Below are 144,179 nucleotides of genomic sequence, written 5' to 3'. Positions count from 1 at the left end.
GTCCTGACCTGAATCCTATTGAGATGTTGTGGAATGACCTTAAAAAGGCGGTTCATGCTAGAAAACCCTCAAATAAAGCTGAATTACAACAATTCTGCAAAAATGAGTGGGCCAAAATTCCTCCAGAGTGCTGTAAAAGACTCGTTGCAAGTTATCGCAAATGCTTTATTGCAGTTATTTCTGCTAAGGTTCAGGGGGCAATTTCTTTTTCACACAGGGCCATGTAGGTTTTGAGGTTTTTTTCTCACTAAATAATAAAAAACATCATTTAAAACTGCATTTTGTGTTCAATTATGTTATCTTTGACCAATAGTTAACGGTTTTTGATGAGCAGAAACATTTAAGTGTGACAAACATGCAAAAGAATAAGAAATCAGGAAGGGGGCAAATAGTTTTTCACACCACTGTACCTACCTTTAGTGTTCAGTGATCCCACCTCATCACTGCATATACCTAGCTTTTGTGTTGAGTAAACCCACCTCACTGCATATACCTACCTTTTGTGTTGAGTGAACCCACCTCATGCATATAACTACCTTTTGTGTTGAGTGAACCCACCTCATCACTGCATATACCTACCTTTAGTGTTCAGTGAACCCACCTCATCACTGCATACACCTATCTTTTGTGTTGAGTGAACCCACCTCACTGCATATACCTACCTTTAGTGTTGAGTGAACCCACCTCATCACTGCATATACCTAGCTTTTATGTTGGGTGAACCCACCTCACTGCATATATCTACCTTTTGTGTTGAATGAACCCACCTCACTGCATATACCTACCTTTTGTGTTGAGTGAACCCACCTCATCACTGTATATACCTACCTTTGGTGTTGAGTGAACCCATTTCTCTCAGCAAATACCTACCTTTTGTGTTGAGTGAACCCACCTCACTGCATATACCTACCTTTTGTGTTGAGTGAACCCACCTCATCACTGCATATACCTACCTGTTGTGTTCAGTTAACCCGCCTCACCACTGCATATACCTACCTTTTGTGTTGAGTGAACCCACCTCACTGCATATACCTATCTTTTGTGTTGAGTGAACCCACCTCACTGCATATACCTATCTTTTGTGTTGAGTGAACCCACATCATCACTGCATATACCTACCTTTTGTGTTGAGTGAACCCACCTCACTGCATATACCTACCTTTTGTGTTGAGTGAACCCACATCATCACTGCATATGCCTACCTTTTGTGAACCCACCTCATCACTGCATATACCTACATTTAGTGTTCAGTGAACCCACCTCATCACTGCATATACCTAGCTTTTGTGTTGAGTGAACCCACCTCACTGTATATACCTAGCTTTTGTGTTGAGTGAACCCACCTCACTGCATATACCTAGCTTTTGTGTTGAGTGAACCCACCTCACTGCATATACCTACCTTTTGTGTTCAGTGAACCCACCTCACTGCATATACCTACCTTTTGTGTTGAGTGAACCCACCTCACTGCTTATACCTACCTTTTGTGTTGAGTGAACCCACCTCACTGCATATACCTACCTTTTGTGTTGAGTGAACCCACCTCATCACTGCATATACCTAACTTTCGTGTTGAGTGAACCCACCTCATTGCATATACCTACCTTTTGAGTTGAGTGAACCCACCTCATCACTGCATATACCTACCTGTTGTGTTCAGTGCACCCACCTGCCTACTTGAGTACACGCAATGTGATAAACCACTCCGTGCATACCTGTGAACTGCACCTGTGTGACTGCACATTGCATTAGTCAAGTCAGTGCATACCTTTCACTTCATCCCCCCGATATGGACAAAACAGAAAAAACAGGTAGAGGCAGACCCAGAGGAAGGCCACCCGGCATCGGCAGGTCTGTGCGAGGTCGTGTTGATGTGATTTCGTGCTGCCCTGGCCCAAAGTACAGTGCTGAGAAGAAGGCACGTGCCATCAACTCCCAAGATGGCAGGACATGGTTGACTATTTAACACAGAACATTTCCCGCATCATTTCCCGCAGCCACGAGCACTACTACAAGCACCACATCCACTGCATTTGACACTTCGCAGGAGTTATTTGGTGGTGAAATCACTGATTCACAGCCACTACTGCAACAACAAGATGAAGGCGCTAAGCAAGTTACACCACCTCATATGTGTGAGTTTGGCGACACTATGGACGTAACGTGTGAGGAGGAGGATGATGAAATACCTGCTGTTGGTGCAGTTTTGGAGGTGTCTAAGGCAAGCAAAGCTGGGCAGGATGATTATGATGATTATGATGATATGGATCCCACATGGGTTCCTAAGAGACAAGATGACCAAGGGGACAGTTCAGAGGGAGGGTCAGAGAGGAGTAGGAGGAGATGAGTTGCTGAAAGAAGCAGGGGGAGCTCGTCGTCAGAAACAGCTGGTGGCAGTGTCCGGTGCCATGTATCGCCACCTATGGACAACCAGCCAACATGCCCTTCAACGTCAGCTGCTGTGGCCACCATAGTGCCATCACCCCAGGGGGGCTCAGCGGTTTGGACATTTTTTAGTGTGTCTGCCTCAGATCGGAGCAAAGCCATCTGTTCTCTCTGCCTCCAAAAAAACGTGGAAAGGCCAACACTCACGTAGGGACAAGTGCCTTACGAAGGCACCTGGAGAAAAGGCACAAACTGCAATGGGAAGAGCACCAGAGGAAAAGCAGCACGCAAAAGAAAAGTCACCCTCCTTCTCCTCTTCCTCCTTTAGGTGCAACTTTCCACTCCGCCTCTGACCTTGAGTGGTTCCTGCTCCTCTGCCCACAGCAGCCAGGTGTCCGTGAAGGAAATCTTTGAGCAGAAGAAGCCAATTTCTGCCAGTCACCCCCTTGCCCGGCGTTTGACAGCTGGCGTGGCGGAACTGTTAGCTTGCCAGCTGTTACCATACAAGCTGGTGGACTCTGAGGCCTTCCGTAAATTTGTGGCCATTGGGACACCGCAGTGGAAGATGCCAGGCCATAATTATTTCTCTAAAAAGGCAATACCCAAACTGCACTGTGAAGTGGAGAGGCAAGTGGTGTCATCCCTGGCACACAGCGTTGAGATACTGTGAGGAAACCTGCATTCCCTCAAAGTCCTTCAAGGTCTATCCGAACAATAAACCCTGGTTCTCCAACAAGCTACGGAAGCTGCGGAAACAAAAAGAGGCTGCACATAAGTCCGGCTCCATAGGGGACTTCAGGATAGCAAGGAACTCACTCAACAAAGAACTGAGAGTGGCAAAAAGGGTATATGCAGATAAGATGAGGAAAAACCTAAGCTCAAATGATCCACGGGCTGTTTGGAAGGGGCTCAAGGAGGCCACAAACTACAAGCCTCCCCCTCACCATGCAACACCAAGCACTGAGCTAGTTGAGGAACTGAGCAGCTTCTATTGCAGGTTTGAGGACCCGACAGACCGTCAGAGATACCGCCCCGCTGCCCTCTTTCCAAGCCCGAGCCCTCCCTCCCCAGTAGTGAAAGAGGTGGAGGTTCTGCGTCACCTGTCCACACTGAATGCTAGGAAAGCTTCGGGACCTGATGGGGTATCCCCAGCCTGCCTGCAAACCTGCTCACGGCAGCTGGCCCCCATCCTCACTTCCATATACTCCAAGTCCCTGAGGGATGGCAAGGTACCTACGTGCTTTAAAAAGTCCACCATTATCCCTGTCCCAAAAAAACAAGGAGTCTCGGACCTTAACAATTTTAGACCTGTGGCCCTCACTTCTGTTGTGATGAAAACCTTTGAGAAAGTGATCTTATCCCTCCTTAAGAACTCCACACTGCACTGTCTGGATCCGTTCCAATTTGCTTACAGAACTAATAGGTCCACTGACGATGCTATTAATATATGCCTGGAGTACATCACCGGCCACCTGGACAGCCCGGACTCATATGCCAGAATGCTCCTCCTGGACTTTAGTTCGGCTTTTAACACCATCTGCCCTCGTATACTGCATGACAACCTAGAGGAACTCGGTGTTCACCCCTCCCTCCGCTGCTGGATCACGGACTTCCTTACGGACAGGTCTCAAGTAGTTAAGCTGGGCGACATCTTGTCCAGACCAAGGATTACCAACACGGGAGCCCCTCAGGGATGTGTCCTGTCACCTTTCCTGTTCTCGCTCTACACCAACAACTGTACCTCTAAGGACAACTCTGTCAAGGTCATCAAATTTGCTGACGATACCACCATTGTTGGCCTCATAAGAAAGGGTAACGAGCAGGCCTACCGAGACGAGGTGGAGAGAATCTGCCACTGGTGCAGAGAAAACAAGCTAGTGCTCAATACCACCAAGACTGTGGAGATGGTCATTGACTTCAGAAGGCAGAGTACGACCCCGCACCCAATTCTCATTGATGGTGCTGAAGTTGAAGTCGTTTCCAGTGTCCGACTCCTGGGCACAACCATATCTGATGACCTGAGCTGGAAGATGAACACCATCACAACCCAAAAGAAGGCCCAGCAGAGACTCTTCTTCCTGCGCCAACTAAAGAAGTTTGGTATGGCCCAGGAACTCCTTAAATCCTTCTACTCCGCCACCATAGAGTCTGTCCTCTGCACCTCGATACTTGTATGGTACCCTGGCGCCACCGCCAGCGACAGATACAAAATTCAGAGGGTCATCAGATCAGCGGAGAAAATAATTGGGAAACCCCTCCCCCCCCCTGGAGCTCATCCACAACTCTAGGTTGTGCTCTAGAGCAGCAAAGATGTCCAATGACCCATCACACCCAGGTCATCGCTTCTTCCAACGGCTCCCATCGGGTCGGAGGCTCCGGGCCCTCCCCACCAAAACATCAAGGCACAGAGACACTTTTTTCCCCACAGCGGTGAAACTCTTGAACTCCCTATAAATCCCATGGTGCTCCCCTCACGCTTGCATTTAGCCATGGCACGAGAGGGTTATTTATTGTGCTGGTGATTTTTTTTCTCAGCACGTGTTTTTGCTTCTTGCTGTGATACTGCCTCACGGCTCCTTGCATTGTATATTTCTGCTGTAACTTAATGTTTGTACACTGTTTGTGTTGTTATGTTTATGTCTCTGCTGTAACTTTGCCCTGTGATGCTAAAACCAATTCCGGGCATGACCCAGTCATGCTTGGCGAAATAAACGATTCTGATTCTGATTCTGAAACGATTCTGATTTTGATTCTGACCACGGATGCCTGGTCTCCCAAGCACGGTCAGGGCCTCTACATTACTTACACAGCCCATTGGGTCAACCTGGTGACCGATGGCAAGCAGGTATTACGTGGCTGTGCAGCAGACCAACTTGTGACACCTCCACGGCTTGCAGGCATGCCTCCTGCCACCTCCTCTCCGCCTGCTACATCCTCTTCGCTGTCGTCATCCTCCTCCTCCTTGGCTGGTGCCGCGATCTCCTCTCCAGCTACACAGCCCCATCTCCCCAGGGCCTATGCTGCATGCCAGGTATGACAGTGTCACGCCATCTTAGACTGTCTTGCCTCAAAGCGGAGAGCCACACTAGAGCAGCTCTCCTGGCTGCTCTTAACAAACAGGTGGATCAGTGGCTGACCCCGCACCAGCTGGAGATCGGCAACATGGTGTGTGACAACGGCAGCAATCTCCTTTCCGCTTTGAATTTGGGAAAGCTGACACATGTACCCTGCATGGCACATGTGCTGAATCTAGTCATTCAAAGATTTGTGTCAAAGTACCCAGGCTTAGAGGATGTCCTGAAGCAGGCCAGGAAGTTGTGTGGGCATTTCAGGCGGTCTTACACGGCCATGGCACGCTTTGCGGACATTCAGTGGAGATACAACTTGCCGGTGAGAAGCTTGATATGTGATAGCCCGACTTGCTGGAATTCGACCCTGCTCATGTTCTCTCGCCTGCTAGAACAAGAGAAAGCCGTCACCCAGTACCTCTACAATTTCAGTAGAAGGACACAATCTTGGGAGATGGGGATGTTGTGGCCAAACAACTGGACACTGATGCGAAATGCATGCAGGCTCATGCGGCCGTTTGAGGAGGTGACCAACCTGGTGAGTCGCAGTGAAGGCACCATCAGCGATTTGATCTCCTACGCTTACTTCCTGGAGCGTGCCATGCGTAGAGTGGTGGATCAAGCTGTGGAGGAGTGTGAAGAGGAACAGTAATGGCAGGAACAGTTGTGGGAGCAATTTACATCAGAACCAGATGTTTCCTCAACACCTGCGGCAGCACATGGGGGGAGGAGGACGAAGAGTCGTGTGGGGAAGAGGAGTCAGACTAAGATGATGAGGAATGTGTTTCTGTGGAGGAGGAGGAGAAGGCAGCCACAGAAGAACAACCGCAGCAGGGGGCTTGTGCTGCTCAACATCCCCTTGGTATTGTTCGTGGCTGGGGGGAGGAGGAGGAGGACTTACCTGACGTCACTGAGGAAAAGCAAGTAGAGATGGAGAGTACGTCTGGATCCAACTTTGTGCAGAAGGCGTCTTTTATGCTGTCCAGCCTGTTGAGGGGCCCCCATATAAAAAAAAAAACTCAAGGGGAATGAGCTGTACTGGGTGGCCACGCTACTAGACCCTTGGTATAGGCACAAAGTGGCGGACATGTTACCAAGTCACCTGAAGGCAGAAAGGATGCAGCACATGCAGAACAAGCTGGCAAGTATGCTTTACAATGTGTATAAGGGTGATGTCACAGCACAACGCCATAAAGGTGCCACTGCCAGTAATCCTTCTCCCATGTCCACGCAGGCAAGGACAGGACGCTCCAGCAATCTCATGGTGATGTCGGACATGCGGACATTCTTTAGTCCAACGCCTCGCCTTAGCGCTTCTGGATCCACCCTCCACCAACGCCTGGACCGGCAGGTAGCCGACTACATGGCCTTAAGTGTGGATGTAGACACTGTGAGCAGCAATGAACCCTTGGACTACTGGGTGTGCAGGCTTGACCTGTGGCCAGAGCTGTCCCAATTTGCCATCCAACTTCTGTCTTGCCCTGCCTCAAGCGTCCTGTCAGAAAGGACCTTCAGCGCAGCTGGAGGCATTGTCACTGAGAAGAGAAGTCGCCTAAGTCACACAAGTGTTCAGTACTGTAATGATCTGCTCTGCTGTCTGCACAGGCAGACAGCTTTTTGACCATTTTGTAGGTCTGAGTGTTGCAGGTCTCTGGAAAGGAGACCTGTCTTCACTCTGCAACTTGCTGAGCTGCTGTTCTGGTGAGGAATTTGCATCCACTTGTCATGCAAATTGCTTAGCTGCTTCCTCTGATGGCTTCCAGTATAAAAACCATTTCTTCCCAGAATTCCTTGCTGGTCATGATGGTTTGTTCCTGCTAACTTACCTGGAGTCTCAGCCTTTGCTAATTGTTTGCTAAGATTATCTTACAGTAATTCCTCGGGAGTGCACTAAGCATTCCTTCTAGCGTAGTCAGGTTGTATTATCTGTTTTGCCTTGTACTGTCTATCTGTTGCGATTGTCTTGTCGCCAGCGGCGGTCGACAGGAAATCGTTCTGTCTGTTTGGATCGCATTCGCGCTAGCGGTAGTGGCGGTGGTTCCTTCTGTATTCTGCCTTAGGGGTGCAAGCCAGAGTAGAGGTTGCTACTGGTAGCCCCATCTGTCTGTCTGTTTGGATCGCATTCGCCCTAGCGGTAGTGGCGGTGGTTCCTTCTGTATTCTGCCTTAGGGGTGCAAGCCAGAGCAGCGGTTGCTACTGGTGGCCCCATCTGTCTGTCTGTCTGGATCGCATCCACCCTAGCGGTAGTGGCGGTGGTTCCTTCTGTACTCAGTCTGGGAGTGTAGGCCAGAGCTGCGGTTGCTGCTGGTTGCTCCTTCTGTCTGTCTTGTCTGGAACGAACGCTTGGTGTAGGCTCGGTGAGGTAACCGTTTAGCAAGCGCTCGCGTTCTCTATTTGTTTTTGTGTTACATTGGTTAGTTAGGGTTGGCGTGCTTTGTCTCTGTTGCGCTTTTCGTGCGGAGACCGCACCATTAGCGTGCTTTTTCGCTGTTGCACTTTTCGCGCGGCGACCGCGCTTAGCGAGTGCGTTTGTTATTTTCCTTGGCGTTCTGATCATTGTTATTTGCTGTGCCTTTCTTGATACACTTGTGCTCTGTCTTTATTCGGTCTGGTGTCACTGTTGGCAATCGCCACTCTCGCGATTGCGTTCCCACTTGATTTCTGTTGTTGTGTGTTCACCGTCGCTGGGGGGTGACTAGATTGGTGGACACACATACATTCTGTCGCTGTGCTCACTCTCTCTCTCTGAGGGCTATCTTGCCCTGCATTGTTGCTATTCGTACAATTCCCAGCTGGCATCTGTGGCAGTGCAGAGGGGTTGTTCCTCTGCACTCCACAGCTCCATCTGCCGGTGGGACTTTCTCTCTACAGGTGCATTGCACCCAAGCTGGGTTCTGTCGTTTTATACGCTTGTGGAGGACTTCTGCAGTGTCAGTGCACATCTTGTGCGCTGACCACGGAGATAATTCCACGATCGTTACAAGTACCTCACCTTTATCAAAATGAATGAGGCATGGATCCCGGAGGGCTGCTGCCTGCCCGAAGACTAAATCAGTCCCCACACACAGCATCTCTGCCTGCAGGCCACTTGCCTTCTCCGCCACCACCAACAGGGTCCAGGACTCCAGGCGGATTCCTGAATTTTTAAGGCCACTGCTAGCAGCGGCCGCTATACTAATTTTTCAGGTGCGTGTATATGCCTGCCTAATTTTTCTGGCTGCAGTGAAGCTGCAACAACAAAACAAAAGGCATGTACATGTGTCAATTCACCTTCATGATCGTTACCTTGCCGCGGTGAAGGGGCTTGCGTATCACAATGAAGCAATGACCGCCGGCTATATGAGTGTCTTGGGGGAGGGGGGGGGACGGAACACCAAAGATAATAAGGTCGTTGCTTCATTGTGGACAGACCAATTTTGATCAGCTGGACAGTCACTGTTGTTCTATCATTGAGCTACCGCAGCCCGGCGACCATATGGGCTTGAATACCGCCACAGCCTGCACTCTGGCCATGGAGTGCACCAGTCCAGCACGGCTTTCACTATGCAAACAGCTGTTTGCGGTGCGTTACACAGTGAGTTTGGTGTGTCAATGTGAAGCAGAACTCTAATTACACTCCCTAATTGATGTATACACATGCAAGATGTTTGAAAGCACTTTAGTCCTGCAATTTAGCATTCAATGTGATTTCTGCCCTTAAAACGCTGCTTTGCGTCAAATCCAGATTTTTCCCCGGGACTTTTGGCGTCTATCCCACTCCGCCATGCCCCCTCCAGGTGTTAGACCCCTTGAAACATCTTTTCCATCACTTTTCTGGCCAGCATAAATGTTTGTAGTTTTCAAAGTTCTCATCCCCATTGAAGTCGTTCACGGAAGTTCGCGCGAACCAAACCTTTTGCGGAAGTTCGCGAACTCCGTTCGCGCACCTAAAATTGGAGGTTCGGGCCATCTCTAATAGTGCTATGTGTTTTATTTATACAGAGTATAGACACAGCATGTGTAAGATATGACCTCATATTGTGATTGTGAAACTTTGAAACCAAAATGTCAACCATTTTTTCCCCCTTCAAACTCGGCTCCCTTCCGGGTTATAACCTGATACGTTTTAAGAAATGCTTTAACTCAAGCTCCTCATGTCAGGTTCAGTTTGCATCACAGTTTTATAGTTTTTTTTATTATACATCCTCATTGTAAGGAAGGAAAATACACAAAGAGAAAGGCAGGAAATTATATACATTATATCTTACCATTTAACATTATCCAAACAGTGCTGCATATATTAACCCATATCCACTTAAGATATTATCTTCTCCCTTTCACCTCCCAGTTTTCATACTACCTTACAAACACACCATACATAATTCTACCCTCCTCCTAGTTAGCCATGACTTTTTGTGCAATGTTATTGACTGACTTGGAGCACGGGCTGTCATGTGAACTTCCAGATTGCAGAAGTTGCAGTATAATCAAGGGTACTCAGTAGAAACTGGGTACTGTGACTTACCGTATGTGGTTGGAGTATTATTATTTAGCATTTCGATAGTGCTGACATCTTCCACAGCGCTATTCAGAGTATATTGTCTTGTCACTTAACTGTCCCTCAGAGGGCTCACAATCTAATCCCTACCATAGTCATATGTCTATGTTTGTATAGTGTAGTGTATATATTGTAGTCTAGGGCCAATTTGAGGGCAGTGCCAATTAACTTATCTGCATGTTTTTGCGATGTGGGAGGAAACTAGTGTGCCCGGAGAAAACCCACACAGACACAGAGAGAACATACAAACGCGCAAATGCACCCAGCACATGAAAATGTGCACTAAGGTGTGATGTAGAGTACCTCTTTAGGCTTCCAGCCTCAGTTAAAAAACAAAAATAAAAGAAAATATTCTGCATGTTCAAGCCATTCACACACTATAGGAAATGGTGTAGGGTTTATTCTCCCCAAGAGAAAGCCATAAACCCTAAAAAATTGATCCACTTTACATTTCTGGTTCCTACTTTAAAAGGGGAATAATGGCTAAGCCAAAACAGCACCCTGTCATAAAACTAAATGACAGAGACATTCGACAGGCCAGTCCTCTAGAAGCCAGTGACCCTTAATTAATGAATATCATTGATATATAATTCCACATGATGCCATAATTCGATGGATATCCCGGAACCGCTGGGGCCCAGTCATTCACAATTCACAGTTTGTAATGCGACAAATGCTGAACACCTTCTGAGATGTCAATTGATCAAATCGCTTGAGATATAAATGCCCTATATTCCGTATAAAGGGAAACCAAAAAGAACAATATCCTCTGAGGTGTGCCACAACACCCACATAGACTTTATACCAGTACAAGAATATGTATATCAAACATATTGAAGAAACTTGAAGAATTTATATGCAAAAATACAAAAAAGTCTTTATTGAAGACAACACTTGTGCAAAAATGTTCATAAAAGGTATCATTCAGGAAACATTTTCCATAGCAAAGAATGGTGAACATACAGCAGTGATTAACACCAAGATTAGTGCAGTTGTAAATATTGAGGTGACAATGTTGACTTGTTTTGGCATAGACCCTTCATCAGGCCTCCCCATATAAAGACAAATCTGTATAGTTTACACTTGTTCTTAAAAGACATCTGGACAAAATGAAGCCAGGTATAACCACTCATCCAATTTTCAAACACAGGAACCGCACAAGGCAGGAGCTGGAGGAGAATGGCCTTGAGGTTAATCAATCACGACTGTATGTTCGCCATCCTTTGCTATGGAAAATGTTTGAACATTTTTGCACAAGTGTTGTCTTCAATAAAGACTTTTTGTATTTTTGCATATAAATACTTCAAGTTTCTTGAATATTTTTGATATACATACAAGGAGGCTGATAAAACAATTATGTTTGATATCTATGGGTTCAGCGCATGAGGACTGAGTGGAAAATGCCCCCCCCCCCCGAGAGGACCGTGTGAATCAGATTCCAAGAAACCCAGGGCAGGGCACCTATCCAACAACCATGCTGTATCCTCTGTAGATTTAGTAGTTGGAGCGTCATCAAACCAGCTCTTGAGATGCCATCTGCTGGTTATTCAACCTAATATTAGCCACTGGATATTGGTATGTCATCTTTACCCACACTATGAATTTCTCCCCCAATTGAAATCTTTCCAGGCATTTAAATAGAAAAGGCCCACTCCTGCGTTATCTGCCAAGCCAACTGAGAAATAACCTGTACCCGTTTGAGATTGATGGACGTAGAGCATCCTGGCATGAACCCTGTCTGATCCTCATCTAAGATAAACGTTATTGCTTGTTTAAGTCTATTCGCCCATAACTTTGTTAACAGCTTATAGCCAGTGTTCAATAATGAGATTGGCCTGTAAGGGCTTGTTCACACTATGAGCGTTTGTGTATTTTTATAAGCGCTGGCGATTTTAGAAATCACCCTAAAAGCACTTGTGTAATGATTCCCTATGAGAGGTTCCCTTGCGATCCGCTTTCAAAAACGCTGCCTGTACCATTTTTTGAGTGCTTTGGCTCAATGGGAGGTATAGGGAAATTGCAAAGCGCTTAAAAAAACGCTTTGTATAGCGATTTCCCGAGCGGTTCTATGAATAAATACATTGGGCTTGATTCACAAAAGGGTGCTAACATAGTTAGCATGCCTAAAAGCTTTGGACGTGCTAACTAGGGTGCTAAGTAGTTTTAAACACTTAGCACACTAGTTAGCACGTCTAAAGCGTAGTTAGCACGTGCAAACTACTTAGCACCGTAGTTAGCACTTGCAAAATTAGCACCCTAGTTAGCACATGCAAACTTAGCACTGTAGTTAGCACATGCAAACTGCTTAACACTGTAGATAGCACATGCAAACTACTACTTAGCATCGTGCTAACTAGGGTACTAAGCTTGCATGTGCTAATTACGGTGCTAAGTAGTTTGTACATGCTAACTAGGGTGCTAAGTAGTTTGCATGTGCTAACTACGGTGCTAAGTAGTTTGCATGAGCTAACTACGGTGCTAAGTAGTTTGCATGTGCTAACTAGGGTGCTAAGTAGTTTGCATGTGCTAACTAGGGTGCTAAGTAGTTTGCATGTGCTATTTACGGTGCTAAGTAGTTTGCATGTGCTAACTAGGGTGCTAAGTAGTTTGCATGTGCTAACTAGGGTGCTAAGTAGTTTGAATGTGCTAACTACAGTGCTAAGTAGTTTGAACTAGGGTGCTAAGTACTTTGCATGTGCTAACTACGGTGCTAAGTAGTTTGCATGTGCTAATTAGGGTGCTAAGTAGTTTGCATGTGCTAACTACGGTGCAAAGTAGTTTGCATGTGCTAACTAGGGTGCTAAGTAGTTTGCATGTGCTAACTACGGTGCAAAGTAGTTTGCATGTGCTAACTACGGTGCTAAGTAGTTTGCATGTGCTAACTACGGTGCTAAGTAGTTTGCATGTGCTAACTAGGGTGCTAAGTAGTTTGAATGTGCTAACTACAGTGCTAAGTGGTTTGCACGTGCTAACTAGGGTGCTAAGTAGTTTGCATGTGCTAACTACGGTGCTAAGTAGTTTGCATGTGCTAACTACGGTGCTAAGTAGTTTGCATGTGCTAACTAGGGTGCTAAGTAGTTTGCATGTGCTAACTACGGTGCTAAGTAGTTTGCATGTGCTATTTACGGTGCTAAGTAGTTTGCATGTGCTAACTAGGGTGCTAAGTAGTTTGCATGTGCTAACTAGGGTGCTAAGTAGTTTGAATGTGCTAACTACAGTGCTAAGTAGTTTGCACGTGCTAACTAGGGTGCTAAGTACTTTGCATGTGCTAACTACGGTGCTAAGTAGTTTGCATGTGCTAACTAGGGTGCTAAGTAGTTTGCATGTGCTAACTACGGTGCTAAGTAGTTTGCATGTGCTAACTAGGGTGCTAAGTAGTTTGCATGTGCTAACTACGGTGCAAAGTAGTTTGCATGTGCTAACTACGGTGCTTAGTAGTTTGCATGTGCTAACTAGGGTGCTAAGTAGTTTGCATGTGCTAACTACGGTGCTTAGTAGTTTGCATGTGCTAACTAGGGTGCTAAGTAGTTTGCATGTGCTAACTAGGGTGCTAATTAGTTTGCATGTGCTAACTAGATTACTAAGTAGTTTGAATGTGCTAACTACAGTGCTAAGTAGTTTGCACGTGCTAACTAGGGTGCTAATTAGTTTGCATGTGCTAACTAGATTACTAAGTAGTTTGCATGTGCTAATTACGGTGCTAAGTAGTTTGCATGTGCTAACTAGGGTGCTAAGTAGTTTGAATGTGCTAACTACAGTGCTAAGTGGTTTGCACGTGCTAACTAGGGTGCTAAGTAGTTTGCATGTGCTAACTACGGTGCTAAGTAGTTTGCATGTGCTAACTACGGTGCTAAGTAGTTTGCATGTGCTAACTAGGGTGCTAAGTAGTTTGCATGTGCTAACTACAGTGCTAAGTAGTTTGCATGTGCTATTTACGGTGCTAAGTAGTTTGCATGTGCTAACTAGGGTGCTAAGTAGTTTGCATGTGCTAACTAGGGTGCTAAGTAGTTTGAATGTGCTAACTACAGTGCTAAGTAGTTTGCACGTGCTAACTAGGGTGCTAAGTACTTTGCATGTGCTAACTACGGTGCTAAGTAGTTTGCATGTGCTAACTAGGGTGCTAAGTAGTTTGCATGTGCTAACTACGGTGCTAAGTAGTTTGCATGTGCTAACTAGGGTGCTAAGTAGTTTGCATGTGCTAACTACGGTGCAAAGTAGTTTGCATGTGCTAACTACGGTGCTTAGTAGTTTGCATGTGCTAACTAGGGTGCTAAGTAGTTTGCATGTGCTAACTACGGTGCTTAGTAGTTTGCATGTGCTAACTAGGGTGCTAAGTAGTTTGCATGTGCTAACTAGGGTGCTAAGTAGTTTGCATGTGCTAACTAGATTACTAAGTAGTTTGAATGTGCTAACTACAGTGCTAAGTAGTTTGCACGTGCTAACTAGGGTGCTAATTAGTTTGCATGTGCTAACTAGATTACTAAGTAGTTTGCATGTGCTAATTACGGTGCTAAGTAGTTTGCACGTGCTAACTAGGGTGCTAAGTAGTTTGCATGTGCTAACTAGGGTGCTAAGTAGTTTGCATGTGCTAACTACGGTGCTAAGTAGTTTGCATGTGCTAACTAGGGTGCTAAGTAGTTTGCATGTGCTAACTAGGGTGCTAAGTAGTTTGCATGTGCTAACTACGGTGCAAAGTAGTTTGCATGTGCTAACTACGGTGCTTAGTAGTTTGCATGTGCTAACTAGGGTGCTAAGTAGTTTGCATGTGCTAACTACGGTGCTTAGTAGTTTGCATGTGCTAACTAGGGTGCTAAGTAGTTTGCATGTGCTAACTAGGGTGCTAAGTAGTTTGAATGTGCTAACTACAGTGCTAAGTAGTTTGCACGTGCTAACTAGGGTGCTAAGTAGTTTGCATGTGCTAACTAGGGTGCTAAGTAGTTTGCATGTGCTAACTACGGTGCTAAGTAGTTTGCATGTGCTAACTACGGTGCTAAGTAGTTTGCATGTGCTAACTAGGGTGCTAAGTTTGCATGTGCTAATTACGGTGCTAAGTAGTTTGCACGTGCTAACTAGGGTGCTAAGTAGTTTGCATGTGCTAACTACGGTGCTAAGTAGTTTGCATGTGCTAACTACGGTGCTAAGTAGTTTGCATGTGCTAACTACGGTACTACCACTATGGGGTATAGAGGGGATGGTTGGGATCTCAGGCCTGCAGAAGATGCTTCTGTTTTCCAAAGCTTAAGAGTAAATGGAATGGTAGGGAGTATGGACTTGTTAATCAATTTAGGGGAATCTGTAGTCCATATAAAAGAAGCTAGTGACAAAGGGGAGACCTCTGTAGCTTCAATTATGGCTCATTTGGAAAAGACCCTCAAATCTGACCATTCTGTCAGTTGTCGCAGTTGTTCTGCCTGATAATAAAGTTTTAGATAGGGTAGGCCCAGCCCCCCTTGCTCTCTCGAGGAGAGTAAGACAGATTTTGTGACTCTGGGACATTTATGATTCCATACAAATCTTAAGAAGGCAGATTGTAGTCTGGACAACTGAGCCGAAGGGACTTGGGCCGGGAAGGTTTCAAATAAGTACAAGATACGTGGCAAAATATTCATCTTTAAAGAGTATATTCTTCCAATCCATTATATTTTATAGGCTGTCCATTTGTGCAGGTCTTGGAGTATTTTTTGAATAAGGGACGGGAAATTATGTTTATATATGGATGCATATGAGGTGGTTAGATTACTCCCTAAGTATTTTAAAGTTTCGGTCCTCTAGTTATATGGATAATGGGATTTTAGGGAGATGAGCCTGCCTGGGGGGGGTTTCTGATTGGAAGGGCTTCAGTTTTGTCTTTATTTATTTTGAACCCAGAGATTGTTTCGTATTTAGCAATGGTAGAGTGAAGGGCTGGGAGGTAGGTAAGGGGGCTGGAGAGAGATGGTAGGATATCATCCGCAAAGGGAGATATTTTGTATTCATGACTGCCTTGTTTTATACCCAGAATGTCTTTATTTTGTCTGATTGCACTGGCTAGGGGTTCTATGCTGATGGCAAAGAGTAGGGGAGACAAGAGGCAGCCCTGTCTTGTGCCGTTTTTGATGGGGAAAGGGCGTGAGGGGGCGAAGGGAAGTTTAACCGTAGAAGTAGGAGAATATAGGAATTTGAGTAGAGTGACAAATGGACCGGAGAAACCTTGATGTTCAAGCACTCTAAAGAGAAAAGGCCAGGAAAGCCGGTCAAAGGCCTTCTCTGCATCTAGACTTGGAAGCAGAGAAGGCTTGCCATCTCTATTCATAATCGAAATGAGGTCTATCGCTTTCCTGGTGTTATCTCCAGCCTGGCGCCCAAGGATAAATCCAACTTGGTCATTGTAGATTAAAGAAGTAAGGATAGGGTTGAGACGATTAGCAAGGGTTTTAGGTATTATTTTTAAGTCAGAATTTAAGAGGGAGATTGGCCTGTAACTTTGGGGTAATTGGGGGTCTTTGCCCTCTTTAGGGATCACCGTGAGAAGGGAGGCTAAGATAGTGGGAGGAGGGATAGTGCCTTGCATTTTCTTTGAAGCTAGAGAAGCTAGATGTGGAAGTAGGGTGTTTTGAAATTTTTTGTAGTAAGAGTAGGGTAGTCCATCGGGCCTGGGTGATTTAGAAGAGGGGAGAGATTTAATAACTTCTGCAAGCTCTGAGGTGGTGATAGGAGAGTTGAGTATTGCCCGTTGAGTCTCTGAGAGTCTGGGAAGGTTTAAGGGTGTAAGAGTCTACTTTAGATGAGTAAGTTGGATCAATATTATGGTCAGGTAAGTTGTATAGTTGCTCATAGTAGCTTGTAAATATTTGAGCAATCTTATGGGGGTCATAATGTGTGTGTCCTTCAGGATCTTTCATTGGTTGTTGAGAATCTTTTGGATTTAACTTGCGTGCTGAAATAGTGTGGGGCTTATTCCTTCTTTCATAAAAAAGTTGTTTGGTGGTGGCCATACATGGTACAATTTTTCATACAATCTTACCATTTCTATGTAGTATAGGGGTAAATTAAGTGAATATACTGAAAAGATAATTTAGGCAGTTCCTATATATTACATAGAAATGGTAAGATTGTATGAAATTTTTTTACCATGTATGGCCACCATAAGGCTTTTTTCAACTTGGATGGATTGTAGAGCGCGTATATTTTGTTTAAAGTGAACCAGAGACGAAGCACCCTCATGTATTCTATCATATATATCAGTGGAAACATTAGAGAAAACACCTACCCTGCTGTCTGTTTCATTTTTAACTGTCCGGCTTGCTTCTAATCAGCCCTGATAAAATCCCCAACTGAGCATTCAGTCTGGCTTTGCTATAATGACTCAGCTATAATGATTCCTGAGCAGAGCCACAAGAGGGCAGGCTTGGGCTTGAAAAGACACCAGAGAACACAGACTGAGCTATAAAAATTCCTGAGCAAAGCCAGACTGAATGCTCAGTCGGGGATTTTATCATGGCTGATAAGAAGCAAGCTGAACAGTTAAACATTAAACAGAGAGCACGGTAGGTGTATTCTCTAATGCTGGGTTTACACCATACAGTTTTCTGTTATGCTGGGAATTCACGGTACGTTTGTACCGCTGCATCGAGCCATTAGATGGCTTGATTGATAAATTCCGACATGTCCGATCACCCGCCGGATCGATTCGGCGCTTGATACCGCAGGCAAAACAATGAAAAAAGATAAGGAAAATGAGCAGGAGATGAGAGAAGCGCCCGCGGGGACGAAGTTCTCAAGTTCAGAAATGAAAGTTTTATCTTGGGGTAGGGTCTCATTAATCCTCCAGTGGAGGGGTTTGTGTGAGTTATAGAGCCAGTCTATACAATACATCAGAGTTCACCAGGAATCATGATCAAATCTTTTGAAAAATCTCAGCAGAGATACCAACACAATATAAAAAAAGCAAGTTGAACCAAGTATGAGAAATTAGAGCAACTTAAAGACAACACTTATACTCTGTATGAATATGAGCCAGACTAATGGGTAAATGCTATGTATTATGATCATATGGGTAGTCTGTTCGACTAGGTCTAGGTAAAGGAAACCCAGGTTAATCAACTGGGTAAAGCTTCCATTTCTTCTGACCTCTGTGGGTAGGTAAGGCTTCTCATCAGGACTGTGGACCATTCTGAGATATGGCGCAGTTTCCTTGGTGGCGAGGAGGTGCTAGGAGATTGAAGGTGTGTAGTGGAAGGTGGTGGGGGCATCTTAAGGCCCATCTGCCGGAGAAACATAGGCGCATTATAAATATCTGAGACAGTGAGAGTCATTCCGTTTATGTTCACTATGAGATGGAAGGGGAATCCCCATTTGTAGGGTACATGGGAATCTCTGAGTAGCTGGGTGATAGGTTTAAAGGCCCTTCTCTTGGCTAGGGTTATCAGGGAAAGGTGGTTATAGACATGGAGTTCGTCCCCTTTAAAGGTAACCGAGGGGGTCTTTCTGAGAGCTTGCAGAACGGCCTCTTTTGCTTCATAATAATAGAGCCTAGTAAAGAATGGGGCCGGGAACTGTAGTGCAGCGGAGTGTGCAGGGCCCCCACATGATAGGGTAGCTTTACTGGTGGGAAAGGGTTAAGTGTTGGGTGGGGAGGAGCATGGGTTCCCGGGCTTTGGAGCTGTCTAGGGGGGGTGGAGGAAGTTAATAAAAGAAAGGGGCGGAGTCTAGCCCTCTCAGCGTGCGTAGGAGAGAAGCTGAGAGAAGCGGTGTGCTGTCTGCTGTCTGCCCGCTGCCTACCTCGCTGTTTCCCTGCCAAGATGGAAGGATTGGAGGACTTGCTGGCTCGAGTCAGGGAGGAGGCGACGACCAGGGGTCCGACCTGGGTCCAGGTACAGCTGGCAGCCATGGTCCCCAGCACATCCAGTCAGCCTGCGGGGGCGAAGAGGAAGTCCAGGCCGCCCGAGCAGCTTAGCCCAGACCCCCACGCCAGACAGAGACGCAACGGGAGCCCCCACGGGGACCCTCCAGCCCCCCCCCCCGCTAAGCGGGCATCCGCATCAGCTAGCGGGGCAGCTGGGAGGAATCCACATGCAGGGCGGGGCTCTTCTGGCGGTGCGACATCCGCAACCGAGGCCTCCGCACCGCCGGCGACATCTTCCGGATCCAACACGGCCCTTTGTACCCGCTCTGCTCAGCGGGCCAAGCAGGCCCAGCGCACGAACACTGCCACGACGAGCGCCGCCTCTGCCCAGGACACGGCGGCGGCCCAGGCTCCACGCAAGGGGGGCAAGAGCTCCTCCAAGCACAAGAAGAAGGGGGGGTCGGCCGGGCCCTCCAGAAAACAGAGCCAAAGGGGAGCTTCCGGGAACACCAGCAGATCTGGGCAGCAAGAGGACACCCGCAGCACCGCACACCCCATCCCCAGCCTGGAACCGGGATCGGCATCAGAGGTTGAATCGCTGGCCGGGGAGGAGATACCAGAGGCGGCCGGATCAGGAGTGACGGCTGTACAGGACGCCGGTCCGGCGCAGCCAGGTGAGGCCAATCCCCTTATCACAATTGCCAATTGGTTGTTGGGGGCGGTTGGGGGGTTACAGGGTGCAGGGGGAGGTGGGCATTTGGGAGCCTTGCCACAGGCAGGGCCCCCGCGTCAGGCACATTTAGCGGTAGAACCAGGCTTTGAGGGAACCAGGGGGGACTCTGCACCTAGCGTATCTTCCCCTCCAGCTGGGGTATGGTCCCCACTTCCTCAGTCGGCTCCACAGGTCGTTGCGACCCTCAGCCCCCCTGCCCTCACGATTGCAACTCCAGGTCTTGCGCTGGCGTCCCCTCCACCTGGGCAGCAATACGCTGGGGTAGTTAACACACTGGGGGGGTGCCCCCAGGACAGGACGGATTGCAGGTTCCAGCGGTTATGCCTGTGGGTGGGTCAGCTGTATCGGGGGACACCGGGATGGTGCGTTTGGCGGATGCTGCGCACGCTGAGATGTATGTGTGCTTTATTGGGCGGCTAGGGTCGCATTTAAAACAGGAGGTGAAAGATCGCATATGGAGGGGTGAGTATGTGGAGATTTTCTCACTCCTGCCGCTAGAAAAGTTTAACTTAGACAAGGGGAAGCCAGACGAGAAAAAGAGGGAGGAGGAACGGCGCTATCGCTTGATACCGCGCACTTTCCAAAATTGGTTCCAGGCGTTCTCAATTTTGGCAAGTGTCATCGGGGAGAGACAGCCGGAACATTGATCGGCATTGTTCGGGTATATGGATTCGATCGGTGAGGCACAGCGGTCGTACGGCGGCAATGCATGGTTGCGGTACGACGAGCTCTTCCGGCAAAGTAAGGCAGTTAGACCCGCAGTGCGTTGGGATCACCAGGACATTCACTCATGGATGCGCCTGATGATCCCGACAAGGGGACCACAGTCCTTTCTCGGTCAGGCCGGAGGCGCAACAACAGCCGGACAGCGGACCGAGAAAGGAAAAGGTGTCTGTTGGCAGTTCAACGAAGGATCCTGCCGTTTTGGACACTCGTGCCGATTCAAGCATGAGTGTTCCGGCTGCGGGGGGGTCACATGCTGCGACAAGATGCTTTAAAAAGAAGGGAAAGTCCTCCGACTTTACTTCAAAGAGGGACGACGCCAGTGAAGCTGCGCGAGATGGAGCCGTTCCTAAATAGATATCCGAGGTCAGAGGTGGCAGAATTTTTGCGTAAGGGTTTTAGTGTTGGTTTTGTTATTCCGAGTTGTTGTCAGTCGCCAGCCTGCGGGCCAGTTAGGAACTTAAAATCTGCTAACGAGCTCCCAGAGGTAGTTACCTGCAAGATAGAAAAGGAGGTAGCGGCGGGCCGCCTTGCGGGCCCTTTCTCTAATTGTCCTTTGGAGAATTTGGTAGTATCCCCATTGGGGGTGGTACCAAAGAAGGAGCCAGGGGCCTTTCGGATGATACACCACTTGTCATTCCCGCGGGGTTTTTCGGTGAATGATGGGATCTCGGACGCAGAGGTGTCCGTGGTATACACATCGTTCGACGTGGCCCTGGGATGGGTTAGACGCTTGGGTAGTGGTTCCTTGTTAGCCAAAACAGACATTGAAGCAGCTTTTAGATTGCTACCTGTCCACCCGGAAAGTTTCCGCTTGCTCGGTTGTGTCTGGAAGGGTGAGTATTTTGTGGACAAATGCCTTCCCATGGGTTGCTCCATCTCATGCGCGTACTTCGAGAAATTTGCTGGTTTCCTGGAGTGGGTGGTGAGAGACATGTCAGACGTACAGTCGATCATCCACTACCTTGATGACTTCCTCTTTATGGGACCGGCGGGTTCCCCTGACTGCGCGTATGCGCTGGCCACTATGCGACACGCATGCGGACGATTCGGGATCCCTCCCGCGGAAGACAAAACGGAGGGCCCGACGACATCCCTGAAATTCTTGGGTATCACCATTGACACCTTAAGGATGGAATGTCGTTTGCCACAAGACAAGGTGACTGATTTGAAGGACACGATTGCGGCGGGGATTCTGGCCAAGAAACTCACATTGAGAGAAGTGCAATCCTTGTTAGGAAAATTGAATTTCGCCTGCAGAATTATGCCCATGGGGCGGATATTCTGCAGGCGCCTGTCCTTGGCAACAGCAGGAAAAACCGCGCCGCACCATCGCATTCGGCTGAATGCGGAGTTGCGAGCAGACCTGCGTGTGTGGTCTGTTTTTCTGAGCGACTTCAACGGGAGATCTCTTTGGCTGCAGGAGGTGGTGAGCAACTTCGATTTGGAACTCTTCACTGACGCTTCTGGAGCACACGGTTTCGGTGCATTCCTGGCGGGTAAGTGGTGCGCTGCCCATTGGGATGAATCGTGGGTGGAGGCGGGGTTTACATCGAATCTGGTCCTGCTAGAATTGTTCCCTATTGTGGTAGCGGTGCGTTTGTGGGGTCGTCAGCTGTCCAACAGGCGCATCAGGATTAACTGCGATAATATGGGAGTAGTGGAAGCGATTAATCACTTCTCTGCGTCGTCGTCCCTGTTATATGTTTGATGCGGCAGTTGGTGCTGGAGTGCTTGCGTTTGAACATATATGTTTTTGCTGTGCACATTCCTGGGGTTGAAAATGTCATCGCTGACGCGTTGTCTCGATTCCAGTGGGACAGGTTCCGGGCGGCGGCCCCAATGGCGGAGGAGCATGGGGTGCCCTGTCCAGTGTCGATGTGGGGAGTTCCATTCGGGCGGTCTCCCAGTTGATCAGCAGATCCCTATCGGAATCATCATGGGCGGCGTACACGGCTGTATGGAACACGTGGGACGCCTTGATGACCCAGGTGGGAGGCTGTCATTCTGATGATGACAGGCTTTGTTTACTATTGTATTTTGTGGGAAACAGTTTCTCGGAAGGGGTGTCAGTGTCGGCCATGAATAAAAAGGTTGCAGCGCTGGCTTTCTGGTTTAAGTTACGAGGGTTTCAGGATGTAACAAAAGATTTCAGGGTCAGGCAGGCATTGAAGGGTTACAGAGCAGGTTGGGTGCAACGAGATTCCAGGCGTCCGGTAACATTTGAACTGTTGAGTAAACTGGTGGGGGCCCTCAGCGACCTCTGCGCATCTGAATACGAGGCTAGTTTATTTAAGACTGCATTTACCTTGTCCTTTTTTGGAGCATTCAGAGTAGGCGAGCTGGTTAGCCCAAATAAGCACAGAGTGGGAGGCATCCTGGCCCCGGACGTCGCGTTACAGGAGGATTCGGTTAGCATATTGCTTAGGCGTTAGAAAACGGACCAGGCAAGCAAGGGACGTTCGGTCTCCCTGTTCCGCATAGGTGGCCCTCTCTGCCCGCGTGCTGCGGTTGAGTCGTTCAGGGCAATTAGACCCCCAGGAGCTATAGCCTTCTTAGCGCATGCGAATGGTATCCCTCTGACCAGATTTCAATTCACTGCCATATTCCGCAAGTGTTTGGCGTTTATCGGTTTTCCCCCGGCCGAGTTTGCCTCCCACTCTTTTAGAATCGGGGCGGCTACTGAAGCATCGCGATGGGGGTTGAGTGAAGAGGTGATTAAGAAAATTGGGAGATGGGAGTCTGTCAGGTTCAGGTCCTATGTTCGCCCACATTTAGTTTAGGCTAGGGCCGGGTTATTGTGGATTAGCATTCTGTAGTTTGTTTTGTTCATTTCAGATGCACAGATCCTGGTCTGGATACTTGGACATTCTTATGTTGCATGGGGAGCCAAACGGGCCGACATGAGACCGGAAGGTCGGCAGCTTGGCTTTCCGCGGACCAGGTTTGTATCAGGTGGCTAGGTTTCCCGGGGATGATCTGGTCAAGGGTCCTACCCGAGTTACACAGGTTTGCTAGGCTCGACAGAGCCCCTGATATATTGGTCCTGCACGTGGGGGGCAATGATCTGGCTTCCAGATCTACCAGGGCCATTTGTAAAGATATTAAATTCGACTTTCTAAGGATTAGGTCGTTTTTTCCCAGCACGATCGTAGTATGGTCGGACGTGGTGGCTCGCACCACGTGGAGATTGGCCCGGTCGGTTCAAAAAATCAACAAGGCCAGGGTAAAGCTCAACAAGGAGGTGTCCAAGTACGTGATTAGGAATGGGGGCCTGGCCGTCAGACATAGGGAATTAGAGGAAGACATTCACTTATTTTTGAGGAGGGACGGAGTGCACTTAAATGCAATTGGGACGGATCTTTGGGCCCTAGGAATTGAAGAAGGGATCCAGAGAGCCTTGAGGTTGGGGGCCTCGCAGGCATAAGGAGTCATGCCAGCTTGTGGTGGAGGGGTAGGGGGCTCCGGAGGTGGGATCTATTTGTCGGGGGATTTGCCGCAGGGCAAATTCCGGAGGGTTACGGATCGTCGGTGATTACCAACCAGGTGGGCATGCAGCTGTCCCCGAACCGGTGAACGCGGTGGGGGCCGGTCACAAGGCTGCATGCCAGGTTCAAGCTTTTGTTTTTAGAGGTACCTCCGGACCCCTTACCTCAGCTCTCTTGGAAATGTTATTTTAAGATGTTTTCTATGTTCTTGTTTACTTTGGTGGTGTTAAATAAATGGGCTGCTTTGGCCTAAATTTATCCAAATGCCGAGGTAGTCCATGTGTTTTTTGTAGTGTTAAGAGGGTCAGGGTGGGGGGTAATTGGGGGTTCAAGGTTTTAAGGGCATAAGCTATACCTCTATCATGATGTTTTTGGGTCTCTGTGCAGATGGGGGGCGATCGCCTAGAGATCTGTGGGCTCTATCGAGCCGCCATAGCTCGTCAGGTATGTCTGGAGACACCGATTTAAAGAATTCGGTAAGGTGTGAACAATCTGATCAGGTTTTATAGACATAGAGACCACTTTGATTCTGAGGTTCTGATGCCGCTCCCTGTTCTCAGAGTCCTCCTGAGCTGTACGAAATGATTTAAGATCAGAGAGCATGATCTGGTGCTCGTCCTCAAGGTCTGCTTGCTTCTGAGCTAGTATGTCCATTTTCCCCTCCAAAGCATTAGTGCGATCTCCCAATCCTGCTATGTCAGCTTTTTTTTTTTTTTTTTTTTAAATTCTTTTTATTGAAATTTTCAAGATAAAACAAAAGTTAACAAACTTTACAAAAACAGCCCTGACCTCCAGCACACACAGGTGAGGAGACAGGGTAAATCCACAAGAAAGAATGTACAGTAATTCCATTTGTCACATATTTACATAAAGAACATCATTAGGGAGCAAAAAAATCTGGTGACCGATTCTTTATGTACATTGTGGGTTTGACAGGAGGCGGAGACATAACCCTTTTTACATAAGAGGCTCATGGCAGGAGTAAGGTATTATATCCTAACACAGCGATTAAATTCTGTATCTATTAGCAGACTAAAAAATAAGAACTATCACAGAAATGGAAGAGAAGGTATTCATGTATAATTATGCAGTGTCTCTGTTAGAGGTCCAGAGCCCCCACACCTTTATAAACTTAGATGGGCAACCCCTTGCTATATAGGCGGCCTTGTATAGATGAAGGGAATTATTGACCAGTTGTTTCCAATAGTGGCAGGATGGAGGGGCCGGTTGCTTCCATTTCAGGACAATTGCTTTCCTATAATAAAATAGCAGTAGGCCAATCAGATGTCTCTGAGGTCTAGAGGTGGCAAGAATTTGCACATTACCTAACAAACAGGTCATGGGTTCGGGTGTAATATGAGTCTTTGTGATGGAGCTTACAAAATCACATACTTCCCTCCAAGTATCGGCAATCGGGGGACAATCCCAGAATACGTGAGAAAAATCAGCTCCATCAAGACCGCAGCGCCAGCATGAGCTGGAGCCCTCCCTGTTAAACTTGCTTAATTTATATGGGGTCAGATAAGCCTGATGGATGATTTTAAATTGAATTAATTTGTCTCTGGTTGATATCAAATACTCAAAAGGCTTTATTAACGTATCTTCCCAATCCTCATCGTCTAACGTGGGTATCATTGTGAGCCAGGGTTGCTTATAAACTGTAACGTGAGGTTCAGTAATTAAAATTATGCTTTGGTAGATTGTTGAGAGAGCTTTTGTGAGATTCTCATTTATAATTATATCTTCTATAGCAGAGGAAAGAAGCCTGACTGGCTCTCGCCCAAACTGTGCTGCGAATGCGTGTCTCAGCTGCAAATACCTAAAAAAGTAGTTGTTTGGGAGTGAGAAAGTAGCTTTAAGAGTGTCAAAGTCCATTAACTCACTATTTAGGACAATATGTTCTAGACAAGTTATCCCTTTCCTAATCCATAAAACTGGGTCAGGGATCTTGAAAAAATGTGGTAAAGTGGGATTGTTCCAGAGTGGAACCCTTGGAGAGAAGGGATTACTAGATGGGAAAAACCAAGATTGGACAATACTCCAAGCCCTTAACACTACTTTCATGTTGATGGTTAAAGGGTACGGTGCCCGCGTTCCTCTATACAGTATCTGAGCAAGTGCCTCATAAGAGCCCAGGAGGGCTGCATCTAAAACTATTGAAGCATTTGTCTTATCTTGCACAAGCCACCAATGGGCTGTAACCAGCTGGCTAGCCATAAAATATTTATAGAGGTCCGGGAATGCCAGGCCCCCCTCCGTCCATGGCCTCTGGAGTTTTTTAAGACTAAGTTTCGGAGTTTTATTGTACCAGATGAAGCTAGACAGAAGTGAGTTGAGCTGTTTAAAAAAGCTTTTATGTAGCCAGATTGGACAGTTTCTGAGTAAATATAGATATTTAGGGAGAAGCTTCATCTTAATAAGGTTAATTCTCCCAATCAAAGAGAGAGGGAGAGCCTGCCACCCCAGGAGCCGCTTTTTGGTGTATTGTATTAGTGGTAGTATGTTGTCAGAGAAGTAATCTGCAGAGTTATTTGAGATAATTATTCCTAAATATTTGGTTCTGGATACAACTTCTAGTTGGGTTTGTACTGATAGAGTATGGTTTAAAGGAAGTATCTTGGACTTTCCCCAGTTTACATTTAAACCAGTATAGGATGAAAACAGTTTAAATAGCTCTAAGACTCCTTTGAGGGAATCCACGGGGTCCTCTAAATATAGTACCATGTCATCAGCATATAGGGACACCCTCTCATCCAGCCCCCCCACCCGAAAACCACAGATCCCAGGATGCTGACGAACAGCAGCAGCAATAGGTTCCATGGCCAACGCAAAGAGGGCCGGAGAGAGGAGGCATCCCTGTCTAGTGCCCCGTTTCAGCTGAATGTCCTGCGACAGGTCTGAGCCAATCTTGATATTAGTGCACGGGTGCTTGTATATGGTTTTGAGCCAGGATACCAGGCGGGGGCCAAACCCGAATTTAGAGAGAACGGCCCACAGGTACTCCCACTCCACTGAATCAAAGGCCCTTTGTATGTCTAAGAACGCTAAAGCACGGGGGGAAGAAATCTTTTCTGAGGCCTGGATGTGGGTATATATGCGCCTCAGATTGATGTCAGTAGTCTTATGGGGCATAAACCCCGTCTGGTCTGGGTCAACTATGTCTGCTATGTATTTGTTGATATGGGTAGTTAGTATTTTAGTTAAGATCTTTAAGTCATTGTTAAGAAGCGAAATAGGTCTATATGAGCTACAGTCCAGAGGATCTTTGTCCTGCTTGAGAATTAGGATAACATGAGCCTGTGAGAAAGTATTAGGCAATTCTCCAGTGCTCAGACAGTTGTTATAAGTTGTTTTTAAGTGGGGAGCAAGGATGCGCATAAATCTTTTATAGAACTCAATAGGAATTCCATCTGGACCAGGTGTTTTTCGAGGGGGGAAAGACAGGATTGAGTCTAGGATTTCCTCCTCAGAAATCTCTGCATCCAGAGCAGTGGAAATTTCCTCTTCCAGCATTGGCAAATGTATATTTGCCAGCAACGTATATAAATCAGTTGAGGAGCCCGTGAACTGAGAGGCATATAATCCCTCATAGTAGTGTTGGAATCTATGGAGGATATCTTTAGGAGACGAGAGCACGTCATTCGACTCTGCCCTTATCTCAGGGATGTTAGAGTGTTCTAGGGGGTCTCTTGCAATATTAGCTAGAAGCTTGCCATTTTTATCACCTTTCTCGAAGGTGGCCTGTTGCCACTCAACAAGTGATGTTCTAGTGAGGTCCGTCATGTGTATATTAAGGGCACGTTTACTATGCATCATATCTGCATACGTGAGATCTGAGGGGGCATCAGCAAAGGTTTGTGTGGCATTTTCTTCGTTACCAATCAATAAATTTAAAGTATTGCTAAACTCCTTCCTGCAGGCGCTAATCTGGTTTATGTACTCCCCCCTGATTGTTGCCTTAAAGGCATCCCATACAGTCTGAGTGGAGGCCGTGTCAGTATTTATGTCCCAGTATTGGTTGATAGCGGTTGTGATTTTCCCTGCGATAGTATCATCAGTGATCCATTTCGGGTTTAGCCTCCATAGTGTTCTATTGTTAGGAGCGGGGAACTTGCACGTTATCTCTAAGGGAGCATGATCCGAAAGGCCGCTAGGGAGGTATGTAGCTGCAGACACAGAAGCCAGTAATTCATTGTTACCAAAGGCTAGATCAATGCGTGAGGCAGATTTGTGTGTAGCAGAGAAATAAGAAAATGCAGTTTTTTGGGAGTTCTTCCACCTCCATATCTCTGTTAGAGATAGGGAATCTGCCCAGTTAGTTAAGTCAGTGTTGGCAGTGCGTGCCTTATTGGTAGAGTCAAGTTGTGAAGTAATGATGTCATTGAAGTCACCTATAATGAGAAGCTTAGCAGGTAGGTATTTCTGGAGTCTGAGAGTGATTTCCTCCAATAGTGATTTTTGTAGAGGGGGAGGCGCATATATACCCACTATGCAGTAGATGGTGCCGCAAATAGCTAGGTGCAATATAATATATCTGCCATCTGTATCAGGGAACGCTGCAAGAAATTTATAAGTAAGAGATTTGTTGAGGAGGATTGTAACCCCTCTGGCAAAAGTAGAATAGGTGGAGTGGAAGGCCCTATGCACCCATGGTTTAGCAAGGGATTTGGCTAGAGTTCCATCCATATGCGTTTCCTGGATTATCAGTATGTGGGGCTTATTTTTGGAAAGGTACTGAAACATTAAAGACCTCTTGAAAGGCGATCTTAAGCCTCTAATGTTCCAAGATAATATTTTTAAGGGGGTCTCCATCTTTGAATGAAATTTTCAATTTTAATACTGACTCCTGCCTTGGTAAGACATAGCTGTGACATATAAGATTGATATGGTACAAATTCAACATTCAGCATACTTGTGGAAAAAAAACAAAAACCCTGCTGTGGTATTGAACTGGAACTACAACCGTAACCACAGCTTATTCCCGAAACCCACAAAACCAGTGTTCTGGATCAAATTCGGGGACCCAGAATAAAAATTGTAGGAGGATATCCTACGTGGGGGGTGGCAGTGGAGCAGGTAAGATGAGTCCGCTGCCTAGCAACACCTAAAATTAGGAGGACTATCACTTAAGTCACAATAATTGGCATGAGGAGAACTAACACAACAGGGGGAGGCAGGGCAAAGAGGATTAATCGCAGTACATATAGACATATATTGAGCAATGCTAGGCTATACAGTGGGATTCTGATCATTGAGCAGGGCTTTACATATTGCCCCCTAGAGGATCAAACAGCACATGTGGGGGAAGGGTATGGGAGAAAGAGGACCTCCTCCTTAATGAAAAATAAGCTAGAATTGTACATGCACCATTAGAGAGCGCAACAGAATCACATATCTAGTCGTACTGTTCCAAGGATTTGTCCCCCCTCCCCCCAATAGGGCCCCTCCTGGACTGGAAAACACCAGGGCGCTAAGAGTAGCAGTTAGGAACATTTCTGGGAGTGCCAAAATTATAAAAACCATCTTGGTCTCAAAATAATTAAACTCACGGAGTCGAGAAAGAAAGAAAAAATAATTTAAAAATCTAAGCATTTCAATATGAAATATATAGGGAAAGCAGCTGTAGATCTTCTGCAAAGTATGATGGGCACAGGAGGACTGTGTAAACCTAGTCAAAGGTCACAGGCCGTGAACTGAAATAATGCTGTGAGATGTTATGGGGGCGGTAAATTGAATGTATACCAAGGTGGGGATGGTTGTCATGAAACCAAAAATCCCCCGTGTAGAAATAACATACTGTATTATTATGTACAGCCCGTGGATCTGCTGGGAGAGAGGTGCTGATTATTAGCCAACACTGCCCTCCTGTGGCAAAGATAAGCAATAGCACCTTATCCACCAGTGAAGTGCCGCTGGTACTGTGCTGATCTCACCCATATTTGTTATACCAGATATGGACCGGGGCATCCACTCTCCTCCGTATTGGCAGGTTAACAATATGTTGTAGTGATATACAACGTGAGCTGTTTGTGGAAGAGCAAAAACTCCTATCTCATATATAAGAAACAATTCACTTCCCAGCATGTTCCCACCCTGGCCCCTTCAAATCCCTATGTAGCCTCGGCATTTTATTCCCTTTATGCCCCGTGCAGGTTCCCCATGCCTCATTGACATGTTTCATAACCTCAACACAGTGAAACCGTCACATAACATTAACTTTATACCCCAAAAACCAATTTGCCTGTTAGCAGAGATCACCCCTTACAAAGGTATCATGTGCATTAAGTATATATATTCTTGACCTCAATCTTTAAAATACAACATTGCACATACAGGGAGAATATGAGAATACTGCCCTGCTATTAGTAAGTATACAAAATGACCTCTAAAACCAACGAAATAGAAAGTTATAGCCAGTAAATTAACTAGTTGATGGACTCTCATCTTCAGTCTTCGGCATTCTAATCAGCAAGGAACATAACAAGCACAACACAGTGAGTTATATGTCCAAAAGTGGAACATGTTAGATCATCTCAGATTATAACCCATAAATTAATAGGGTGGTTGTTCCTTTGCACCCTTAAGGTTTGCACTTCAGTTAGTTAGTTAGTCTCTTGTCCAGGACAAAGGCATTTTGTAGGAGACACAAGCACAGTTCCTACGTAGGAGAGCCGTTAGGGCTGTTGGCTGTTTATCACATAAAGCATATAGAAGTCTTACTTTCCCGGGCATAGAGAGTGCAAGAAGAAGGGCGGGGTAAACTTTAAAAAGAGCGCCTTCAGAGCTGTCTATAGGAGCAGCCTCCATGTTTTAATCTGAAGTTACTTCAAAAAAGGGAAACAGTTCAACTAAGTAAAAAAATAGATATAAAGTACCCCAAAACTATCCCAAACTCAGAATACAGCCGTGCCCCTTACTAACCTAGTTATGAGAGATCCATACCTTCTAGAGTTTTAGAGTGTCAGCGTTCAAATAAACTGCACATGTAGGGTGATATATCCAGGCAAAGGAAGCGTGGGTAGTAGAATTACTTAGCAGGGAGGGCTTCTATCCACTTCAAAGCCTCAGCAGGAGTTTCAAAAAAGAGAGTTTTATCCCCATCCTGCACCCGGAGCTTGGCTGGGAACAGCATAGCATATGTTAACTGCCTTTCACGTAGTTTGGTCTTTACCTGCTGGAAAGATTGCCGTTGGCGCTGTGTTTCTAGTGTGTAATCAGGGAAAATCATCAGCTTGTTGTTCTGGAAGAGCAGTTCTCCAGCTTCTCGAGCAGCAGATAAAATCGCATCTCTGTCTTTGAAGTTAAGCAGTTTAAAGATTACTGGCCTCGGAAGCACTCCAGGGGGATTCTTCTTAATTGTCATGCGGTGGGCTCTCTCAATTACAAAAAAGGAAGAGAAGGTAGAATCCGGCAGAAGTTGCTTTAGAAGATTCTCAAGGAAAGAGACCATGTCATTACCTTCAGCTTTCTCAGGTATGCCGAGTATTCTCAAATTATTTCTTCTGTTTCTATTTTCGGCATCAACAGCCCTATTTTCAAGCTGAGAAAGACGCTGCTGCATGGCAGGGATGGCAATGCGGTGGGTCTGGACAGTGTCTTCTAGGTCAGAGGTGCGCTGTTCTAATTCCTTGGTTCTATCCCTCATTTTACTCATGTCACTTCTGAGTAGACCCAGGTTCACCTCCATGTTATCAATCTTTTGGGTGAGAGTCGACTGACACATCTTTATGGCATCTAGCAGCTCGGCAGAGTTAGGCATCTGGGGATCTTCAGCCACATGTTCAGCCAGATTGTCTCCGTCCTTGTTTTGCTTGCCTTGCGTAGCTGGTCGATGCTGGGCTGGGGTATTTGGGATTTCTTCAGAAGCTTCATTAATCTCCCCTTTATCCTTGTTTTTGGAGCTTTTCGGAGGCATGTCTGTGTAGGGGTGATATCTCCTGGGAGATCTTGGAGGTCTGGCAGGCCCACCGGCAAAAACCCAATCCTGTGAGGTGGATGCTCGGGCAGATTCTTCTTCCCTCTCCCACTCAGGCGGCGGGTCACTCCAGGAATCCAGCGTGGGTCAGTAGATTAAGGGGTGAGAGACAGTATATTTGGCAGTTTCAACTGTGCTGAAAATGTTAAAGAATATCAGCTAAGGTGCAGCCAGGCAGCAGAGCTCTGAAAAGAACGTCCTGCTACAGTGCCATCTTGGCCACGCCCCTATGTCAGCTTTAAGATCGTGCAGCGCTGAGAGCATAAGTTGCTGTAGGTAGTCATGCATAGAGCGGTAGTGTCTCTCTAGAGCTGTCTCAAGAAGTGAGGTTGTGATCGGTGTAGCGTCTGCTGTGATACTGGCCTGTGTCGTAGGAGGAGGATCAGCCTGGCTTGGAGCGAGCCAGCGGGGCGGACGAAACGATCCATCGTACCGCTCTGTGCTGAGGTTTTGGTGGAAGCTTTAGAGGGCATCTGCTGCGGGGAATGTTCAGAAGACGATCCCGGTAGGATCCACCTGTCCAGAGCAGGGACAAGGTCCTCCAGCACCCAAGGCTGAGACACCAAAGTGCGCCCCTCCATCCCTGCCGCCCCAGCCATCACACACTGATTGCTATTAGACTAAGAAGCGCCACAGGGCCCACAACCTCCCCAACACCTTAATATCTAGTTATCTGTCTTGCAGTCACTGACATGTATCCCCTTTTCTTATTTCTTTCTGCTTCAAACACAATTAGGAATGACAGCTGAATGAATTGTGCGCCCCCTCCCACACTGCGCCCTGAGGCTGGAGCCTCTCCAGCCTATGCCTCGGCCCGGCCCTGCACCTGTCCAATGCTGTGTAGAAGCGTAAGGCGGCTCAGCTTAGGGAAGTGCGGGCGAGAGCTCCTGTCTCAAGCGGCCATCTTGGTTGCGCCGCGCATGCGCCCTCTCAATAACCAGGCTGTTTTACTTGCTTTATTGTGCTGCCTGAAAGAATTAATTTCTAGGCATGGAAGTGACCGCTTCTGTCTTGTCGGTAGCTTGTCAGTAATATAGTAAACATCACTGATAAGCAAATTACAGTCATAAAAATTTTCCTGGTAGAATACAACTTCTGAGAGCAGGGGAGAGATAGAAAAAGGCCAATAGTTCATGTATTATAATTTAGGGACACTTAATAGGCTGTCACTGAGCAAAGACAACAAAACCTTAAATCTACTGTGTAAATGTTTAAATATAAAAAAAAACAATGGTATATATAAAAAAATCATTTTTAGGAGTAAGAGAATAATCTTTAGTTCTGCCATCTGTGTGGAATGTTTCTTACCGGGAAGTCTTTGCACAGAGGGAGATGTTGCTTGCTTGGCAGTTGGAAAAAGCTGTTATTTCCCACAATGCAATGAGGTTCACAGACAGCAAACTGTTAGGACCATGGTCATGACATCACACTGTGGGAGGGGTTTCACCACAATATCAGCCATACAGATCCCTCTGATGATCTATTATGCCGGGCATACACGGCTCGTTTGTGCGCTGGAATCGAGCCGCTGGCTCGATCCCGCCGCGTCCCCGCGGGCGCCCGGATCGATTCCCGATCATCCCCGCGAGCACTTCCTTATCTGCGCTTCGTTTTCTTCCATTGTCCGCCCGCGGGGATCGAACGCAGTATCGATCCGGCGCAGTGATCGGACACGTCGGATATTATCAATCGAGCCATAATCAGCTCAATTGATAATAAAAAACGAGCCGTGTATGCCCAGCTTTAGACAGGTTAAACTCTTTAAATTCACACAGGCTGCATTTCTCAATGTTTTCCTTCTGTCCTGTGCTAGAGTTCAGGTCCAATTCAGCCCTCGGGGATTTTTCACCTTATGCATCAGAGCAATTTTCACCTCCCATTAATTCGCTAATAACTTTATCACTACTTATCACAATTTATTGATCTATATCTTGTTTTTTCCGCCACTAATTAGGCTTTCTTTGGGTGGTACATTTTGCTAAGAATTATTTCTTTATAAATGCAATTTAACAGGAATATTAAGAAAAAAATGGGAAAAAAAACATTATTTCTCAGTTTTTGGCCATTATAGCTTTAAAATAATACATGCTACCATAATTAAAACCTATGTATTTTATTTGCCCATTTGTCCCGGTTATTACACTATTTAAATTTTGTCCCTATCACAATGTATGGCGCCAATATTTTATTTGGAAATAAAGGTGCATTTTTTCAGTTTTGCGTCCATCACTATTTACAAGCTTTTAATTTAAAAAATGTTTGTAGTATACCCCTTTCACATGCATATTTAAAAAGTTCAGACCCTTAGGTAACCTTTTATGTTTTCTTTTTTTTTTAATTGTAATTTTTTTTTCCATTCAAAATTTTATTTGGGTAATTTTTTGGGTGTTATAATGTGTGTAAATTGGCTTGCCAAATGTATGTAGATGTAGTTTTACTATTTGGCCACAAGATGGCCACCTTAAGTTTTTTTTTTTTTACCTTGTGCTTCTTGCTTCCCGGAAGCACAAGGAGGACGGGGAAACTTTTTTTGTGTCACTCACCTCGGGCAGTGATCAGAGGACGGGGGCTGTTGACTAACATTGGGGAGGTCTCTCTTTATTCGATTTGACGTATATGCCTCCCTGCTTGCCACTCCCCTCGGGGAGTGATCGGGGAGGGGGGCTGTTGACTAACCTTGGGGGGGCCTCAGCTTAAGCTTGCCCTTGGGCCTCAGGGCCCTTAAACTGGCCCTGTGGGAGAGGTTTCACCACAATATCAGCCACCCAGACCCCCCTGATGATCTATTCAAGAAAAGGTAGATATTTCCTGTGGGAAAGGGGGCATCAGCTACTGATTGGGATGAAGTTCAACCCTTGGTTAAAGTTCCTCTTTAAAGAAAACCTGAACTCAAAACTTCTTCTGCTCTTAAAGATACACAACGGCATGATAATCTTTAAGGAAAAACATTTCTTTATAAACGCAAGAAGTTTTAAATCTGGATGATACCATTTATTGGCTTAGGGATAAATAAAAAGTAAGCTTTCGGCTAATAATAAGTCTTCCTCTGACTTGGTTCCTGACAAAATGTGAAAAGCACAGCTTATATACAGTATATATATATATATATATATATATATATATATATATATATATATATACAGTATATATATATATATATATATATAGAGAGAGAGAGAGAGAGAGAGAGAGAGAGAGAGAGAGAGAGTGAGAGAGAGAGAGGCATACAGAGGAGGAACATTCTTTAGCAAACATAAATAAATGTAATTAGATGCAGGGGCGTAGCTAGAAATGACTGGGCCCCAAAGACCTTTGACCTCCCACCCAAACATTTTGTGGGGAAATCTGATTTCCCCACAAAATGCAACCAGATTGTCAGCAGATTTCCCTACAATATGCAACCAGATTGTCGGCAGATTTCCCTACAATATGCAACCAGATTGTTGGCAGATTTCCCAACAAAATGCAACCAGATTGTCGGCAGATTTCCACAAAATATGCAACCAGATTGTCGGCAGATTTCCACACAATATGCAACCAGATTGTCAGGAGATTTCCCCACGAAATGCAACCAGATTTTTGGCAGATTTCCCCACAAAATGCAACCAGATTGTCGGCAGATTTCCCTACAATATGCAACCAGATTGTCTGAAGATTTCCCAACAAAATGCAACCAGATTGTCGGCAGATTTCCACACAATATGCAACCAGATTGTCGGCAGATTTCCACACAATATGCAACCAGATTGTCGGCAGATTTCCCCACAATATGCAACCAGATTGTCGGCAGATTTCCCCACAAAATGCAACCAGATTGTTGGCAGATTTCCCTTCAATATGCAACCAGATTGGCGGCAGATTTCCCCACAAAATGCAACCAGATTGTTGGCAGATTTCCCCACAAATTGCAATCAGATTGTTGCCAAATTTCCCCACAAAATGCAATCAGATTGTCACCAAATTTCCCCACAAAATGCAGTATATGTAGTTAGGTCTATAGTGGGCTAACATTAATTACCTGGAGGGAGGGTGGTTGGGCAGGCTGGCACACTATTTGCGGTGCAGGCACTGCACTGGGTAGGCAGTTAGGTAGCTGGGTGGGAGGGTAGGCAAATAGGTAGCCGGGTGGGAAGTTAGGTAGAAGGGTGCGCAGTTAGGTAGCCAGGTGGGAAGTTAGGTAGCCGGGTGGCAGGGTGGGCAGTTAGGTAGCCGGGTGGGCAGTTAGGTAGCTGGGTGGCAGGGTAGGCAGATAGGTAGCTGTGTGGGCAGTTAGGTAGCTGGGCGGCAGGGTAGGCAGATAGGTAGCAGGGTAGGCAGATAGGTAGCTGGGTGGAAGGGTAGGCAGTTAGGTAGCTGGGTGGGCAGTTAGGTAGCCGGGCGGGCAGTTAGGTAGCTGGGTGGCAAGGTAGGCAGATAGGTAGCCAGGTGGGCAGCTAGGTAGCTGGGTGGACAGTTAGGTAGCCGGGTGGGAAGTTAGGTAGAAGGGTGCGCAGTTAGGTAGCCGGGTGGGAAGTTAGGTAGCCGGGTGGCAGGGTGGGCAGTTAGGTAGCCGGGTGGGCAGTTAGGTAGCTGAGTGGCAGGGTAGGCAGATAGGTAGCTGGGTGGCAGGGTAGGCAGATAGGTAGCAGGGTAGGCAGATAGGTAGCTGGGTGGCAGGGTAGGCAGTTAGGTAGCTGGGTGGGCAGTTAGGTAGCCGGGCGGGCAGTTAGGTAGCTGGGTGGCAAGGTAGGCAGATCGGTAGCCAGGTGGGCATCTAGGTAGCTGGGTGGGCAGTTAGGTAGCCGGGTGGGAGGGTGGGCAGTTAGGTAGCCTCAGTTAGGTGGCAGGGTGGGCAGTTAGGTAGCTGGGTGGGAGGGTGGGCAGTTAGGTAGCCTCAGTTAGGTGGCAGGGTGGGCAGTTAGGTAGCCGGGTGGGAGGGGAGGTAGCTGAGTAGTTATTGGGGTAGGGGCCTGACCCTTATCCACCCTGCCTCACCTGGGGTCCCTCCTCCTTCCATCAGCGGCGAGAGATGGCCCCACGGCAGCCCTACGTCACAGGGGGCCCGCAGCTACCTGTCCTGAGAGGACTTTTTTTTTTTGTTTATTTTTATTTTTGCCCGCCGGCCGCCCCCCCCCCCCCCCGAACCTCGGCGCCCCCCCCCCCTGCCTCACCTTGGGTCCCCCCTCAGCTGCGAGAGAGCGGCATATACAGGAAGCTCTGGCGGGGTAATCACCCGCTAGAGGTTCAGCTGCCTCCGGGCTACGGTGTCCCCACTGTATTGCTGCTTGCAATAGAAGTGGTGCGAGCAGCAATACAGTGGGGACACCGTAGCCCGGAGGCAGCTGAACCTCTAGTGGCTGCTTACCCTGCCGGAGCTTCCTGTATATGCCGCTCTCTCGACGCTGAGGGGGGACGCGCCGCCGAGGTGAGGGTGAGGGAGGGGGACCCGGCCGGCGAAAATAAAAAAAAAAAAAAAAAAAAAAGACCTCTCAGGACAGGTAGCTGCGGGCCCCCTGTGACGTAGGGCTGCCGTGGGGCCCCATAGCAACGCTATGGCAGCTATCCCCATTGCTACGCCACTGATTAGATGCCTTAATTGTCACTTCAGGAGGCTTTCACAGGCCTCCTGGCTAAATAGATAAGATCAACAGTTTCCCTAAGCATAATATGAAGCAGACTCTGGTAATGGGGACATGGTAAATTCCGAGTTCAAAATGACTGAGCTGACTACATGCACCATTAGTTTTAAGCTAAAGAGAATTGTGGCATTTAAAACCATCATCCCAGCACATGAAAAAAAATAAAATGAATAGTGACAGTAAATACCATCTTACCAGCATAGGAAACAAAAAATGAAAAAAAAAAAAAGAATGGTGGCATTTAAAACCCATCATACCAGCACAAGAAGTTAGCTTCCTTGTTTAAACCTTCTTCTACAGTTTTTAACTAATGTATACCTTTTGTTTTTGTGTTAAGCTGGCCATACACTAGGCCGATTCCTGCCGATCGACAGCAGATTCGATCACTGGGATCGAATCTGCTGTCACATCGTTCACGCTACATGCTAAATTTCGATCTATTTCGTCCCGAAATAGATCGATCCCGTCGATCGCTCCGTGCGGGAAATTACCGTCGATCGCCTGCGGGTAGGGAGCGCGTCACTAGCGGTGTTCGAGTGCCCGACGACCGACGCAATAGAGCAGCGATACATTACCTGCTCCGCCGGCGTGACTACCCCCGCTCACCGCTGCTCCGTCTTCGCTCTGGTCTGGTCTCCGGGTCCGGCATGCTTCACTTCTTCCTGCCCGGCAGGAAGTTTAAACAGTAGAGGGCGCTCTACTGTTTAAACTTCCTGCCGGGCAGGAAGAAGTGAAGCATGCCGGACCCGGAGACCAGACCAGAGCGGAGACGGAGCAGCGGTGACCGGTGGTAGTCGCGCCGGCCGGAGCAGGTAATGTATGCGGGGGAGGGGAGCGGTGGCAGCAGCCCCACCACCACAGATTTAGAATGGTTTCAGGCTGAAATCGGTTCACAATCTGTTTGCAGTAAAGGTAGCCATACGATCCCTTTCTGATCAGATTCGATCAAAAAGGGATCTATCTGTTGGTCGAATCTGATGGCAAATCGACCAGTGTATGGCTACCTTTAGTCTGTCTTTATCCGATTTGAAGCCACCCATTAATACAGTGATAAGAAAATGGCTTAAACTGTGTCCACGTAAACAAAAGTGTGTGGGTAATGGGAGATCAGTTTATTTTGTATTATCTTTTTTTCTGCTGTTTATAGTGAATAGTGAATATATAAGCTGTGTTTTTTACATTTTGTCTGTATATGCAGGAACCAAGTCCGATGAAGGCTTATTTTTAGCCGAAAGCGTACTTTTTATTTATCTCTAAATTAGCCAATAAATGGTATCACCCTGATTCAAAACTTCTCGCTTTTACTCATGACTAACACGATTCAACACTCTACTGCTTCTACAGCTAATACAAATCCTGCAATAAATCTTGATTGTGTTTGAGCTTTGACTGCACCCAGCTTGGATGTAAAATGCAAGCCATGTGTACACGGAAAGGACTAGGCTTTCTCAATCGGTCAGTGTGGTTGTTAGGCAACAAACAACTAGTGACCATCGTGACACAGGGACCCACAGCCTCAAAACTTCTTCTGCTCTAAAAGATATAAAACAACATGATAATCTTTAAAGAAAAAAATGTCTTTGTTACAGTTGATAAAAGCAAGAAGTTTTGAATCAGGATGATTAATTTTGTTGGCTAACTTAGAGATAAATAAACAGTAAGCTTTCGGCTTTGGACACACCTTCTCATTCAAAGATTTTTCTTTATTTTCATGACTATGAACATTGTAGATTCACACTGAAGGCATCCAAACTATGAATTAACACATAGGGAAGTATAGAACATAACCAAAAGAATGTGAAGCCACTGAAAATATGTCATTTTCTAGGTTCTTCTAAGTAGCCACCTTTTGCTTTGATTACTGTTTTGCACACTCTTGGCATTCTCTTGATGAGCTTCAAGAGGTAGTCACCTGAAATGGTTTTCACTTCACAGGTGTGCCCTGTCAGGTTTAATAAGTGGGATTTCTTGCCTTATAAATGGGGTTGGGACCATCAGTTGCATTGTGGAGAAGTCAGGCGGATACACAGCTGATAGTCCTCCTACTGAATAGACTGTTAGAATTTGTATTATGGCAAGAAAAAGGCAGCTAAGTAAAGAAAAATGAGTGGCCATCATTACTTTAAGAGATGAAGGTCAGTCAGTCTGAAATATTGGGAAAACTTTGAAAGTGTCCCCTAGTGCAGTCTCAAAAACCATCAAACGCTACAAAGAAACTGGCTCACATGAGGACCGCCCCAGGTAAGGAAGCCCAAGAGTCACCTCTGCTTCGGAGGATAAGTTAATCTGAGTCACCAGCCTCAGAAATCTCAGGTTAACAGCAGCTCAGATTAGAGACCAGGTCAATGCTACACAGAGTTCTAGCCACAGACACATCTCTAGAACAACTGTTAAGAGGAGACTGTGTGAATCAGGCCTTCATGGTAGAATATCTGCTAGGAACCACTGCTAAGGACAGGCAACAAGCAGAAGAGACTTGTTTGGGCTAAAGAACACAAGGAATGGACATTAGACCAGTGGAAATCTGTGCTTTGGTCTGATGAGTCCAAATTTGAGATTTTTGGTTCCAACCACCGTGTCTTTGTGCAACGCAGAAAAGGTGAACGGATGGTCTCTATTTGCCTTGTTCCCACCGTGAAGCATGGAGGAGGAGGTGTGATGATGTAGGGTGCTTTGCTGGTGACACTGTTGGGGATTTATTCAAAATTGAAGGTATACTGAACCAGCACGGCTACCACAGCATCTTGCCAGCGGCATGCTATTCCATCCGGCTTGCGTTTAGTTGGACCAGCATTTATTTTTTTCAACAGGACAATGACCCCAAACACACCTCCAGGCTGTGTAAGGGCTATTTGACCAGGAAGGAGAGTGATGGGGTGCTGCGTCAGATGACCTGGCCTCCACAGTCACCAGACCTGAACCCAATCGAGATGGTTTGGGGTGAGCTGGACCGCAGAGTGAAGGCAAAATGGCCAACAAGTGCTAAGCATCTCTGGGAACTCTTTCAAGACTGTTGGAAGACCATTTCAGGTGACTACCTCTTGAAGCTCATCAAGAGAATGCCAAGAGTGTGCAAAGCAGTAATCAAAGCAAAAGGTGGCTACTTTGAAGAACCTAGAATATGACATATTTTCAGTTGTTTCACACTTTTTGGTTATGTACTATACTTCCACATGTGTTAATTCATAGTTTGGATGCCTTAAGTGTGAATCTACAATGTTCACAGTCAGGAAAATAAAGATAACTCTTTGAATGAGAAAGTGTGTCCAAACTTTTGGTCTGTACTGTATTTACTGACAAAATGTAAAAAACACAGCTTATATATACTGACATACAGAGGAGAAACATTCTTTAGCACAGTGTTCCCCAACCCTGTCCTCAAGGCCCACCAACAGTGCATGTTTTGTGGAAATCCACAGAGGTAGTTAACCTCTTTAGCGGTATGGACGAGCTCAGCTCGTCCATTACCGCCAGAGGGCGCCGCTCAGGCCCTGGTGGGCTGATTTTCATAATTTGTTTTTTAATACACGCAGCTAGCACTTTGCTAGCTGCGTGCCTACCTTGATCGCCGCCGCGCCACTACCCACCCCGTTAGAGGGGCCCCCCCTCCAGACCCCGTGCGCAGCCTGGCCAATCAGTGCCAGGCAGCGCTGAGGGGTGCATCGGGACTCCCGATTACATCACGACGTCGATGATGTCATCACGATCGTCACCATGGCGATGGGGGAAGCCCTAAAGGAAATCCCGTTCAGAACGGGATTTCCTTATGGGAAGACGGTGCGGTGGCGATCAGAGGGGCTGGGCGGATGCCGCAGGGAGGGGGGGATCATGTAGCTAGCGCTAGGCTATCTACATGATAGAAAATTTTTTTAAAAAATAGTGCTGCGCATCCACCCTGGCGCATTTAATAGAATGCCAGGGTGGTTAATCAGCATTGCTGAGACACTAATTACCTCACCTGTGCATCTTTGTGGTTTCCTGCAATATATATACTGTTGGTGGGCCTTGAGGACAGGGTTGGGGAACTCTGCGTAGAAAAACATAAATAAATGTAATTAGATGCCTTAGCTGTCACTTCAGGAGGCTTTCCCAGGAATCCTGGCTAAATTGATAAGATCAACAGTATCTCAAAACATAACATAAAACTCTGGTGATGGGGAGACATCGTAAATCCCAAGTTCAAACGTGACTGGGCTGACTACATGCACCATTAGTTCTAAGCTAAAGTGAATGTGGCATTTAAATCCATCTTCCCAACGCATGAAATAAAATAAAATGAATTGTGACAGTAAATACCATCTTACCAGCATATGAAACAAAAAATTAAAAGATAGAAAAAATAAAAAGAATGGTGGCATTTAAAACCCATTGTACCAGCTCAAGAAGTTAGATTCTTTGTTTAAACCTTCTTCTACAGTTTTGAACCAATGTATACATTTTGTTTCTTGGTGTTAGTCTCTCTTTATCCAATTTGAAGCCACCCATTACTTAATACAGTGACAAGAAAATTACTTAAACTGTGTCCACGTAAACTAATGGGAGATAAGTTTATTTTGTATTCTTTTTTTTCTGCTGTTGATAGTGAACCACTATGTCAGTATATATAAGCTATGTTTTTTATGTTTATGTTACTTTTTAATTATCTTTAGGTTAGTCAATAAATGGTATCATCCTGATTCAAAACTTCTTGCTTTTTCTCTTGGCTTAATACTCTACTGCTTCTACAGCTAACACAAATCCTGCAATAAATCTACCTTGTGGCTGAGATTTGACTGCACCCAGCTTGGATGTAAAATGCAAGTCATGTGTACACGGAAAAGGCTAGGCTTTCTCAACCGGTCAGTGTGGTTGTGTTAGGCAACAAACAACAAGGGGCCATTGTGACACTGGGACCCACAGTGTATAAATTGTTCCTAATTACTGCAGTCAGAAAACAGATATCAGCTCAAGCAAGTGGTAATGGTAAAATGTAGGAATGGGGAACCGGTATGCTAACTTATAGCTACACATCTAGCAAACATAAAAAGACCTCAATCATTTTAGCTGGACGGTTATACTGTATGTGTCTAAATCTGGCTCTGAATCTGACTCTTGAAATCCCCTGCACAGCAGCTCTCACACTAGGAGAAGGAGGTGCAATCCATTGCTTCCTTTCTGGCATGGTGAAATGTCTTACATGGATGAGAGAGCAGATTGATTAATCAGCTCTGTTACTATGCATCTCCCCACTTACAGTATTCAAGGGCCCATTCAGGGCCGGTGTTGCCCTTAAAACAAATGGGGCATTTGCCCCTGGGCCCCTCAAGTATATAGGGGCCCCCAAGTGTCTACCCCCATTTAAAAATGTAATTTGTGGTGCTGTGGTCCACTGGGTACTGTGGCTTGTAGTGGCACGGAGGCATATACTTTACCTGATTCCACGCAAACCATGGTTTCCTCGCCTTCCTCCTTTCTTCCTGGTGGTGAAATGTAGACATTGAGAGTGGCCGCAGCGGCACTCTACACATCATACCAGGCATTTGGTGTCATGCCAGTATGGCCATGCCTGCGAGGAGGAAAGAGGCACTCTGCTGTTGCCGTGGTGTGTAAGCCTTACTACCAGGAAGAAGGTAGCAAGACGGAAAGCAAGGCGGAGGAAACCATGGCAACTGGGCCGGCATGGAATCAGGTAAAGTATACAGTATGCCTCCCTTATTGTCACTCACCTCGGGCAGTGATCGGAGGATGGGGGCTGTTGACTAACATTGGGGAGGTCTCTCTTTATCTGATTTGAAGCCACCCACTTGAGGACCGCGGTGTTAAACCCCCCTAAAGACCAGGCCATTTTTGTTAATTGGGCCACTGCAGCTTTAAGGCCAAGTTGCAGGGCCGCACAACACAGCACACAAGTGATTCCTCCACCCCCCCTTTTCTCCCCACCAACAGAACTTCTTGATCCCCCCACAGTGTTTATTTTTTTATACAAATATGTATTCTATTTATTTTTAAATACATTTCTTTATTTCTTTATTTATTTTTCACTAAACCCTCCCTCCCTCCCCCCGCTAGCCAATCACTGTGATCAGCTGTCATAGGCTTCAGCCTATGACTACAGATCACTGCCAACCACAGAGTGGTCCTGGGGCTGCCGCCGCGTTCGCGCCAATGGGCGTGGAGCGGTCAGCAACAGGTTGAACTGTGTCCATGTAAACTAAAGTGTGTGGGTAATGGGAGATCAGTTTATTTTGTATTATCCTATTTTTCTGCTGTTGATAGTGAACCACTATGTCAGTATATATAAGCTGTGTTTTTTACATTTTGTCAGTATATGCAGGAACCAAGTCCGATGAAAGCTTATTTTTAGCCGAAAGCGTACTTTTTATTTATCTTGAAGTTAGTCAATAAATGGTATCACCCCAATTCAAAACTTCTTGCTTTTACTCTTGGCTTACATGGTACAATACTTTACTGCTTTTACCGCTAATACAAATCCTGCAATTAATCTTCATTGTGGCTGAGCTTTGACTGCACCCAGCTTGGATGTAAAATGCAAGTCATGTGTACACGGAAAGGGCTAGGCTTTCTCAATCGGTCAGTGTGGTTGTTAGGCAATAAACAACTAGTGACCATTGTGACACTGGGACCCACAACGTATAGATCGTTCCTAATCACTGCAGCCAGAAAACAGATATCTCAGGTAAGTGAAAAAATGCAGGAATGGGGAAATATTATGCTAACTTTAAGGAGTCATTAATCAATTTCCCCTACACCCTGACCTACTTACCTTGGGCTTCCTCTAGGCACTTGCAGCTAAAATGTCCCACACCAGCCCGGGTCCCCGCACAGTGTCTTGCCAGGCTACTGTGCAGTACAGTCCAGACAAAGTGGACTTGATTGACAGCGGCGCTCGTGCAGGCACAGTAGAGGATGGCCTCGAGGTCGGTCTCTGCACCAGCGGGGATCCAGGTCGGCGGCTGAGCACAGAGCTGAGGCGTGGGACATGTCAGCTGCAAAGGGCTGTAGGAAGCCCCAGGTAAGTGGATCAGGGGGTAGGGGAAATTGATTGATGACTCCTTTAAAGCTAAACATCTAGCAAACATAAAAAGACCCCAATCATTTTAGCTGGACGGTTATACCATAAGGCCCGGTTCACACTTGCGGTGGCCCTCCGGAATCGCCGTGCCGGAGCCGCACCGCTTGCAGAACGGACGGAACGGACGCACGGCATAGCAATGAAAGCCTATGCGTCCGTTCACATGCGTCCGTTCTGCCGAACCGGAGCCGGGCCGGATCCGGACTCCGGCCTCCGTTCCAACATGCGCTATTTTTCATCCGGCTCCTCCGGCAGCCGTATCCGGGGCGGAGCCGGACTGCACCATCCGGCCAATACAAACCAATGGGAACCGGAGAGCGCACAACACACAGGCTGAGAAATCCGGATGTTCTACCCCACTTCCTATGGGGATTGTTGCGACGATATTGGATGGGGACACATGGGCAAGCATTTTGGAGTGGAGCAGCACAGCTGGATCCGGATCCGGAGATGTTGGCAGCATGTCGCAGGTGGAGGTGAGTGCTAAACAGCAGAGGGCCTGATTCCACAGGTCCCCCTTCTGCTGACCTCCCAGACCCCCAACTTTTTTTTTGTTTTTAACGTTTTTTTGCCAAACGGATCCGGATCGCATCCTGATGGACACCTGATGCAACCTGACCGGATCCGGATCGGATCCGGATCAGAACCGTACGGTTCCGATCCGGATCCGGTCCGGATCCGGTCAGGTCATCCGGTCCGTTTGGCAAACAACCGCAAGTGTGAACCGGGCCTAAGTGTTTTCATCTAAATCTGACTCTTTAAATCCCCTCCACTGAAGCTTTCACACTGGGAGGAGGAGGCGCTATCCATTTCTTCAAGTCTACCGGGTAGGAGGCACCCAAAAAAACACAATAAAAAGCCACAGGATTTATATTATTGTCCACGTCACGGACAGACTAGTTGACAGACAGACAGACAAATAACAGTTATATTGCACTTTTCTCCTGGTGGAGCCCAAGAGCTGCAGCAACTAGGACACGATCTATAGGCAGTAGCAGTGTTAGGGGATCTTGCCCAAGGTCTCCTCACTGACTAGGCTCTGGCTTACTGAACAGGAGTAGCTGAGATTTGAACCCTGGTCTCCTGTGTCAGAGGCAGTGCCCTTAACTAGAACACTATCCAGAAGACAACATAACCTTATCTTTCTATAAAATAGGAAGATTAAGAAGATCCAAGCTTCCAGAAGTAGAATTCGAGCAAGGGTGTATAAAAAAAATGTGATGTGCCTGATCAGTGGGTTCAGCGAGACGAGAGTCTAATGACCTATAAGGGGAGGCTGAGTTGGATACAATACATAGCATCTAAGGCCCGCTTTGGTGTAAAATTGTACATGCTATGTGAGTCATCAACCGGTTACTGTAACGATTGGTGTCAGCACACAGAGAGAATCTGATTATTGATGATCTGCAGAATCATCAATAATACAGATGTATACTTGATTATGGATGATCTGCAGAATCACCAATAATCCAAGTATGACTAACCTCTAGACATCTGATAGTGTAAGTGTTTGGGTGTAACTGTAGGCTATCTCCCGTGAGGCGGGAGACACAGGCAGCTCGGCCAGGAACCACCTGAGGAGCAGGTGGCCCTCGGCTGTGCAGGAATTATCCTCTTGAGAGAGGGAATAGAGAGAACCTGGCAACCAGTGATACTAGGTAATCAGATATAGACTGTACTGCAGCCAGGGGGCTCCAGAGGCCACTGGCTGCTAGCAGGCTGGACTCTCTGAGGAGCAGGAGTCCTAACAGCTAACTGACACTTGGTGGAATAGTGTCACAGCTAGTACAGCTAGACTGAACACTCAAGGGATGAGTGACAGCCTGGAAGGTCGGGCAGGCCAGATCGGCAACACATGAGCAGATAAGGTACAGAGACAGAAGGCTGATTCGGTAACCGGTACAGGCAGGGTTTGGCAACAGGTAGACAGATATGCAGAGGTACCGAATCAGTAAGCAAGAGGGAGGTCAACAGAGCAAATAGTCATAACAGATATAGGCCTCAATTCACTAAGATCATGCTGGAGATAATAAGGCAAGAGAAAACTTACCTCCACACAGTGAGAGTGTTATCTTATCTCTTCATTCCTTACGTTACCTCCTCTGTAGTTAATTTACCTCCTCTGTAGTTATTTTCACACGCAGTTAATTAACAGCCTGTCTTTAACTCTGGAGTTATTTTAAGGATTGGAGAGTTAACTTAAAGACAGAAGAGTTAACTTTAGGTTTGCCTGAGGTAAAATGTTTCCTGAATACTACATGCCTTATCACCATGGTAACAACTCTAGAAATGTTATTAAAGACAGGAGATAAGCTTAGTGAATTGAGGTCATTGAACAGAGTCCTAGGCTGAGGTGTGAGGTCCTTGGTCTCGACATCCAGGAACTAGTCTAGAGTATAACACAGCAATGACACAGTATTCCTAAGCTTGGGTGTGAGGTCCTTGGTCACAACACCCCGGAAATGGTCTAAAGTATAACACAGCAATGACACAATAATCCTAAACTTGGGTGTGAGGTTCTTGGTCACAACACCCTGCAACTGGTCTAAAGTATAACACAGCAATGACACAGTAATCCTAAGCTTGGGTGTGAGGTCCTTGGTCACAACACCCTGGAACTGGTCTAAAGTATAACACAGCAATGACACAGTAATCCTAAGCTTGGGTGTGAGGTCCTTGGTCACAACACCCCGGAACTGGTCTAAAGTATAACACAAGCGTAATCTGGCTAAGTGTGAATTCCCAAGTCCTCCTGGTTCTAACACACTGTGGGATCTGACTGGTCTGAGTGCTCACACGTAAGTATTCGCAACAGCAGACAACCTGAGACTGACTAGCAAGATCTATATACTGTATAGTGCAGCGCTCCTCAGCGCCGCCCAGTGCCACTCAGTTAATCACCACTGCGCTGGGTTCAGCTGATCGTCCTGATCAGCTGATCCCTCTCCTACTGGCATAAAGGTCCTGCCTCCCAGCGTGCGCACGCGTAGCTCTCCATCTGTGTGCACTAGAAGGCTCAGACAAACCAGACGCATGAAGCTGTGCGGAAACCGCCGGTCTGAACGCGGAGAAAGCTGCCCCGCCCCGGCATCTCCGCAATCCATTACAGTTACATCTGGAATACAATACTGTATACCAGCAAAGGCACAAAGTTCAACCCCAGGTTCAGCAACTACGGAGTGGCGACATGCTCTGTACTCTCTCTGGTTGAGCCTTTACTATACAAAGGCTATTGTGTGACCACCAATAATTTTTACGGTTCCCTTGAACGTTTTGAGTTTCTCATAAAAAATAAGACTGATGCCTATGGCATGGTCTGGCCTAACAGGCGGAAAATACCATCAACATTTGCCAAACAGAAGCTTAAAACTGGGGACATTGTTGCTTATCAAAAGGGGAAAATGCTCGATCTCCGCTTGAATGCCAAAAAAAGATGTCTGTTTCCTCAGCACAGTCTATGACACCTCAACTGTCTCCGCCAGAACAAGAGGAGTTAAAGAGATTCAAAAGCCTCAGGTCGTGGTGGACTACAACAGCACGATGGGTGGTGTGGACAGAGCCAACAAGGCGTGACTTTTTAACCCACAATACAGAAACAAAAAAAAAGAAAGTACTACAAGAAAATCTTTTGCCATCCCCTGGAGCAAAGCCTGTGGAATGCCAACATCCTTTACAAGCAGTGCAGTGACCGGCCAGTAACACATGCAGACTCTGGAAGATGTGTCTGTGCATCAGTCTGAAATAGCAGTCCTCAGCACTTGTCACAGTTGTGCGCCGTGCCTCCTACATTGTAAACCCTGAGCACCTCACTAGCCATCACTTCATGGAATATTTTCCACCCACTCCAAAAAAAATGCACCAACCAGGACATGTGTTGTATGCTGCTCAAAGACTGATGAGAGATGGAAAAAAGTCAGAAAGGAATAACGATTCTACTGCCCCGATTGCAATATTGCCCTCTGTGCCATTCCGTTTTAAAATATACCATAAGCAGGAGGTGTATTAGGTATATATGTACATACTGTATAATAATCTGTTGCCTTATTTGTACAGTTGCAGTTTATTGATCAATTTAATTATTTCAACAATATTGTGTTCAAGTGTTTTATTTATGTGACGGTTCCGAGACCACAGAGCCCAGAGACACAGTGCATAGTGGCAGATTAACAAAAAAAAAACCCGACCAGCGGGGCATTTATTGGGCACACAGTTAACACAAAAAGTTCACAATATTACGATATAATCCACAAGGGAGTGTCGCAGATTCCCACCATCAAGGAGTCCAAATTCCCAGCTTCACAGGCAAAACAACACAAGTTCCAAAGTCCCAGTAGCTCCACAAATAGCAGAAATCCAAGAGATGCAGTTCCCACCAGTCACCACATCCAATATCCATTGGACAAGTCCACAACACCAGCTGAACAAGGAATACCACAGTCCTCCGAGTTACAGCAAGTCTTCTCTGGTTTCTGGCTGCATGGAAGATCTCCTGGCTCACCACAGATCCCTGAGCTGCTCTGCTTTCCACAGACACAATCCAACTTCATTCCATGAGGTACAAGCATGATACCAGCTCTCCTCTGCAGTGCTTAGCTGTCTGCCTCCTGCTGAGAGCAAGGCACTGAGCAGCCTGGATAGTGAATAGCTTTATGCTGATAAGGTGTATCTCTGATGTCTCCAAAGCTTGGGGGGAAGGCGAGCTTTCTATGGGACATCAAATACAGTACTGTGCATTATGCTGGGGATACACAGTACGACCTGGCGGCTCGATTAGCCGCCGGATCGACTCCCGCTGCGTCCCCACTTGTCCCCGCCGCTGTCCGAATTGATTCCCGCTTATCCCCGCGGGCTTTTCCTTATCTTCAGCTCGACTCCCCGCTATTGTCTGCCTGCGGGGATCGAGCGGATCATCGGACCTGTCGGAAATTATCAATCGAGCCATCAGCGGCTCGATTGATAAGGGGGAAAACGTACCTCTAGCCCCAGCATTAGAGTCTGCAGTCCTAATCCAATCACCCATTGTCACAATTTATATGCAGGATGTCATTGAAACCATCCAGTATGTATGAACTATTTATCGATCTTAATGCCTTCAATAGAAAACTTTTGCTTAAAAGGTACTTTACAATAAAGAAACTACAGGGACATACAACAACAAAACAAACATCACTAGAAAATTAGAAAATGGAGATGTCTTTCCAATCATCCTTAACTCTGAAACCAATGATAACATTGTCACCATTAAGAGGGAAGATATAGAACTTGAAAGATACATCCACACCAACCTAAAGAGTAAATCAAACCTCTATCCTACAACCGACAGAGGACCATATATGGAGAGTTTCTACAACCAGGTTTTGGAGGACTTCCAGCAGTGGCTGGATGGTTTGATGGTTAAGGGCTCTGCCTCTGACATAGGAGACCAGGGTTCAAATCTCGGCTCTGCCTGTTCAGTAAGCCAGCACCAATTCAGTAGGAGACCTTAGCCAAGTCTCCCTAACGCTGCTACTGCCTATAGAGCGCGTCCTAGTGGCTGCAGCTCTGGCGCTTTGAGTCCGCCAGGAAAAAAGCTCGATATAAATGTTATTTGTCTTGTCTTCAAAAAGATCAAAACCAAGAGAGGTAAACGAAATCTAGCCAGAGCAGAAGAAAGCCTTCAAAGAGTTAGAATCAAACAAGCAATTAATTATTAAAGCAGCAGATAACGGGCGAGGTATAATATTGATGAATAAAGTGGACTATACCAATGAAGCATTTAGAATTCTCAAACACGAAAACTACTATCAAGAACTCCCTCAAGATCTGACTAAAGAATTTGCTGAAATATTGAAGACATTAGTAATGGAGGCATTAGATGAAGGCATAATCAACAAAACAGAAAAATATTATATAATTACACCCAACCATAGCCCACTTTTATCCCCTGCTGAAAATACATAAATCACTCTCCAACCCTCCAAGACGGGAATTAACTCTGTCATCTCATTTTTCACAATTAGTGGACTTACATCTGCAGCCATACGTCCAAAAACAACCCTCATACCTCATAGACTCTACTCATCTATTACTAGAACTTAGCAATATCCAATGGAAAAAAAAATTATAAATGGGTCGCTCTGGAAGTCGTCTCACTGTACTCTAATATACATCACTTATAGGATTGAGAATGGCATGGCACTATCTTAAAGGACAACAAGATGACAATTAACCAGAAATGATTTCTGATACATGCAATTTCTTTTATACTTAACCATAACTACTTCAACTTTATAGGTACTATGTTCTTCCAGACAAGGGGCACAGTGATGGGGCGAGTTTTGCCCCAAGTTATGCAAATCTGACCATGGGCATACAGGAGGTGTGTCTTCTGGGATCAAACAATCCATTCAATCTCAACATCCTCTTTTATAAGAGATACATTAAAGATCTTATTTATTTAATGTATTTATTTTATTTATAAAGCGCCAACATATTACGCAGCGCTGGACATTGGTTAAGGTTACAGACAATATTTAGGGGTGATATACAGCAATAAGACAATATAGGAATACATGCAAACCAGATCACGCAGCACAGTATGAGTACAAGGTAATGCTTAGTAGGGCTGATCGGAACAGCTAAATTCCGATTTCGTCGAAATTTCGTGTACCGCATGCGAAAACCGAGTTTCGTGTTCCGAATTTTCGTGTTCCGAGTGCATTTCTATTGAATTAAATAGTGTTAACTTCTGCGGTTAATTGTGAAGCCCCCGTACATGCTATCATCACCAAATTTGGCATGTATATTAAGCAGATGAGTAGGAACATGGTAAAAAAAAAATTTGTGAAAAGAGCTTATAGTTTTTGAGCAAATCGATTTCAAAGTTTCATAAGAAAAATGTTTTTTAAACTGTGTAAAATGACACTGCTGCAGAGCAGGTTACTGCATTCCGAGTTCTGTATACATATTGTATACATTTCATGAAAACAGACAGCGTGGGGTCCCCCCTCCCAAGCCTCCTTAACCCCTTGTCCCCCATGCAGGCTGGGATAGCCAGAATGCGGAGTCCTGGCCACGTGGGGCTTCGCACCCTGAGCTATACCAGCCCGCATGGTCCATGCTATGGGGGGGCTCTGGAGGAGAGGGGCGGCCAACCTCCCCCTCTCTCCCAGAGCCCTTGTCCAATCCATGGACAAGGGGCTCTTCCCCACCTCCGGTGCCCCAGGAGGAGGTGGGGGCCGCCGACGTCCTGGGGGGTTCATGGTGCCATCCGGGGTTCCCCTTTAACAAGCGGACCCCGGAAGCCGCCCCCTCCCCAGGAGAAATGAGAATAGGGGTACACGGTACCCCTTACCCATTTCAGCAGAGTTAAAAAAAGAAATAAAAACACGACAACGAAAAAAGTCCTTTATTGTTCTAAATTAACCAGGGATACTTACCTTGGGATAATCTCACGCCAGTAACCTCAGGAGTGGTCCCACGCCAGTATCCTCTTAGGACATCTCACCACCCTCCCACACTGACAAACTCCCACCACTGAATGGTCACAGTCAGCCTCTGCATCTGTATAGCAGAGGCTGAGAACACGAAAAATTTGCCTTTAAAACAAGAAATTTCGGCAAACAGTGATGCAATCAAAATGGCCACTGGGAAATCCCCGATCGCTGGAGGCCACACTAGAGTGACGAGACCAGTGATTTTTCACATAGATGGTGCGTCCAGGTGACCAGAGCAGGAGGTGCCCTAATCCCCTGGACCCACCCATTCATGTGAAATAACGCGTATTCTGACACTCTGAGGTGGCCTCCGGGGAACGGGGATTCCCCAGCAGCCATTTTGTTTATGACACTGTTTGCCGAAAATTCTTGTTTTAGCAAACAATTTTCGTGTTTTTAGCTTATGCAATACAGATTGCAGAGGCTGTCTACAGCCATTCATCCCCAGGAGTTCTGCAGGATCGGCAGGTGCGCGGGACCTCCTAAGAGGATAGAGGGGGGCACAGCTCAGGAAGGTGGGAAAGTGGGCACAGAGCGGCGGGGAGGGGGGGAAGCCTCCCCTCCCTCACCTAGGGCCCCCCCTTGCGCACTCCCCCCCCACCTCCAGAATTCCAGCCAGCCAGCGGAACGGCTTACCGAGAGCGATAGCTCTGTGTGCCGCTGGTCTGGTATTCTGCACTGACACTGTCCAATCACGCTCTCGCAGTACTTCCTGTGAGAGCGTAATTGGACAATGCAATGCAGGAGACCAGACCAGCAGCGGCACACAGAGCTCTTCTCTCGGTAAGTGATTCCCGCTCGCTGCCAAGTTTCCAAGTTTAGTTAGGCAGGTATATAGGTGTCCCCAGTATAGATATACCCAGGTCTATAGGTGTCCCCAGTTTAGGTAGGCAGGTCACCAGTTAGTGGGGGCCCCCATGCTGGAAGGGGGGGCAGTGGGCACAGAGTGGTGGGGAGGAGTGGAAGCCTTCCCCCCTCCCTCACCTAGGGTCAACCTTCCGTGCTCCCCTTCCAGCATGGGGGCCCCCACTAACTGGTGACCTGCCTACCTAAACTGGGGACACCTATAGACCTGGGTATATCTATACTGGGGACACCTATATACCTGCCTAACTAAACTTGGAAACTTGGCAGCGAGCGGGAATCACTTACCGAGAGAAGAGCTCTGTGTGCCGCTGCTGGTCTGGTCTCCTGCATTGCATTGTCCAATTACGCTCTCACAGGAAGTACTGCGAGAGCGTGATTGGACAGTGTCAGTGCAGAATACCAGACCAGCGGCACACAGAGCTATCGCTCTCGGTAAGCCGTTCCGCTGGCTGGCTGAAATTCTGGAGGTGGGGGGGGGGGGAGTGCGCAAGGGGAGGGGGCCCTAGGTGAGGGAGGGGAGGCTTCCCCCCCCTCCCCGCCGCTCTGTGCCCACTTTCCCACCTTCCTGCGCTGTGCCCCCCTCTATTCTCTTAGGAGGTCCCGCGCACCTGCCGATCCTGCAGAACTCCTGGGGATGAATGGCTGTAGACAGCCTCTGCAATCTGTATTGCATAAGCTAGAAACACGAAAATTGTTTGCTAAAACAAGAATTTTCGGCAAACAGTGTCATAAACAAAATAAAACACTGTGGGAGGCGCCCTTACGTTTCAGAATATATAGCACAACATTAAAAAATATCTCAAAGGTAAGCGTGATACGTCTTACCTGGTACGAAGACTCAAACACATAAGGTAGTAGAATTCGAGTTTATTTATAGCACTAGGGACAACGCGTTTCGCGACCACAAGTCGCTTCTTCAGGTCAAGTAACGTGCTTAGGAAAAACAAGAACAGGATGGCACTCAGACTAAAACATCTAGCTTCATATAGATTAAAAAAACAGTGTAATAACATAAAAATACTATATTCCTAACCTATTCCACTATTTGGGGCATATGCGCCCATTATGCAAGTATGAAAATATATATCCAATTCCGGCGAATAAATTCAAAATAAAATGTTTTTTTAATCTATATGAAGCTAGATGTTTTAGTCTGAGTGCCATCCTGTTCTTGTTTTTCCTAAGCACGTTACTTGACCTGAAGAAGCGACTTGTGGTCGCGAAACGCGTTGTCCCTAGTGCTATAAATAAACTCGAATTCTACTACCTTATGTGTTTGAGTCTTCGTACCAGGTAAGACGTATCACGCTTACCTTTGAGATATTTTTTAATGTTGTGCTATATATTCTGAAACGTAAGGGCGCCTCCCACAGTGTTTTATACTAAATAATACCTCACAACGTGGGGTCATATCATTATAGCCTTATTGTGATATTTTTTTACTCCGGGAACGGCGACCGACAAGGCCGAGTGGAGACGGTACTTCTCCACATGCTCTGATGGTGGTTGCCGTAAAAGCAACCCAGAATTGTGAGTATATTTTTACTACAATAGACCAACTTACGCAACGATAATACTCGATATCGGGCTCCCGGTGTCCTTGTGCTTCTTTGTTTCTACTAGTTCTATCATAAACAAAATGGCTGCTGGGGAATCCCCGTTCCCCGGAGGCCACCTCAGAGTGTCAGAATACACGTTATTTCACATGAATGGGTGGGTCCAGGGGATTAGGACACCTCCTGCTCTGGTCACCTGGACCCACCATCTATGTGAAAAATCACTGGTTTCGCCACTCTAGTGTGGCCTCCAGCGGTCGGGGATTTCCCAGTGGCCATTTTGATTGCATCACTGTTTGCCGAAATTTCTTGTTTTAAAGGCAAAATTTTTGTATTCTCAGCCTCTGCTATACAGATACAGAGGCTGACTGTGACCATTCAGTGGTGGGAGTTCGTCAGTGTGGGAGGGTGGTGAGATGTCCTAAGAGGATACTGGCGTGGGACCACTCCTGAGGTTACTGGCGTGAGATTATCCCAAGGTAAGTATCCCTGGTTAATTTAGAACAATAAAGGACTTTTTTTGTTGTCGTGTTTTTATTTCTTTTTTTAACTCTGCTGAAATGGGTAAGGGGTACCATGTACCCCTATACTCATTTCTCCTGGGGAGGGGGCGGCTTCCGGGGTCCGCTTGTTAAAGGGCAACCCCGGATGGCACCATGAACCCCCCAGGACGTCGGCGGCCCCCACCTCCTCCTGGGGCACCGGAGGTGGGGAAGAGCCCCTTGTCCATGGATTGGACAAGGGCTCTGGGGGAGAGGGGGAGGTTGGCCGCCCCTCTCCTCCAGAGCCCCCCCATACCATGGACCATGCGGGCTGGTATAGCTCAGGGTGCGAAGCCCCACGTGGCCGGGGCTCCGCATTCTGGCTATCCCAGCCTGCATGGGGGACAAGGGGTTAAGGAGGCTTGGGAGGGGGGACCCCACGCTGTCTGTTTTGATGAAATGTATACAATATGTATACAGAACTCGGAATGCAGTAACCTGTTCTGCAGCAGTGTCATTTTACATAGTTTAAAAAACATTTTTCCTATGAAACTTTAAAATCGTTTATTTCAAAAACTATAAGCTCTTTTCACAAATTTTTTTTTTACCATGTTCCTACTCATCTGCTTAATATACATGCTAAATTTGGTGATGATAGCAAGTAAGGGGGCTTCACAATTCACCACGGAATTTAGCATAATTGACTTCAATGTAAACACGAATTCGGTACTCGGAATTGCAGAATTTTCGAGTTTCGAGTGCTTACTCGGAACTGCCAAATTCCGATGGCAAACTCGAAATTCGGAATCCGAGAGCTCAGCCCTAATGCTTAGCAACCCTAATTGGTGGAGGTAGGGAGTTCTATAGTGTTGGTGCAGTTCTTGAGAAGTCCTTGAGACGTGCATGGGACTGGGGGATGCGGAGGGAGGTCAGGAAAAGTTCATTGGAGGATCGGAGTGAGCGGCTAGGTGTGTACTCTGAGTAAGATTGGAAATGTAGGTTGGGCAGGTTTTGTGGACAGATTTATAGACCAGACACAGTATCTTGAATCTGATTCTGGACTGGATAGGAAGCCAGTGGAGGGATTCACAGAGGGGAGCCACTGTGGTGGAGCGATGGGAGGAGTGGATAATTCTGGCTGCCACATTCATGACGGACTGCAGCTGGGCAATTCGGGTGACGGGTCATAGGGTGACCAGACAGAGGGGCATTGCAGTAGTAAAGGCAGGAAATTATGAGGGCATGGATGAGGACTTTGGTGGTGACAGAGGACAGGAAAGAGCAGATCTTGTAGATGTTGCGGAGATGGAAGTTGCAGGACTTTGTGAGGTTTTGCATGTGAGGGGTGAAGGAGAGTGTGGAGTCCAGGGTGACACCCAGACAGCGGGCTTGAGAAGTAGGGTGAATGGTAGTGTGGTTAATAGTGACATGTACATCTGGGACAGTCAGGGATGGCCAGAGTGGGAAGATCATAAATTCCATTTTGTCCAGTTTTAGTTTCAGGTACCTAGTGGACATCCAATAGGAGATGGCTGATAGGCAGGAGGGGACCTTGTCCCTGGTAGTGGTGAATAGGTCAGGGGTATGGAGGTAGATCTGGGTGTCATCTGCATACAGATGATAGTTAAACCCATGGAGGAGATAACCTTGCCAATGAAGGATGTGTATAGGGAGAACAGTAGGGTGCCAAGAATCGAGCCTTGGAGACTCTAACCGAGAGGTGGTTGGGGGTGGATGAGGTCTCATTTAAAGAGGCCATGAAAGAGCAGTTGGAGGGGTAGGATGAGAGGCAGGCCAGGGCCAGGTCATGAATGCCCATGGACTGGAGGGACTGGAGGAGTAGGGGATGGTCCACTCATTTGAGACAGTGAGGTGGCATCCATAGATAAATTCTTAAAATCTCCTGGGGAATCTCCTTTACACAGAACTACAGTGAACAACAAATCGAATACATAAACCTAGTTTTATATCAAGAAAGTCCCAACATAACATCAAGAAACCACTTAAAGATGTAGATCCTAACTCATACAAAGACTACAAAACAGGTCATTTTAAACAGTTGAAAAACAAGAAAATTGCACAGATCTACAAACCTTTGATACACAGGCAAAAGTACATGCAAAGAAATTTAAGGAAAAACATTTTCCCAAACAACTCATCAAAGAATTGTTTCTATACCAGACCAGCACTGCAACCATAAATCCTTTATGTATAGATTGTAGCCACCACCAAGGACACCCTAAGAGGTCCACACTCACCAGCTGCGATGGGCCATTAGTCACAGTGGCCTTAATCCGCTTTTGGGGTACTTATCAGGCTCCCCATACCCTGTGGCTGACACCACTCTCAGATCTCTCCTTATCACCTTCTTGGGTCATATATGCACCTCAACATAAACGAAATCTATCATTGCGCAGATATCATGTAAAATCAGACGGTTTATTAAAAGGTTCCACTCACATATTACAAGCAGATGGTAAGCCTGTGGAGTATAGGAACGGGCTCCACCCCGTGTGGCCTCCCGGGCTGACCGCCGTTATGCTGTTATTCCAGGGTTTCCCTCGCTCCACCACGCCATGACGTCCCACTGCTTCTGCTCCTCTCAGTTCCGCATGTGGCTCCTCCCTATCGATTTCGTCATACAATGACTCATTCAGGGGATGGAGTCACATTGCGGAAATCCTGCTTGTATAGGCGGTTGGCCCTGCCTCCCTCCACGACGTCATTACGCATCTGGGCACGCTAGGCCGCCGCGTCTGGGTTACCAGACACCGCCCTTGTAATCCCCAGTGCGCATCCTCATTGCACCTCTACTTGCGTGCCATACGTATCTCTATCCGCGACGTCGCGTGTACATCCCACATGCGCAGTACCACTATGCCAACTAGTACGTAACGGATCCCAGGAAGCCGCCGGTCATCTTGAAATCCAAAACTTTATTAAAAACAAACATTCACATTCTAAAAAGTCTTTTACCTAAGACTACCCACATTTAAAATAAAATAATACAAACTCTTCTCAATGTGTACACTCTGCTTTATTTGCTAACTTATTTGCTTATTTGCAGTGACCCCTGTGTCCTCCTCTGCAGGAGAACAGTACAGGGAGTCCCGACATTGCAGCGGGTTAGAAGCTCGTTTTGGCAGGTGTTTACAAGTCAGAAACTCTCTTCATTTGGACTATAAGATGCAGTGACTTTTTTTTCACCAATTTTGGGGGAGAAAAGTGAGTCTTGTAGTCCAAAAAATACAGTAATCTAAATAATTTTGATAGTACTTTTTCACCTACTTTTTGTACTTTTTCCATTGCAAAGTGCTGAAAAGTTATTTTAAATTGAAGATGAAAAACTATCTTCTGAGAGAAAATGAAGGAGAAAAAGTAAATTGCATATGGCCCAGGATGTTAATTCGCAGAGAAGAATGCAAGTGATAACAACTGTAAAATGTGTGAGGAATTCAGCCATGGGTCCCTCTGGAGGAGTTTTTGATTGATTGGTGTTTATTAGAGTATCATGTAATTAAGCTTAGTGTTGATCCAGTACTATTCTTGTCCTTTTCCTTCTTCTCTAAGCAGGTAGTTATTTCTGTAGTTCTAGCTTTCCTTCAGGCTTCTTTGATGAGTTTATCCAAAAAATCAAACAGCGCTCAGATGCTTAATTATACCTAACCAATATGATCTAGTATATATTATCTACAATCAATATGATTTACCAACTTTGACACATTTATGTTCCTTATACAATAAACATACATCAATCTTGTCTCAAGTCCTTGTTTATGTTTAGTCAGATCCGTGGTACATTTGAACTGGCAGGACCCCAGGGATTTTGTACAATAGTTAGTTCTGTTATACTGTTTAATACTACCTGTGATTATCTGTGTTTGACCTATTGCCTGTTTATCTTGCTCTGTCTGTCCTGCCTTGTGGATTGCGCCATCTCCGGCATAGGAGTGGCGAATCCTCTAGTCCTGCTCTTGTGAGGTACACCATCGCTGCGGTCGTGATTGGCTGCCTCATTCCAGTCTGTCTTGTATCTGTCTGAATGTTTGCTAACGCAAGAGCAGCGCAACATCGCACTGCGCTGCCATTGCGTCTTATCAGAAGCCCAGAGCTGCAGTTGCTCTGGGCAGCCTGTGTAGCCTCTTCCATTATCCAGCTCTTAGCCTTGTTGTGCTGGGTGGTCAGACAGTATGCCCCCCCAGCATTACATTCTCATCCCTTGGCAAATATCAAAAGACCTGAAATTTCCGAAACCACTCAGAAATGACTGAGTAATAGTCAGAAGCAGAACAAATGCTCAACTTTGGTCCATAGAGTTGTATAAGTTCAAGATGGCCCAGCGAGCCCAGTAACTGTTCAGTGGCATATCATGGTGAATATTTAAAGGGTTACATGAACTCCAGAATTTGGAAGTCAGTGAGTGTATGCAGAATATAAGACTTCCACTTGTTGAATAATCTTTTGACACCTGTGTCTTGATGTGTCATGGCTTTCAATTTGTCCAAGTGCATGAGGTATCTCAGTTCATCAAATACATCATGAAGAGATGGGGTGGTGGGATATATATCCATTGGTTAAAGATGGATTTTTTTCTGGCTAGGAGTATCAGGTGGGCTTATGTGATCCTGATCAGAAGCACTCCCGTGTCCTGCTTTCAATGAGGTGGGTGAAAGGAAAATAAAGAGCATCGGCTTAAGCATAAAAGTTATCCTGCATAAGGACGTAAGAAAAGCATTAGACCCCCAAAACCACTGAATATTATTACAATCCCAAACATAATGCCACAGCGTAGCATTCTCCAGATGACACTTGAGGCATTTGTTAACATAGCCCAGAGGAGGCGGTTTATACTTAAAGGCATACTTACTTACTTACTTGATAAAGGAGTTTGAGGTGCGATTCTCTCCAATTTTCCCCAATCACTACTGTACGTACCATATTATTACCAGCTATGATACCTTCCTCCACGTCAGGGACCTAAATGTATCTTTGCCTGCTCCTAAAATTATAAATGGACTGAGACTGCGGCTACAAAGCCCCCAATGCATTTTGGATGTCAGACAATGATGATTTGCTTGATCCTGACTTCATAAAGCTACCAAAAGGTGTAGGCCATGCTATACTGTCCAATCTGCCAAGGGTTTTATTGACAAACGATTTAACCTGAGCTAACATCAAGGAGTGTGACCTAGGCACTGAATACATAGCTCATACTTCATTAGGAAAGCCAATGGTGCTCACTTAATGAGAAAAGATTGCCCAATTTTGTTGTGCCCAACCAGGGGTGTAGCAATAGGGGGTGCAGAGGTAGCCACCGCATCGGGGCCCTTGGGCCAGAGGGGCCCCGTAGGGCCCTCATTCAACTACAGTATTAGCTCTCTATTGGTCCTCTGCTGGTAATAATCACTTCTACAGATAGTTTGAATAGTAGTGATCACTAACAAACTATTCCCCATCCCTTTCTTGCATCTCTGACACTGTAGTTGTCTTCCTTGGCAGGTTTTAGTGCGCCGTATCAATTGTTATGTAGAGAGTGCTTGGGGGCCCCATTGAAAAACTTGCATCGGGGCCCACAGCTCCTTAGCTACGCTACTGTGCCCGACTCCTCCCACTTATAATATGCTTCATGTATCATTCCTGGCTGAAAATTGGGGTTACCTGACAAGGCATATACGTTGAGATTTGCTAAGGCAGGTTGAATAGCTTCCGGACCTCTTTCTAGGTCACTATAGTGTCACGAATCAGGATACTGTGCTTAAGCCTAAGGGGGAGTTTTGCCCATGGGGCATGCAAAATCCCAGACAAAGTCCAGGGTTCTGCTATAGTGGATTCTATAGCCAGGTTTGAAAAATGTGCTGTATCTAAGACCCAGTCCCTAAGACAGAGGCAAGATTATATCTTCTTATATTAGGGAAAACGAGACCACCAAGATCCTTGGGGGGAAGCTGCAGTCTATCCAGCTTGATTCTCAGTTTACCATTTCTCGATACAAACTTAAAAAAAGGCTCTGTTCAGATTAAATACATCAGCATGCTTGATTAAAAGTGTTAGCGCCTACATAGGATAGAGCACAGGGGCAAACCCAGGATTTTAAATAATTCCTTTTTCTGTACAGTGCTTTTCTCCTGTCGGACTCAAAGTGCTTGCGGGGAAGTTACTAGTTTGCACTCAGTAGCAGTGTTAGGGAGTCTTGCCCAAAGAACTCCTTACTGAATAGGTGTTGGCTTACTGAACAGGCAGAGCTGAGATTTGAACCCAGCTCTCCTACGTCAGAGGCAGAGCCCTTAACCATTACACCTTCCAGCCACTACTGACTTTAAGGGGGGGATTCCTGAAAGGTCTCCTTGAACCACGCACAATACAGTACAATAATTTGGTTGGACATCATGCTGGGTACTAGGATGTCCACTCTGCTACCAATCGACAACGGGATCGATCAGGAGCAGTTTGGATACAGATAATAATGAGGACAGCCGACATTGCTAATGAAGGGGAAAGTGAAGCATTCAAACAGCAGGGCACAGGGCTGTGCTCATACCTGGCTCTGTGCTCTGTTAAAGGGAACCTAAACTGAGAAGGATATGGATTTTTCCTTTTAAAATAACACCAGTTACCCGACTCTCCTGCTGATCTTGTGTCTCCAATACTTTTTGCCACAGCCCCCGAACAGGCATGCAGATCAGGTGCTCTGACTGAAGTCAGGCTGGATTAGCTGCATGCTTGTTTCAGGTGTGTGATTCAGCCACTACTGCAGCCAAAGAGATCAGCAGGACTGTCAGGCAACTGGTATTGTTTAACAGGAAACATCCATATCCCTCTCAGTTAAGGTTCCCTTTAAGTGCCCCAGAGCTGCTCCATGCTCTGTACATCGAAAAACAACTGTAGTGGGGAAAGAAAGGGGGCGGTGCTGTGAGCTGCAGGATACCTGCAGATATTCTGGTGTCTCAACTTGTGCCTGTCCCCAGACACTGCACCGAGCCTGGTCTGAGGGGGGATTCTGGGTAGCTGTTATCCCCCCCCCTGCGTTTGCCTAAGGAGCAACTGGCCAAAGCTGACTTTATTTACTAACGTTGCCCTCCCCACTAGCCCCAAAGGGATATTTTTCCAGTCCTCCAATTGTTTGATAACAGGTTTGATCAATACCCCACTGTTCAAGTCATAGAGAGATGAAGGGCTCCTGCTCACTCATAAACCTAGATAAGTTATCTCACCTCTAGCTATTTGAACCCCAAAGGAGGATGTGTCACCCAGACTGACCTCCTTAGAAAGAAAGAGCAGCTCACTTTTGTTTTCATTGATTTTGAAGCCCGATTCCCAGCCCACATCCCTGATCAGTTAAAGGACCTCTGCAACCTGTTCTCCCGGGTTATCTAAAAATAGCAAGATATCATCAGCAAAGATGGCCTGGGAAATTAGCTAATCTATAGGGATCCCTTTAACTTTTTTACACAGTAAAATAGCCAGAGGTTCGAGAGCTAGGTGCCCAGAGGTCCCCTATGGAGTCGGTAGGGTGCTGAGAGGAAACCTGGAGTATATACCAGAGCAGTAGGCTCAGCATACATTATTTGTTATCAGAGTAATGATATCACCCTGGAATACCATTTTACTAATGACCTTTTCCAACCAAGTCAATGTACGGCATCAAATGCCTTTTCGGCATCTAAACATAATATGGCACTATTCTTATAGGTTTGTCATTATTTTAAAGGAACACTATTGCAAAAAAGTGTAACATTTAATAAGGAGCCATAAATTACTTTTCTCCTGTATTGATATCACTTACAGTAGGTAGTAGACGTCTGACGGAACCAACAGATTTTGGACCAGATCATCTCCTCATGGGGGATTCTCAGCATAGCCTTTATTATTTATGAAGACACTTCCTGAAAAGGATTTATACAGATTTGTTACCCAGCCTCCCTGCTTGCTGCACACTATTCTGACAGTTGGACTAAGCAACTGCCGTTCCCGAAGTGCTTTTGAAAATAAGGAAAACCTTGAGAAACCCCCCATAAGGAGATGAGCTGTTCCAAAACCTGTCGGTAATGTCATATTTCTAATACCTACTATAAGTCGCAGCAACATACTGTATGAGAAAAGTAATTTATAGCACATTTTACTTGGGGAGAAATGGACTTCTTATTTGTATATTTTTACATGTACATTAAATTTTAAGATTTTCGCGATCGTAGTTCTTTAAGGAGCGAAACCTTAACTTTAGAAATCACTCCTAATTGGGAATCCACAGCTAAAAAAAAAAGTCAGATACTCACCTAAGGAGAGGGAAGGAGAGGGTCTTAATGAGCCTTCGCTCTCCTCTCCCGGTGCTGCGCTGGCTCCCCCGTTCAAATCCCACGCCGCAGGGACTTTGGAAGTCTTCGGGAGCCGAGTACTTCCGAAGACAGGCGGCTCCATACTGCGCACGAGCGAGTGCATCATAGAGGGCGCTCGCCTGTGCGCAGTGTAGAGCGGCCCGTCTTTGGGAGCACTCGGGCTCCCGAAGCATTTCCGAAGCCTCCCTTTGGCGAGGAAACAGCGGTATTTGACTGAAATGGTCGAATACCGCTACGGGGAGCCAGCACAACAGCGGGGAACGGGAGAGGAGAGGGAATGCTCTGTGGGATCCAATCGCAATCTAATGTGTGTCTGCCCGCCTCTGGGATAAAAAGTGATATATATCGGGGAGTCCCGTTAGGCCTAGAGGTCCATCATTCCTCCTTGTAGATCCAATATGTGTACATGCTTCCCAATAGGACTCGACCCTTTATAGATGCTTGGCAATCTGTTTATTGCATTTAAAAAGCAGTAATACAAGAGCACAGCAACAGCATGACGTTTCGGGCAAAGGCCCTTTATCAAATGCTGAAGTTCACATCTTTCCTTCATACATATATAACAACATGGTAACACACCCCTCACCTGGGGGGCGGGCACAATCCTTAAAGTTACAGACCCTTACATAGGGGAAAGAGCAGAGATACCGGTCAAAGGTAGCATCTGAGACTATAATCTTCATTTAATCCTCCAGGGGATTGTGTACCCAGCATGTCCATCCAGCAGGCCTCACGCCGCAGAAGGGTATTCCTCTGATCCCTTCCTTCCTGAAACTGCACCACCTCCAGCACCTGCCATCTCATCTGTGTCACTCTGTGCCTGAACTCAATGTAGTGGCGTGCCAGTGGGGATTCCCTTTTAATTTGTGTGTCGTCTTTCTTCTCTTTTATTGGGTTTTGTATAGTACTCTTATGCTCATTGAGCCTTGTTCTTATATCACGCGTGGTCTGGCCAACATAGGCCAGGCCACAGGGACATTTGATGAGATAAATAACCCCCTTAGTCTCACATGTGGCAAAATGTTTAAGGGGAATCGAGACCCCTGAGCTGGGATGGCGCACCTCTGGGCCCTTAATGATATTATTACAGTGTTGGCACTTGAGACACGGAAATGTCCCAATTTTCCCAGGCCCCAAGAACCTTTGTATTTTACCCCTCGTGCGGCCAACATCTGCCCGCACTAGGTGGTCCATCAACGACTTACCCCGTCTGTAAACAAACCGCGGCGGAGTCCTGCATACATGGACAAGCTGGGGATCACTCTCCACAATAGGCCAAAATTTAAGCACCATGTCTTGAAGTATCCTGGATTCACTGCAATAAGTTGTAATAAAATTGACATCATTAGATTCAACATTAATATCAGTCTTATATTTCCTCAATGTCTTCCTATCAATATCCAACACCTCTGCTGTGATCTCCTCACATCTCTTAAGACTATAGCCTCTAGCAACAAAGTCTTGAGTGAGGAGCCGTGCCTGTTCCAAGTATAATTCATTTGTGGATGTGATCCTCCTTGCTCTAATAAATTGGCTCTTAGGCAAACCTTGAATAAGAGGGCGTGGGTGGCAGCTATCGGCCGATAAATAGGAGTTCTTATCAGTCTCCTTTCTATATAAGTTTGTTACTATCTCCTCCTCCTTTCGCATAATTTCAACATCTAAGAAATGTAGCCTATGGGCATCATAGTCCATTTTGAATTTAAGTGTCGAATGCTTCTGATTAAGATCAGAAAAGAACTGGCATAGCTCCTCCTCACTCCCACTCCAACAGTAAAATAAATCGTCAATGAATCTGCAGTAACCCCGGATGTGCCCGGGGGCCCCCGGACCCAAAAACTGAATATTCTCAAAGTCAGACATGACAATATTTGCCACTGAAGGGGCATACGGTGCCCCCATGGGCACACCCTGGGTCTGCAGATAGTGTAGATCTCCAAATCTGAAATATGAGTGAGTGAGGCAAAACTCTAATATTGACATGACAAAAACAAGGGCCTCATTTCCCACTCTCCCATCTGTCCTTAATCTCCCATGTACTGATTGTAATGCATCAACATGAATGATGTTATTATAGAGGTTTATCACATCCATAGAAACCAAAAAATTCACCCCATCCATCTTTATACTCTCCAATTTATTAAGGAAATTGGTGGTGTCCCTTAGACACACTTCGCTTTCTCTGACTATTGGTTGCAGCCATGAATCAATATATATTCCCAGAGGCTCCGCCAGAGAGTCCACCGCGGATACGATTGGCCTCCCTGGCGGATGCCTCCGGTCTTTATGAATCTTCGGTAATGTATAAAACACTGGTACTCTCGATTTATCTTTTTTCAGCACAGATAGCAATTCACTATTAATGATACCAGTGCTTGCTGCATCCTCCAATAGGATATCCAATTCCCTTTTAAAGCCAATGGTAGGGTCACCTGGCAGTTCTCTATACATCTTTCTATCATTCAATTGTCGCTTAATCTCTTCCTCATAATCTTTCCTGTCCTGTATAACAATGGCCCCACCTTTATCAGCTCTTTTGATCACTATGGACGTGTCCCCCTTAAGTGCCATCAAAGCTTTATGTTCCTTTCTAGTGAGATTATATTGCCTCCTCTTCTTTTTCTCCACCAGCTGTTTAGTCTCTTTCAATACTAATTTTTCAAATAGTTCCAGGGCACTGCTAGACAGTGGAGGATCCAATTTACTTTTAGTTCTTAATTTCTTAGGAATCTCTGTCCTCTCTCTCTGTGTATCCTGTATCATTCTGTCCTTCCTTGGTCTATTCATACTGAACCATGCCTTCCATTTGACATTGCGCGTATATTTATATAGATCCACTTGAACATTAAACATATTGATCCCGGATGTTGGCACAAATCCAAGTCCTTTATTCAGTACATTCAGTTCCTCCTGTGTCATATTCCGGCTTGAGATGTTATATACTGTGCAGTTTCTATCATCCATCTTATTAACTGCCTGTGGCAATTCCCCTCTATCATTATCATCAGGATCATTCGTGCCCGGCATATTAGAAACAACATTCAAGTTACTCACAGTTCTGCCTTGCGCTACTGCGCCGATCACTGGTGTCTCATTCTGCCTGCACATCGCTATTGCGGCTGACTCCGGGTGATGGGGCGATTCAGCGGCTGTTGGGGATATCCCTGCGGTCTTCCTCTGCCGCCTCTGCCGCGACCCCTGCCTCTTTCGCTTCCGGCCCCGCCCCTTCCTCTCGGCGGATTCCCGCTTCCTCCTTTGGGCTCTGTGGGCTGGGTATAGGAAAAAGGGGTCGCGTACTCCTGCTCACTGCCTGAATACTCCGGATCTGAAGCCCCTCCAGTGGGGGGAGGTGGATTCCTATTATACTGACGCACAATTCTCCGTGCCAGCCTCCAGGTATAGACTTGGTTTTTTTCGTAGTCCTTCGTGTCTCTTTTAAATTTATCCACTTTTACTTTCAGGATACTTTCCTTCAGTTCTTTGATGGTATTGTCTAACTGTTGTTTAAATGTATTATACGCCTCCACTGTCTCTTTATTCAGTAATTCACTAGTCAGCTTTTCCGCTTCACTTCTCGCTTCGATAATTTGTGGATGCAGATATTGTACAGTAAGGAGCATTAGGTCCTGAGAGCACCTGTTTAAAATGCCATGCCACTTAGTTACAAATTCAGGATTATCCTTACACAGCAGAGGTGATAAGACAATTCTTAGTCCCCTGGGGATTCTGTCGATCTTTATATATTCTGTCAATGTTGATGCGTGTAGAGACAGTGTAACTTCTCTTCTTATTGCTGCTTCTAGTTGAACTTTTATCTGCTCCACCGGATCAACTTGTGTACCTGTAAAGTTGTATCTGATAGAATCTCCCAATTCCAATATCGCTGCTCTTTCCTCAGATGATATGCTGAAGTACTCTGCTTTATTTTCACTTGTGCTTGCAATCTCTGCGAACGACATATTCGTCTACCCGTGGCTGCTACAGACTTGATGGTAGATCCAATCGCAATCTAATGTGTGTCTGCCCGCCTCTGGGATAAAAAGTGATATATATCGGGGAGTCCCGTTAGGCCTAGAGGTCCATCATTCCTCCTTGTAGATCCAATATGTGTACATGCTTCCCAATAGGACTCGACCCTTTATAGATGCTTGGCAATCTGTTTATTGCATTTAAAAAGCAGTAATACAAGAGCACAGCAACAGCATGACGTTTCGGGCAAAGGCCCTTTATCAAATGCTGAAGTTCACATCTTTCCTTCATACATATATAACAACATGGTAACACACCCCTCACCTGGGGGGCGGGCACAATCCTTAAAGTTACAGACCCTTACATAGGGGAAAGAGCAGAGATACCGGTCAAAGGTAGCATCTGAGACTATAATCTTCATTTAATCCTCCAGGGGATTGTGTACCCAGCATGTCCATCCAGCAGGCCTCACGCCGCAGAAGGGTATTCCTCTGATCCCTTCCTTCCTGAAACTGCACCACCTCCAGCACCTGCCATCTCATCTGTGTCACTCTGTGCCTGAACTCAATGTAGTGGCGTGCCAGTGGGGATTCCCTTTTAATTTGTGTGTCGTCTTTCTTCTCTTTTATTGGGTTTTGTATAGTACTCTTATGCTCATTGAGCCTTGTTCTTATATCACGCGTGGTCTGGCCAACATAGGCCAGGCCACAGGGACATTTGATGAGATAAATAACCCCCTTAGTCTCACATGTGGCAAAATGTTTAAGGGGAATCGAGACCCCTGAGCTGGGATGGCGCACCTCTGGGCCCTTAATGATATTATTACAGTGTTGGCACTTGAGACACGGAAATGTCCCAATTTTCCCAGGCCCCAAGAACCTTTGTATTTTACCCCTCGTGCGGCCAACATCTGCCCGCACTAGGTGGTCCATCAACGACTTACCCCGTCTGTAAACAAACCGCGGCGGAGTCCTGCATACATGGACAAGCTGGGGATCACTCTCCACAATAGGCCAAAATTTAAGCACCATGTCTTGAAGTATCCTGGATTCACTGCAATAAGTTGTAATAAAATTGACATCATTAGATTCAACATTAATATCAGTCTTATATTTCCTCAATGTCTTCCTATCAATATCCAACACCTCTGCTGTGATCTCCTCACATCTCTTAAGACTATAGCCTCTAGCAACAAAGTCTTGAGTGAGGAGCCGTGCCTGTTCCAAGTATAATTCATTTGTGGATGTGATCCTCCTTGCTCTAATAAATTGGCTCTTAGGCAAACCTTGAATAAGAGGGCGTGGGTGGCAGCTATCGGCCGATAAATAGGAGTTCTTATCAGTCTCCTTTCTATATAAGTTTGTTACTATCTCCCCCTCCTTTCGCATAATTTCAACATCTAAGAAATGTAGCCTATGGGCATCATAGTCCATTTTGAATTTAAGTGTCGAATGCTTCTGATTAAGATCAGAAAAGAACTGGCATAGCTCCTCCTCACTCCCACTCCAACAGTAAAATAAATCGTCAATGAATCTGCAGTAACCCCGGATGTGCCCGGGGGCCCCCGGCCAGGGAGGCCAATCGTATCCGCGGTGGACTCTCTGGCGGAGCCTCTGGGAATATATATTGATTCATGGCTGCAACCAATAGTCAGAGAAAGCGAAGTGTGTCTAAGGGACACCACCAATTTCCTTAATAAATTGGAGAGTATAAAGATGGATGGGGTGAATTTTTTGGTTTCTATGGATGTGATAAACCTCTATAATAACATCATTCATGTTGATGCATTACAATCAGTACATGGGAGATTAAGGACAGATGGGAGAGTGGGAAATGAGGCCCTTGTTTTTGTCATGTCAATATTAGAGTTTTGCCTCACTCACTCATATTTCAGATTTGGAGATCTACACTATCTGCAGACCCAGGGTGTGCCCATGGGGGCACCGTATGCCCCTTCAGTGGCAAATATTGTCATGTCTGACTTTGAGAATATTCAGTTTTTGGGTCCGGGGGCCCCCGGGCACATCCGGGGTTACTGCAGATTCATTGACGATTTATTTTACTGTTGGAGTGGGAGTGAGGAGGAGCTATGCCAGTTCTTTTCTGATCTTAATCAGAAGCATTCGACACTTAAATTCAAAATGGACTATGATGCCCATAGGCTACATTTCTTAGATGTTGAAATTATGCGAAAGGAGGGGGAGATAGTAACAAACGTATATAGAAAGGAGACTGATAAGAACTCCTATTTATCGGCCGATAGCTGCCACCCACGCCCTCTTATTCAAGGTTTGCCTAAGAGCCAATTTATTAGAGCAAGGAGGATCACATCCACAAATGAATTATACTTGGAACAGGCACGGCTCCTCACTCAAGACTTTGTTGCTAGAGGCTATAGTCTTAAGAGATGTGAGGAGATCACAGCAGAGGTGTTGGATATTGATAGGAAGACATTGAGGAAATATAAGACTGATATTAATGTTGAATCTAATGATGTCAATTTTATTACAACTTATTGCAGTGAATCCAGGATACTTCAAGACATGGTGCTTAAATTTTGGCCTATTGTGGAGAGTGATCCCCAGCTTGTCCATGTATGCAGGACTCCGCCGCGGTTTGTTTACAGACGGGGTAAGTCGTTGATGGACCACCTAGTGCGGGCAGATGTTGGCCGCACGAGGGGTAAAATACAAAGGTTCTTGGGGCCTGGGAAAATTGGGACATTTCCGTGTCTCAAGTGCCAACACTGTAATAATATCATTAAGGGCCCAGAGGTGCGCCATCCCAGCTCAGGGGTCTCGATTCCCCTTAAACATTTTGCCACATGTGAGACTAAGGGGGTTATTTATCTCATCAAATGTCCCTGTGGCCTGGCCTATGTTGGCCAGACCACGCGTGATATAAGAACAAGGCTCAATGAGCATAAGAGTACTATACAAAACCCAATAAAAGAGAAGAAAGACGACACACAAATTAAAAGGGAATCCCCACTGGCACGCCACTACATTGAGTTCAGGCACAGAGTGACACAGATGAGATGGCAGGTGCTGGAGGTGGTGCAGTTTCAGGAAGGAAGGGATCAGAGGAATACCCTTCTGCGGCGTGAGGCCTGCTGGATGGACATGCTGGGTACACAATCCCCTGGAGGATTAAATGAAGATTATAGTCTCAGATGCTACCTTTGACCGGTATCTCTGCTCTTTCCCCTATGTAAGGGTCTGTAACTTTAAGGATTGTGCCCGCCCCCCAGGTGAGGGGTGTGTTACCATGTTGTTATATATGTATGAAGGAAAGATGTGAACTTCAGCATTTGATAAAGGGCCTTTGCCCGAAACGTCATGCTGTTGCTGTGCTCTTGTATTACTGCTTTTTAAATGCAATAAACAGATTGCCAAGCATCTATAAAGGGTCGAGTCCTATTGGGAAGCATGTACACATAATGCTCTGTGGGACCCAGAGCCTCCCTCTCCTCAGGTGAGTATCTGACTTTTTTAATTTAGATTTTGGATTCCATTCACTTTAAGTTAAGGACAGAATCCTTATTTTAAGGTTTGTCTGGTGTAAATTGCTTAGTGTATAGTAAATGCCTTATCACCATGGTGATAACAGTAGAAACAGCACAGAATTGTTATTAAAAATAGGAGATGAGCTTAGTGAAGTGTGGCCATTGTCTTCATGAATAACGCTGTAGTTTCCAAATTTGGATTTTGTTGTTGGTGGCCTTGGCAGAAATCCAGTTTTATCACACCAGACGATGTCTTTCTAATCGTCTGGTGTCTAGCTTTGGTGATCCTGTGCTTGCTTCAGTCTCCGGTTTCTTTTCATGAGTATTAAGGTAGCCATACACTGGTCGATTTGCCATTAGATCGACCAACTGACAGATCCCTATCTGATTGAATCTGATCAGAGAGGGATCGTATGGCTGCCTTTACTGCAAACAGATTGTGAATCGGTTTCAGGCTGAAACCGATCACAATCTGTTGAGCTGCTCCTGCCGCCTGTCTCCCCCCCCCCCCCCCGTATACATTACCTGAAGCTGGCTCCAGGGTCCTCTTCTCTGCGCTGCACCGCATCCCACACCGCATCCCAGCGTACACTGTGTCACTCCGTGACCAGGAAGTTCAAATAGAGCGCCCTCTAGTTGAACTTCCTGGTCACTGGAGTGACACAGGAAGTTAATGTATGTAATGGGATGGAAGCAGGAACAGAGCGGTGCAGCGCGGAGAAGATGCCCGGGAGCCAGCGTTAGGTAATGTATACCTGTATCGGATCGGCCGCCACTAGCGACGCGCTCCCTACCCGCGGGGATCGACAGTAATTTCCCGCACGGCGCGATCGGCGGGTGCGTTTAGCGCGAACGATTGGCAGCAGATTCGATCCTAGTGATCGAATCTGCTGTCGAAACGGCGGCAAATCGGGCCAGTGTATGGCCAGCTTAAGAGTGGAACCTGAGGGTTCATAAAACAGCGTCATGATATTTATTATCATGGATTCTGCTGAGGTGAGACACAAATAACAACTATATCTGTTATTATTCAGCAGGTGGAAGATGAGGATCTCTCTAATTACCGTCTCCTTGTTTCTGGTCATCCAGGAAGAATGCTGGGCTTCTAATGTGCTGCCAAGAAACCTAAATAATAGTAAGTGTGATAACTATAGTAATTCTACAGGGTATAGTAATAATAGTACTGCTACTAATATTACTGCTCAGGTGTGTAACAATAGTTCATGTTGTACACACTGCACTACATGTTCTGGGACAAGCCTGATGAAGGGTTTGTTCCTGCAACATGTACAGTAGTGTGTAAAACATGCAATAAAAGTGAATGGAAGTTCGAACGAGTTGTGTGCCTCCTTCTATATTGGTTGAAGGTTAAGAATTTGGGGTCCCCACAGCTCTGTGACCCTGTGCAGCAGGGGAGGACTCGGACCTTTTGGCCTGGGGGGACAACACAAACTAGAGGCCCGTTTCACGGCATCCCCAGCCCAAAGCCATATCTTTCTTGTGTGCAAATCTTCAAATTGTGATGACTAACAGCCCCAGCCACACACACACACACACTATCTACCTGATGCCTAACCCTATTTCTCCACACAATCTACCTGTCTGTGTCTGATGCCTAACCTTAAAGGAGTTATCAGGCTTTTTTTTTAATGAAAATAAGTGCTACTTACCCAGGGCTCGTCCAGCCCCAAGCTCCCAGCATGTCCCTTGCCGCAGCTCTGCAGTCAGCTGTTCGCTGCCGCTGCCTCCCAACCCCCTCCAACTACCTGTTTGACAGTGCCTAACTGCCTGCCTCTCCCCTCCCCTGCCGCCAATCACACCACAAGAAGAAAAAACGTTCCCCCTCAGGCCAGGGTCAGAATGGGGATGATTATCACACAAAAAAAACCTCAGAGGGCACTGGCCTGGGCAGAGAATTGAATTTGACAGCAGTAGCAGGCAGGCAGCAAAGTGTGAGTAACTCAGTGACAAGAAGGGAGAAGAAGTACAGAAACAAAATTTATAAAAACCACCTTCTCCTCTGGCAACCTGGACCCGACCTCCTCTATCCTCCTGTCTCCTCAGTCCTACACCTGCTCTTCCTCCACAGCAGCAAGCAGCTATAGGTGGCATCTCCGACTCCCAGCCCCCAGAGTGTCCGACTCCTCCAGCCAGGACAGCCAGCCAGCCACTCGTAGCCGCAGCTCCAGGCCTCCAGCCCCCCCAGCACAGAAAGCTGAAGAGTGAGACAGCTCACTCCGAGGACACCTCAGGCACAGCAGCACAGGGGAGGACTGTGTCCGACTCCTCCAGCCAGCCACTCGTAGCCACAGCTCCAGGCCCCCAGCCCCCCAGCACAGAAAGCTGAAGAGTTAGACAGCTCACTCCGATGACACCGCATGCACAGCAGCACGTTGCGGGCGGCAATGGCTCCAGGCTGGGGGAGGAGTCAAGCAGGGTCAACCCACCGGGCCGGAGAGGACCTATGCTATTTGTGTCCTTGTGCCGCTCACACCCACCGCAGGCTCAGCCACGCACAAGGGCACACCACGGCCGGCCGCCTCAGCCCCTTCTTTGATTGGATACTTCAACTTGCCGGGAAATATCGCGCGAGGTTGCGATCCCCACTGCGAACCTGTCGCCTGTGGTATGTCTGCGGCCGCTGCGTATAGCAGCGGCTGGCCCTAATTACTTAAGATTCGGGCGGCCCGGGGGGCAATTGCCCCCCGTCCCCCTGGGCCAGTCCTCCCCTGCTGTGCAGTGTGCTTCCCCTTCAGTTATGCCTCTGATATTGTGTATTGTGGGCACAGAGATACACTGCCCCTAACTGCTTCACAGTAGCTCCAGTTCTTCCTGGCAATGTCTATATTTTAGGAGACCACACTGGTGGATGAAACAGGGTTGAATCATCTGGTTTTATATACAGAGGGTGGGCACATCCATCTCACACTCCATGACTGGATTACAGAGGTAGCTCTGAGGGTCTTCCACATTCATGGTTTACAGAACTGGTAAAAAGGCATGAAGAAAAAGACAAAACAATTATGGAATTTTCTTCCTACACAGAATAAATTTGGTTGTGAATTCCATTTACTGCAAGTCTCTGAATCATCCTTTCTCGTGAACCCCGCCATCAACAAGCCTGTTATTAAAAAACTTTCCACATCCACTCTTTTCCAGTGAATAGTTGCTCAGATACTTGTAGCCCCCATGACTGCTCAGATGTGTGGGCCCACGGTCTAAAGACGGATGGTGTGTATCTGATATATCCTGGAGGAAAACTCTCAACCCCGATACCCGTGTACTGTGACATGACTGGTAAAGGTGGACCCTGGACGGTAAGTGGGCACCTACACTAAACTGCATGCTTCTCTGAGATGTTGGGTTCTGGTACCAAGCGAGGTTTGGTGCTAGTATAGTGTGAATTATACCATCAGTGTTCTACGATATCATGAATATGACCATTCTACTATAGTATAGTGTAAACTACGAAGTATAGTTTTGTTCCTAAAGTGGAGTCTTCCATTCAAATCATTGTAATAGAAGAATGCGTTCCCCTTTCTTAAGGTGCCCATACACTCGTCAGATTGGCATCAGATAGATAAGACATGCATCTGATGATCTATCTGATGCGTTTTTAGAACATTTTTTACCAGGATAGAATTCCAATAGATTTCAGTTTGAAATCTATTGAAATTCGATCTGATGGCATTTTTTTGCCATCAGATTTCCATTAAGGTCAATGCAAACTGATAAGCAATCTCATCAGATCGACCTAAATTTTCCACCCTGCAAGTTCGATGGAAATCCATCGAAATCGATCGAAATCGGCCGTCGATCGGCCAACCGATTTGCAATCGATCGATCGGGATCGATCGGTCGGCCAGAAAATCGGCTGAGTGTATGGGCTGCTTTACTGTTTGAATGGATTGGCAACCCTTTCCTCTGCACCTCCATACCTGCACATTATGTCCATGGATCTTCTTGTTCGTTAACATCACTGGGCCATTGCTCTTGCAGCAACAATTTTCCTCAACCTGGAGACCATGTTGAAGGAAATATCATTGTGACAATGTTTTTTTTTACTGTGCCCCACTCCTGTGCACCACTTTTTGATTGCCTGGTTAGCATCCTTATTTCTTGTTTACCAATTACCAATTACCAGATAAAAATAAAGAATTGATTTTTTATTTTATGCCTGACAGATACGCCTTAACAAAGATTATGGTGTGAGGTAGGAACAAAGAATGATGATAGAAATCACGCTATAGTATCACCCGAGGTTCCTATGGCAAGGGTCTCATCTAACTTGAAACAGCCCTTATTACCACCTCATGAAAGATTTAAAAAGAAGAACCTGAGAAGGGAATTGAAAGAAAAAATATACATAACATGTATAACTATAATAGCAGTAGACTATATCAACACATGCTTAAAGTGTACCCGAGATGGGGGTTTAAAGAAAAAATACACATACCTGGGGCTTCCTCCAGCCCCCTCCAGCCTTATTGCTATTATAGTTATACATGTTCAATATACAATACACTACACTGATGTAATGCATTTTGCAGAAATACTCTAACACAAATCTGCAATTGCTAGGGGAGCCCTGCTTGGTGTATTATCCATGGTGAGGAGATAATATACATAGTGAGATGATATCAATCACTCCCAATCTTTGGTTAGGCAACAGTTGAAGTTTTCCACTGTTGCGGCTTGAGGTCAATACTGCTAGGACATTCCCTCTCATTTATTAGTACGGTGGTCAAGCGCTAATTTAATGTAGGGTTAGTCGGAAATGCCAATTTCCGATTGCCGATTATGCGCATTTCCAATTTTCGTTTTCCACTTTCCGAGTAGTGGTTTTTTGATCATTTTTTTTGCATTCTCTGATTGGCCAAATACTTCCAAACTGACTCTACATTCTCTGATTGGTCCAATGCTTCTGAGTTCTGTGATTGGTATAAAATTACTGAGTTGCGGTAATGCGATATTTCCACAGAAATCCGATTTCCGAGTTACGGTTTCTGAATTCTGAGTAGTGTTTTTTGGTCATTTTTTGGTTTCTCTGATTGGCCAAATACTTCTGAGTGGACTCTGCATTCTCTGATTGGTCCAATGCTTCCGAGTTCTGTGATTGGGCTAAAATTACCGAATTGCGGTAATACAGTATGTCCCTAGAAACCTGGTTTCCAAGTTCCCTTTTCCGATTGGAAATGCTGAAATTTTAATTCCGCAAAATCCAAGTGAGCATCCCTAATCTAAGGTTAAATGTTCTATTCAGACCTCAAATTATACAATAAGGTTAAAAGGAGGTTGCTTACTCCCAGTGATGGTTACTGGCCGTGAATGTTTATCACAAGGCTTTATTTGATGTGACCTTCAATGAAAATAGCATCCTCCTTTTCATCTATGGACAAAACACTTTGCACATCGCTCTCAGTAGTTATAATATGATGTATGCAATAACTGTCCCTTACAGGTCAATGCTCCTGTTGCAGGTCTTTCAGAAGAGGTTTGATGGAACAGTAGACTTCTATCGTGGTTGGGAGGAGTATAAATCTGGGTTCGGCAGAGTGGATGGAGAGCATTGGTTGGGTAAATACTTCAACTGTCTTAAGTTCCATACAGCTTACAGAAGAATTTGTCTAACTAAGATTGTCCAGGAGATGAGTGTTGGCTCTCACTATGTACTCCCAAGGCTAGGATTAATACTTTTTCGGTCCCTAGGCCAACTTTCTTGTGCCTTGCTCTTCCATGTGCAGAACCCCTCCTATTCATTGTGCCCCCCCCCCTTTCCATGTCTAGCATTCATGTACAGCAGCCTCCTTCAGTTCTGTATAGGTCCCTTGGGCAGCAGCTTCCTATGTCCATGTGTTGCTCCTATTTGCAACTTTGTATTCCATTTACAGCCTTGTCTTCTATATGTAGCAATCCCTCTCCCATGTCCAGCCCCCTCTCCTTGACCAGATGCCATCCAAGGCCTGGGCCTTGGCGGCTTTTGCAGAAACCTGGGTTGTGTACTCTTATCACATGAATTAAAGGAAGACATTTGACAGCTGGTCAAACCTGGATCCTTGTTTTTATGTGTCCAGTGAATGCTTGTACTGGATCAATTGCTTTTAGGGAGCAAAATTTGGCCCTCCTACCAGTGATCATGGAAAATTATTTGTTACGCAGCTTGCAGCTGCATGTACGTGACATGATTACTATATATATATATTTTTTTTTCAGTCAATAATTTCACATCAACATTTTTCACTGCAGGCATACCTTCTATAATGTAGCCAATATTTCAATAATCTGCTTTGAATAGGGATAGATTTGGTAACTTTGGCAACTGATAGTATAGATTTGATCGATTTAGCAGATTTTCCAATTTTCTTGTTCTGGAGAACATTAGTAAATGAGGCCCAGCAAGACAATTTACAATAGATATTTATGAACATAGCACCCACATTTTGGGGGGCAAACAGGGCACTGCATGGATAAAGTCCAACCTGGGCCACCACATGGTTAAGGCTCCCGGTTATGTACAGTGGCTTGCAAAAGTATTCGGCCCCCTTGGAGTTTTCCACATTTTGTCCCATTACTGCCACAAACATGAATCAATTTGATTGGAATTTCCCATGAAAGACCAATACAAAGTGCTGTACACGTGAGAAGTGGAATGAAAATCATACATGATTCCAAACATATTTTACAAATAAATAACTACAAAGTGGGGTGTGCGTAATTATTCAGCCCCTTTTGGTCTGAGTGCAGTCAGTTGCCAATAGACATTGTCTGATGAGTGCTAATGACTAAAAAGAGTGCACCTGTGTGTAATCTAATGTCAGTACAAATACAGCTGCTCTGTGACGGCCTCAGAGGTTGTCTAAGAGAATATTGGGAGCAACAACACCATGAAGTCCAAAGAACACACCAGACAGGTCAGGGATAAGGTTATTGAGAAATTTAAAGCAGGCTTAGGCTACAAAAATATTTCCAAAGCCTTGAACATCCCACGGAGCACTGTTCGAGTGATCATTAAGAAATGGAAGGAGTATGGCACAACTGTAAACCTACTAAGACAAGGTCATCCACCTAAATTCACAGGCCAAACAAGGAGAGCGCTGATCAGAAATGCAATGAAGTGGCCCATGGTGACTCTGGACGAGCTGCAGAGATCTACAGCTCAGGTGGGGGAATCTGTCCATAGGAAAATTATTAGTCATGCACTGTACAAAGTTGGCCTTTATGGAAGAGTGGCAAGAAGAAAGCCATTGTTAACAGAAAAGCATAAGAAGTCATGTTTGCAGTTTGCCACAAGCCATGTGGGGGACACAGCAAACATGTGGAAGAAGGCTCTCTGGTTCGATGAGACCAAAATGGAACTTTTTGGCCAAAATGCAAAACGCTATGTGTGGCGGAAAACTAACACTGCAGAAGAAGAAAACCTCTTGGAGTCTGCAAAAGACTTGAGACTGGAGCGGAGGTTCACCTTCCAGCAGGACAACAACCCTAAACATAAAGCCAGGGCAACAATGGAATGGTTTAAAACAAAACATATCCATGTGTTAGAATGGCCCAGTCAAAGTCCAGATCTAAATCCAATCGAGAATCTGTGGCAAGATCTGAAAACTGCTGTTCACAAACGCTGTCCATCTAATCTGACTGAGCTGGAGCTGTTTTGCAAAGAAGAATAGGCAAGGATTCAGTCTCTAGATGTGCAAAGCTGGTAGAGACATGCCCTAAAAGACTGGCAGCTGTAATTGCAGCAAACGGTGGTTCTACAATGTATTGACTCAAGGGGGCTGAATAATTACGCACACCCCACTTTGCAGTTATTTATTTGTAAAAAATGTTTGGAATCATGTATGTTTTTCATTCCACTTCTCACGTGTACACGACTTTGTATTGGTCTTTCACGTGGAATTTCAATAAAATTGATTCATGTTCGTGGCAGTAATGTGACAAAATGTGGAAAACTTCAAGGGGGGCGAATACTTTTGCAAGCCACTGTAGGTAATCACTCACAAGCTCACAATCACTCCTGTCAGGGAGACAGATTTTTTTTAGCTTAACTCTCAGCACATCTTTCACAGGGTGCTCTTTATTTTATTTATATATTTTTGTTGCCCAGTTTTTGTTGTTTTTATGACATGGAGGCAGGGGCATAACTATAAATCCTGGGACCCCTCAGCAAAAATTTGATGGGGTCCCCCAATGTCTACACCCTTTCACTTGCCAACCGCTGGTGACCCTAACAGCCTGGAGCCCATGCAGCAAGAATCATAAAACAAGTTTGGCCATCATAACTTTCACACCCATAAAAAGTGTAGCCACAAAAACACCTGATCTGAAGGACAGACTACTAGAATACTAGTTTGTCTCAAACTAAGTGGTGTAACTATACTGGCCAGAGTGAGGAGAGGAGAGGTGTCCTCAGAGAACTGCAGTGGAGCAGGTTAATATTGTCTACCCTGCATCGGGTCAGCCACATGATCTAATGCTAAGCTGCATACCTCTGGCTCTGAACACATGTCATGGTATCGGAAAGTGGGATATATGGAAGCACAGAGCGTGCAGCTGCTGGGAAGAAAATAAGAGATCTGACGCATTGCTGGAGCAGGTACAAATTACACTCAAACTGGCAATGTTTCAACCAGAAACACAGTCACCGCCGTGCTCCTCTGGATGGGGAGGCAGTGGATTGTCATCCTTTTACTTCTTACAATGATGCACATTGAGAGCCACCTAAAATGGTAAGGAGGGCCATATTCGGCCTTTAGGCCTTGAGTTCGACACCTGTGACCCAGGTTATAATGTGGCCCTGAGCTGCATGGGCCCCAGAAGACATGGGTCCCCATGCGGCTACATGACCTCCATATCTGCCTCTGCATTTGCCAATAAAAAACTGCAGGTCATTCCCCTAGCAGGGGGGGTTCAGTCACTGTGTAGAGAAGACAGTATCTAGGTGGCACCCCTCATCTAACCTGCAGCCTCTGTAGTATTCCAGAAACCTTACCCTGAGCATCATGCTCAAGCCTCACCCCCTCACATTCACTGGAGATCAGAGCAGATACATGTGGCAGGTAGGCTATGTCATGTAGATGCCTTTCCACTATTCCAAGTCTAATCAACAGGAATGTTTCCTTACCAGGCTTACAGAACATTCACCTCCTTACAATGAAGAAGTCCTATCGCCTCATGATTTACCTGGAGGACTGGGATAGCGTTGCCCGTTATGTGACCTATGAAAACTTCTCCCTCTCTCGTCTGGCAATTAACCCCGAGGAGGACGGCTACAAACTGTATGTCGAAGCTTTTCAGGAAGGGGATCGACAGAGGCCTGCTGGTAATCTAATAGATATTAGTTTGAAAATGTTGCTTTGTATATTTGTTTTACCGGTAGTTCCTCACTCAGCTGCCAAACCAGAGGCACAGCTACAGATCATGGGCAAAACTTTTATAAGGCCCTTCTATCATCCACCCATTTCAACCTCCACACACCCTACAGACCCATCTGCCATGGGTTATTTAACAAGTGCAGCCACCATGATCCCCCTACCTAGAACAAGGAAGTCCACAACAACACACAATCTGTAGGATGATGTTGACTCCTGTATTGGAAATGTTAGTAGTTGGCAGCCCCTCTCCCCAACACACACACACACACACAGTCCTGGGCTCCACTATAGTCACGTCTCTGTGTTAAACCTGATCCCTTACCTTAGGTGACATTTTGGGTCATGAATCTGTACAGGTTGTTCTGTTTCTATGCAGAGAAGAGGAGGGCCAACAGCATGGAACATGTTGGAGAAGCATTGAGTGGGGAGGGTGAGTAGTTGAACAATGCCCCCAGCTTTGGTTGCTTACTGATGCACCAAAGGGAATCGGGAGCTGCTATACACATGATAGATTTCCAGCAGAGGAGGCCAGAATTGGCTGTTTTGTTTGAGAACCATCTATAGTGTATACAAAGCTCAGGGGCGTGACTAGAAATCCCCGGGCTCCCTGCAAAAAAAAAAAAATCCACCCCCCTTCCTCCCGAGACCCGCTCAGGGCCTTTTTGGGGGGCAGGAGTGGTCGCAGCATAAGAGGAGAGTGTGGCAGATCGGCGGGGAGGGGGGACATTCCCCCCCTTCCCTTACCTCGGGCTCTCCTCTCAGCGCTCCCCCTCCTGCAATCATTAGTGGCAGCGGGTGGGCGGCGGCAGGCTGGACACATACCTCCATCGCGCAGGAGGTTCCGATCAGTAAATGCTTAGCTCTTAGAGATCGGAGACCTCCTGTGCGATGGAGGTATGTGTCCAGCCTGCCGCCACTAATGATTGCAGGAGGGGGAGCGCTGAGAGGAGAGCCCGAGGTGAGGGAAGGGGGGGAATGTTCCTCCTCCCCGCCGATCTGCCACACTCTTCTCTTATGCTGCGACCCCTTCTGCCCCCAAAAAGGCCCTGAGCGGGCCCCGGGAGGAAGAGGGGGCGGATTTTTTTTTTGCAGGGGGGCCCGGGGATTTCTAGTCAAGCCCCTGAGCTTTGTAGGGGTCGCATCCCCTATTGTTACGCCCCTGACAAAGCTTAATACAGGGATTTAGTTAATTTTTTGCCTATTTACTATGTATTTATCTGCATACAATGCTTAGTTATAAAGCAACAAACTATCATCTCTTTACATACCACCCCACATTGCTGCACACTATCCACAAAAAGTTGAAGCTGATTGATGTAAGCAGAGCCGGGACAAGGTCCTCCAGCACCAAAGGCTGAGACACCAAAGTGCACCCCTCCATCCCTCCCACCCCAGCCGCCACACACTGGGGCTTGATTCACTAACACAAATAGCATGCCTTATCAGAGTTAAGGTGCCTTATCTGTGTCTTATCAGAGTTAAGGTGCCTTATCGATGTCTTATCAGAGTTAAGGTGCCTCATCATAGTTTAGGTGCCTTATCGGTGCCTTATCAGAGTTAAGGTGCCTTATCTGTGTCTTATCGGAGTTAAGGTGCCTTATCGGTGCCTTATCAGAGTTTAGTTGCCTTATCAGAGTTAAAGAGGACCTAAACTGAGAGGGATATGGTTGTTTCCCTTTGAACAATACCAGCTGCCTGGCAGTCCTGCTGATCTCTGGCTGCAGTAGTGGCTGAATCACACACCTGAAACAAGCATGCAGTTAATCCAGTCTGACTTCAGTCAGAGCACCTGATCTGCATGCTTGTTCAGGGGCTGTGGCTAAAAGTATTAAAGACACAGGATCAGCAGGAGAGTCAGGCAACTGGTACTATTTTAAAAGGAAAAATCCATATCGTTCTCAGCTTAGGTTCCCTTTAAGGTGCCTTATCAGAAGGTGCCTTTTCAGAGTTAGTGTGCCTTATCAGAGTAGCATAGCGAGCGCTATGAACTTATGCCTGCTAATTGGCAATGACGAGAGCTCCACTCATCCTGCCCTGAGCCCCTTCGGGTCCAATCCCTTTAAAGTACATTATCCCCGCACTTTGATTGGCCCAGTAGGCTGTCTGTCACTTGACATGCACTTTCATTGGTATGCTTCACTCTAAATACTCTGAAAATATGTTTTCCTTATACAGCACCATGCTTCACTGAAAATATTTTTATATTTTTTCTGTTTTTGCAATTTGTTCTTTAGAGATCGCACATTTTATAGTTATATTATAGTGTATACTGTTTATGCCATTAGTATTCCTAGACATTTGGCATATTTTATTATTATGTTCAGAGGCGCCTTAACCAACAGACCACCCAGGCAGCGGCTTGGAGCGCTTTGATAGGGAAAGGCGCAATAAATTACTGTCAGCCCAAGGGGGAAAAAATCCTGTCCTGAAAGACTGTTGTTAAGGGACTGGAGAGAAACAGCCTTCTGCTCTTTTCACAAATAACTTTCTGCTAAGTCACTAATAAAGAATCATTCAGTTCCGATTTATAGACACTCCCTAAGAAGAAGAACAGAGTAACCAAGCAGCTCAGGGTGACCCAAACCACTAGGAATGTATAGGGGGATAAAAGGAACCAAAAAGCCCTCCTACTAAAAAAGCAAAGCTTTGTGTAATTTGCCTTCTTAAAACAGAAGGAAATTTGCAATAATTCAGTTATAAGTGAACATTTGTGGTTACCCACAATGCTCTACTGAATAAGCAAATTATCCCTTTTCGCCCTTGTTAAGCCAAGCAAGCATCCAGAACCGCTGGTGTATAGCAACCTTATAGCTTTACGTTTTACACAGCCTTATCAAACCCACATGTAGACAGCCTGTTTCAGACTTTTGGTCCTCATCAGTACATGGCAGGGATTGATAAAGCTGTATGAAATAGCAGGAAGTGACGTCAGTGGAGCGCACGCTGGAGCGAGGAAGAGGTGAGTCCTCCCCGTCTGTGCCTCTTACGAGTAGCGGCTGCTTCTTAACTATTTAAGGCTGGAGGGAAGCGCAGATCAGGGGACCCAGGCGAGGGAGGGGTCCGACCCCCCTCCCCGCCGCTAGGCCCAATACCCCCATCCTGCCCACTACCCCTCCAGCTCGGCGGCCGGCTCTCCGCACCCACAGATGGGCGGGTGCCGCCCCTAGAAATGTGCCGCCTGAGGCAAAAGTTTCACCCCGCCTCATGAGCGGGCCGGCCCTGCATCTAAAGCTCAAACAATGCTAGTGGACATGTAAGCAATATCAGTACTTATAATTGAGGCTGGGCTGGCATAATAATGTATTTCCATTAACCTCCTTAGCGGTAACCCCGTGTGTGACACGGGGTAAGCCGCCGGAGGGTGCCGCTCAGGCCCTGCTGGGCCGATTTACATAATTTTTTTTTTGCTGCACGCAGCTAGCACTTTGTTAGCTGCGCCAGCACACTGATCGCCGCCGGCCCGCGCCCGATCGCCGCTATCCGTTGGTGTGCACGCCCCCCCCCTCCCAGACCCCGTGCGCTGCCTGGCCAATCAGTGCCAGGCAGCGCCGAGGGGTGGATCGGGGCTCCCAATGACGTCCCGACGTCGGTGACGTCATCCCGCCCCGTCGCCATGGCGACGGGGGAAGCTCTCCAGGAAATCCCGTTCTTTGAATGGGATTTCCTGATCGGAGATCGCCGAAGGCCATCGAAGCGGGCGGCCATGGGCTCGCTACTTGATTTTAAATAAAAAATAAAAATAAAAAAAACTGCTGCGCTGCCCCCTGGCGGAATTTTTCATACCGCCAGGGGGGTTAATGCTGTCTGTTTGCTCTCTCTCTAATGCTATGTACCCACCTCACGATTTTTACAACGATTTTCCTGATGTCCATCAATTTTTTTTTTCTTGAGCGACGAGTAGTCATTTACACGATCACGTAAACATTCTTTAGTGTTGCGTGTTGATAAATGACCGTCACTGAGGATCGAATACTGCGGTCGCTTGACTTCTCGTTCGCACTCGTTGTGTAATATCACGTGACGTCGCGCATACCCGCTGGCAAGAAGATGAATCGCTGGACGCTTGTCATGAGGGACACCTCGCTGGATCCATCTTCCTGGGTCGTTGCAGTCACTGTGGTGAGGATGTAGCTTATCTTTGCAGCCCTCACCCTCTGCTTATGCTCCCTCTCCCACTGTCTCTCTGACCAACGCTGCTACTTGGGGAACAATGTGCACAACTATGTACTCTACTCTGAGCACTCTTCAGGGGGAGCCTGTAGCATTTGGAACTATTATTGTGTAGCACTGACATCTTCAGTACTTTACAGAGTACATAGTCATGTCACTGACTGCTCACTGGAGCTTACAATTTAATCCTACCATAGTCAAAGTGTAATGTCCTACCATATTATTATTATGTATTTATATAGCACTGGCATCTTCTGCAGCACTTTACACAGTACATACCGTATTTCGCGCCGTATAAGACGCTCCGGAATATAAGACGCACCCAGGTTTAGAGGGCAAAAACCAGGGAAAAAAATATATACTAGTCCTGGTGTGTCCATATTCCAGGAGCGTCTTATAATGGTGTCCCCTTCTGTCCTCTTTGACCTCCTGTGTGTCCCCTTCTACCCCAGGTGTCCCCTGTGTATTCCCAGGTGTCTTCTTCTGTCGCTGGGTGCCCCCCTTCCCCTTCTGCCCACTGTGTGGCTGCTCTGTCCAGCTTCTGTCCCCAGGTGTCCCCTGTTGTGTTTTCTTCTGTGACTTCCCCCCACCCCCCCTCCTGACCCCTGTGTAGCCTCTGTCCAGCCCCTCTTGTCTGTATCTGCCTACGTATTACATGTCCCCCTTCCTCCACTCCCTGTGTGGTCTCTCTGTCTCCTGCTCGTGTATTAATGTCCCCCCTTCTGTTACCTGCGTGGCCGCTCTGCCCCGTATTATGTGTCATGTGTATCAAGTCTTTCCTTGCGTCCCGCGCGGCCGCTTTGTCCCGCCCGCCCCCCCCGTCGGTGTCTCCCTGTGACTGTTAAGGGTAGTGCCAGACAGCGTAGCTTACTGCATCCGCGCTGCCTGGGGATCGCCGATGTCCTCACTTCTCGCTCTAGTGACCGGCGCTGATGTAGATGACGTCATCTACATCAGCGCCGGTCACTAGAGCGAGATGTGAGGACATCGGCGATCCCTGGGCAGCGCGGATGCAGTAAGCTACGCTGTCTGGCACTACCCTTAACAGTCACGGGGAGACACCGACGGGGGGGAGGGCGGGACGCAAGGAAAGACTTGATACACATGACACATAATATGGGGCAGAGCGGCCACGCAGGTAACAGAAGGGGGGACGCGGCACACCAGAGTGACACATGCGGCTGGGATTATGCAGGGAATCCCCGATGATGCGGTGGGTCGGCGGTTTGTAACGGCGGGCGATCGTAACTCGGGGATTCCCTGCCTTTGCCGTATAAGACGCAGTGACTTTTTCTCCCCATTTTTGGGGGAGAAAAAGTGCGTCTTATACGGCGGAAAATACGGTAGTAATGTCACTGACTGTCCTCAGAGGAGCTCACAATCTAATCCTACCATAGTCATAGTCTAATGTCCTACCATATTATTATGTACTGTATGTCTATAGCACGGACATCTCCTGCAGCACTTTACACAGTACATTGTTATGTCACTGACTGTCCTCAGAGGAGCTCACAATATAATCCCTACCACAGTTATAGTCTAATATTTTCAATATAGGATTGTTTTGGGGTAAACCAGTTACAATACAATACAATACAATAACATTTCTATAGCGCTTTTCTCCCATAGGACTCAAAGCGCTTAGGCTCTCTCAGATTCAGTAATTAGTAGGATGAAGTATTCACACAACAAAAGTTATATTTCTGCAAATACCAAACCGAACAGGTGGGTTTTCAGTCTGGATTTAAACACGTCCAGGGATGGAGCTGTCCTGATCTGTTGAGGTAAGGAGTTCCAAAACGTAGGGGCAGCATGACAGAAGGCTCTGGGACCAAAAGTTTCCAAGTGGACTCTGGGTATGACTAGATTATTAGAACCTGTTGATCTGAGAATGCGGGGATTGCTACGCAGCTGCAACATATCTTTCATGTATCCAGGTCCTAAATTATTCGGGGATTTAAATGTCAGTAGGCCGATCTTGAATAGGACCCTCCATTCTATAGGTAGCCAGTGAAGGGAGTGCAGGACTGGCGTTATGTGGCAGTGACGGGGTTGGTTGGTTAGCAGTCTGGCAGCAGTATTCTGTATCAGCTGTAGTCGGTACAAGACCTTTTTTGGAAGGCCAGTGTAGAGAGCATTGCAGTAGTCCAGTCGGGATGTGATGAAGGCGTGGACTAAGGTTGGCAGATCTTCTGGGTCTAGGTATGAGGTGCTTGATTCTTGCAATGTTCTTCAGGTGAAAATAGGATGATTTCACCACAGCAGAGATTTGAGTTCTGAAGTTTAAATCCCAATCAATTAGAACTCCCAGGCTACGCACATGATCAGAGCTGCGCAGATCCGTGCCTCCTATTCCCAGTGGTGAAGACTGCAAGTTAAGTTGTTTTGTTATCATGCTCTGCCCTCCTATCAGGAGGACTTCAGTTTTGTCTGCATTTAGTTTCAGCCAGTTGTCATTCATCCATTGCTGTAGTTCACGAAAGCAGGCGTTTATAGTTAGAGTTGGGTCTGTCACACCAGGCTTGAAGGAAAGATATAGTTGGGTGTCGTCTGCATAGCAGTGGTATGTCAGGCCATGTTTTTGGATTAGTTTTCCCAGCGGTAACATGTAAATCGTGAAAAGCAGGGGAGAGAGGATTGAGCCCTGGGGCACCCCATACTTAAGTGATACAGGGGTGGACAAGAAGGGCCCCATAGACACTTTGTGGGTTCTGCCACTCAAGAAGGATTGGAACCACTGAAGAACTATGCCATCAATGCCGCAGTATTCCTGTAGCCTGTTTATCAAGATGTCATGGTCAACTGTATCAAAGGCTGCAGAAAGGTCTAGCAGTATGAGGATGGAGCACTCTCCTCTGTCTCTTGCCATGAGCAGGTGGTTGCATATTTGGATGAGGGCAGTTTCAGTGCTGTGGTGTTTCCTGAAGCCAGACAGGAATGGGTCATAACTGTTGTTTTGTAGAATTTTGGCTTCTAGCTGGAGGTAAACAGCTTTTTCAATTAGCTTGCCCAGAAAGGGGAGGTTAGAGACAGGTCTGTAGCTGGTCATTGCATCTGGGTCCAGGGAGGGTTTTTTGAGGAGAGGCCTGATGATTGCTTCCTTCAGTAAAGCAGGAAATATCCCTGATTTTAAGGAACAGTTAACAATTTTTAGGAATACCGGTACGAACAGGTCGGGGCAGTTCAACATGAACTGTGTTGGGCCAGGATCTAGGTCACAGGTAGTTAGGCGGACGTGAAGGAGGATGCTTGATGTGACTTCTTCATCAATTTCTTTGAAGTTTGACCAAGGTGTTACATTGTCTCTGCTAATGGTCTTCGGCGCTATATTAGGCTCAGATGCTGTAAGTTGGATGGCGGACCTTATAGCGGAGACTTTGTCTGTGAAGAAATGGGCAAATTGGTCACAGAGGTCCTTTGAAGACTCGGTGTTAAGTTTTTGACATGCCGGGTTGCAGAGTTTTTCCACTGTGTGGAACAGTTGGGCTGGTTTGTTAACTGCATTTGCAATCTCTTGTGATAGAAAGGATGATTTTTTTCCCGTGATTACCTTTTGGTAGCTCTTCAAGTGGAGGATTAAGGCATGTTTGTCTTCTGGGGACTGAGATTTGCGCCACAGCCTCTCAAGTTTTCGGCCTTGTCTTTTCAGCTGACTTTTCAGTTGACTTATTAGTATGTTTTTTAGGATGTAGGAGATGTCTTAAGTGTCTGAAGACAGAAACTCCATGCAGATTTTGCCCTGGCCAATGTTCAAGCCTAGGACTCAGGACTAAAATACAATAGTGCTATCCACTGAGCCTCTATTCTACTCATAGATATCTGCTCATCCATGTCATCAATTCTGACCCTCTACTACCCTTCCTCCCTCCATTCTACTTCTCTTCTCTTGTATCACTTACACTACAAACACACGGTGCTTATCTCCAGAATGGATTATGAATCAAACTATTAAACCACCTTACCATATCAGCCCTTCAATGTCATGATATACCCACTCCAGTCCTACCCCAACAGGTGGTAACATATTTGCATATCTCATAATGTTTGTAAAAAATTATTCTGAAAGTAAGAATGTCTTGCTTGATAATCCAATCTTGCAATGTGACTGCCATTGGAACTTGTAGTGTGGATGCTGTATTTATTTGAGGTGCATACTGGCAGCATGTGCTGTATGGCATACAATGCTGATCATCCACAAGGCAAACTTGGGCAGCTGCCTAGGGTCTAGAGAGAGTCTAGAAGCCTGGAGGATGCTAACCCCTACCAAATCTAACTAAATAAGACAGGTGACAATCAGCAGAGGTCAAAAAGTGTCATCTTGCCTAGGGCCCCATTTCATAGTATTCCTCTTCTGGTGGCTTATATCATGTGTGAAGTGTTCTATGTGATTTTTTTACATTTTTTATTGGGAGGGGGGGGGGGGGTGCACCACAGGATTTCTTGCCTGGAGTGACAAAAAGGCTAGAGGCGCCCCTGATTATGTTATATATTTATCTTCATAATAGGAACTATAGAGCCTTGTCTATTTATTATTAGTCTGTATACAGACTTACAGTATGGATGTCATGTGACTATGCCTTGTTTTTAATCATGCAAATTTGATACAATAAAGAGTTTCTGAACAGTGAAGCATTGATCAATATTGATTTTGTCAATTATGACTTCAGAGAGGGAATTTTGATTCTTGAGGTTGCTTATGCATGTCAAGTGACAGGCAGCCTATTGCAGGTGCGTCTCTAGCCTTTTTGTCACTCCAGGCAAGGAAACCTGTGGTACCCCCCCCCACCACCACCAGCTGATTGGGCCTGCGCCCCTCTCTGCTGCTTGGTGGCCAAACTTAACTAACCCTAGTTGGTGCCTAACCTAGTCCTACCCCACCCAACACTAGCTTCTGCAGCCAACTACAACCCTCATTGAGGATAGGGCATTAGGGGCACCAGGCAATAACCTGTGGTCAGTCTAACATTAAAGGATATAAGAGTTGAAATTGCATCCATAAAAGGATCCTATATCCACACCAGGATTGCTGCCTCCATTTTCCCCTGCCAGGCTCCGTTTCCCTGCAGTCATTCCCAGTCTAGACCTCAACTGGGGTCGAAGCAGATATTCCTCAACTACGCATGAATAGTTCATTCTTGGACACCACTTTGGCAGGGCTGCCACTGCCTTCGTGATCTGGTTTAGAGGTCACCAACTACTGGTACTTGTGGATGGGGGCCTTATCCAAGACTGATTGCATGTAAATGGAGCCTGGCAGAAGCAATGGAGGCAGTGATCCTGGTTTGGATAACCATAAAAATTAAGTATGTATAGACCCCTATTGTATATACATTTTCAGCTTTGCTATCCTTATAAAGGACTTACGAGGCCAAGTATAGAAAAAAAACATTAAAAAAGTTAGCTACCTGCATCAGCTTGTAAGGCACGGAGGATGCCGTCAGCGCCCTCCGTGCCGTTCCGCTGGGTCCCCGCCGCTCAATAGCGCCCCGAACGGTCCCCGACCACACAACCCGTGTTGGGCTCCCCAGCCTGTACAAAGATGGCCGCCGGAGCTGGCCGCGGCTGCGCAGTCCGCATAGCCGCAAGTGCTACCCCCCCCCCCCCGATCCACACTACTGTTACGTGGATCGGGGGTTGGCCTTAGAGCTGCGCAGCCGCACTCGCGGCTATGCGGACTGCGCAGCCACGGCCAGCTCCGGTGGCCAGCTCCGGCGGCCATCTTTGTACAGGCTGGGGAGCCCGACCCGGGCCACGCGGTCGGGACCTTTTTGGGGGGCTATTGAGCGTCGGGGACCTAGCGAAACAGCACGGAGGGCACGGACGGCGTCCTCCGTGCCTTACAAGCTGATGCAGGTAGCTAACTTTTTTTTAATTTTTTTTTCTATTCTTGGCCTCGTAAGTCCTTTAAGGACACCCGGGGCGAAAATAAACTAATTAAATAAACAATTGTATCTATCTTCCTTCTCCTAAAAATGACTTTTTAAAATATTCTACAGTTTTATTTTATGTTTAAATCTGCTTTTTAAGTTTTAACTGTTGTTTTTACTCAATGACACATTGAAGTATGCCAGAGCTAAAATCTATGAACTATTGACCCTTTTTATCTCTTTCCTGCTCTCAGAAGCCATTTTCTGCTAGGAAAGTGTTTTATAGTTGGAATTTCTTATCAGTGAGGGTCACACTGTTGTCACTTCACTTAACTCTTTCAGGCAGAGAAAGAAAAAAAGAAACACATCCTAGTTATTTGTGTGCTAGGCACTGTACATACAGTACACATGTCTATCTCCATGTCACCTCGGGTATCCTTTAACCACTTGATGACCCACCCTTTACCCCCCCTTAAGGACCAGCGCTGTTTTGAGTGATCTGTGCTGGGTGGGCTCTGCAGCCCCCAGCACAGATCAGCGTGCAGGCAGAGAGATCAGATTGCCCCCCTTTTTTCCCCCCTATGGGGATGATGTGCAGGGGGGGTCTGATCTCTCCTGCCTGCCTGGGTGTTGCGGGGGGGGGGCACCTCAAAGCCCCCCTCCACGGCGAAATCCTCCCCCTCCCTCTCCTACCTGGCCCCCCCGGCGATCGAGGCTGCACAGGACGCTATCCGTCCTGTGCAGCCAGTGACGGGACGTCCCCTGTCACATGGCGGCGATCCCCGGCCGCTGATTGGCCGGGGATCGCCGATCTGCCTTACCGCGCTGCTGCGCAGCAGCGCCGTACAATGTAAACAAAGCGGATTATTTCCGCTTGTGTTTACATTTAGCCTGCGAGCCGCCATCGGCGGCCCGCAGGCTATTCACGGAGCCCCCCGCCGTGATTTGACAGGAAGCAGCCGCTCGCGCGAGCGTCTGCTTCCTAATTAATCAGCCTGCAGCTGGCGACGCAGAACTGCGTCGCTGGTCCTGCAGCTGCCACTTTGCCGACGCACGGTATAAGCGTGCGGTCGGCAAGTGGTTAATGTCAAAAGCACAGCATCGCCCAAAATGAAGAGTATTCTATTTAACAAATAATTTGTCCATACAATTATAATTCATTGCATTTATAAAGCGCCAACATATTACGCAGCGCTGGGCAATAAATACATACAATGATTCAAATGGATGGCAGACATAACAAGGTTATACAATGTAGTAAAAGTTATACAAGGCAAACAGGGTAGAGAATACGCAGAGCAGGGACAAGGTCCTCCAGCACCCAAGGCTGAGACACCAAACTGCGCCCCTCCACCCCTTCCACCCCAGCTTTCACTCACTGATTGCTATTAGACTAAGAGGGCCACAGGGCCCACAACCTCCCCAACACCTTAATATCTAGTTATCTGGCTTGCAGTCACTGCTATGTATCCCCTTTTCTTATTTCTCTCTGCTTCATACACAATTAGAAATTACAGCTGAATGAATTGTGCGCCCCCTCCTACACTGCGCCCTGAGGCTGGAGCCTCTCCAGCCTATGCCTCGGCCCGGCCCTGAGAATACGTGATCATGCAATTTTGGGCTGGTTAGGTGGGCCCAGTAATAGAAGTCATACAAAAGGAGCACATAGTCATGTTGAATTATGAGATAAAGAAGGACCCTGCCAAAGGCTTAGAATCTAAGCTACTTGGCTATAGACAGAAAAAAAGCTGAGCCTAATGATTTGCCTATACAACAGAACTGCTAGGAGTTTACAGACACTTCCAACTGGCCTCAGTTTGAGATGGTAGTAGCAGCAGCTGCAGCCAGAAGTAACCCCTCCACCATGGGAAAAACAAATGTAAAACTGTACTCCTCAATGCTTGCTATCCTGTTGGTCAACCACTTAAAGTGAACCTGTCTCGCACCAGTCCTCAACGATCCTCTGTTCTCCCACCGCAGCGCAGTTTCGGTTTGTAGAGTCACCGTTGGCTGCTCCTGCCCTGGCCGCACAGGTCCTTGTTCGCTCCTGTTGCTGGGAGCGTCCTACGCAGTAGAGATTTTCTCGTACTCAGTCTTCGCTGAGGACGCTCTCGGTGACAGGAGCGAATGAGGACCCATGCCAGGGCCGCACAAGCACAGTGGATGTCGACTTCTAAGTCGACAAAACCAAAACTGCACCGCTAGGATCGTTGGGGACCTGCGGGGGACAGGATGGCTGCTGGGGCTGGTAGAATCCCTAGATAAGTGAAACTGTTTTTTTTTTTTTTTGTGTTACATTTTCAGGTCTGCTTTAAGCGTCCCCCAGTGTTCAAGAATGTCATTGACAGGTGACCATTACCATGACATTATATGTGAAATAAGATCCAATACTTTACTAATGTATAACAGGTTGCAAGAATGGATAAAATGCTCACATAGTGGGCCCCTATAATAAGGACTCAGCTTCTTTCAAATTGCATCAAGGCATAACACAACTGCAGCACGCAGTATATACTCCTAAACAGATCACATTGATGCCCAGTCTCTCTTCTCCTATACAATACAATGCTCTATCAGTTTATACTGCAGCCTGGCCCAATCACTGAATAAACAGTGATTAATGAAGAGTGCCTGGCCATCCCAAAAAGCAGACAGTTGTCAGCCTGCTTTTACTCATGGAGTAGAAAGAAGTGATGTGTCCTGGGACTAGCGTTTCCTATCTCCCTGGGTACTAGTGATGGGTCGTTCGCGAACGAGCCGGCTCTAAGAGCCAGCTCTTTGCTGTGAACGACAAGAGCCTGCTCTCAGTTTTAAAAGAGCCGATGCCTCAGCCGCCCCACAGAGCTCTGATTTGCTCTGTAATAAAGGGCGCTGAGGCATGCTGGGAGATGTAGTCCTCCTCTTCCAGGCTGTAGGAGTGTATAGGGCGGAGCAGAGCAGTAGCAGGAGGGATTGCTCCATTCCGAGAAGCAGTCTGGAGTTGTCATGGAGGCGGGGGCGGGGTTTTTACTCCAATTCTGAGTGGTGTCTAGTGATATGTAATGAAGAGCCGATTCAGAGCCGTAAGAGCCGGCTCTTTGATGGGAGCCGATTCAGAAGAGCCGATTCTCCGAGAAGACCCGGAATTCCCATCACTACTGGGTACAGCCTTCAGCTGCAGCCTCCCCCTTCTCTGCACAGAAGCTCTCCTTCCTCCTTGACCAGCTCCTCCCCCACACAGCACATCCTGTTATTACTTGAAAGGGTTCAGCTACTATCATCTGCAGTCTGCACTCTGCAGACATAGACAGGGAAGCTGCTCACTGCAGGAACAGAACCAGTGTCATCATCAGGCATTTCAATTAACGCACCAGAGTGCTTGAGTTGACTGGCGGGGGCGGAATTAAAGGCGGGGTGTGGCCACATGAGGTAAACACTTTACTGTGGTGGATAATGGAGAAACAGGGGCGCAGCTTAGGAGTGGTGGAGAAAAGAGCCAGTGTGGACTCACTGCTCTATTGATCGGGGAGGCGGAGTCTACTCATTGGAGACACTATACAGAGGAAGGCACTAGTGAGCACATGGGGAGAGTGCTGAAGGTAAATAAATGAAAAAGTTAAAAATGCTCACAGTAGATGCAGCGGGCGGTCGCGCCTTTTCAATGCACAGCGCCCCAGCGGCTGCCTCTACTGACTGGTGGGAGAAGCGCCCCTGGCCTATTGGGCCAATCAAAGTGCCTGGATAATGTCCCTTATAGTGATTGGACCCGCAGTGGCTCAGGGCAGGAAGAGTGGAGCTCTCGTCATTGCCAATTAGTAGGCATAAGTTCATAGCGCTCGCTATGCTACTCTGATAAGGCATGTTTACTGTGATAAGGCACCTTATCTCTGACATGGCACAGATAAAGCACATTAACTCGGATAAGGCACATTAACGCTAAATAAGGCACCTTAACTCTGATAAGGCATGCTATTTGTCTAGTGCTGGGCATACACGGTTAGATTATGCGCCCGCGTGTCCCCGCTCGTCCCCGCGGGCGCCTGGAACGATTCCCGCTTGTCCCCGCGGACGCTTCTTATCTTCCAAAGGAATGTATATGTGAGAGGCGCCCACCATAAGATAGTAGTCACCAAAGCAATGTATATTTGAGAGGCGCCCTACCGTAAGATAGTAGTCACCAAAGGAATGTATATGTGAGAGGCGTCTTATATGTGAGAGGCAGTTTAATCACGCATGCGCAGTACAGTCACGCCGGCCACCGTGATGACGCGAGGCGGCCGGTGTGATGACAACTAACGTCATCTTCCAGGAAGAGAGGGCCCGACACTCGGGCCTGGTGTCGCCGGAAGCCATTTGTGCGGGGAGACTGGAAGAGGAGCCAGGACGTCGCCGTGGGACCTCCCGACCTACAGTGGGCTGCAGAAAGCCCCAGCTAAGTACCAATTTTGATTATTTGTAGAGCTCGGAGTCCCTTTAACCATGATAAGTAGTAGAATAGAGTTGAGAAAGTTTAAGGGTTGAGGCCCATGTCTTGTGTATTCTTTTTAGTCACAAACTGAATCAAAGGCAATTACATTTTTGTATATTGGGCCTGATTCACAAAGCGGTGCAAACTGTTAGTATGCTGGTGAAATGCCCCTTATCATGCCTAAACTCAGTTTAGGCATGATAAGTTTAGGCGTGATAAGTTTAGGCGTGATAAGTTTAGGCGTGATAAGTTTAGGCATGATAACTATAGCACCAACTGGGTTAGCACCACAGTGCACAGCTGATCAAAAGTTTTGCGCTAGCAAAGTCTGGTGCGCGAAACGTTGCATAGAGTTTAATGGCACAGCTTTGCGCGCGGGACTTTGCGATCTAAACTTATCTACACTTATCACGCCTAAACTTATCATGATAAGGGGCTTTTCACCAGCATGGTGCAATAGTCATCACGCCTAAAGTCTTTTAGGCGTGATAACTGGGTTATCACCGCTTTGTGAATCGAGCCCCTTGTGTACCAAAATCAAAGACTTGTAAAATGAAAACAAAGTTACAGAATATGAAAGAAACAAAATATATTGCTACCTTAGGAACTTGGCTTTTTAAATATGTATGCCATGAGGGTATATTACTATTATTTTTGCAAATAAGGTCTTATAATCATCAATAGTGTACAATGAGAAAACAAATACAATATTGTCACCACACATTGAGCTGGGAACGTAATCTAAATGTTGTTATAACCAGGATGAATAAGCAAATAAAATTAGTGGGTTTAACTTATAGTTAGTACCGTTTATTGTAAAGCTATAATGGATGTAAATGAAGAAATAGTGTGTTTTTCAGTTTTTCTCTCTACTTTTCCCTTTAAAATGCATTGAAAATAAGGTAATTACTAAACAAAATTATCACACACTAAAAAACAATATATAGGGCTTGATTCACAAAGTGGTGCTAACTGTTAGCACGCTTGTGAAAAGCCCCTCTTCACGCCTAAAGTGACTTTGTGCGCGTTAACTAGCGCTCGCACGATAAGTCCCACACACACAAAAACTTTGCGCACACACAGCGCGGTGCGCACGAAACGGCGCACCTGATGCAACTATGAGGGCGCACTATGCGACGTTAAGGTCGCATCAGGTGCGCCATTTTCGTCGCACCACGAAGCGACGTTTCGTGTGCAAAGTTTTGCACTATAGTTAGAACGCCCAAAGCCTTTGGGCGTGCTAACTGGGCTAGCACCAAATAGTGAATCAGACTCATAGATCATTTAGGTGTGATTAGTAGTAATAAAGTTATTGGTGAATTAATGGGAGCAGTGCTGATTTGTGAAAATTAATTTGGTTCTGAAATGGTTAAAGAGAAACTGTAACCAAGAAATGAACTTTATCCCAATCAGTAGCTGATACCCCATTTCCCATGAGAAATCTTTTCCTTTTCACAAACAGGTCATCAGGGGGTCTGTATGGCTGATAATGTGGTGAAATCCCTCCCACAGTGCAATGTCAGGACCATGGTTCTGACTGCACGCTGTGGGAGCCTTGTTGTATTGTGGGAAATAAAATCTGTTTACAGTTGTTTCTAACCACCAAAAAAGCAAGCAGCCTCTCCTTCCACTGACATCACCTGCCAGAAGTAAAAATGTCACCATGTGATAAAAGTCAGAATGTATATCAGGGAGAGGAAAGATTTTACAATGGACAAACACTGACTAAATCATTTATACATAGTTTTTGTAAAAATGAAGCACTTTTTTTTATTACATTATTTTCACTGGAGTTCCTCTTTAAATATTCATGAACACCATCACCAGCAGTTTTTGCATTAGGAATTAGAACCCATGGCACGAAGCAGGTAGTTTCACCACACGGTGGTCAGCGCCAAGCACTGAAACTAGGCGCCCCATAGCATTAATGTTATAGTGCATGTGGCATGTAAGGGTAATTCTAGGCTCCAGTGATTCCCAGACCCTGAATTACTTACTGCCTCTGAGTTAATATGACTATGAGGGAATAGTATTTTATACCACCGGGGATCGGAGTGGCAACAGGGTGAGCCATCATTCAGCTCACCCTTCCCCCAGCTCAGGGGAGGCATACATATACGTAAGCCTCAGGCTAGGTTCACACTTGTGTGCACAGAAATCAAGCATATATTTTCGTATCCATTTTTTGGACACCACACGTGAAAATATGTCTGCAATTGTCCACAACAGAACAGGGAAAACATTTGAGCAAGAACACACGGACGCGAAAACGGCCGCTTCATGTGCTAATATGCGTGCAAGCATTCCGTGCGCAAAGTTTAGCACTGCGCAATGCGCCAATAACGTCGCACCATTGTGCGCGAAAGGTTGCACCGTTCGCGTGCAAAATAGCCTTAACAGCTTTGGACGTGCAAACTAGGGTTGGACGTGCAAACTACTTAGCACCCTAGTTTGCACGTCCAAAGCTTTAAGACATGCTAACTATGTTAGCACCGGTTAGTGAATCAAGGGCTATATAGTGGGTGTAAACCTGTTTAAGGCCTGGGACCCATTACAGGTGCTTTGCAGGAAATCGCAAAAGACCCCGTGATTTGTCAAACTGTGGAAGTGCTGCAATTTCACCACAATTCCGAGATCACACCCAATATGCTGCAAGCAGCAATTTGCGATTGCGGCACGATCCCAATACTACGCAATCGCAAGACTGCAAATGAAACCACCCCCTTGAGGTTCCACTGTTGCAGCGCACTGCAGAAGTGCTCTGAGTGGGTCCCAGGCCTGAAGATAAATACTCACCTAATGAAGGATCGGGGAACATCACAGCGACGGCTCTCGGTGAACAAGGTTCCCTGATCCAGCCTCCTACCTGCGGGAACACATGGCGTCACGTGGCGGCACAAGACAGGCGCAAACGCAAGAGGTCAAACGATCGCCGTACTTTGTACGGGAGTCGTTGGGGATCCATTGTGATAGTTGTTATATCTGCGCATCTCCAAACCTTGTTCGTGTGGTCAGGCGTCTGTACCCACGCCATGAGATCATGGAAAGTATCGCTCATCACTTAAAAATTGCCGGTCATCAGAAAAATCATGGTGAAAATCGCACAGTGGCTACAGACTTTTAGAGTTTCCAATATTTTGTATGCTTTCTATGTCTTTATAAATAGACTTCTAAACACCAGGCAGCTGTTAAATGCTTTTCTACTTTGTGTTGTCATCCGCAGGAGACTCTCTGAGTGGCCAGGTCGGGATGAATTTTTCCACCTACGATAAAGACCGGGATACATACTCTGGCAACTGTGCAGAGAGGTTCCATGGTGCCTGGTGGTACAACAGTTGCCATAGTTCCAACCTGAATGGGAAGTACCAGAATGGGACCACCACTGAGTACGCCACGGGATTGGTTTGGGTCACAAGTAAAGGAGGCTACTATTCCTTTAAGAAGACAACAATGAAGATAGCGTCAACTGTGAGGGCCACCTGAGGAAAGTGCCATGTGTGCCAGTCACCTGACAAGGGTTCCACATCTGCCAATAAAGCAGTGAGGACACCACTATAACAGATTACGCAAATTTTGGAATTCATTTAATTAATTGTCTGCTATAAGATAAATAAACGTTTACAATCTCCCTTGGGTCGTATTGAAACACAGTGAAAGTGTTGCTGAAAGGTCACCAATAATGAGCCAGAAAAATGCCAATATTGTTTTTGCTTTAATTTTTGCAAAAATAATGTTAAATTCGATTTTCGAGGGAAGACTCCACTGAAAATTCATTCAGTTATTTTTGTGCCCTTTATGGTAAAAATCTCTTTTTTTTTTTCTTGTACTGTTGCGCTTTTTGCACCTTTTCATGGTAAACATATAGATTTTTTGCATTTCTGTGGTAAAACATTGTCGTGGGAAAAATATTTTTCTGCGTTGTCGCATCTTTCACGATTTTTCGTGGTAAACATATTGAACTTTTGTGGTAAAAATATTAGTTTTTTTCCTTTTTCGCAAAAAACATGAAGACACGAAAATAAAAGTTATTTTTCTTGAAACTTTCTCAAAATCCACAATGGCATTTTCAATGCAAAAATGACATTGGCAAAACTTTGCAAGCAACCCTGAAAGTCAGTAACTTAGTAGTAACTCATAACAGGCTCAGGATGTCCAGAATTTGTTGGAACAAGCAAATAGGAAGGGGGCTGCATCAGGGGTATAGCTATAAATCATGGGGCCCCACAATGCTCACATCCTTTCACTTGCAGGGCCGTTTCTTGGGCAGGGCAGGCAGGGCACAGACCGGCAAGTAGAAGAAGAGGGCGCAGGCAAAAGGACATAACCGCTAGGGAGCTGGTGACGTGCAGTGCAGCCAAATGGAAGAAGAAAGAAGATTACCAGCGCAATCACCTTCCTTGACTCCTCCTGGGCTGCCTGCGTCAGACGTCAAGTCATCATCACGTCACCACCGCGTGATGACACCTGACGTCCTGTGGCAGTACTGCAGAATGTCAGTGAATGGCGCCCATGGAGGAGTCGGCTTTCCAGGCTCTCTTCTACAGTGTGTTTTCTGATGGATGAGCGGCTGGTCACTAGTAAGTGGGCAGATCTACTTGTGATCTGTGGCTGTGTGACTGTCCCTAAAGAGTAAGGGTTTGTGAGTCCACGAGGGTGGGTGGGAAGGGGGCGCAATTTTTACACCCTTGCCCTGGGTGCAATTTAGCCTAGAAACTGCCCTGTTCACTTGTCTACCCCTGCTGTCCCTCACAGCCTGAAGTCAATCTTGTAAGGGTCATAAACACATGTGGACACTATAATCTTTACACCCATAAGTGTAGCCACAAAAACACCTGATCTAGAAGACGGACCCCTTTATCAGAGGGAGTGAAGTAATAGAGGCCCTCTTACAGCTGTACCCCCCCCCCCCCCCCCCGCTGGTCCCCTATAGTTATGCCCCTGGGCTGCATGGCACCGTAAGTACCCTACCACTAATTTCCACACCTCTACGCAATCCTCACTATGCAAATAAAACCAGGGTCGGTTTTAGTAACAATGGGGCCCCAGGGCTGGCTGCTGGGTGGGGGGCCAAAAAGACGTTCCCTGACCAAAAAGCAGCATTAAGGACCATTTGTTGCATCTTTTTAGTGTTGTGGTGTGTGTGGGTGGGGGATCGGGATTGGGGTGAGTCAGGGATTGAGTCTTGCGTGAATGTGGGTGGACAACGTCCACCTACTTTTTTTGAGCGTGGATGTCGTCCACCCTAGCATGTGGAGGGGAGGCAGCGCAGTGAAGGGGGAGCAGCAGGGAAGGGGGGCCAATCCCCCCCCCCTTCCCTCACCTTGGGGCCCCCCCTTGCTCACTTCCCCCTTCCAGAATTAAACTTTGTGCAAGGCTGGCAGCCTCCTCGTTCCACGCGTGGGAGAGAGCTATGCGTGCCGCTGCTCTGGTCTAGACCAGTCTAGCGACACACAGAGTGCCCTCTCGCGCCTGGAAGAAGACAAGGGTAAGTCCCTGCCCACTGCCAGCCACCCGTAAGGGCCCTTTCACACCAGAGGGCTTTTTCGGCGTTTTAACGCCACGGCAGAAGTTGGCGTTTTCCTAGGTAAAAGAAAGTCCATAGACTTTCATTTTACCATTCACACTAAACGCTGCGTTTTGGAGCGTTGCGTTTCAACGCTCCCAGGCGCTTTTTCTGGGCCTACCGCTGCGTTTCTCATTACAATTGATTGTAATGTATAGGCGTTAAAACGCCTTGAAAACGCCTTGAAAACGCCTGCAGCCAAAACGCAGCGTTTTAGCCTTTCACAAGCTTAATTCTGGAGCGGGAAGAGAGCAAGGGAAAGCCCCAAGGTGAGGGAAGGGTTGGAGATGGCCCGCCTTCCCCGTCGCTGTGCCCGCTGCTCCACCTTCACTGCGCTGCCTCCCCTCCTGCTGGGGGACACCTAAAGTCCTGGCTACCTATTCTGGGGACATCTATACATCTGGCAACACCAATAGATCAGGCTACCTATTCTGGGGACATCTATACACATGGCTACTTATACTGTGAACACCCATAGACATGTTTACGTATACTGGGAACACTTATAGACCTGGCTACTTCCACTGGGGACACCTATAGACCTGGCTACCTATACTGGGGGTACCTATTTTGGGGGAACTGCTGTCAGATTATCTGTATTTTTGGGAAACCGCTGCTGACAGATTAAGTGTATTTTGGGGAACAGCTGCCAGATTATGGGTATGTTGGGGGGACCACTGCTGCCAGATTACATGTATTTTTGGTGGTCTGCTGCCAGATTATGTGTATGTTGGGGAAACTGCTGCTGCCAGATTATGTCTATTTTGGGGAAAAACTGTCAGATTACATCTATTTTTGAGGTCCCTGTACACACTGCTGCGCTTGCGTTGCGTTTTTAAAAACGCATGCGTTTTTAAAAACGCAAGGTCTTTTGAAAAAGAATGAAAATCGTGATGACTTGTACACACTGGTGCGATGCGTTTTTAAAAAAACGCAAACGCAGTGCCTGCTGCGCTTTTTTAAGCGCAGCGCATGAAAAACGCATTAAAAACGCATGCGCTTGCGTTTTTGCCTGCGTTTTTCAGAAGTCAGTATCCCAGAAGACTCTGCAATGTCCTGATTCCTGTTGAAATGTAAACTAGAAAAAAAACAAAGGATTGCATGCGTTTTTAAAACTACAGGCACTTTAAAAACGCATGCGCTTGCGTTTTTGCCTGCGTTTTTCAGTGTGTACAGGCCCTACACTACGGCAGAGCTCAAACTTCCCCAGCAGACCTTTTACACCATTGCTAAAGTCACAAATTGTGAGGACCATGGTCCTGGCAGTTTTCTGTCTGTGAACCTCATTGCATTGTGGGAAATAGCTGTTTACAGCTGTTTCAAACTGCCAAAAAAGCAAGTTGCAGCTACTTCTTCTGACATCACCTGCCATTAGTAAAAATGTCAGCATGTGATAAATGTCACAATGTAAATCAGGGAGAGGAAAGCTTTTACAATGGGTGAACACTGAAAATCATTTATACATAATTATTGTAAAAATTAAGCAATTTTTTTTACATTATTTAATTTCACTGGAGTTCCTCTTTAAAAGCAATTACGTTTGATAAAGACCACTAAGCCAACCAATATAAGAACAATTACAATACGTAATGTAGTCAAACAGCCAATGGTACTACCATTCACTATTTGATTACATTTTGTAATTATTCTTATGCTAGGTAGACACAATGAGATTTTCTGGCAGATTTACTGTCATTGATTAATCATCAAGTCTGATCTGATTTCCCATGGTTTTTCCGTTCACTTCTATGGTAAATCAATCAGAAATAAAATGGAACATGTTGGAAATAATCAATCTGACAGTAAATCTCATTGTGAGTACCGAGCATTTTATTGGTTTAGTGCCCTTCAGGCTACTTGCACACTAAGACGTTGCGTTAGCTGCCACGTTAAGGTCGCATAACGTGCACCTAACGCAAGGCCTGGTGCTCTTCGATGTGGACGTCAGAGTGAGCCGCGTTGTGCAGCTCACTCTGGCGTCCGTGATGCCGTGATGCGTACTCTTGTGCGCATGCGGCATCACGTGGTCCCGCCGGCCAATCACCGCACAGAGCGGCCGCTCCAGGAAGTAAACACTGCATGTCAAAACGTGCAGTGCATATTAATTAGCCATGTGCCTGGCCACTCTCCGGTCCTCCCCAACATTACTGAGCATGTGCAGACAGTCTAACGCGGCTTAAGCCGCTGAAACGCCGTAGCATGCTGCACTTTCTGAATAACGTGCAGCGTTACATGTAACGCAACGTGGGCTGTGTGAACAGCCCACTTGTGTTACATTGGTGTGCGTTGGGGGAGCATTACAGGCTGCTCTAACGTGCGCCTGTAACGTCCCTGTGTGGAAGCAGCCTCAACCAACTGAATTAAAGGACAACTGAAGTTAAAAGGCTCGTTTCCACTATAGCGAATCCGCATGCGGGCACTGCATGCGGATTCGCATACTCAATGTTAGTGGATGGGGCTGTTTCCACGTGTGCGGCGGCGGCGGCGTTTTTTGGTGCGGGAAAAATCTGCACGACAGGGACGTCAGATTTCACGTGCGGCAGGAATGCGGGCGAATCGCCGCTAATGCATTCAATAGGGAAATCGCATGCGGCTTTGTCATGCGGATTTCCCTGCGATTTCGCATGAAAGGCAATGGAACTTTACACAGGCAGTGACATGGTTAAATTCGCCTGGCTCCTTGCCATGCGAAATCGCATGCGAAATCGTGGATAAATCCGCATGGGGAAACGCAGCCGCATGCAATTTCTTCAGCGGTGGAATCCAGGCGATTCCGCACCGCTACAGTGGAAACGAGCCCAGAGGGATATGGAGGCTGCCATGTTTATTTCCTTTTTAAGCAATACCATTTGCCTAGCAACTCTGCTAATCTTCTGCCTCTAATACATTTAGCCATAGCCCCTGAACAAGCATGCAGAAGATCAGGGTGTTTCTGACATTGTCAGATCTGACAAAATTAGCTGCATGCTTGTTTCTGGTGTGATTCAGACAGTACTGTAGCCAAATAGACCAACAGGGCTGTCGGGCAACTGGTATTGGTTAAAAGGAAATAAATATGGAAGCTTCCATATTCCTCTCACTTCAGTCCCCCTTTAATGATTCAGAAACATTAAAGTGGACCTGAACTCTTGCACAGGACAGAAGGAAAACACAGAGTAATGTACCCTGTATGTATTTAGAGAGTTTAGCCTGTCTAATTCCCCATCATCTGTGACTAATCACTAGTTGTAATTTGATCTCTTCCCTGTGTCGCATTACTGCCATGGCAGATAAGCTCATGCGAAAGCACAGGATGTTAACAATATGTCTGCTTCCATAAAAGCATTAAGTAGAAGCAGTGCAGATTTATTACAGGATTTATTTATTTTTAATCCAATTCACTTTGATATGGTCTATAGTTCAAATTATGCATGAAATGCAGTCCTGGGCTGGTGATAATAACTTATAAAGTGAGCCAGAGGAAAAAAAAAAAAGCTTTATACATACCTGGGGCATCCTCCAGTCCCATGGGCACGGATCACTCCCACGACGCTGTCCTCCGCTGCTCCGATATCGGGTCCAGTTACGTCCTCCATTGCGCGCACTTCCTCAGACTGGAGGAAGTAACGGGACCCGATATCGGAGCTGCTGGCAGCGGAGTACGGCCATGTGGGAGTGATCCGTGCCCATAGGCCTGGAGGAAGCCCCAGGGATGTATAATATAAAGCTTTTTTTTTTTTCCATCTCTGGTTCACTTTAAGTTATCACCAGCCCAGGACTGCAATTCATGATTTCAACAGTTCATACTGTTCAAAATGAATTTGAAACTATATAGACCATATCAAAGTGATGTGACTAACAATTCTAATATGATATATCAAAGTGATCTGACTAAGGGCCCATTCACACCTGAGAGGGAATCGCACGATTCCCGCTCATGGCAAACCGCTACACATTGTAGCAAGTGGCAGTGTTCTCACTGCCGCGTTTGCGGTTAGCGATAACCGCAAACGCACTGCATGCAGCAGTTTGGCGGCGATTTGCGGTCATGATTAGCGTGCAAAGCACGCTAATCACGATCGCTCCAAAACCTCCGCAGTGTCCAGTGATTTTTTCCCACGTTAATCGCGGGAAAATCACTGCCGTCAAATGCCGGCGGTAATCGCCTGCGTTTTGCAGTTATAGGTGTGAACGGGGCCTAAGGGTCTGCACATTTGCATGGGGGGGGGGGGGGGGGACCTCATGCTTCATGCCAGAAGCAGGCAAGAATATTTAATATTCTACAATATTGTATATAATTTATATATATAATATTATAGAATATGAAATATTATTGCCTGTAATACAGTATAATCAGGATATTGATAGAATATTAAATATTATTGCCTGTTGCTGGCATGAGGTCTCCCCCACCCCCCACCACCATGCAAATGTGCATTATACTGTATTAGAATTATTTTAGGTGAGTCTCCACCTGGTAAAATTAATGTATAATTCTAAACCCCCTTGAGGGTCTTCCACTCCTTACTTAAATTAATGAATCCTGCCACTGCTAGGATTCCGGCGCTATTCTGCTTAGGGGACCTGGACTGTCCTGTCTGGCTAATGGCTGCAGTACAACTGCAGCCCACTGTATCCCGTCCTTTCTGAGCCGCCGCACCGCTATGCGCATGCGTATGACATCGATCGTGATGTCATACGCAGAGCGTACACAGCAAATGGAACGCTCGGCGCACTGGCAGCTCTGCGCTCCACATCCAGGAAGCCAGGGCTTGGTGAGCGAGCGGACGCGGCTGGCAAATACTTTTATTGATAGTAGCGGCGGTGCAGGGCTGGGGCAAGTGCTAGGGTGAACGGCGTTCACGCTACAATAAAAGTGGGTAGACGCCGTTCACCCGCGTTCACACAGCACTCGACCCCTGACTCAATGACTGAACCAATCATCAACAAGAAGTTAGAGAAGCAATCAATGTATTAGAGAAATAGTAACTCATTCATTCCAAATCAGTTTTTGTATAAACAAAACAAAATAAAACAAAAACACTAACCTTAAAAAGCCAGAGGAAGGACGTAGGCCCCACCCGGGTCCTACTAAATTAATGGGAACCTGAAGCAAGAGGTATATGGAGGCTGCCATATTTATTTCCATTTTAATAATATGAGTATCCTGGCTGTCCTGCTGATCCTCTGCCTCTGAATTTAACCCTGAACAAGCATGCAGATCAGATCATCTGATAAAAATCTGACAAGATTAGCTGCATGCTTGTTTCAGGTGTTACAGATTGCCCAGCAGGCTCAGGGTGAACCAGAACCCCTAGGAGTGTGTAAGGGGCTACAATACACCAAAAAGCTCTCTCTTACTAAAATGCTATGGAAAACAAAGTTTGCCTTCTTAAAACAGAAAGTATTTGCAATTATTCAGGTTGGAGTGAATTCCAAGATGTCTCCCACAATGCATCACTGTTGAATATGCAAATTATCCATTGTTGTCCCTGTAATCTAGCCACACCCCCAGATCCGCTGGAATGCAATGATGTGTCAGCTTGTTAACTACTTCCGTACCAGGAGTCTCTGGCCCCTTAACCACTTCCCGACCGCCGTATGTACAATTGGCGGCCGGGAAGTGCACCCCGCAAGGACCGCCGTATTGACAAATGGCGGCGGTCCTTGTAGGGGCATGGGCGGAGCGATCGCGTCATCCGTGACGCGATCCTCCGCCTCCGCCTGGCGCCGCTCACCCGCCGCAACATCCCGCCGGCCATACGGAAGCGCCGGCGGGATGTTAACCCGACGATCGCCGCATACAAAGTGTATAATACACTTTGTAATGTTTACAAAGTGTATTATACAGGCTGCCTCCTGCCCTGGTGGTCCCAGTGTCCGAGGGACCACCAGGGCAGGCTGCAGCCACCCTAGTCTGCACCAAGCACACTGATTTTGTACCCCCCCTGCCCCAGATCGCCCACAGCACCCATCAGACCCCCCCCTGCCCACCCCCCAGACCCCTGTTTGCACCCAATCACCCCCCTAATCACCCATCAATCACTCCCTGTCACTATCTGTCAACGCTATTTTTTTTTTATCCCCCCCACTGCTCCCTGCCCCCTCCTGATCACCCCCACCCCTCAGATTCTCCCCAGACCCCCCCCCAGACCACCCCCCCCTGTTTACTGTATGCATCTATCCCCCTGATCACCTGTCAATCACCTGTCAATCACCCATCAATCACCCCCTGTCACTGCCACCCATCAATCAGCCCCTAACCTGCCCCTTGCGGGCAATCTGATCACCCCCCCACACCAATAGATCGCCCGCAGATCCGACATCAGATCACCTCCCAAATCCATTGTTTACATCTATTCTCTCCTCTAAACACCCACTAATTACCCATCAATCACCCATCAATCACCCCCTATCACCACCTGTCACTTTTACCTATCAGATCAGACCCTAATCTGCCCCTTGCGGGCACCCAATCACCCGCCCACACGCTCAGATTGCCCTCTGACCCCCCCTTATCAATTCACCAGTGCATTAATTACATCTGTTCTTCCCTGTAATAACCCACTGATCACCTGTCAATCACCTGCCAATCACCTATCACCCATCAATCACCCCCTGTCACCCCCTGTCACTGCCACCCATCAATCAGCCCCTAACCTGCCCCTTGCGGGCAATCTGATCACCCCCCCACACCAATAGATCGCCCGCAGATCCGACATCAGATCACCTCCCAAATCCATTGTTTACATCTATTCTCTCCTCTAAACACCCACTAATTACCCATCAATCACCCATCAATCACCCCCTATCACCACCTGTCACTTTTACCTATCAGATCAGACCCTAATCTGCCCCTTGCGGGCACCCAATCACCCGCCCACACACTCAGATTGCCCTCTGACCCCCCCTTATCAATTCACCAGTGCATTAATTACATCTGTTCTTCCCTGTAAGAACCCACTGATCACCTGTCAATCACCTGCCAATCACCTATCACCCATCAATCACCCCCTGTCACCCCCTGTCACTGCCACCCATCAATCAGCCCCTAACCTGCCCCTTGCGGGCAATCTGATCACCCACCCACAACATTAGATCGCCCGCAAACCCGCCGTCAGATTACCTCCCAAATGTATCGTTTACATCTGTTATCTTCTCTAAACACCCACTAATTACCCATCAATCACCCATCAATCACCCCCCTATCACCACCTGTCACTGTTACCTATCAGATCAGACCCTAATCTGCCCCTTGCGGGAACCCAATCACCCGCCCACACGCTCAGATTGCCCTCAGACCCCCCCCCCCTTATCAATTCGCCAGTGCATTAATTACATCTGTCCTTCCCTGTAATAACCCACTGATCACCTGTCAATAACCTGCCAATCACCTATCACCCATCAATCACCCCGTCACTGCCACCCAACAATCAGCCCCTAACCCGCCCTTGCGGGCAATCTGATCACCCACCCACACAAATAGATCGCCCGCAGATCCGACATCAGATCACCACCCAAGCACAGCGTTTACATCTATTCTCTCCTCTAAACACCCACTAATTACCCATCAATCACCCCCTATCACCACCTGTCACTGTTACCCATCAGATCAGACCCTAATCTGCCCCTTGCGGGCTCCCAATCACCCGCCTACACGCTCAGATTGCCCTCAGACCCCCCCTTATCAATTCGCCAGTGCAATATTTACATCTGTCCTTCCCTGTAATAACCCACTGATCACCTGTCAATCACCTGCCAATCACCTATCACCCATCAATCACCCCCTGTCACTGCCACCCATCAATCACCCCCTGTCACTGCCACCCATCAATCACCCGCTGTCACTGCCACCCATCAATCAGCCCCTAACCTGCCCCTTGCGGGCAAACTGATCACCCACACCAATAGATCGCCCGCAGATCCGACATCAGATCACCACCCAAGCGCAGTGTTTCCATCTATTCTCTACCCTAAACACCCACTAATTACCCATCAATCACCCCCTGTCACTGCTACCTATCAGATTAGACCCCTATCTGCCCCTAGGGCACTCAATCACCCGCCCACACCCTCAGAATGCCCTCAGACCCCAGCCCTGATCACCTCGCCAGTGCATTGCTTGCATCTATTCCCCCCTCTAATCACACCTTGAGACACCCATCAATCACCTCCTGTCACCCCCTAGCACACCTACCCATCAGATCAGGCCCCAATTTGCCCCGTGTGGGCTCCTGATCACTCGGCCAAACCCTCAGATCCCCCTCAGACCCCCTTCCGATCACCTCCCCAGTGCATTGATTGCATCTATTTTCCCCTCTAACCACCCCCTGAGACACCCATCAATCACCTCCTGTCACCCCCCTAGCACTCCTATCCATCAGATCAGGCCCAATACAACCTGTCATCTAAAAGGCCACCCTGCTTATGACCGGTTCCATAAAATTCACCCCCTCATAGACCACCTGTCATCAAAATTTGCAGATGCTTATACCCCTGAACAGTCATTTTGAGACATTTGGTTTCCAGACTACTCACGGTTTTGGGCCTGTAAAATGCCAGGGCGGTATAGGAACCCCACAAGTGACCCCATTTTAGAAAAAAAGACACCCCAAGGTATTTTGTTAGGTGTATGACGAGTTCATAGAAGATTTTATTTTTTGTTAAAAGTTAGCGGAAATTAATTTTTATTGGTTTTTTTTCACAAAGTGTCATTTTTCACTAACTTGTGACAAAAAATAAAATCTTCTATGAACTTGCCATACACCTAACAGAATACCTTGGGGTGTCTTCTTTCTAAAATGGGGTCACTTGTGGGGTTCCTATACTGCCCTGGCATTTTAGGGCCCCTAAACCGCGAGGAGTAGTCTATAAAACAAATGCTTCAAAATGACCTGTGAATAGGACGTTGGGCCCCTTAGCGCACCTAGGCTGCAAAAAAGTGTCACACATGTGGTACCGCCGTACTCAGGAAAAGTAGTATAATGTGTTTTGGGGTGTATTTTTACACATACCCATGCTGGGTGGGAGAAATTTCTATGTAAATGGACAATTGTGTGTAAAAAAATCAAACAATTGTCATTTACAGAGATATTTCTCCCACTTAGCATGGGTATGTGTAAAAATACACCCCAAAACGCATTATACTACTTCTCCTGAGTACGGCGGTACCACATGTGTGGCACTTTTTTACACCCTAAGTACGCTAAGGCGCCCAAAGTCCAATGAGTACCTTTAGGATTTCACAGGTCATTTTGCGACATTTGGTTTCAAGACTACTCCTCACGGTTTAGGGCCCCTAAAATGCCAGGGCAGTATAGGAACCCCACAAATGACCCCATTCTAGAAAGAAGACACCCAAAGGTATTCCGTACGGAGTATGGTGAGTTCATAGAAGATTTTATTTTTTGTCACAAGTTAGCGGAAAATGACACTTTGTGAAAAAAAACTATTAAAATCAATGTCCGCTAACTTGTGACAAAAAAATAAAAACTTCTATGAACTCACCATACTCCTAACGGAATACCTTGGGGTGTCTTCTTTCTAAAATGGGGTCATTAGTGGGGTTCCTATACTGCCCTGGCATTTTAGGGGCCCTAAACCGCGAGGAGTAGTCTTGAAACAAAAATGACCTGTGAAATCCTAAAGTTACTCATTGGACTTTGGGCCCCTTAGTGCAGTTAGGGTGCAAAAAAGTGCCACACATGTGGTATCGCCGTACTCGGGAGAAGTAGTATAATGTGTTTTGGGGTGTATTTTTACACATACCCATGCTGGGTGGGAGAAATACCTCTGTAAATGACAATCTTTTGATTTTTTTACACACAATTGTCCATTTACAGAGGTATTTCTCCCACCCAGCATGGGTATGTGTAAAAATACACCCCAAAACACATTGTACTACTTCTCCCGAGTATGGCGATACCACATGTGTGGCACTTTTTTGCACCCTAACTGCGCTAAAGGGCCCAAAGTCCAATGAGTACCTTTAGGATTTCACAGGTCATTTTGAGAAATTTCGTTTCAAGACTACTCCTCACGGTTTAGGGCCCCTAAAATGCCAGGGCAGTATAGGAACCCCACAAATGACCCCATTTTAGAAAGAAGACACCCCAAGGTATTCCGTTAGTAGTATGGCGAGTTCATAGAAGATTTTATTTTTTGTCACAAGTTAGCGGAAATTGATTTTAACTGTGTTTTTTCACAAAGTGTCTTTTTCCGCTAACTTTTGACAAAAAATAAAATCTTCTATGAACTCACCATACTCCTAACGGAATACCTTGGGGTGTCTTCTTTCTAAAATGGGGTCATTTGTGGGGTTCCTATACTGCCCTGGCATTTTAGGGGCCCTAAACCGTGAGGTGTAGTCTTGAAACGAAATTTCTCAAAATGACCTGTGAAATCCTAAAGGTACTCATTGGATTTTGGGCCCTTTAGCGCAGTTAGGGTGCAAAAAAGTGCCACACATGTGGTATCGCCGTACTCAGGAGAAGTAGTATAATGTGTTTTGTGGTGTATTTTTACACATACCCATGCTGAGTGGGAGAAAGATCTCTGTAAATGGACAATTGTGTGTTATAAAAATTAACAAATTGTCATTTACAGAGATATTTCTCCCACCCAGCATGGGTATGTGTAAAAATACACCCCAAAACACATTATACTACTTCTCCTGAGTATGGCAATACCACATGTGTGGCACTTTTTTGCAGCCTAACTGCGCTAAGGGGTCCAAAGTCCAATGAGCACCTTTAGGCTTTACAGGGGTGCTTACAATTTAGCACCCACCAAAATGTCAGGACAGTAAACACACCCCACAAATGACCCCATTTTGGAAAGTAGACCCTTCAAGGTATTCAGAGAGGGGCATGGTGAGTCTGTGGCAGATTTCATTTTTTTTTTGTCGCAAGTTAGAAGAAATGGAAACTTTTTTTTTTTTTTTTCTCACAAAGTGTCATTTTCCGCTTACTTGTGACAAAAAATAATATCTTCTATGAACTCACTATGCCTCTCAGTGAATACTTTGGGATGTCTTCTTTCCAAAATGGGGTCATTTGGGGGGTATTTATACTATCCTGGAATTCTAGCCCCTCATGAAACATGACAGGGGGTCAGAAAAGTCAGAGATGCTTGAAAATGGGAAAATTCACTTTTTGCACCATAGTTTGTAAACGCTATAACTTTTACCCAAACCAATAAATATACACTGAATGGGTTTTTTTTTATCCAAAACATGTTTGTCCACATTTTTCGCGCTGCATGTATACAGAAATTTTACTTTATTTGAAAAATGTCAGCACAGAAAGTTAAAAAAATCATTTTTTTGCCAAAATTCATGTCTTTTTTGATGAATATAATAAAAAGTAAAAATCGCAGGAGCAATCAAATAGTACCAAAAGAAAGCTTTATTAGTGACAAGAAAAGGAGCCAAAATTCATTTAGGTGGTAGGTTGTATGAGCGAGCAATAAACCGTGAAAGCTGCAGTGGTCTGAATGGAAAAAAAGTGGCCGGTCCTTAAGGGGTAGAAAGCCCTAGGTCCTCAAGTGGTTAAGGAACAAGATATACACTCACCTAAAAGATGAACTGCCTTAATTCTACGTGGCATTGATTCAACAAAGGAGCTGAAAGCATTCTTTAGAAATGTTGGCCCATATTGATAGGATAGCATCTTGTAGTTGATGGAGATTTGTGGGATGCACATCCAGGGCATGAAGCTCCTGTTCCATCACATCCCAAAGATGCTCTTTTGGGTTGAGATCAGGTGACTGTGGGGGCCATTTTAGTACAGTGAACTCATTGTCATGTTCAAGAAACCAATCTGAAATGATTCGAGCTTTGTGACATGGTGCATTATCCTGCTGGAAGTAGCCATCAGAGGATGGGTACACGGTGGTCAAGAAGGGATGGACATGGTCAGAAACAATGCTCAGGTAGCCCGTGGCAGTTAAACGATGCCCAATTGGCACTAAGGGGCCTAAAGTGTGCCAAGAGAACATCCTTCACACCATTACACCACCACCAGCCTGCACAGTGGTAACAAGGCAGGATGGATCCATGTTCTCATTCTGTTTACGCCAAATTCTGACTCTATCAAGACTCATCAGATCAGGAAACATTTTTCCAGTCTTAAACTGTCCAATTTTGGAGAGCTTGTGCAAATGTTAGCCTCTTTTTCCTATTTGTAGTGGAGATGAGTGGTACCCGGTGGGGTCTTCTGCGGTTGTAGCCCATCCGTCTCAAGGTTGTGCATGTTGTGGCTTTACAAATGCTTTGCTGCATACCTGGTTGTAACGAGTGGTTATTTCAGTCAACGTTGCTCTTCTATCAGCTTGAATCAGTCGGCCCATTCTCCTCTGACCTGTAGCATCAACAAGGCATTTTCGCCCACAGGACTGCCGCATACTGGATGTTTTTCCCTTTTCACACCATTCTTTGTAAACCCTAGAAATGGTTGTGCGTGAAAATCCCAGTAACTGAGCAGATTGTGAAATACTCAGACCTGCCCATCTGGCACCAACAACCATGCCACGCTCAAAATTGCTTAAATCACCTTTCTTTCCCATTCTGACATTCAGTTTGGAGATCAGGAGATTGTCTTGACCAGGACCACACCCCTAAATGCATTAAAGCAACTGCCATGTGATTGGTTGATTAGATAGTTGCATTAATGAGAAATTGTACAGGTATTCCTAATAATCCTTTAGGTGAGCGTAGATAATTTTGTTGTGATAAGTCACAGGGGCGTAACTAGAAATCACTGGGCCCACCTGCAAATCTTTGGAGGGAGGCCCCTCCCCCCTCACTTTCTGCACAGGTAAACTGAGAATGAATGCTATTAAATTGGCCAGTGCACACTTGAATGTGTTTTCCCCATGCAGATAACAACAGACAGCAGTGAAGCACTGGGAGCATTTTCTCTATCAATTACATTAGCTTCTGTGATAAAACGTGCATGTTTTCACCCTTACCACTAACTCTCAGGACAGGGAAAATAAACTTCCCACCCCCACTGGGCCCCCTGTGGCATCAGGGAAATGCTGCCTATTCCTACTATGCCTTGCCGTGTTGCAGTTTCCCGCAGCACCCACTCCAATCCCTGTAGCTGGGCATGGTTTTGCAGCAGCACAGGTGCCTCAGCCAAATACAGCTACCTTGTGTAAATAAACCCTTAGGATGGCCATACGTTAATCAATTAGAATGAAGGATGGTGTTTGTGCTCCTCTATATAAAAATGTAATCATGGCTGTACACACACTAAACTATGACACAGTTTATGTTCCAATCCTTGACAGTACTGGATCGCTGCATAATGGGAGGTATGTCCTCCCATCAGAGCAAGGACAAGGTCCTCCAGCACCCAAGGCTGAGACACCAAAGTGCGCCCCTCCATCCCTCCCACCCCAGCTGTCACACACTGATTGCTATTAGACTAAGAGGCACCCCAGGGCCCCAGGGCCGGCCCGCTCATGAGGCGGGGTGAAGCATTTGCCTCAGGCGGCAGATCTGGGGGGGCGGCACCCGCCTGTCCATGCGCTGGGGGCCGCCCGCCGAGCTGGAGGGGTAGCGGGCAGAAAGGGGGTATTGGGCCTAGCGGCGGGGAGGGGGGTCGGATCCCCCCTCCCTCGCCTGGGTCCCCCGATCTGCGCTTCCCTCCAGCGTTAAGTACAAGCCTGCATATGATGAAGAGGCAACGGGCGGGGGAATCACTCACCTCTTCCGCGTTCCATCGTGCGCTCCACTGATGTCACTTCCTGCAAGGCCGTCCACTTACAATGCAGTGGGCGGCGTTGCAGGAAGTGACGTCAGTGGAGCACGCGATGGAACGCGGAAGAGGTGAGTGATTACCCCGCCCGTTGCCTCTTCATCATATGCATAATGCAGGCTTGTACTTAACGCTGGAGGGGAGCGCAGATCGGGGGACCCAGGCGAGGGAGGGGGGGGGGGTCCGACCCCCCTCCCCGCCACTAGACCCAATACCCCCTTTCTACCCGCAACCAGTCCAGCTCCCCCCCCCCCCCACGGATGGGGGGGCGGCGATTTTTTTCAGGCGGCAAAAAGTCTAGGGCCGGCCCTGCAGGGCCCCCAACACCTTGATCTCTAGTTATCTGGCTTGCAGTCACTGCCATGTATCTCCTATTCGTATTTCTCTCTGCTTCAAACACAATAGGGGAATGATAGCTGAGTGAGTTGTGCCCCTTCCTACACTGCGCCCTGAGGCTGGAGCCTCTCTTGCCTCGGCCTGGCCCTGCCTCCCTTTTTTTTATTATTTTTTTACACATTAATCGATGACCACCTAATTTAAGATAAATCCCTCTCTTATCAAAATTTGGTCAGAGAGGGATCTATTACTATCACACACTACAAATAGATTTTTAATAGATTTCAGCATGAAATTTGCTTTTCGTGTTTTCATAGTATACGGATTGTTAATACTATTGTTTGTCACTATGAAGAAAAAAGTGTGCAAAAAATAAAAAGTCATGTGTGGAAAATGCAAAAAAAAAAAAAAAATGCCCCGCTATTGCACCGTCAAGTATGGCATTCTAATAGTTATTAGGTCAAAGCTACATTACAAGGACCGTAACAATAAAAAACAAACAAACAGTAGGATGTTCATGGCCTTCAATGTAGAAGGCCATGAAGTACTGTTTATCCCCCACTAGAGAGCAGTATTGGATGGCAGGAGAGATACCAGAAGACTTTTTTTTTTTTTTTGTAAGACTTTAGCTTTATTGTTCTGCTACTTAAAAATCCTTTTTGGACCTTGTAAAGAGACAAACTTCACTTTTCTGTATACCATCATTACACAAAACCACCTTCCTATTTTGCAAGCTTCAGCTCAATCAATAATCCACCATTCAATCCTCCCCATTCTTACCACCCTAAACTCCATACCCACTCACCACAACCTCCCCCCCCCCCCAATAAATGTATATGCCAAGGCTCAATCAGTTGTCCACCATTCAACCCACTCCATTCTTATCTTACCGCCCTGGACTCCATCACCATACACCGCCCCCCACCCAATAATAGAGTTGGGCCGAACCTCCGATTTTAGGTTCGTGAACCGGGTTCGCGAACTTTCGCGGAACGTTCGGTTCGCGTTAAAGTTCGCGAACCGCAATAGACTTCAATGGGGATGCGAACTTTGAAAAAAAAAATTATGCTGGCCACAAAAGTGATGGAAAAGATGTTTCAAGGGGTCTAACACCTGGAGGGGGGCATGGCGGAGTGGGATACACGCCAAAAGTCCCCGGGAAAAATCTGGATTTGACACAAAGCAGCGTTTTAAGGGCAGAAATCACATTGAATGCTAAATGACAGGCCTAAAGTGCTTTAAAACATCTTGCATGTGTATACATCAATCAGGGAGTGTAATTAAGGTACTGCTTCACACTGACACACCAAACTCACCGTGTAACGCACCGCAAACAGCTGTTTGTGTAGTGACGGCCGTGCTGGACTGGTGCGCACCATGGCGCGAGTGCAGGTTTTGGTGGCTTTACAGCCCATATGGTCGCCTGGCTGATGTAGCTGAATGACAGAACAGTGACTGTCCAGCTGATCAAATTTGGTCTGACCACAATGAAGCAACGACTTTATTATCTTTTGTGTGCCCCCCGAGACACTCATCTAGGCGCCGGTCATTGCTTCATTGTGATACGCAAGCCTCTTCACCACGGCAAGGTAATGATCACGAAGGGAAATGGGCGCATGTACATGCCTATTCTTTTGTTGTTGCAGCTGCCCGCAGTACAGCCAGAAAAATTAGGCAGTCATGTACACCCCCAGAAAAATTATTACAGCGGCCGCTGCTAGCAGCGGCCTAAAAAATTCAGCAATCCGCCTGGAGTCCAGGACCCTGTTGGTGGTGGCGGAGAAGGTAGTCAAGCGGCCTGCAGGCAGACATGCTGTGTGGAGGGACTGGGAGCGACTTAGTCTTCTTGGGGCAGCCCAGGCAGCCAGTCACACGGCGTGCAGGCAGAGATGCTGTGTGTGCGGGGACTGACTTAGTCTTGGGGCGAGCAGCAGCCCTCCGGGATCCATGCCTCATTCATTTTGATAAAGGTGAGGTACTTAACACTTTTGTGACTTAGGCGACTTCTCTTCTCAGTGACAATGCCTCCAGCTGCGCTGAAGGTCCTTTCTGACAGGACGCTTGCGGCAGGGCAGGAGAGAAGTTGGATGGCAAATTGGGACAGCTCTGGCCACAGGTCAAGCCTGCGCACCCAGTAGTTCAAGGGTTCCTCATCGCTGTTCACAGCAGTGTCTACATCCGCACTTAAGGCCAGGTATTCGGCTACCTGCCGTTCCAGGCGTTGGTGGAGGGTGGATCCGGAAGGGCTACGGCGAGGCGTTGGACTAAAGAACGTCCGCATGTCCGACATCACCATGAGATCGCTGGAGCGTCCTGTCTTTGACTGCGTGGACACGGGAGGAGGATTAGTGGCAGTGGTACCTTGCTGGCGTTGTGCTGTCACATCACCCTTAAAGGCATTGTAAAGCATAGTTGACAGCTGGTTCTGCATGTGCTGCATCCTTTCCACCTTCAGGTGAGTTGGTAACAGGTCCGCCACTTTGTGCCTGTACCGAGGGTCTAGTAGTGTGGCCACCCAGTACAGCTCATTCCCCTTGAGGTTTTTTATACGGGGGTCCCTCAACAGGCAGGACAGCATAAAAGACGACATCTGCACAAAGTCGGATCCAGTACCCTCCATCTCCTCTTGCTCTTCCTCAGTGACGTCACGTAAGTCAACCTCCTCCCCCCAGCCGCGAACAATACCACGGGAAGGTTGAGCAGCACAAGCCCCTGCGACGCCTGCTGCGGGTGTTCTCCTGCCGCCGTCCCCTCCTCCTCCTCCTCCTCCTCCAAAGAAACACCTTGCTCATCATCCTCTAAGTCTGACTCATCTTCTGCACACGACTTCTCTTCTTCCTCCTCCTTCCCCCTCTGTGCTGCCGCAGGTGTTGAGGAAACAGCTGGGTCTGATGAAAATTGGTCCCATGCCTGTTCCTGCCGTAACGGTTCCTGGTCACGCTCATTCGCAGCTTCATACGCCACTCTACGCACAGCACGCTCCAAGAAGTCAGCGTAGGGAATTAAGTCGCTGATGGTGCCCTCACTGCGGCTCACCAGGTTGGTCACCTCCTCAAACGGCTGCATGAGCCTGCATGCATTTTTCATCAGTGTCCAGTTGTCGGGCCAGAACATCCCCATCTTCCCAGACTGTTTCATTCTACTGTAGTTGTAGAGGTACTGGGTGACGGCTTTCTTCTGTTCTAGCAGGCGGGAGAACATGAGCAGGGTCGAATTCTAGCGAGTCGGGCTATCGCAAATGAGGCGTCTCACCGGCATGTTGTTTTTCCGCTGAATTTCCGCAAAGCGTGCCATGGCTGTTTAAGACCGCCTCAAATGCCCACAGAACTTCCTGGCCTGCTTCAGGACATCCGCTAAGCCAGGGTACTTTGCCACAAATCTTTAAACAACTAGATTCATGACATGTGCCATGCAGGGTATGTGTGTCAGCTTCCCCATATGCAAAGCGGCAAGCAGATTGCTGCCGTTGTCGCACACCACGTTGCCTATCTCCAGGTGGTGCGGGGTCAGCCACTCATCCACCTGTTTCTTAAGAGCAGCCAGGAGAGCTGCTCCAGTGTGACTCTCCGCTTTGAGACAAGACATGTCTAAGATGGCGTGACACCGTCATACCTGGCATGCAGCATAGGCCCTGCGGAGCTGGGGCTGTGTAGATGGAGAGGAGAACTGCCACTCAGCCAAGGAGGAGGAGGACAGCGAAGAGCATGTAGCAGGAGGAGAGGAGGTGGCAGGAGGCCTGCCTGCAAGCCGTGGAGGTGTCACAATTTGGTCCGCTGCGCCCTGCTTGCTTTCGTTCACCACCAGGTTGACCCAATGGGCTGTGTACGTAATGTAGCGGCCCTGCCCGTGCTTGGCAGACCAGGCATCCGTGGTCAGGTGTACCCTTGACCCAACGCTCTTCGCAAGAGATGACACCACTTGCCTCTCAACTTCACTGTGCAGTTGGGGTATGGCCTTTCTCGAAAAATAAGTGCGGCCTGGCATCTTCCACTGCGGTGTTCCGATGGCCACAAATTTACGGAAGACCTCAGAGTCCACCAGCCGGTATGGTAACAGCTGGCGAGCTAACAGTTCCGCCACGCCAGCTGTCAGACGCCGGGCAAGGGGGTGACTGGCCGAAATTGGCTTCTTCCGCTCAAACATTTCCTTCACGGACACCTGACTGCTCCTGTGGGCAGAGGAGCAGGAAGCGCTCAAGGGCAGAGGCGGAGTGGAGGAGGGTGCCTGTGAAGGTGGAAGGGAGAAAGCGGCAGAAGCAGATGATGCACCTGAAGGAGGAAGATGAGAAGGAGGGTGACTTTTCTTTTGTGTGCTGCTGCTGCTTTTGCTCAGGTGGCCATCCCATTGCTGTTTGTGCCTTTTCTCCAGGTGCCTTCGTAAGGCACTTGTCCCTACGTGAGTGTTGGCCTTTCCACGGCTCAATTTTTGTTGGCAGAGCGAACAGATGGCTTTGGTCCGATCTGAGGCACACACATTAAAAAATGTCCACACCGTTGAGCCACCCTGGGATGTGGGCACTATGGGGACCTCAGCAGCTGATGCCGAAGGGAAAGTTGGCTGGCTGTACATAGGTGGCTATACATGGTGCCGGACACTGCCACCAGCTGTTTCTGACGAAGAGCTGCCCCAGCTTCTTTCAGCAACTTCTCTCCTCCTACTACTCTCTGACTCCCCATCTGAACTGTCCCCCTCTTCATCTCCTCTATTGGGAACATACAGAGGATCCCTATCATCGTCATCATCGTAATCATCCTGCCCAGCTTCGCTTGCCTCAGACAAATCCAAACATGCACCATCAGTAGGTCCTTCATTCTCCTTACACGTTACATCCATAGTGTTGCCGCGTAACTCAGACATATGAGCTGGTGAAAATTCATCTGGCTGTAACAACAATGGCTGTGCATCAGTGATTTCAACACTAAATAATTCTTGCGAAGTGTCAAATGCAGCGGAAGTGGTGCTAGTAGTAGCGCTGGTGGCTGAGCAAGATGAGGTGTTCTGTGTCGCTAAATACTCAACCACGTCCTGACAATCTTGGGAGGTGATGGGACGTGCCTTCTTCCGAGCACTGTACTGTGGGCCAGGTCCACACGAAATTACATTTACACGACCTCGCGCAGACCTGCCGGGTGGCCTTCCTCTGGCTCTGGCACTACTTCTTCCTCTACCTGTTTTGTCCATATCGGGTATGCACGGAGTGGTATATCACACTGCGTGCACTCACGTAGGTAGGTGGGTTCACTTAACTGCACAGGTATGCGCACTGATGCGGTGGGTTCACTAAACAGAACAGATATACAGTGGCGGGTTCACAGAACAGGTATGCAGTGGCAGGTTCACTGAACAGAACAGGTATGCAGTGGCAGGTTCACTGAACAGTACAGGTATACAGTGGCGGGTTCACTGAACACAACAGGTATGCAGTGGCGGGTTCACTGAACAGAACAGGTATACAGTAGCGGGTCCACTGAACAGAACAGGTATGCAGTGGCGGGTTCACTGAACAGAACAGGTATACAGTGGCGGGTTCACTGAACACAACAGGTATGCAGTGGCGGGTTCACTGAACAGAACAGGTATACAGTAGCGGGTCCACTGAACAGAACAGGTATGCAGTGGCGGGTTCACTGAACAGTACAGGTATACAGTGGCGGGTTCACTGAACACAACAGGTATGCAGTGGCGGGTTCACTGAACACAACAGGTATACAGTAGCGGGTCCACTGAACAGAACAGGTATGCAGTGGCGGGTTCACTGAACAGTACAGGTATACAGTGGCGGGTTCACAGAACACAACAGGTATGCAGTGGCGGGTTCACTGAACAGAACAGGTATACAGTAGCAGGTCCACTGAACAGAACAGGTATGCAGTGGCGGGTTCACTGAACAGTACAGGTATACAGTGGCGGGTTCACTGAACACAACAGGTATGCAGTGGCGGGTTCACTGAACAGAACAGGTATACAGTAGCGGGTCCACTGAACAGAACAGGTATGCAGTGGCGGGTTCACTGAACAGAACAGGTATACAGTGGCGGGTTCACTGAACAGAACAGGTATACAGTAGCAGGTCCACTGAACAGTACAGGTATACAGTGGCGGGTTCACAAAACAGGTATGCAGTGGCGGGTTCACTGAACAGTACAGGTATACAGTGGCAGGTTCACTGAACACAACAGGTATGCAGTGGCGGGTTCACTGAACAGAACATGTATACAGTAGCGGGTCCACTGAACAGAACAGGTATGCAGTGGCGGGTTCACTGAACAGTACAGGTATACAGTGGCGGGTTCACTGAACACAACAGGTATGCAGTGGCGGGTTCACTGAACAGAACAGGTATACAGTAGCGGGTCCACTGAACATAACAGGTATGCAGTGGCGGGTTCACTGAACAGTACAGGTATACAGTGGCCGGTTCACTGAACACAACAGGTATGCAGTGGCGGGTTCACTGAACAGGTATGCAGTGGGGGGTTCACAGAACAGGTATGCAGTGGTGGGTTCACAGAACAGGTATGCAGTGGCAGGTTCACTGAACAGGTATGCAGTGGTGGGTTCACTGAACAGGTATACAGTGGTGGGTTCACTGAACAGGTATGCAGTGGTGGGTTCACAGTACAGGTATGCAGTGGTGGGTTCACAGAACAGGTATGCAGTGGTGGGTTCACTGAACAGGTATGCAGTGGTGGGTTCACAGTACAGGTATGCAGTGGTGGGTTCACAGAACAGGTATGCAGCCAGGAACAAGCTAAGCCTAACTAATCTTTCCCTATGAGAGACAGTCTGCAGCAGCTCGCCCTACTCTCACTAATGCAGGCACACGAGTGACCGTAATGGCCGCCGCTGCCTGCCTTATATAAGGGGGTGGGGCTCCAGGGGCTAGTGTAGCCTAATTGGCTACACTGGGCCTGCTGACTGTGATGTAGAGGGTCAAAGTTGACCCTCCATGTGCATTATGGGGCGAACCGAACTTCCGCAAAGGTTCGCCTGCGGGACGCGAACGCGAACCACGGAAGTTCGCATGGAACCGTTTGCAGGCGAACCATTCGGCCCAACTCTACCCAATAACATTACTGCCTGCATATCTCCAGCCATTTTGCTTGCCACTTATCTAGTTTTCTACAGTGGGTTCGTTCTTCTGTCTCCCACTCTTCCACTCTAATTCCAGGAAGTTTCCCATCTCTCTTATCCATTCCTTCAAATCTGGTGCAATTACACTTTTCCACTTAAGGGCTATTCATTTCTTAGCCACTGAAGTATTTTGGACGTGCCTATTGCAAAAAGCTTCAATATCCATCCAAAATGTTTGAATCCTAAGACAGATCCACCACATATGTTTGTGTGAACCCCTATCGATTTGGCATCGCCAGCATGTATCTCCTGTGCTTGTCCCCATCCTTCCCAATCGAGCTGGGGAAACATACCACCTTGCTACCAACTTATAATTAACCAGCTGGTACCCAGGGTTATGAGGTAGCCAGATACACTTGAATATTTTCTCCCAGTCCTGAGCAAGTGAGCATATGAAGGTTCTAGCTCCTTTGTCCATTTTACACAGAAAGGGAAAGGGAAGATGGGGGTCAAAATACCAACCTATAAAGTTACATAACTGGGATATTGATTTCTCCTTCTTTACGGCATTGTACAAGCATTTTTCAAAAGGGTTTAGCTGCTTACTAATTTACCTAGTAGTGGTTGAGGTAAGCATTGTATCCTTAAACCATTGTGAATCCAGACCAGGCTCAAAGTCAGGGTTGTTAGTGTTACCTAATTTCATTAGGGGGGAGATTTTTTTTTTTTTTATATTCCAGATCCAACAATTCCACAAATGTTAGAAGGGTGGGAGTGAAAAGAGGATGGGAGACCTCCTGTAATACATTCCTTACTGCTTTTGGGTGCCAAGATTTTACCAAAAAGAAGTCTATCAGCTCCATCTCATACTGGGACCAGAACTTTTGGGGAGATGCTTTCCTTATATCTAATAATCTGTCTAATTGTATGCTTCTATAATTATGCTGGATATTGGGAGCACCCATTCCCCCCATATTTTTGGATCGACTGATCGTTTTGAAGCCTATCCTATGTTTCTTTTTTGTCCAAATGAACTCACCGAGTAATTTGTCCCAGGTCATAAACCAAGATTTGGGCACTGCTATTGGGAGATTTTGCATAACAACATTTATCTTTGGCGAAATTTTTATTTTGATAAAGTTGATTTTGCCTATGGCATTAAGAGGGGACCTTTCCATTACTTTTAGAAGATCTATACATTCTTTTTGGATTGTTACATAATTCTCTTTAAATAAATCATCTAAGTTTTTGCAGAGATAAATCCCGAGATATTTAATTTTGGTATCTGTGAAATCAAACTGGTACTTTCTTTTGATCTCCTCTATTGTACATTGATCTCAACCCAAATTCAATAAAACTGATTTTGTGTTATTTATTTTGAAATTCGAGACCTTACAAAATCCCTCTAGAATATTATGCACTTTATCTAACGAATATTGTGGATAACTCAAAGTTAATAATAGATCATCTGCATATGCCAAAATCTTATTTTCATACTCCCCTATTTTCCAACCCAAAACTTCTTAATCATTTTGTATTATAGAAATTAATACTTCCATGCTTAAATTAAAAAGGAGAGGAGAGAGAGGGCATCCCTGTCTTACTCCGTTATTCATTGTAAATGATTTAGATAGACTCCCATTAATTTTAACTCTGGATTCCTGGTTTTTATACAGACCCATAATTCTGTTAATAAAACCTCCCCAAAACCATCAAATTTAAGCGATGTATATATAAATGGTCTAGCTATTCGATCGAAAGCCTATTCGGCATTGATTGCTAGTAATACAGCCTTATCTTTATTAAGCTTTGCTCTATATTGGAAACTAATTGCATAGAAAATGCTATCTCGCATTTGATGGCCTTTTCTAAACCCAGCCTGTTCTTTACCTATTATATTATCCAATACTTTTTCTATTCTAATTGTTAAGGCTTTTGCATAAATCTTCACATCTGTATTAATGACTGCTATCGGCCGGTAACTTGCGCAATTTTCTGTATTTTTTCCCTCCTTCGGGATCAAGGTTATTGTAGCTAAATTTAGCATGCGCGTAAAAGGTTCTTTACAATTCTGTTCGTTAATCATTTTACAGAAAATTGGGGTTAATTTATCTTTAACGAAGACTTCTGATATCAGTTGCTGTATAGCACGGCACTCTAAGCATACTCTGCAGTGGCAGCACTGTGTTACCTGATAGTATGAGATAACTTGTATGCAGCACCTAACAGGTTAAACAGTAGAATGTTCCTCAGTCATGAGGTGGCCTTCTGTGCCATTATGTTGCATTGTGCTATTGTAGTTGCCATCAAGACACCAGAACAAACTACCAACATTTTCTACAAAGACTTGAAGGATACCTTAGGGCTCATTTTATTTTAAAAAGGACGTCTTCTGTGTGTGGGGAGTTGTGCAAAGGCTTACCGCACCCAGGGATGCAGCTAAGGTTATGGTGGCCCCAAGCAGTCCATAACTTGAGGATGAAACCTATCCATGAAAGAGGTGCCGAAAAAATGGGTAGCGACATCACAAAACAAAGCAGCGCACACTGCAAAAAATGAGCATGGCCAAAACATGATGTCGGTGGAGCCATATACAAGCAGTTTCTAGGCTAAATTGCATCCAGGGTGAGGGCGTAAAATGTCTACCCCCTCCCACCACAACGTGGAGACAGGTATAGGTGCCCGCAGTATAGATTAGTCGGGTCTAGCTGCCCCCAGTATAGGTAGCCAGCTATAAGTCCCCCCCCCCCAGTATAGGTAGCCCGTATAGTTGCCCCCAGTATAGGTTAGATAGGTAGGTGCCTCCAGTATAGGTTAGATAGGTAGGTTCCCCCAGCATAGGTTAGCTAGTATAGTTGCCCCCAGTATAAGTTAAATAGGTAGGTGCCCGCAGTATAGGTTACATAGGTAGGTTCCAGCAGTATAGGCTAGATAGGTAGGGGCCCCCAGTATAGGTTAGATAGGTAGGTGCCAGCAGTATAGGCTAGATAAGTAGGGGCCCCCAGTATAGGTTAGATAGCTAGGTGCCAGCAGTATAGGCTAGATAGGTAGGGGCCCCCAGTACAGGTTAGGTGCCAGCAGTATTATTATTATTATTATTATTTAGTATTTATATAGCGCCGACATATTACGCAGCGCATATACATATCTTGTCACTAACTGTCCCTCAAAGGAGCTCACAATCTAATCCCTACCATTGCCATATGTCTATATTATGAAGTGTAAGTACTGTAGTCTAGGGCCAATTTTAGAGGGAGCCAATTAACGTATCTGTATGTGTTTTTTTTTTTTGGAATGTGGGAGGAAACCCGAGTGCCCGGAGGAAACCCACACAGACACGGAGAGAACATACAAACTCTTTGCAGATAGTGCCCTGGCTGGGATTCGAACCAGGGACCCAGCGCTGCATGGCGAGAGAGCTAACCACTACGCCACCGTGCTGCCCGAGTATAGTATACAGTATAGGCTAGATAGGTAGGGGCCCCCAGTATAGGTTAGATAGGTAGGTGCACGCAGTATAGGCTAGATAGGTAGGAGCCCCCAGTATAGGTTAGATAGGTAGGTGCACCCAGTATAGGTTAAATAGGTAGTTACCTTTCAATATAGGTTAGATAGGTAGATGCCCCCAGTATAGGTTAGATAGGTAGGTAGGTGCACGCAGTATAGGTTAGATAGTTAGGTACCCCTCAGTATAGGTTAGATAGGTAGATGCCCCCAGTATAGGTTAGATAGGTAGATGCCCCCAGTATAGGTCAGATAGGTAGATGCTCCCAGTATAGGTTAGATAGGTAGATGCCCCCTGTATAGATTAGATAGATAATTGCATGCAGTATAGGTTAGATAGTTAGATGCCCCCTGTATAGGTTAGATAGATAGGTGCACACAGTATAGGTTAGATAGGTAGGTGCACGCAGTATAGGTTAGATAGGTAGATCCCCCAGTATAGGTTAGATAGGTAGATGCCCCCGTTATAGATTGGATAGGTAGGTGCACAAAGTATAGGTTAGATAGGTAGATGCCCTCAGTATAGATTAGATAGGTAGGTCCAAGCAGTGTAGGTTAGATAGGTAGGTACCCCTCAATATAGGTTAGATAGGTACAGTAGATGCCCCTGGTATAGGTTAGATAGGTAGGTGCACGCAGTATAGGTTAGAAAGGTAGATGCTCCTAGTATAGGTTAGATAGGCAGGTGTCTCTAGCATAGGGGTGGGGGGAGCGGGCAGAGCAAAGTTTCAACGCACCTGCCTTGATCCTGCACACAGCCTCTATCTTCCTCCTGTGCTGGTGCACGTCGCATTGGTAAGAGCTCCCCCTGTGATGACATACGGTTACATCATCACAGGGGGCACCGTTACCATCGCGACAGACACTGGGACAGGATGAAGATAGAGGCTGTGTGCAGGATCGAGGCAGGTGAGTTGAAACTTCACTCTGCCCGCTCCCCCCTCTGCTGCGCTCACCCTCCCCTCCTGCCACTCCACCTGGCTGCACCACTTGCACGCCCGCCACCAGCAGCAGGACAAGGCCCCCCTTAGTGTGAGGACGCACGCGGAGGCGGGGCCCGCCTGTACGCTGGCGGTGCCCCTGACAGCACCTCCCGTGCCCCGATGTCACCCTCCGTTCCCCGTCAATTTGCCCCATTCTGATATTGCTGGTCAGTAAACTCCGACCTGAACATACTACGCTGTGCATAGGCGCTCACTTCATATAGAGTCACCAGGGAGCCTGGTTGCAAGGCGCCCAGGCAGACATACTATGCATGTGCAGCACATAGTATGTTCAGGTCGGAGGTCACCGACTACGCTGATCAATATCAGAATGGGGAAAATTGGAGGAGAACGGAGTGTGACATCGGGGCAAGGGAGTCGCGGTACACCTTTGCACGACTCCCCACACACATAGAACATGTCCTTTTTAAATAAAATTAGCACTAAGGTATCCTTTAAAAGGGACTAAGCACACTTTCTTTCCCTGGAATTTCTCCTGGTTTGTAATAGCTATAGGAGCTGCCATGTTCCCCCTCCCCTTCTCACCATCGTTATTTACAGAAGTCATGAATGCTATCTTCACACATTCCCTCTGGATAAGCTCATTGAAGAAGTTGTCATAATTACCTACCCCTCTGTTAATAAAAAGGTATTGTTTACTTCTTGCTAATGAGTGCAATGTAGCAATTACTTAAGTCCTTAGCTGCCTGATTTCTCTGCAGATGGGCAGGCCAGCTGAATTAGGCTAATAAAACCTGTGCTAAACTTTAAGGTTGGCTTCAGACTGTACATTGGCAGCAGCGGCGCGGTGAGGCCCCTGGGCTGCACCGCCAAAAACAAGCCTTCGTGGATTACCTTGTTAGTACGCGGTAATCCCCGTCTGGCTCAGATCCAAACAGGAAGTGACGCTTTCTTGCAGTCACTTCCTGATTGGGAAAACGAAAGTGCACAGAAGCATATTGTAAAAAATATGCTTCCGCGCATGTGTACCACACCGCCCCCACCATACTGTTTCAAATCCCTGCATCACTATAGACTTACGTGACCTCACAGAGGTCTCGCGACAAAGCCGGTTTGTCTGCACGGTAGATCAATGACTTTCACCACACCGTGTTGCATGCTGTGTGAAAGGGCCCATAGGCTTTCATTAACATAGTGGGGGGAGGGGGAAGAGGTAAAATGACCGTCCGCACCAGTGTGAACAGGCCCTTAATGTAAAAGTAAAGGGTAAAATTTAAGTTTTTTTTACTAATGAGACATATTGTTGGCATGCATTTTTGCTATTGCTATGTGCTATTGAGATGCCCTGGTTGCTAAAAATGGTGCTTGCTCGGTTCACTTTAAATAATGTTTTGATTCCGTACTTATAGAATCTATAAAATATAATAGAGCTCCTCTGGATCCAAAGAGAAGCAAACTTCCCATAAGCAATAAACTAAAATGACTCCAATGGCATTTGGATTCTGGACTTTACTGAACCTCTTCAATACAACTGATCTGGATCCAAAGAAGTGTACATTTTAACAACACTATTCATAAGCAGTCATGCTCAGGTCACCCTGCTCCTACTGAAAACGCCATGACTTGATACATTTAGACAAACCAAACATAGAATGAGATTAATCAATATTTGTCTTCTGATATGAAGGCAGGTTGACTTTGTGAGGTTGTTGGCGGTGTTACCAGCAGGCTGCTAGCTTTACTAATAACTTTAAACTAGGGATGGGACGAATCCACAATTTCTTCGAATCCGAATCCGGATCCGAATCTAAAAAGGTTCTCGAATATCTCGAACCTTTCGAATCCCGAATCTAACGAATCCTGCACATACGAATTGTGCGATCCGTGGTATAGTTGCCCGCAGTATAGGTAGCGAGGTAAAGGTGCCTTCAGTATAGCTAGCTAGGTATGGGTGCCTTCAATATTGGTAGCTTTCAGTATAGGTAGCAAGGTATATGGGCCTTCAGTATAGGTAGCAGGGTATATAGGCCTTCAGTATAGGTAGCAGGGTATATGTGCCTTCAGTATAGGTAGCAGGGTATATGTGCCTTCAGTATAGGTAGCAGGGTATATGTGCCTTCAGTATAGGTAGCAGGGTATATGTGCCTTCAGTATAGGTAGCAGGGTATATGGGCCTTCAGTATAGGTAGCAGGGTATATGGGTCTTCAGTATAGGTAGCAGGGTATAGGGGCCTTCAGTATAGATAGCAGGGTATATGTGCCTTCAGTATAGATAGCAGGGTATATAGGCCTTCAGTATAGGTAGCAAGGTATATGTGCCTTCAGTATAGGTAGCAGGGCCGGGCCGAGGCATAGGCTGGAGAGGCTCCAGCCTCAGGGCGCAGTGTAGGAGGGGGCGCACAATTCATTTAGCTGTCATTCCTAATTGTGTTTGAAGCAGAAAGAAATAAGACAAGGGGATACATAGCAGTGACTGCAAGCCAGATAACTAGATATTAAGGTGTTGGGGAGGTTGTGGGCCCTGTGGCACCTCTTAGTCTAATAGCAATCAGTGTGTGATGGCTGGGGGGGAGGGATGGAGGGGCGCACTTTGGTGTCTCAGCCTTGGGTGCTGGAGGACCTTGTCCCGCCTCTGATAGGTAGCAGGGTATATGGGCCTTCAGTATAGGTAGCAGGGTATATGGGCCTTCAGTATAGGTAGCAGGGTATATGGGCCTTCAGTATAGGTAGCAGGGTATATGGGCTTTCAGTATAGGTAGCAGGGTATATAGGCCTTCAGTATAGGTAGCAGGGTATAGGGGCCTTCAGTATAGGTAGCAGGGTATATGGGCCTTCAGTATAGGTAGCAGGGTATATAGAGGCCTTAAGTATAGGTAGGTATGTAGGTAGGTATAGGGGCCTTTAGGTAGGTAAAGGGACCTTCAGTATAGGTAGCAGGGTATAGGGCCTTCAGTATAGTTAACAGGGTATATAGAGGCCTTAAGTATAGGTAGGTATGTAGGTAGGTATAGGGGCCTTTAGGTAGGTAAAGGGACCTTCAGTATAGGTAGCAGGGTATAGGGCCTTAAGTATAGGTAGGTATGTAGGTAGGTAGGTATAGGGGCCTTTAGGTAGGTAGGTATAGGGGCCTTTAGGTAGGTAGGTAGGTACGTATAGGGGGCCTTTAGGTAGGTATAGTGGCCTGTAGGTAGGTAGGTAAGTATAGTGGCCGGTAGGTAGGTAGGTATAGTGTCCTGTAGGTAGGTAGGTAGTTAAAGGGACCTTCAGTATATGTAGCAGGGTATAGGGCCTTAAGTATAGGTAGGTATGTAGGTAGGTAGGTATAGGGGCCTTTAGGTAGGTAGGCACGTATAGGGGGCCTTTAAGTAGGTAGGTAGGTATAGAGGCCTGTAGGTAGGTATAGGGGCCTTTAGGTAGGTAGGTAGGTAAGTATAGGGGCCTTTAGGTAGGAAGGTAGGTATAGGGGCCTTTAGGTAGGTAGGTAGGTACGTATAGGGGGCCTTTAGGTAGGTATAGTGGCCTGTAGGTAGGTAGGTAGGTATAGTGGCCGGTAGGTAGGTAGGTATAGTGTCCTGTAGGTAGGTAGGTAGTTAAAGGGACCTTCAGTATAGGTAGCAGGGTATAAGGCCTTAAGTATAGGTAGGTAAATAGGTAGGTAGGTATAGGGGCCTTTAGGTAGGTAGGTATAGGGGCCTTTAGGTAGGTAGGCACGTATAGGGGGCCTTTAGGTAGGTAGGTATAGAGGCCTTTAGGTAGGTATAGGGGCCTTTAGGTAGGTAGGTACATATAGGGGGCCTTTAGGTAGGTATAGGGGCCTGTAGGTAGGTAGGTATAGTGGTAGGTAGGTAGTATAGGGGGCCTTTAGGTAGGTATAGGGGCCTGTAGGTAGGTAGGTATAGTGCCCGGTAGGTAGGTAGGTACGTATAGGGGGCCTTTAGGTAGGTATAGTGGCAGGTAGGTAGGTAAAGTGGTAGGTAGGTAGGTAGGTAGGTAGGTAGGTAGGTAGGTGTCGCTCACCCCCATGGCCTCCTCCGTCCCCTGTGCCTCCTCGCTCACCCCTGCATAAGTATCAACTTACATGTCCAGTGGAGCGCAGACAGAGCGGCAGACCTCGTCCTTCCTTCTCGGTTCCCTCTAGTGGCCGGACCGGCTTTTACTGATGACGTCATTGTAAAAGCCGTCACTAGAGGGAACCAGGAAGTCAGCGAGAGGTCTGCCGCTCTGTCTGCGCTCCACTGGACGGGTGAGTTGATACAAAGTATGCGGGCGGCCGGGCGGAGGAGGCGCGGGGCGGTCGGAGGAGGCGCGGGTCGGAGGAGGACGAGTGCGAGCGGCGGATGCGCGGCGATGCAGCGTCGGGATTCGGCGGATTCGTAAAGTGGAAAATGGCGTCGGGATTCGAATCCACGAATCTCGAATATTTCCCAATATTCGAGGGATTCGTGGATTCGCCGGATTCGTCGTCCCATCTCTACTTTAAACATTATCATAAAAATACTTTAGTTACTGTATTCTGAAATAATGAGTTTCATCAGAAACATTTGTAGGTCACATTTCTTTCTTATTGATCCTTATTTAAAGAAAACTAGAGCTGAGCTCCGGCGGCTGCTGGAGAGATTCGTAGAGGGCACACTTCTTTTGCGCAGACTGGCCGCGACTGACTAAAGTTACGGGACCCGGTACCAGCGATACAGGAGGCTGAGGACGGCGGCGTGGGAGGCATCCTTGCTCATGGGGCTGGAGGAAGCCCTGGGTATGTATAAAACTTTTAGTTAAACTCAGCTCTGGTACACTTTAATATTCAAGAAACAAGTATATGTACCATTTTTACATAGACAATAGAATCTCTTTACAAGTTTGATTTTTTGTGTGTGATAAATACTTTTAGTGTTCTAGTTAAACGTTGTTGTTGCAGGCAATGTACAATAAGGGCCTAAGCCCACTAACACAGTAGTGTTCGCTTTTCAGTTACACATCAATGTTACAGATGCTGAAAAGAGACAAATAGGAGAAAGAGAAAAGGGACACTTCGTCCCCAACTTTTAAGGTGGAGAGTTAGCACCATCAAGCCACCCAGAGGTGTTGGGCACCCAGGAAATCATCTACTACTACTTCTACTACTAGACAAGACAAATAACATTCATATTGTGGTTTCTCCTGGCGGACTCAAAGTGCCAGAGCAGCAGCCACTAGGGCGCGCTCTATAGGCAGTAGCAGTGTTAGGGAGACTTGCCTAAGGTCTCCTACTGAATAGGTGCTGGCTTACTGAACAGGCAGAGCCGAGATTCCAACCGTGGTCTCCTGTGTCAGAGGCAGAGCCCTTAACCATTAGGGCCCGTTTCCACTAGAGCGAATACTCATGCGTTGTCTGCATGCAGATTCGCATAACCAATACAAGTGGATGGCCCTGTTTCCACTTGTCAGTTTTTTGGTGCGTTTTTCTGTGCAGGATTTTTCTGCACGGTAGAGCCTGCAGAATTCGCCTGCGTGTGGAATGCAGGCGATTCGCAGGCAATGGGGAAATCGCACATGCGTTTTTTGCCGCGATTTCGCGTGCGAATTCGCATGAAAACTAATGTAAATTGAACAAGGCAGTGACATGGTTAAATTCGCATATACCCTGCCTATGCGAAATTGCATGCGAAATCGCGGCAAAAACGCGCACGGAATCGCATCCGCATGCGATTTTGTCAGCGGTGGAATCCCAGCGATTCGCACCGCACTAGTGGAAACGAGCCCTTACACCACTACTACTACTAGTTTTGTAAATTGACTGATATTCTAGGGCAGCACTGTGGTTTAGTGGATGAAGAGATGGACTAGCCCAAAACCTGTCAGTAATGTTGGATTTCTACTACCTGCTGTAAGTAACAGCAACATAGGAGAAAAGTTATTTATGGCTCATTTTACTCTGGGAGAAATGTACTTCTTATTTGTATGTGTTTTAAATTTTAAGATTTTCGCGACAGTTCCTCTTTAACCATCCCCACCGCCACAAAACCTGCACCCACGGCTAACCTTAACCCTTCCTGCCCCACGGTGTACCTTAACCGTTCCCAGCGCCGCCATTGCTAAGAACCACCCCAAAAAACATAAATTTTCGGGTACCGCCATAGTGCTCATTGAATTTATTGGTGAGGAGGGAAAGTTTAGACACCCAAATTGCCCAATAAATATTGGTAGTCTGGGCCTGCACCCAAATTCCCCCTCCTTACTGATAAATTCAATGGCCCCTATAGCGGCGCCCAAACTTACACCGATAGTGGGCACCCAAATTCCCTGCTTCTAGAGGACTACCCAGCAAACAAAATGTAAGCATCAATGTCACATCAAACTTAACCACAACTGAAGAGAGACTGATATGGAGGCTGCCCCAGTTATTCCCTTTTAAGCAATACCAGTTGCCTGACTATCCTGCTGATACTCTGCCTCTAATACATTTAGCCATAGACCCTGAACAAGCATGCAGCAGATCAGGTTTTTCTGACAATATTGTCAGATCTGACGAGATTAGCCGCATGCTTGTTTCTGGTGTGGTTCAGTCACTACTGCAACCAAATAGACCAGCAGGGCAGGCCACTGGTGTTGTTTAACAGGAAATAGATATGGCAGCCTCCATATACTTTTTACTTCAGTTGTCCTTTAAAGACAAGTCTTGACATGTTTTATTTGACAGACTTCACTTCTTCAGGAGCCAATACTAGATTAGCAGGACATGCATGTGGGCTATGTCAGTAATACAGTCAGCGATGAATCAGCACTACATAAAAGTAAATGTGTTCCACAACAGGGCATCTGCTCCTATGTTTAACAGAGAATTTAAAGTTGAGGCAGGAAAAATATTTTTAAAACCACAGTCAGAGCTGGAATAAGGGTTCCAGCAGAGTTTTCTAAAAAAAAAACAAAAAAAAAAAACTACAAGGTTTTTAGAAAAAAAAAAGGTTTAGTTAAATTCCCACTAGTGACCTAGACATACCTGAGAAATTTAGGGATGATAACTTGTTTGGTGGCTTCACAATAACCAAAGACTATTTCAACACTGACACTGCTCTGGGGGCACCGCTTTGGCTACCTAATATTGCAGGGCACATCTGGCTACCTAATAATAGGTGAAGAACCTCTGACTAAATATATAATCTAATATCTACCTGACTACCTATCTAATAATGCATGTCATTTCTGGCTACCTAATACTGGGGGCACCTCTGGCTACCCAATATTGGTGGGCACAGCTGGCTACTTAAAGTGAACCTAAAGCCTGAAGTGAACCTAAAGCCCCCTGCAGCTGATCGGTGCCCTCGCAGCTCCGGTCCGATGCTTCTGGACCCGCCGGCGACGACTTCTGGTTTCGCCGTCACCGGCCGACAGGCATGGGAACGCGAGTGATTGTTCGCGTTCCCAGCCTGTATATCGCCCCCTAAGGCCGCAATAGCAGCATAGGGAGCGATATACAGGCTGGGAACGCAAACAATCACTCGCGTTCCCATGCCTGTCGGCCGGTGACGGCCAAACCGGAAGTGTTCGCCGGCGGGTCCTGGAGCGTCAGAGCGGAGCTGCGAGGGCACGGATCGGCTGCAGGGGGCTGAGGGAAGCCCCAGGTGAGTTCATCTCATTTTTTTTCCCAGGCTTTAGGTTCACTTTGAAGTACCCCTGACCTCCTAATAAACAAAGCATTAAGATCATTTTATTTTTAATCTGTGCTGTGACACAAGAGTTGCAGCACAATCCTTCCCCTTTAGTGCCCCCACCCCTGTTTTCTGCTTAGCTCAGCCGCTGAAGGATTGGTCGGGGAGGAAGTGTCAGTACTTCCTCATGTCTGCCAGTCATCAGGCACGCCCCTTCCACTCGCACTATTAGTTCCTATCTGCACAGTGCGCTGGGGAGCTGTGCTGTGTGCAGTCTTGGAGTATTTTACCCCAGAATGATAGTGTACTAATACAGCTATTAGTTCAATATCGCTCTGAGCTAAATTACCCCAAGACCGCACACAGCGCAGCTCTGCAGCGCATTGCGCAGATAAGAACTATAGCGGTGAGTGGAGGGGGCATTACTGTTGGCAGACAGAGAGGAGGAAGTACTGACTCTTCCTTGAGTCCCCAGGGAGAAAAACGCTATATAAATATTATTGTTATTGTTATTGTTCCTCCCCACCCATTGACGTTCTGCTGCAGTCAAAGATTTCGGCTGAGCAGAACGGGTGGCGGGGGGGGGGGGGGGGGGGGGAGGGGTCACTAAAGAGGGAGGAAAGTGTTGTGAGTTATGTCACAGCACAGCTAATACAAAAACATTAAACATGTTTTTTTTTTATCTCTCAGGGGTACTTTAAAGTGTACCTAAGGTGGTTTTTAAATATAAAAAAGGGACACAGAGACATGTTCCTAACTGAAGGACAAGCCTCTGTGTACCCTCCGATTTGATGTTGGCCCCTCCTGTGCCCCGCTAGACCCCCCAGAATTTGTGGACATGCAGCTTGTCAACAAAGTAATGGGGAAGGGGCATCCCTAGTAGGAGAGGTACTCCTACGTAATGCCCCTACCCTGCCTATCTGAGCCTTCTAACAGGCTCTCCACTGCCTACTCCCCGCCTCTCCCCTGCCCCCTTCACGCCTGCTGCTCTGTACTGCACATGAACACGTTGGAGCTGACCATCTTCAGGAGCACTCGGGCTCCTGAAGACTCCCAAAGCCTCCCGCGCAAGAACACAGCAGTCTGTGACCCATCAGTCGTAGACTGCTAACACAGGAGAAAGCACCTGAACGACGGGACTGTAGGAGGAATGGGAAGGCTCCATACTATAGAGCCTTCCCATTCCTCCTACAGTCCCCAACCTTTTCCGGCCCGGGGACCACTTTCTGACCAAATTTTTCTCCGGGGAACGGCGCGGGGGGGGGGGGGGGGGGGGGCCTGCACAGCTAGCATAGTTGCCCCAGTATAGGGAGCTTAGTTGCCCCATTATGACTAGTATAGTTACCCCAGTATAGCCAGTATAGTGCTCCAGTATAGCTAGTATAGTGCCCCAGTATGGCTAGTATAATGACCAGTATAGCTAGTATAGTCCCAGTATGGATTGGTAGTGCCCCAGTATAGTGCCCAGTATGGGTAGGTAGTGCCCCAGTATAGCCAGTAAAGTGCCCAGTATAGCTAGTATAGTGCCCAGTATAGGTAGGTAGTGCCCAGTATAGCTAGTATAGTGCCCAGATCGCTAGTATAGTGCCCAGTATAGTGCCCAGTATAGCTAGCATAGTGCCCAGTATGGTGCCCAGTATAGCTAGTATAGTGCCCAGTATAGCTAGCATAGTGCCCAGTATAGGTAGGTAGTGCCCAGTATAGGTAGGTAGTTCCCAGTATAGCTAGTATAGTGCCCAGTATAGGTAGGTAGTGCCCCAGTATAGTGCCCAGTATAGCTAGTATAGTGCCCAGTATAGGTAGGTAGTGTCACAGTATAGTGCCCAGTATAGCTAGTATAGTGCCCTGTATAGCTTCCTAGTATGGGTAGGTAGTGCCCCTCCCCCCTCCGCGGCCGCCGCTCCTGTTACCTTATCATGAGCGGGCGGCCGCTTGTCCGATTAGATTCCCCGTAGCCTCTCTCCTCAGTGGCATCTCCTATTACAGCAGCGCACTCGGCGGCTGCTGTGATGAGCAGGAAGCGGTACAGCGGCTTCCTGTAGCGGCGATATGCATCGCCGTTACCATGGGAACCGCTGTACCGCTTCCTGCTCATCACAGCAGCCGCCGAGCGCGCTGCTGTAATAGGAGATGCCACTGAGGAGAGCGGCTACGAGGGAATCTAATCGGACAATCGGCCGCCCGCTCATGATAAGGTAACAGGAACGGCGGCCGCGGGGAGGGGAGGAGCGAGAGGCCAGACCTGCAGCGGCCTGGTGGTTGGGGACCCCTGCCGTACGGCACACCAGGCAACAGTGGTTGAAAAACACTGCTCTATAGGACCCAAAGCCTTCCCCCTCCTTAGGTAAGTAATAAGTATCAGGTTTTTATTTTATTTTAATTAGGCTTCAGATTCACTTTAATACTGGGATGGGGGAAATTCTGACTTACTAATAGTAAGCGTACTTCTGGCTAACTTATGTAATCGAGCACCTCTAACTACAGTGGGGTGCGAAAGTTTGGGCAACCTTGTTAATTGTCATGAAAAAAATGTCAGTTAAATATCATATAGGAGACACACACAGTGATAATTGAGAAGTGAAATGAAGTTTATTGGATTTACAGAAAGTGTGCAATAATTGTTTAACCCATTCGCGTTCCGTCGTTTTCACTTGAGAAATGTTCACCTCCCATTCATTAGCCTATAACTTTATCACTACTTATCACAATAAACTGATCTATATCTTGTTTTTTCCGCCACCAATTAGGCTTTCTTTGGGGGTACATTTTGCTAAGAGCCACTTTACTGTAAATGCATTTTAACAGAAAGAATTAGAAAAAAACTGAAAAAATCATTATTTCTCAGTCTTCAGCCATTATAGTTTTAAAATAATACATGCCTCCATAATTAAAACTCACGTATTGTATTTGCCCATATGTCCCGGTTATTACACCGTTAAAATTATGTCCCTATCACAATGTATGGCGACAATATTTTATTTGGAAATAAAGGTGCATTTTTTCCGTTTTGCATCTATCACTATTTGCAAGTTTAAAATAAAATAAATATAGAAATATTTCATCTTTACATTGATATTTAAAAAGTTTAGACCCTTAGGTAAATATTTACATGTGTTTTTTTTATTGTAATGGGTTTTTTTTTGTAACAAAGGCGCCAGGTGTTACTCTGACACTACGTTGCTGTGTGCTCCTATTTTATACTGCCTGATGAAGCGGGTGTAGACCTGCGAAACGCGTTGTACTAAACCCCTTGGAGTATACTATTAAAATTTTTTTGTCTATGTTGAATTGCACAGCTTCCTGTGTCTGCTTGAGGGAGGTAAGTCCACCACTGCCTCCTAAGCAATTCTTTAACGTTTTAAACATTGTTTTTATCCTTTTGGCGCCTCTGTTCAGTCTATAACACATTATATATCCACCTTTGGTGGAGGGGGATACCCCTTCTTTTCACGTCTACAGAGAGCGACTTCTTAATCCTGAGTGGGGACAGGTCAATTTCCTCACCTGCTTATACAGTGGTTGCCTGGAGGTAACCCGTGTTTGTGAGTATACAATTTACTCCTTTCTCAAATATACCAATTGCATTGACATACTACACCATATTGGGCTCTCGGTTCTCCTTTCTTTATATAGGAATCAAAATAGGTTAACCACTTCGGGACCACAGTCTTTTCGCCCCTTAAGGACCAGAGCCTTTTTCTCCATTCAGACCACTGCAGCTTTCACGGTTTATTGCTCGGTCATACAACCTACCACCTAAATGAATTTTACCTCCTTTTCTTGTCACTAATACAGCTTTCTTTTGATGCTATTTGATTGCTGCTGCGAGTTTTACTTTTTATTATATTCATCAAAAAAGACATGAATTTTGTCAAAAAAATGACTTTTTTAACTTTCTGTGCTGACATTTTTCAAATAAAGTAAAATTTCCTATACATTTGAGCGCGAAAGTTATTCTGCTACATGTCTTTGATAAAAAAAAAAACATTCAGTGTATATTTATTGGATTGGGTAAAAGTTATAGCGTTTACAAACTATGGTGCCAAAAGTGAATTTTCCCATTTTCAAGCATCTCTGACTTTTCTGCGCACCTGTCATGTTTCATGAGGGGCTAAAATTCCAGGATAGTACAAATACCCCCCAAATGACCCCATTTTGGAAAGAAGACATCCCAAAGTATTCAGTGAGAGGCATGGTGAGTTCATAGAAGATTTTATTTTTTGTCACAAGTTAGCGGAAAATGACAGTTTGTGACAAAAAAAAAAAAAAAAATAAGTTTCCATTTCTTCTAACTTGCGACAAAAAAAAATGAAATCTGCCACGGACTCACTATGCTCCTCTCTGAATACCTTGAAGTGTCTACTTTCCAGAATGGGGTCATTTGTGGGGTGTGTTTACTGTCCTGGCATTTGGGGGGTGCCTAATTGTAAGCACCCCTGTAAAGCCTAAAGATGCTCATTGGACTTTGGGCCCCTTAGCGCAGTTAGGCCGCAAAAAAGTGCCACACATGTGGTATTGCCGTACTCAGGAAAAGTAGTATAATGTGTTTTGGGGTGTATTTTTACACATACACATGCTGGGTGGGAGAAATATCTCCGTAAATGACAATTTTTTTATTTTTTTTACACACAATTGTCTATTTATAGAGATATTTCTCCCACTCAGCATGGGTATGTGGAAAAATACACCCCAAAACACATTATACTACTTCTCCTGAGTACGGCGATACCACATGTGTGGCACTTTTTTGCACCCTAACTGCGCTAAGGGGCCCAAAGTCCAATGAGTACCTTTAGGATTTCACAGGTCATTTTGAGAAATTTCGTTTCAAGACTACTCCTCACGGTTTAGGGCCCCTAAAATGCCAGGACAGTATAGGAACCCCACAAATTACCCCATTTTAGAAAGAAGACACCCCAAGGTATTCCGTTAGATGTATGGTGAGTTCATAGAAGATTTTTTTTTTTTGTCACAAGTTAGCGGAAATTGATTTTAATTGTTTTTTTTCACAAAGTGTCATTTTCCGCTAACTTGTGACAAAAAATAAAATCTTCTATGAACTCGCCATTCTCCTAACGGAATACCTTGGGGTGTCTTCTTTCTAAAATGGAGTCATTTGTGGGGTTCCTATACTGCCCTGGCATTTTAGGGGCCCTAAACCGTGAGGAGTAGTCTTGAAACCAAATGTGGCAAAATGACCTGTGAAATCCTAAAGGTACTCATTGGACTTTGGGCCCCTTAGCGCACTTAGGGTGCAAAAAAGTGCCACACATGTGGTACCGCCGTACTCAGGAGAAGTAGTATAATGTGTTTTGGGGTGTATTTTTACACATACCCATGCTGGGTGGGAGAAATATCTCTGTAAATGACAATTATTTGATTTTTTTTACACACAATTGTCCATTTACAGAGAGATTTCTCCCACCCAGCATGGGTATGTATAAAAATACACCCCAAAACACATTATACTACTTCTTCTGAGTACGGCGATACCACATGTGTGACACTTTTTTGCAACCTAGGTGCGCTAAGGGGCCTAACGTCCTATTCACAGGTCATTTTGAGGCATTTGGATTCTAGACTACTCCTCACGGTTTAGGGCCCCTAAAATGCCAGGGCAGTATAGGAACCCCACAAGTGACCCCATTTTAGAAAGAAGACACCCCAAGGTATTCTGTTAGGAGTATGGTGAGTTCATAGAAGATTTTTTTTTTGTCACAAGTTAGCGGAAAATGACACTTTGTGAAAAAAAAAACAATACATATCAATTTCCGCTAACTTGTGACAAAAAATAAAATCTTCTATGAACTCATCATACACCTAAAAGAATACCTTGGGGTGTCTTCTTTCTAAAATGGGGTCACTTGTGGGGTTCCTATACTGCCCTGGCATTTTAGGGGCCCTAAACCGTGAGGAGTAGTCTTGAACCCAAATGTCTCAAAATGACCTGTGAAATCCTAAAGGTACTCATTGGACTTTGGGCCCCTTAGCACAGTTAGGCTGCAAAAAAGTGTCACACATGTGGTATCGCCGTACTCAGAAGAAGTAGTATAATGTGTTTTGTGGTGTATTTTTACATATAACCATGCTGGGTGGGAGAAATATCTCTGTAAATGACACATTTTTTTATTTGTTTTACACACAATTGTCCATTTACAGAGAGATTTCTCCCACCCAGCATGGGTATGTGTAAAAATACACCACAAAACACATTATACTACTTCTCCTGAGTATGGCGATACCACATGTGTGACACTTTTTTGCAGCCTAGGTGCGCTAAGGGGCCCAACGTCCTATTCACAGGTCATTTTGAGGCATTTGTTTTCTAGACTACTCCTCACGGTTTAGGGCCCCTAAAATGCCAGGGCAGTATAGGAACCCCACAAGTGACCCCATTTTAGAAAGAAGACACCCCAAGGTATTCCGTTAGGGGTATGGTGAGTTCATAGAAGATTTTATTTTTTCTCACAAGTTAGTGAAAAATGACACTTTGTGAAAAAAACAATAACAATCCAATTTCCGCTAACTTTTGACAAAAAATAAAATATTCTATGAACTCATCATACACCTAACAGAATACCTTGGGGTGTCTTCTTTCTAAAATGGGGTCACTTGTGGGGTTCCTATACTGCCCTGGCATTTTACGGGCCCAAAACTGTGAGTAGTCTGGAAACCAAATTTCTCAAAATGACTGTTCAGGGGTATAAGCATCTGCAAATTTTGATGACAGGTGGTCTATGAGGGGGCAAATTTTGTGGAATCGGTCATAAGCAGGGTGGCCTCTTAGATGATAGGATGTATTGGGCCTGATCTGATGGATAGGAGTGCTAGGGGGGTGACAGGAGGTGATTGATGGGTGTCTCAGGGGGCGGTTAGAGGGGAAAATAGATGCAATCAATGCACTGGGGAGGTGATCGGAAGGGGGTCTGAGGGGGATCTGAGGGTTTGGCCGAGTGATCAGGAGCCCACACGGGGCAAATTAGGGCCTGATCTGATGGGTAGGTGTGCTAGGGGGTGACAGGAGGTGATTGATGGGTGTCTCAAGGTGTGATTAGAGGGGGGAAATAGATGCAAGCAATGCACTGGCGAGGTGATCAGGGCTGGGGTCTGAGGGCGTTCTGAGGTGTGGGCGGGTGATTGGGTGCCCGCAAGGGGCAGATTAGGGTCTAATCTGATGGGTAACAGTGACAGGTGGTGATGGGGGTGATTGATGGGTAATTAGTGGGTGTTTAGAGGAGAGAATAGATGTAAACAATGGATTTGGGAGGTGATCTGATGTCGGATCTGCGGGCGATCTATTGGTGTGGGTGGGTGATCAGATTGCCCGCAAGGGGCAGGTTAGGGGCTGATTGATGGGTGGCAGTGACAGGGGGTGATTGATGGGTGGCAGTGACAGGGGGTGATTGATGGGTGATTGACAGGTAATCAGTGGGTTATTACAGGGGAGAACAGATGTAAATATTGCACGGGCGAATTGATAAGGGGGGGGGGTCTGAGGGCAATCTGAGCGTGTGGGCAGGTGATTGGGTGCCCGCAAGGGGCAGATTAGGGTCTAATCTGATGGGTAACAGTGACAGGTGGTGATAGGGGGTGATTGATGGGTAATTAGTGGGTGTTTAGAGGAGAGAATAGATGTAAACAATGGATTTGGGAGGTGATCTGATGTCGGATCTGCGGGCGATCTATTGGTGTGGGTGGGTGATCAGATTGCCCGCAAGGGGCAGGTTAGGGGCTGATTGATGGGTGGCAGTGACAGGGGGTGATTGATGGGTGGCAGTGACAGGGGGTGATTGATGGGTGATTGACAGGTAATCAGTGGGTTATTACAGGGGAGAACAGATGTAAATATTGCACGGGCGAATTGATAAGGGGGGGGGGTCTGAGGGCAATCTGAGCGTGTGGGCAGGTGATTGGGTGCCCGCAAGGGGCAGATTAGGGTCTAATCTGATGGGTAACAGTGACAGGTGGTGATGGGGGTTATTGATGGGTAATTAGTGGGTGTTTAGAGGAGAGAATAGATGTAAACAATGGATTTGGGAGGTGATCTGATGTCGGATCTGCGGGCGATCTATTGGTGTGGGGGGGTGATCAGATTGCCCGCAAGGGGCAGATCAGGGGCTGATTGATGGGTGGCAGTGACAGGGGGTGATTGACGGGTGATTGACAGGTGATTGACAGGTGATTGACAGGTGATCAGGGGGGATAGATGCATACAGTACACGGGGGGGGGGGGTCTGGGGGGGGGTCTGGGGAGAATCTGAGGGGTGGGGGGGTGATCAGGAGGGAGTAGGGGGCAGATTAGGGACTTAAAAAAAAAATAGCGTTGACAGATAGTGACAGGGAGTGATTGATGGGTGATTAGGGGGGTGACTGGGTGCAAACAGTGGTCTGGGGGGTGGGCAGGGGGGGGTCTGAGGGGTGCTGTGGGCGATCAGGGGGCAGGGGGGGGGAAATCAGTGTGCTTGGGTGCAGACTAGGGTGGCTGCAGCCTGCCCTGGTGGTCCCTCGGACACTGGGACCACCAGGGCAGGAGGCAGCCAGTATAATAGGCTTTGTATACATTACAAAGCCTATTATACACTGTTGCAGCGGCGATCCGGATGCCAGTAACCCGCCGGCGCTTCCGAACGGCCGGCGGGTTACGGCGAACGGGGGGCGGAGCCAGTCCCCGGCGGCTGATCGCGTCACGAATGACGCGATCGCCGCATAGCCACTCCCGCAGCCGCCCCCGCCGATGGGCGTATTGCGGTCATTTGGGACCGGTCTTTGCCGCCGCCCATCGGCTGGGGGCGGTCGTTAAGTGGTTAAACAAAATTAGGCTAGTGCATAAATTTGGGCACCACAAAAAAGAAATGAAATCAATATTTAGTAGAGTGTAGTAGAGTGAAATCAGTATTTTTGCAGAAATTACAGCCTCTAAACGCTTCCTGTAGGTTCCAATGAGAGTCTGGATTCTGGTTGAAGGTATTTTGGACCATTCCTCTTTACAAAACATCTCTAGTTCATTCAGGTTTGATGGCTTCTGAGCATGGACAGCTCTCTTTAACTCACACCACAGATTTTCAATTATATTCAGGTCTGGGGACTGAGATGGCCATTTCAGAACATTGTACTTGTTCCTCTGCATGAATGCCTTAGTGGATTTAGAGCAGTGTGGGTCGTTGTCTTGTTGAAAGATTTAGCCCTGGCACTGCTTCAGCTTTGTCACTGATTCCTGGACATTGGTATCCAGAATCTGCTGATACTGAGTTAAATTCATGCGTCCCTCAACTTTGACAAGATTCCCAGTCCCTGCACTGGCCACACAGCCCCACAGCATGATGGAACCACCACCATATTTTACTGTAGGTAGCAGGTGTTTTTCTTGGAATAGAGTGTTGTTTTTATTCATGCATAATGCCCCTTGTTATGCCCAAATAACTCAATTTTAGTTTTATCAGTCCACAGCACCTTATTCCAAAATTAAACTGGCTTGTCCAAATGTGCTTTAGCATACCTCTAGCGGCTCTGTTTGTGCTGTGGGCACAGAAAAGGCTTCCTCTGCATCACAGCATTTCCTTGTGTAAAGTGCACGGAATGGTTGAACGATGCACAGTGACTCCATCTGCAGGAAGATGATGTTGTAGTTCTTTAGTACTTGTCTGTGGGTTGACTCTGACTGTTCTCACCATTTGTCGCTTCTGTTTATCCAAGATTTTTCTTGGTCTGCCACTTCGAGCTTAACTTGAACTGAGCCTGTGGTCTTCCATTTCCTCAAACTGAGGAAACAGACAGCTGAAATTTCTGAGACAGCTTTCTGTATCCTTCCCCTAAACCATGATGGTGAACGATCTTTGTCTTCAGGTCATTTGAGAGTTGTTTTGAGACCTCCATGTTGTTACTCTTCAGAGAGGATTAAAAGAGGAGGGAAACTTGCAATTGACCCTTTTAAAGCAAACCTGAAGTGAGGAAATCCACTCCAGGTTTGATACTTGCCTACGTAGAGGGAAAAGGCTCTGGATAGCATAGAGCCAGTGGCGTAACTAGAAATCACTGGGCCCCACTGCAAAATCTTGAATGGGGCCCCCCTTTCTGCTGCTGGTAAGGCAGCAGAGAAGTTAGGCACCCCTCCTAGCCGCTGAGTGCCCACTTCCCCCCCTTCTTTCCCTGTGCCCCCTTCTGCCCCTTAAAACAGCCCTAGTGGGTCCCCTACCAGGCTTCACCTCCCATGGGCCCCCCTGCACCTGCATCCCTTGCAGGGGCTATTGTTATGCCCCTGCATAGAGCCTTCTCACTCCTGTGTCTGGGCTGTCATTCCAGTGCCAGAACCTGGAGTAGATATTTTACTGAATAATAATAAGTAGTAATGCTTCATAAGTGTTCGGGTAATCTTTGCACATACAGTAACTACTCGCATCCCCGAGTTCTTCTAAGGACGTGCATATCCATACTGCGCAGGCAATACTTATCTGAATCCAAAGAATGGACGGTTTGAGAGTCACTTTCTATTAACAGTTAATAAAAATGATTACATAACATGTAGGATGGGATAAAGCAGATGTTTATCTTAGATGCTCAGGTCACCGTAGTCCTTCTGAAAACATTATGACTTGATACATTTGGAGAAATTAAACATTAAATTAGATTAATCAATATTTGGTTTCTAATATAACTGGCACAGCTATGTACTCTATAAAGTGTAGCAGAAGATGCCAGTGCTTTATAAATCTCACTAATTTTATAAACTAGCTGGTCGCCCAGCGTTGCCCGGGTATGTAATTGGCTAGTGTTAGCTCTGCCCACTTTTTCTAATCCTAACACACAATTACTCAATGATGATCTAGTTTGTGAGCTTTGCGGTCTTTGGCATCAATAATTGGCATTGAAATGAAATAAATCTAATTGGCTGTGGCTCCACCCCTTTGAAAATCAATAGGTGAATTTTGA

The 144,179-nt window shown here is 46.6% G+C and overlaps 1 protein-coding gene across 1 annotated transcript; it reads left to right on the top strand.

Moving 5' to 3' along the window:
• The first annotated feature begins 46,270 nt into the window (after positions 1-46,270).
• On the top strand, positions 46,271-98,075 carry LOC137525504 (microfibril-associated glycoprotein 4-like). Its single transcript, XM_068246626.1, has 6 exons — positions 46,271-46,291; positions 71,645-71,745; positions 73,770-73,927; positions 76,091-76,187; positions 79,735-79,929; positions 97,689-98,075. Exons 2-6 carry the CDS (start codon positions 71,655-71,657, stop codon positions 97,946-97,948), a joined length of 801 nt encoding a protein of 266 aa, XP_068102727.1. The 5' UTR covers positions 46,271-46,291; positions 71,645-71,654; the 3' UTR covers positions 97,949-98,075.
• The last annotated feature ends 46,104 nt before the right edge of the window (positions 98,076-144,179 follow it).

Source organism: Hyperolius riggenbachi, chromosome 7 (assembly GCF_040937935.1).
Source record: "Hyperolius riggenbachi isolate aHypRig1 chromosome 7, aHypRig1.pri, whole genome shotgun sequence".
NCBI lineage: Eukaryota > Metazoa > Chordata > Amphibia > Anura > Hyperoliidae > Hyperolius > Hyperolius riggenbachi.
Note: the sequence above shows the minus strand (reverse complement) of the source record. Positions and strands in the feature narration are given on the sequence as shown.

Bases quoted from the DNA above. Each gene is read 5' to 3' on its own strand.
- LOC137525504 (XM_068246626.1), top strand. From the start codon at position 71,655: ATGAGGATCTCTCTAATTACCGTCTCCTTGTTTCTGGTCATCCAGGAA. The intron at 71,746-73,769 runs GTAAGTGTGATA...ACTCTTTTCCAG, and splicing joins GCCAAGAAACCTAAATAATA to TGAATAGTTGCTCAGATACT. The intron at 76,188-79,734 runs GTAAATACTTCA...TTTCCTTACCAG, and splicing joins GGATGGAGAGCATTGGTTGG to GCTTACAGAACATTCACCTC.